General features: G+C 34.5%; 7 protein-coding genes, 1 long non-coding RNA gene and 6 pseudogenes across 8 annotated transcripts; 8 read left to right on the top strand and 6 right to left on the bottom strand.

Annotated features, from left to right (window-relative positions):
- Positions 1–1,728: 1,728 nt before the first annotated feature.
- LOC120192625 lies at positions 1,729–4,284 on the top strand. Its single transcript, XM_039195375.1, has 10 exons — positions 1,729–1,821; positions 1,862–1,873; positions 2,202–2,336; positions 2,546–2,629; positions 2,731–2,858; positions 2,962–3,058; positions 3,169–3,246; positions 3,333–3,558; positions 3,699–3,921; positions 4,087–4,284. The coding sequence occupies exons 3-9, from the start codon at positions 2,238–2,240 to the stop codon at positions 3,716–3,718; spliced, it is 732 nt and encodes a 243-aa protein (XP_039051306.1). The 5' UTR covers positions 1,729–1,821; positions 1,862–1,873; positions 2,202–2,237; the 3' UTR covers positions 3,719–3,921; positions 4,087–4,284.
- A 10,129-nt stretch (positions 4,285–14,413) lies between these two features.
- On the bottom strand, positions 14,414–20,129 carry LOC120192616 (annotated as a pseudogene).
- Positions 20,130–36,366: 16,237 nt separating this feature from the next.
- LOC120192698 lies at positions 36,367–36,978 on the top strand (annotated as a pseudogene).
- An 8,617-nt stretch (positions 36,979–45,595) lies between these two features.
- LOC120192611 (cytochrome c oxidase subunit 6b-2-like) lies at positions 45,596–52,428 on the bottom strand. The gene is made up of 5 exons (XM_039195365.1): positions 52,296–52,428; positions 51,197–51,285; positions 51,036–51,117; positions 48,448–48,687; positions 45,596–45,606 (listed from the first exon to the last, which is right to left on the bottom strand). Exons 1-4 carry the CDS (start codon positions 52,305–52,307, stop codon positions 48,634–48,636), a joined length of 237 nt encoding a protein of 78 aa, XP_039051296.1. The 5' UTR covers positions 52,308–52,428; the 3' UTR covers positions 45,596–45,606; positions 48,448–48,633.
- LOC120192697 lies at positions 46,215–48,206 on the top strand (annotated as a pseudogene).
- A 20,866-nt stretch (positions 52,429–73,294) lies between the features above and the next one.
- LOC120192649 (UDP-glucuronate 4-epimerase 1-like) lies at positions 73,295–74,709 on the top strand. Its single transcript, XM_039195393.1, has one exon. It carries the CDS (start codon positions 73,384–73,386, stop codon positions 74,677–74,679), a length of 1,296 nt encoding a protein of 431 aa, XP_039051324.1. The 5' UTR covers positions 73,295–73,383; the 3' UTR covers positions 74,680–74,709.
- Positions 74,710–76,942: 2,233 nt separating this feature from the next.
- Positions 76,943–80,142, top strand: LOC120192650 (5'-deoxynucleotidase HDDC2-like). Its single transcript, XM_039195394.1, has 8 exons — positions 76,943–77,330; positions 77,493–77,617; positions 77,723–77,760; positions 77,888–77,998; positions 78,131–78,210; positions 78,720–78,756; positions 79,532–79,573; positions 79,795–80,142. The coding sequence occupies exons 1-8, from the start codon at positions 77,163–77,165 to the stop codon at positions 79,860–79,862; spliced, it is 669 nt and encodes a 222-aa protein (XP_039051325.1). The 5' UTR covers positions 76,943–77,162; the 3' UTR covers positions 79,863–80,142.
- A 1,785-nt stretch (positions 80,143–81,927) lies between these two features.
- Positions 81,928–83,139, bottom strand: LOC120192696 (autophagy-related protein 18b-like). Its single transcript, XM_039195432.1, has 5 exons — positions 83,029–83,139; positions 82,884–82,957; positions 82,675–82,748; positions 82,466–82,575; positions 81,928–82,072 (listed from the first exon to the last, which is right to left on the bottom strand). The coding sequence occupies exons 1-5, from the start codon at positions 83,085–83,087 to the stop codon at positions 81,928–81,930; spliced, it is 462 nt and encodes a 153-aa protein (XP_039051363.1). The 5' UTR covers positions 83,088–83,139.
- Positions 83,140–85,625: 2,486 nt separating this feature from the next.
- LOC120192695 (probable LRR receptor-like serine/threonine-protein kinase At2g23950) lies at positions 85,626–89,037 on the bottom strand. The gene is made up of 11 exons (XM_039195431.1): positions 88,950–89,037; positions 88,723–88,855; positions 88,538–88,609; positions 88,303–88,446; positions 87,992–88,063; positions 87,827–87,886; positions 87,644–87,744; positions 87,422–87,550; positions 86,990–87,334; positions 86,185–86,564; positions 85,626–86,028 (listed from the first exon to the last, which is right to left on the bottom strand). The coding sequence occupies exons 1-11, from the start codon at positions 89,035–89,037 to the stop codon at positions 85,630–85,632; spliced, it is 1,923 nt and encodes a 640-aa protein (XP_039051362.1). The 3' UTR covers positions 85,626–85,629.
- A 14,170-nt stretch (positions 89,038–103,207) lies between these two features.
- On the bottom strand, positions 103,208–105,552 carry LOC120192693 (annotated as a pseudogene).
- A 957-nt stretch (positions 105,553–106,509) lies between these two features.
- On the bottom strand, positions 106,510–117,210 carry LOC120192648 (annotated as a pseudogene).
- A 13,835-nt stretch (positions 117,211–131,045) lies between these two features.
- On the top strand, positions 131,046–132,229 carry LOC120192595 (annotated as a pseudogene).
- A 106-nt stretch (positions 132,230–132,335) lies between these two features.
- Positions 132,336–133,937, top strand: LOC120192596. Its single transcript, XM_039195343.1, has 2 exons — positions 132,336–132,682; positions 133,127–133,937. The coding sequence occupies exons 1-2, from the start codon at positions 132,652–132,654 to the stop codon at positions 133,534–133,536; spliced, it is 441 nt and encodes a 146-aa protein (XP_039051274.1). The 5' UTR covers positions 132,336–132,651; the 3' UTR covers positions 133,537–133,937.
- Positions 133,938–134,724: 787 nt separating this feature from the next.
- Positions 134,725–135,631, top strand: LOC120192659. The gene is made up of 3 exons (XR_005522791.1): positions 134,725–135,117; positions 135,192–135,254; positions 135,476–135,631. It is a non-coding gene; the product is annotated as an uncharacterized LOC120192659 (long non-coding RNA).
- The last annotated feature ends 8,548 nt before the right edge of the window (positions 135,632–144,179 follow it).

Raw genomic sequence — 144,179 nt, 5'->3', positions numbered from 1 at the left:
CAAAAATTGTCGAGTTGGAGAATTAGAGGAGTTAATTGGGGAAGTGGTCGTTGTTGTTGTTAGATAAGAGAGGAGTAAAAAAGAGAACCCATGACATGATTAAACAATAAGTCCAGTTCTTTGGTGGCATGGAGGTGAAGAGGACGTTGCTGGTCATCTTTCATGATGGTTTCCTTAGTTGAATTTTTGGTAAGGAATAAAATTCGAAAGGAATTTTTCTCTGAAAGATTAAATGAAAAATGTGAAAGATTCATCTGATATTTATAGGCTACTGAGACTGTTAAAGTTCGAATATTTTAGATGATAACAGCTGATTATTAGTTGTCTGAAATTAAATAAATTAAACAATTATTTTTCTAAATTAAATCAGAATTTAAGATGTATTGGACTGATTCCAGCTTTGTTCAGGGAGAGACAACTGTTAATATCAAGAGTTACAGAGTTATATGATTTAATTTCAGGAGTTATAATGTTTAATTTTATGCAATGAACATGGACTCATTTTTTAGCCAGATTCATCAAGAGGAGTTACAAAAGGGTTTAAATTCATAATTAAAATCAAATTTAATTTGATTTTCTTGTTGGACGAATTTACCCTTACCTCTAACCTATAAATAGAGAGCTGAATTCAGCTTCTCAACACACACTCTCTACAATTAGAATTCACTCTCCAAGTGTTTTCTAAAGTTGTTATCTCCGTGCTTTCCGATCAAAAGTGCAATACTACCAGCAGTCCACTCCGATTTCGGGTGTACGAAATTCGGAGTGACCGTGTTAATCTCGGGGGACAGTCCGCCTAGTGCAACGATTACACACATCGGGACGAATTCGTTTCTAAGGCAGTAGTTAATACCACGACATGGTTAATATGTTCTTTATTTATATATTTCAATATATATCTTTCTTGTCAGTGCTAATGCCCGTTTTGCAGCAGTCTATTTTGCCAACGATATGTATGATAATTTCATTTATCATCTTCTTATTTGAACTGACCGGCAAGTTGTAGCCTTATTTTTTGGGTCGTAATATTAATGATGATTATCATAATGATTATATTTCAAAAGTGAAACACTAAGCGGTGATTCAAAAATTGCCGAGTTGGAGAATTGGAGGAGTTAATTGGGGAAGTGGTCGTTGTTGTTGTTAGATAAGAGAGGAGTAAAAGAGAGAACCCATGACATGATTAAACAAGATGAGAATAATGTAAGTGGTGGTATTAGTGAAGAGCTTGGTGATGGAAAGTCTAGTTCTTTGGTGGGTATGGAGGTGAAGAGGACGTTGTTGGTCATCTTTCATGATGGTTTCCTTAGTTGAATTTTGGTAAGGAATAAAATTGAAGTTGAAGAGGTGATCGATCGATTAACATGGAATTCATCGGACTCTCCAATATGATAATTAATGGTCCAAATAAGAGGTTAACGGGTTAGGTAAGTTTTTCGTCACCCAAATTAACAGCTGTTAACGTCGAGTGATCAATTCATTATAAATCGATAACGTTAGTGATCAATTTGTAAATTTTGAAACTTCAGTAAGCAAAACAAAAAGTTGATCAAATAGTAATGACCATTTGTATAGTTTACCCTTTTATAACCGAGAACCAAACTCAAACCCTACAACAAAGTTAAGCTGTCAACTGATTAAGTGCTTGTACTTATTTTACTTCCACGGCCGAATGGGAGTGAAACTAGGCATACACACACACAATCTTAGCTGCCTCTCCCTTTTTAAGCTGCCTGTGTCTTGTACTACAGAAAGTCAAAATCTTTCCTTTCTTTGTTCCCCTCTGTCGAGCTGGAGTTTCCTGCTATTTTAACCAGGTACTTTCTTTTTTTCAACATCTCCTAATATATCTGGTGGCTACTCTTCCTGCTGTTACATATATGGTTGAATCTCAAAAAAGTGATGCTGTCTTGTTAACATTATGGTGTGCTCCTTGCCCTCTAGGCTTATATAGAGCAGTTTTTTTTTGCAATAACCATTGGTGAAAATAAAAAAAAAATGGGCTCAGCTGTTTTGAGTTGTAATTCTTCTAGCATCTCAAGGTTTTCAGATTTTAAAAATGTTTTTTCTGCAGCCTAATCAATCATATGACAAGTGTAAAGTTTTAGACAAAGTATTTGTTGATGTTCTATTGTTTCTGGGTCTTCAAAGTGCGTATATATCTGCATAAATGTATAGCATGGAAGACCTAAAATGTGCTGCATAAACTATGCAAAAAAGGAGGTGGAACATCTGATATGAAGAAAACTTGTTCCATTCAGGGGCCACTGAGAGAGGAATTCACCTTTCCTCCGGTTCTGCTCCCTTCAAAAGTTGTCATGCGTCACTATCGTGAGGTTATTCCTCTACCATTACTGAGATTATCTAATTTTGGACCTCCTGAAATTTTGTAATTTCACACCCTTATTTCTAATATAACTTTCTAAGTTCACAACTCTGACATAAATTCGTTGGTTCCGTCCCTGAATGATGAGAGTGCGCATGTTCGTAGTTTATAATTTGTAGTGTCCTTTCTCAATAGAATTCTGACATTTAATTAGTGCAGGTTGAAAAAGATTTTTTGGTTGCGTATTTTGGAGGCTCCTATGAAGGAGCACCTGATGTGAAAATTTGGTTGCAGAAATACAAAGTAATGTCTCACTCACTGGCTCTCTGCCGGCTCATATAGTATGCTTCTTGAGATCTCTATTTTACACTACATGATTACATATCCGGGTATTGTTTTGGCAGGATGGCCACTGGTTTCCGCCTGTTGTTATCGACGAACAACCCGACGTTCCGATGTGGAACCCTGTGCTATTTAAACTTCCATCACAGGAGCTGTTGTTATTCTATAAAGTTGGCCAGGAGGTTCAAAAGTAAATTCCTAGCCGCTTTTATGATTTTCGAATACGTGAATTTCGTCACAACTAATGTCCATTCTTCTTATATGATCTACTCTTTTGCTGTAACGAAATCCAGGTGGAGCGGATGCATGAAGCGATCGTATGATAAAGGTGTTACATGGACAAAGAGAGAGCAACTTCCTCCTGGCATACTAGGACCTTCTAAGAACAAGGTGTGATGTGAACATAATTTGTTATTACATTTACCCTGTATTTAGTATACTTTCAGTTGTGAAGTTCGGATAACAAGTATCCCGACGATGTGTCGCTTGCTTGTCTGAAGCCTATCTTGCTGGAAAATGGACTTTTGCTCTGTGGATCATCAGTAGAGAGTTGGAATTCTTGGGGTTCATGGGTGGAGGTTGTGATAACTGACCCTTACGTTAATTGTTACACTCCGTTGATGTTTGAAAATGCAGTTTTCATATTGATGATGAAAATCGACAGGTTACACCAGACTCCGGTATATCCTGGAAGAAGTATGGCCCTATATATATTAAAAATAGGTCTCTCAGTGTGATTCAACCTGTTCCTTATGTTACTTCAAAAGGAACTCTCCGTGTTTTAATGCGATCTTTCGAAGGCATCGGTAAAGTTTGCATGTCAGAATCCAATGATGGTGGCCAACACTGGGATTATGTCAAGCCTACCGAGCTTCCCAACCCAAACTCAGGTTGGTGTGTTAATCCTGTTTCTTTGCTGCCAACAGAAATGATTCATCTCTACTGCAAAGTAATGCTGTGAAAAACGAAAAGCATCTTGATCATTACCTTCGATTTCCCTACCGGCTTATAACATGAGCTGCATTCGTAGGTATCGATGGATTAAGCTGAGGGATGGCCGCTTCTTGCTTGCTTACAATACAATCTCAAGGGGTGTGCTTAAAGTTGCACTGTCCACGGATGATGGTGATTCATGGGACGAAGTTTTAACACTAGAAGAGAATCTGGAAATGGAATTCTCTTATCCGGCTGTTATCGAGGATAGTGACGGTCTTATTCACATCACTTATACATATGATAGGACCCAGATTAAGGTAACAACTCTATTTCTGATAGCGGAAATGAATCGATTTCTTTCCGTGGTACTTATTATTTACGTATCTGCTATTATGTTATTTCCTTGTGATCATTCACATCCTGCTAACATCGAGTGCATCCGAGGATCATGGTTTAATTTGTGCAGAAATTTACTTTTGCAGCATGTCATAGTTCAGCCGAATTGATTCGTGATAATCGTCCGGTAAAAGTGAAGGTGAACTTGCAACCAATGTTCCAGATCCCAATGTATAAGCTTCTTTGAACTGTTAATAATCAATAAAGTAAAACCAGGGTTTGTATCGGAAGAATCCATGTTTGTGAGAGTAATAAGATTTTCTTATCATTGCTTTGCAATGTAACATTGTTGTCTTTGCTATGTAAGAGTTTGTATTAATAAGATTGACGTTGTTGGGTTCGAATTGGATCCCGAATAGTGTTTATTTATGTTACTCTTATCCTTTATTGTAATTCTAATGATTGAAGATTTATTCACGATTCAAATATTTAAAAATAAAAAGTAATTTTCAAATAATACGAGATATAAAGTATGAAATCTTTAGATTTATCTGTGTTGTTACATTGTCAGTGATAACAGAGGTTAAATTTAAGAGAAAATCGCCTCAGTGACCAAAAAAAAGTTATAATATACGATTTTAACCAACTTTTTTTGGATTTGCCAAAATGACCAACAAAATCGCAACGCGAAATAAAAATCGCAACGCGATCCCCAGAATCGCAAATCAGTTTCCAAAATCGCAACGCGATTATTGAAAATCGCAATGCGATAGTACAAATTCGCATTGCGATTTTCCAAAATCGCAACGCGAATATGAAAATCGCAACGCGAACACATAAATCGCAACGCGTATCCGTAAATCGCAACGTGTATCCGTAAATCGCAACGCGTATGGGTAAATCGCAATGCGTATCCGTATATCGCAACGCGTATCCGTAAATCGCAACGAGAATCTGTAAATCGCAACGATAATCCGTAAATCGCAACGCGATATTTAAAGCGCCATTATAATCGCTACGCGTATTTTATTTTCAAATTACAAAAAGAATATTAAGACAAAATCCCGTAATCGCAACTCATAACCTAAAACCTAAAATCACAACTCAGTCCCATCTCCATCTCTCACTCTCTACGGCGAAGAAATCCGTCCCCATCTCCGAAGATTTCCGTCCCCATCTCCGGCGAAATCCCTCACAACCATTCACGGTCAGAAATCCCTCACAATATTCAGAAATGGAAAATCAACCTCCGAGGGTTGTTTTTTTAATTATTTTTATTTTGAAATGTTTGCATTATTGTAGGTTTTTCATATTGAAACTGATGATAAGTTTACTGGTCATTTCAATAATAGATTAACCATTTCACTTAGATTTCATTTCGCGTTACGATTCTGTCGTTGCGATTTTCATTTCGCGTTGCTATTCTCTGTTCCGATTTTCAAGTTAGTATTTGTCTTTGTCTTTGTTCTGTCTTTTGGTTGAAGTAATGCAATCCATTCAAGTTTCAATTTGCAGAAGAGTCGCAGAGATAAATGAAAATCGCAACGAGAGAATGACTGTCGCAACGAGAGAAATGACAATCGCAACGAGAGAAATCGCAACGCGAAATGAAAATCGCAACGAGAGAATCGCAACGCGAAACCAAAATCGCATTGCGATTTTCATTTCGCGTTGCGATTCTCTCGTTGCGATTGTCATTTCGCGTTGCGATTCTCTCGTTGCGATTGTCATCTCGCGTTGCGATTCTCGTTGCGATTTTCATTTCAACCAAAAGACAAAACAGTGTTGCAAATTTTAGTTTCAAGAATAAACTACTACTTTTTATGTTTATTGTTTTTGGTATATCTTCACAGTGTAGTTTTTGGTATATCTAACTGGTATGTTTATTGTTTTGTAGAAATTTTTTCGGCTCAATTGACCTTGAGAAATAAAGTTAGCCTGGCCACACAATTGCAAAGAAGCTTTCACCTGCTCAAAGACAATTGTTTGAGGAAACCTGCTTCGGGCCATGGCTGAGAGTACAGCATCCGGGTGGAGATGCTAATTTGACCCATTGTGGCTTCAGACCATGACATCAAATCTACCCGACAGTATACAACGTGGTGAGGAAGAGATATGGTTTCATTTTCCACCAGCGTATACTTGTTTTGGGCGGAAGGAGTTCTGCTTAATCACTGGTCTACGATTCGGACACGATGATGTAGGCCGGTACACTAGTCATATCGCCGCCCATCATGGTTATCCGGGTTTTTCCGGATGAGTCAATGGAGAAGCCGAACCTATGTCGACGACCTGAAGAAATTGTTTAATAAGAAAGCTGGTTTCACTCGGATGGATGACGTCGATGTTGTCCGAGTATGCCTTCTACTACTTGTGTATGCCGGCTTTTTAGGCAGAGAGGCCAGACAACCTATTCATCGGGAGCTAATAATATTGGTAGAGGACCTGAATGCATGGAATCTGTTCCGTGGGGTTCGTATATATGGAAAGCTACCTGGACTAAGTTGTCGTCTGCCTTTGATGACCGCAAAGTTTGCGGGGCGATGGGTCCAAATACACTTTGTCAGGCTTTGTTTGGGCCTTTAAGGTAAGAATTTCTATATAATGTTTCTAAAATTATAATTATTTAACAATTACTAATTTTGTTATTATATTGTTTGTAGATTTGGATATTCGAGGCTTTCCCAGCATGCGTACATATGCAATAAAAACGTCAAATGATATTCCCAGGGCTTTTCCTGGAAGAGGAAAACTCTGTTGGATTGGGAAGACTTAATACCATATGCCACAATAAATAATGTAAGTTAACACAAATACTTTCATATAATATATAAACAAGTTATTAATAGTAGAGTTTAACTTTGTTTGAGTTTTTATATTTAGGAGGCTAACATTCCATTACAAGACTGACACCCACGGAGGAAGAGCTTGCCACTGATTGGTGGCAAGCTAGTCTGAATTTTTTTGATGGCACGGATGATGAGCAGCATCCACTTCCTCCAATTCGAGAGCCATCACCTCACCTAGAGCCATCACCGATCGACCCGACTACACCTCTAGAACGAGAGCCATCACCTATCCCGTCACATCACGAGCCTCTTCTCCACCATCACCTCATGATAGGCGACCGGCAAAGATGCCACGACTCCTATCCCTGTTCTCCACCTCCACCTCAACGGGATGAGTCAAGGGAGTTACGTGATGAGGTCAATGCCTTGCGTGAGGAGATCGGTACTTACGCGATAACGATGGTGCATGGCGTGTGGATGTGTCAACTTTACGTGGTGAGGTTGCCGCTCTACGTGAGATGATAGTATCGTTGCAGAATGAGGTTCATACTCTACGCAACGAGGTAAGTTTAAGATTTTCCATATTTACTTAATGATAAATTTACTCGTAATTTCACTTAGATTAGCCATTTCACTTAGATTGCTTAGTAAATTTATTCGGTTGCTGCCAATTCTGCTAAACTGTGTATTCTTTACACTGTGAAATAGTATTTGTCTTTGTTTTGTCTTTTGGTTGAAAGTAAATTTGTTCGTTGCTGCCAATTCTGCTAAACTGTGTATTCTTTAACACTGTGAAATATATTTGTTTTTGTTTTGTCTTTTGGTTGAAAGTAAATTTGTTCGGTTGCTGCCAATTCTGCTAAACTGTGTATTCTTTAACGTGAAATAGTATTTGTCTTTGTTTTGTCTTTTGGTTGAAAGTAAATTTGTTCGGTTGCTGCCAATTCTGCTAAACTGTGTATTCTATAACACTGTGAATAGTATTGTCTTTGTTTTGTCTTTTGGTTGAAAGTAAATTTGTTCGGTTGCTGCCAATTCTGCTAAACTGTGTATTCTTTAACACTGTGAAATAGTATTTGTCTTTGTTTTGTCTTTTGGTTGAAAGTAAATTTATCCATTCAAGTTTCAATTTGCAGAAGAAGAAATAGTTTACTTTCGCAACACGAAACTTAAAATCGCAACGCGAAACCAAAATCGCAACGCGAAATGAAAATCGCAACGACAGAATCGCAACGCGAAACCAAAATCGCAACGACAAAGCAACGCGAAACCAAAATCGCATTGCGATTTTCATTTCGCGTTGCGATTCTTTCGTTGCGATTTTCATTTCGCATTGCGATTCTGTCGTTGCGATTTTCATTTCGCGTTGCGATTTTGGTTTCGCGTTGCGATTTTAAGTTTCGTGTTGCGAAAGTAAACTATTCTTCTTCTGCAAATTGAAACTTGAATGGATAAATTTACTTTCAACCAAAAGACAAAACAAAGACAAATACTAACTTCAGGGTATTAGTTTGAAACATATTTTTCTTTGTTATCTGATGCATTTTGTGAACTATGATAGAATAATGACTTGGGTGAATACATGCAAGTTTGAAACATATTTGTCTTTGTTTTCACTGTTTAAATATCATGTCTGTTTATTTACTGATTTTTGTATTTAATTATTTAGCGGCCCGATAGAGTGGATGCTTTACGTCGGGTTATGCTTGCACGACGGAGTTCACGCATCAGACAGCGTGCACGCTATTAAGTCTCCGTACACCCCAATAGTGCGAAGACACCGCAAGAAGAAGCCCGACTCGCCTGTCATCCCTCAAGAGTCCACTCCTATCGTTGAAGAGGCCCCCCCTATCATTCCTCGAGAGTCCCCTCCCACCGTTCAAGAGGCCACTGTCATCATTGAAGAGGTCCCTCCCACCATTCAAGAGCCCGATTCACATGGCGTCATATGTAGGCTTCTTGAGAAACCCTCTGACGTGCCGGACATGATGGATTCAAGTTGGCTCTTGTATGAGTTACCGGCCAGTACCATACCGGTATCTGAAGAGGAGAGGGAAAACTACCGGACACAATTCTGGATAACCTTTGGGCTAAGACCGCTGTTGATTTTTATCTACATGAGCGGAGCCAGGGGTGTTTCACTGACATATGCAAGCTCACCGATGATATCTATTTGTTGCTTGATCGGTCTTGGTGGGGCGTATTATTAGGGGTCGAAGACAATGGCTATTTCGATGGGGGGGGGTAAGTCTTTATTTTTTCTTATATTTCAATTTGATTAATTTTTTTTTTAAATTTATGTAAGTCACTAATATATGTCTTTTTTGTAAAACAGCATATCGATGCGTGGGTGACACGTCTTCTAATAATAAGAAAACTTAAGAAAAATAAAAATACGATATACAATTATGCCGACGTCTTTTCACGCCGTTCACTTGAGAATGCACGAAATGAATCATTTGATTTGGGCAATGGACAAGCTAAACTTTATCCTGCATGGTGGGAGGTCGATAAGGTTAGTATTTATTTTAGATTGAGTTTAAAGGTTTTATGAAATAAGTGCGCAAATGAATGAATTATTACTTATGATTGCAGGTGTTTATCCCTGTTTTGGAACGTAAACATTGGATTCTCGTCGAGCTTCAGCTCTCATCCCTTAAGACAATAGTGTATGACAGCATGATAAATTACATATCATTGGCTGATTTAAGAGATGTTATTAAGGGATGGAGCTCTCATTTGGCTAAATTCTTGGATGCGATCAATTATTGGACTCGTTCTGGAAACAAGAAGCCAAAGAAGCTCAATATTACAGTTATTAGAGACGAGACTGCGCCACAACAAACGAGCGGAGCCAGAGGAGATTGTGGTCCTCTCGTATGCTTGGCGTTGGAGCGTTTGACGACGGGAAGCATCAAGTATCTACCTCCCACCGATAGAGATAAAGCTGCAGTAGGCTTGTGGTTTCGACATTATATGGCTAAATCGATATATACGAGACGCTGCCTACCTGCATCCGCGTTATAAAAATGTCCATAAACAATTGGTAAGTTATATACTTTTGGTTTGAAAATGTTTGGTTAAGTACCTAGAATTCAATAATTTGTTGTTTGTAGGTTTTAGATGTAGAAAGTGTTGTTTGAACAAATGTTTGGTTTCTGCAGGTTAATCTCAGAAGTGAACTGCGTGAAAATGATGTCGAGCTGCAAAAGTTGATTCAATAGTTTAATTGATTGTTTTTTGATTGTTTAATTGATTTGTAAAAGTTGATTCAATAGTAGATGATCGGAAATAAGAATTATTGCTTATTTTTTGATTGTTTAATTGATTTGTAAGATGATTTGTAAAAGTTGATTTGTGTAATTGATGCGAATATAATTCTTATTTGTGCTTGTTTAATTGATTGAAATGTAATGGTTGATTTTGTTGATTTCAATCTGCATTATGTTGAAGGCAAAAGTGACTATCGCAATGCGAAATGAAAATCGCAATGCGAAATGAAAATCGCAACGAGAGAATCGCAATGCGAAATGAAAATCGCAATGCGGAAATGAAAATCGCAATGGGAGAATCGCAATGCGATTTTAATTTCGCATTGCGATTATCTCGTTGCGATTTTCATTTCGCATTGCAATTTTCATTTCGCATTGCGATTCTCTCGTTGCGATTTTCATTTCGCATTGCGATTCTCGTTGCGATTTTCATTTCCGCATTGCGAAATGTAATGGTTGATTTTGTTGATTTCAATCTGCATTATGTTGAAGGCAAAATTGACTATCGCAATGCGAAATGAAAATCGCAATGCGAAATGAAAATCGCAACGAGAGAATCGCAATGCGAAATGAAAATCGCAATGCGGAAATGAAAATCGCAACGAGAGAATCGCAATGCGATTTCATTTCGCATTGCGATTCTCTCGTTGCGATTGTAATTTCCGTGTTGCGATAGTCAAATGCATGCCTAATAGTGATAACAACTGAATAACAAGAGTTGGTTAAGTCAAAATGGTTGGCCTGAGTCATTAATTCAACTGAAAATGTTAAAAGTTCACACATAAAATCCACATAATACAACGTTTGCATTTAAAAATCACCTAAGTTAACAGTCCCAAAAGGTGAAGCCAATTGTGATTGGGATTTTAAAGATGGTTGCCTTTTGCTTGACACCATATGAGCTTTGGATTTTGATGAGGATCCATATTTGGTAGAGGAAAAGATGATTTTGATGGCACTGGTGATCCACATGTCAACCTTGTATGACCACTTTCCTTGCACCGACTACATGTCGATCTCTTCTTCTCTTCACCCTTAGACGGTATACGATCGTGACTTTTTGGTCGGCCAGGTAGCCTTCTGTCCATGGCTGGTGGCAAAACTGTTTGTAAGTCATCTGGTATGTCCCACTCAGAAGGATGTGGAATAGGGTAGACAATCTCGGCATAAGTCTGTCGATAAACTTCTGTAGTGTAGCAATCCATAGCGTATGCGCTTGAATCATCTTGGTTTAAATGAAGAGCAACTTTTAACATGGCCACACGGATAACCAGATGTTTGCCATTTCATACAACTACACGTCTTTGCATTTAGATCGACTAGCCCATTTAAGTTATTATCCAGTACTTGAAACAAAGTGTTTAAACATGGTTCAACTCTCCATGACGTTGACTTCACAACACGTTTCGTTATTTTTTCAGTCCATGGTGTAACACGATGTTCCAATGTTCCTGTAAATTTAAATAAACAATACTTAGTAAATATATAAATATGATAAGTTACGAATTCAAAGAAATAATATCTGCATGGTTTCTTTTCTTGTAGTACCACTGTTGAATAGAGGCTCGAAAAAACTCCATTAACATAGTAATGGGTAATTTCCGGGAATGACGACTTAGAGCGTTGATTGATTCTGCACTATTAGACGTCATGAAACCATATCTTGCTCCAAGTTGATGTACTCTTGACCATCTTTCAAACCCGACATCTTCTAGTGTTTGAGCACACTGAGGCAAAACACGTCTTAAACAATTTATATGCTTATTGAAATCCACTTCCGATAAGCTTTTACAGCCTTCCAGTATGTCCATTTGTGCTTTTTTATACCAGCAGACCTTGATTTTAGATTTCTATACAAATGAACACCACAAAGTCCATGAAAGCATCTGGGAAACACCTTCTAACAGCGTTGTCAATTGAGTTTGCCTATGGATATGATTGTCAGATTGCTAATAGGACCTATGCAATCCTAAGATGCCCCATAAACCATGTCCATGAATCAGATGTTTCAGATTTGCCAACCCCGTAAGCTATTGGCAATATCCCATTGTTAGCATCCATGGCTACTGCTAATAAGTTTACTCCAAGGTATCGACCTTTCAAATGTGCTCCGTCAACTATAATAACTGGGCGCATGCAAGTAATAAACGAACGAATCTACAAAATAATATACACAAGAAATATAATCATTTAAATGTGAAATGCATGTAACTAACAAAAATGAGTCAACAAAATTATATTGATTTACTAACCGTAGCACCAATGGCGATAAACAGCAACTCAAAGCGTCCATCTCTATCTGTTTTGATATGAGTTACCGACCCAGGATTTTTCAGCTTTAAATTGTGACAATAAGCCGGCAGTTGGGCAAACGATGCTTCTGGCGACCCCCTCAACAATTCCAAGGCATAACATTTGGCTCTCCAAGCTTGAGAATATGATATACTAATCTTGAACCGAGCATTCATGTCAGTCATAATTCATGTCCCCGATATACCCTGCCATTCAAAAACATTAACTCAGCCAGAAAACCACCCAACACCTTTTGTTTGCCTGTCTATGGTGAGGAAAAACTTGGGTTCTTGAACATGTATGTTTATCAATAAAAGTCCTAACTTGAAACATTTTACAATCTTTTATTCTCTTTGCAATCGCCACGTACAGTTTTTTGTCAATCATACACCTTGTTTCGAAACGATCTTTGCTTGATTTGTTAACTTTTAGTTGATAGCCATCTTCCACACATTTCGTATACAAAGCTTCAAGTCTTCCTTTGTATCAAAACAATCATCTTTCTTGACACGAATAACTTTTGTGTAACAATCAACTGCTTTCTTTGCCAACTCTTCTTCCGGTAATGAAGTAATTCTGGCATATTCCAGTTATACTCCCGTGGCATTTCTTTTCTTCGGGGACTTTTTCTTCTTCTTTTTCTTCTTCAGGATTATATGAATTACAGAATGGATGTTCAACATGTTCATTCACAGTCGTAACTTCCTCCTCATTATCATCAACAACATCTTCCTCGGCAACGGGTGTTTCATCATCAAAATTCGGGTATTGACCAATATGAAAATCATTACACACATGGTCTGTTTCTTCTTCTGAAACATCATCAAAATCCGTGTATTGACCAATATCAAAGTCCGGATATGACCAAGACCAAATTTCGAATACTGACTAGTACTCACAATTTTTTCTGTTGGCTCATCATCGTCTAACTGGTCAATACGAAAACCGGAATTTGGTGCTGAAAGTTGATTGGGATTTGGATTAGAGAAAGGTTGGGGTTTTGAGAAAAACTTAGTTGATTACTACCCGCTACTGACCCAACAATACTACTTCTAGGTTCAACAACATACAATGTAACATCATCTTGTGAAACACTAATGTAAGCAATGAATCGTTCAACATCTTCATTGTCGGTTAACAAATAAACTTTACCATTTCTCTGATAAGATAGCCTAAATCCACTTAGGGGCTCTAAATTCAATTTATTTGAAACACGTAGCATTAGAGTTTCATAAGTTAACTTTTGTAAAGACAATTTTAGTTGAAGATTCATGGGTAAAGGCATATATTGTAAAACACCATGAACATTATCCCATGACCCTCCAAAACACAAATCTATCCAAACATGATCAACATTAGATGATTTCATGGTTGTAAATTAATTTACTAAACAGACGAGCTGCGAAACTAAAACCTGTTGCCGGATTGGGAAGGATGTCGTTGGATATAGGAACGGATGTCGCCGGAGAGAATGATAGATGGAGATGGAATGAGTTGCGATTTAGGGATTTAGTTTATGATTTCAGTGTTATATACCCAAAATTTCAGTGTTGTGATTTACAGATTCTCGTTGCGATTTACGGATTATCGTTGCGATTTACAGATTCTCGTTGCGATTTACGGATTATCGTTGCGATTTACGGATTCTCGTTGCGATTTACAGATTCTCGTTGCGATTTACGGATACGCGTTGCGATATACGGATACGCATTGCGATTTACCCATATGCGTTGCGATTTACGGATACGCGTTGCGATTTACGGATACGCGTTGCGATTTATGTGTTCGCGTTGCGATTTTCATATTCGCGTTGCGATTTTGGAAAATCGCAATGGATACGCGTTGCGATTTACGGATACGCGTTTGCGATTTATGTGTTCGCGTTGCGATTTCATATTCGCGTTGCGATTTGGAAAATCGCAATGCGAATTTGTACTATGCATTACGATTTTCAAGAATCGCGTTTGCGATTTGGAAACTGATTTGCGATTCTAGGGATCGCGTTGCGATTTTTATTTCGCGTTGCGATTTTGTTGGTCATTTTGGCAAATCCAAAAAAAGTTGGTTAAAATCGTATATTATAACTTTTTTTTGGTCACTGAGGCGATTTTCTCTAAATTTAAATAAGGCTCGTGGGTTAACACTCAGCTTGCATGATGAAACCCCACATAACCTATATAACAAATGAGCAGCTAGTAAGGTTTCCAGGACTAGGCTAAGCTCTTCAGTACTCCGAACACCAACGTTTCAACCCTCTGGGATTCCAGATTCCTGAACTTGAAGCTGTGTGCTTAAAATGTTCGACCCCAGTCGAGAAACTTAGCCGTATATACTCCTATTATAAAGCGTACCATCTTATCAGTCATCGTCAGGTTCTGTAGAAAAGTCGGGTTCCTCTGGTTTTTGTAATTTTGGCATCTCAACATCTTGATCTTCTGCGCTCCTCTCCTAGTATTTGCTGCGAACCTCGATGCTAATATTGTGACCCTAAGGTTCATTTTGCCTGAGAAGGAATGGAGCCTGGAATTAACTTTTCTCCCTCTTCCTTCTTCCTTGGTCTCGTCGTCCTCTTTCTCGTCCGAAGCAAATGATCTGCAATCAACATCCTCCTTTGTACCGACGCCCAAGCAAGCCTGTATGAAGCTGGCTGCCCATGTCCTCCAATGGTAGGAGTAGAACCAGAAGGTTTGCTGTAGTTTCTTGCTGTGAAGCCGTCTAAATGGTTGGCCACGAACTTGAGATCCTCGCATGCAGTGCAAAGGCTTCAACCTCAACTAAAGCTCTGACTGTTCTTGTTGAAGAGGGCAAGTTCATGGTGGATTTCAGCAGCAAAGCCCATGCAAGCAATTCCTCTCCACAAAAATCTCCAGGTCTCAACGTGATCGAGTTGAAGAAACCCGTTCGACCACCATTTTAGTGGAACTCTCTAATCTACCTCTAATAATAGAGCATCTCTGTCATGGGGTCACCCTCACGAACAATGAATACCCTCGGTGCTCAAGGATACTAGGCGTTCACATATTGCATCAAGAAGTTGATCGTCCATTTGCGAGAAGAAAGGAACCTACAACAGGGAATAACTCCAAGAAACTATCATTTAATAAAGAAATATGACTCAAATTCAACGTTTCAAGTAGAAACATATATAATGAAGCAAAAAAGGGTGGTTTGAAACTCAAAAAGAATTGACATGGGAAAGCAGCTTACACGCGAACAAGATCCAACCATAAGTGGCGTTGAATGTCACGAAGAAGATCAGCAGGTAAGCCATGCAAAATGGCTTCTTCATCAACTCCACGAGTTGCAAGCCATTTATACTGAACAAACGTCTAACACGATGTCTTAAATCTTCAGGAGCTGTCGATGGCTCATCCACTCCTTTGTCCCTTCGCTTAAGTCTCCATCCTCTAATCTCACCGTAAGGGATTGCAAATAAGTCTGTACCACAAACGAATGTAAATATCAGACTGTAAACATAACCAAGAATAATTGTTTCAATGAGATAAATTGAAGCTTAATATCGGACTTTGCAAACTACAAGATACAAGACAAGAACTCATCCTACTTCATATTTCACACTTTCCTAGCCAGGGAAGAAAGGAGATCTCGACTGCTGAAGAAAGATAGTACCATGTGGTCAAGACAATTTGACAGATAAACTATTTAATGGAGAGATACAAACACAAAAATCCATTCACGACACAGCATCAAGATGATGGACAACTATATCACTTCATTTCAGTTATTAGAAACATAAATGAAATTGTTTTTTTTAAGGCAAAACTCGAGGATACAAATATTTTATACCTGCATGTGCCAATCAAATGGGAAAACAGAACAAGACCCAGGATAGAAATAAGTATAGCAAATAGTGTCTCCCCAATAAAGTGCTTGTGGACAAATTCTGGCCATAGGAACTGAGATGATAAGAAACGAAAGGGACATATTAACATTAACAAAGACAAGAAAATCATGGAATGATGGATACAATTATTAATTATTAAATCAGATAAATCAATACTTTGTGCAAAGCTGAAAACATATAGAAAAAAGGTGTGAATGCTTATGAAACTAAAGTAGCATTCCTGATAGGCATGAAAAAACCATCGACATAATATGGTATGACAAGTTTCCAGTCGTCATCAGTTTGAATTTCAAATAGTACTGATCCTACAGCAGCACGTCTACTACTTCTAAGGGGCACATGAAAATGCAAAATGCCATCTATTCCAAACTAGCATATGATCAAATTGACTGACAGACATCTCGATGCATGTCTTAAGGGAAGGTTTACATCTTTGTGCCTACTATTCCAGGAATCGTATCTCATCAACACAATGTAAACTTTACATATTAGATTGCAGTGATCAGATACACCCAGATATGCAATATGCTCACAGTGCATGCCATTGGATTGCATATAAAGCATATTCAACTAACTCTCACTATATTACCGTAGTATCATACATAATATGGTTAGGAAATATAGGCATGAAAAAACCATCGACATAATGGTATGACAAGTTTCCAGTCGTCATCAGTTTGAATTTCAAAATAGTAACTAGATCCTACAGCAAGCACGTCTACTACTTCTAAGGGGCACATGAAAATGCAAAATGCCATCTATTCCAAACTAGCATAGTGAACCATCAAATTGACTGACAGACATCTCAGATGCATGTCTTAAGGGAAGGTTTACATCTTTGTGCCTACTATTCCAGGAATCGTATCATCAAACACAATGTAAACACTTTACATATTAGATTGCAGTGATCAGATACACCCAGATATGCAATATGCTCACAGTGCATGCCATTGGATTGCATAAAGCATAATTCAACTAAACTCTCACTATATTACCGTAGTATACATAATATGGTTAGGAAATCCCATGCAGCTACAGTATCGGACTTAAACTGTTTGCAAGTGAAACAACAAAATCTACTAATTGAACAGTTTGATTGCACTCATCAGCCACCAGGAAACCACCTAAACAAATGCATCGTATATTCTGAGAATAAAGACAACTCTAAAGTGAAAATTAATACTATTTTCACACAAAAAATAAAAACACACCTAAGTTGCTGTAAGCCCCACCATAAGCAACAGAAAATATTCTCAATAAAGCCCTTGGTGACAGCATTCCTTTTTACTGCACTTTCAAAATGCCATATTGGAACTCAATATCATTTTTAGGGTCACATTGCTGGAACACACCAGTGAATTTTGTCCAATTACTGCGATCACTATGGCCAAAAGTGTCGCAATCTAAATAGGACAGATTACATCCAAGAGAAGCAAGTCCTTTCTGCAAATTTTCTTCCAGCATGAAGTATACCTGTCAGCAGAAAGCATATACCATGCTGCACCTACAACATACATGAATACGCATCTTTCTGTGTAAAAAACTAGCAGAGGGAGGAAGAAATTGGATGGTGAAAGAAAAAAAATCACCCACCAGTCCAGTGTCAAAGAGAGCAAAATATGAATGCAAACACAAAAGCAAAGAAAAGGATAATGATAAAGTAATAAGACAACATACATGACTAGCTAACATATAAGAGAAGGTTGTAAGCAGCACCCGCCCAAGCCGTCTTTGTAACCACTCCATTGCTTTAATAATTTGAGAACTTAAAGGAAAAATCAAATACAACCTGGGAATGTACTGAAGCAGAACAATTAATGCAAGGGCATTGTTTTTATGATCAGTCCGAGGACTTCTTGTTGCTGGAATGATAAACCAGATAACTATCTGCAAAAAATAAATAAATAGATAAACTGAGATTTCATCTTTAGTATCTGATGCATTAACCTGGAAATCAGACATGCATTTTATTAATCATTTTATCCAAGGATTGGGACGTAGTGCACCCAACTTCAAAATCTCCTTGAATGGCAAGGGTTAGTTACCATAATAACTAAAAGGGAGACAACTAATATTCTACACAAATGTAAAATGTGACAAAACTCTAAATAAGAAACAAAGTGAATTATGTACAAACATTCTATGCTTCACATCTGTTAATTAAGGAAACCGAAATCCTTATGGTCTACAATGGATGATTACATAACCTACTCCAAATGTGTGCTTAAGCAAATGAGTAAAAGAATAGCAATTATATAGAAAACATGCCATAAGGCATGTTGTTGGATTGCTGAGAACGTCATAGATATAATAAGGCTCACAATTCCTTTTCTGTTAATTAGGGGAACCATAGGACCACAATTAAACTCAAGCCATAGTACTTCAAGTTTGGAAATATGAGTTATTTACAAATTTATTTTACAATGTTTCTGTTCGGTTCATGTGACCGAATGATGCCAAAGAGCATAAGTAACTACTATTCTTTTTATATTATATGATGATTACAGAAGCAAGTAATATTTATGGTAGGCTTTTCAGTACAAAAACTGTGTATTAGAACAAATACCTGAGGAAGAGGAAGTGTTGCAATGAAATCAATGAAGAAATCAGATCTAAGATACCTCCGTGCAATCTTCCCAGCGTCCATTACAAGTTCACCCCTTCCAAATACTCTTGTTGTTGAGTTTGGTGCAACATAACCTGTTCTAAACTTTATAATTATGTGCAACAAATACAAAATATCAGCAACAGTTCGAAAACAGGTAACAACAATTCGCAAGTTCGTATCTGTCTTTAGTCTTTACACAAGAGGACTTTGTATCCCCTCCAACGGCAGGCAAATAAAAGTACAATGGGTCAATGAAAAGTGCCAAACATGAAACAATGAAACCCAGTTCCATTGTAACACAATCTCACTGCCTGGATCAAGAATTCTCTTGTACCACAGTTCATTCCTGCGGCGAAACCTTTGACCTTCCCATTTTCCCCATTTCGGGAAGTTTATTTCTTCCTCCATCCATTCCATTATCTGGTTTAGGAAGAAAATGGAATCCTGTAACCGAAGATGACTTTTCAAGGACGATGATTCATTCATTCCCCATGGAGTTTCTTTATGTCGTTTTCCATCAGAGTAGACCTAGAAATAAACAAGTTTCACACCAATTGTCAACTGGAAGTATTTCATAAAACGCTTTCATGCAACTAAAATGATTTTAAAAACAAAAGAAAACTTTCATGATTCCAGTACAAGCATTTGTTCAATCCTTTTTAGATTCTTCAGCATCCTATAATTTCGGTTTGACAAAACCTGGACATCTGGAATTTTCACGTATCAGCAAGTCCATTCAAAGAGCTAAATCCCCATAACTTTCGTTTTAATGGAATTAATTTTTTACTTTGATCTACTCCCAAGCAAATACAAAACTACATCTATTAATTCCACTTGAATAAAAAAGTTAAAATTTCCAGCAAAAAGATAACGCCCTAATGTAAAAGACTAAAGCTTTCCTAATACTATTAAAATTCCAGCTTATTGTAGGCCCTAACGGAAAATCCAAAGTTGTCAGAACTTTCCCAAATGCCAAACAGCATCCTTTTAACAAAAGAAAAAAAACAAAACTACCCAGAAAGCTACCAAAGGAGCAACAACAGTAAACATAGGGGGGAATAGCAAATTACTCGCATGACAAGTTGTCCTTCTTCAACTCCATGACCAGGAAGAAACAGCAGAAACAAACGCTCTAAATCCGATCACCAAAACCCAAAACAAGCATACCCCAAATAACAAAATGACTTTAATACTTGGACTTCTTTTTCCCCCCAAATCTGAGGTTAGTTGAAACTAGAAGAAAAAAGTAAGGTAATGGATCATGAGAAAACATGAAGATTTATAATAAATTCTTTTTGCAGTGTTTTTCATGGGTGGGAATATCAAATTGGCAGAGTCACGAGCCGTTGATATTCTAACATCTTCTGCTTTCCCTTATATATATATATATTTACTGTTCGAATTTGGGCACCCAATCGGAGGAAGGCGACGACCGTAAATCAATAAATACAGGTTGACTACAAAACCAACAGCCCAAAGCTCAACAGTAAAAGTAAAAGTCCAGAAATTACCACTTTTAAACGCTTTCAATGGTAAATGATGGAAGAATTGATCTTGAAAATTTTTAAGGAATTAGGAATTATGAGCTCTTTTTAGATAAATACCTATGTTTTGAAAATCGGATCGGATTGGTCGGTTCAATCAGTTCAATTGAGAACTGTTATTTAGTCCGGTTTAATCTAAACCGGTTGAATCGCTATTAGTGAACCGGTCAAAATCGTTGAACCGTTCGAACCGGACCGGCTGAAAACCAGAAAAAACCGGAAAAAATCGGAGAAAACCGGGATTTTTGTTTTTTAAAAAAAAAATTAAACCAAACAACGTCGTTTGTTAAACGAGCCAAGTCGAACTCGAGTATTGCTGAGCTCGACTCGAACTTGAAAACTTTAAAAGTAAGCTCAACTCAACTCAAACTCACAAGCTAAAAATTATTAAGTTCAACTCAAACTCGAAATATAATATTGAAACTTGAACTCAAAAATGCTTGAACTAAAAAAAAATTTAGAAGCTCGATTGAAACCTAAAATTCGAGCTTAGTTTAAGTGAAAGAATAGTTCACTTAATGCTCACCAAAAGACTCCATGATTTTGAATGCCAAATTACCTCTATTATTTATAGAAGTTAGTTATGATGCACTTCTATGTTTCTTAGCAATGTGAGATTTTGTTCTCATATTTTTACTCTTAGACTTTTTATGCTCTTCTATGTTTCTTAGCCATGTAGGATTGTTTTTTTTAAAAAATTAAACCACAATATCATTTTGTTATGATTTTTTTAACCCAAAATTTATTTTTTAATTATAGTTATAATTATATTTATTATTTAATATATTTTACCTTAAATATTATGTAGTGAATTTGAATCATTTTGTTTCACTTGATTTTATGGTTTTTAACTTATATATGTATGACTTACTTTGAATATGACTTGTGATATAAACAATATTTTTTATTAAATATTTTTAGTATTTTTATTTAATTTTTTAAATAATTATGACGTCGTCCGGTTCTTCCGACTGATCGGACCGGTTCAACCGATTGAACCAGTGAACCGATAACATGACCGGTTTGCTAACCGGTCCGGTTCTGAAACCATGATAAATACATGAATATTACATTAATTAATAAAACTGTTGACGGTCGAAGATAATTTTGATAAAGTAATTTATATTTGTAAGATGATTTTATTTTTAATTATTTTATAATTTTAGAGTAAACGATAAAAATAAAAGTATAAGATTAAATAAAAAAATAATATTTTTTAAGGAAGAAACGACAAGTTTAAAGAATTAAATTTTAGTACTTATTAGTAATTTTAGCTTTGAGTTTGATTATTTAACAGACTTTGAACTTTTTTAATTACAATATTGTTAGATTTGGTAGTAGATATTGTTTACTTTGATTGAATTATAATTCCTTTTTACATCATAAAATCAAATTGAAAGAACAATAAATTACAATAATAAAAAAAATTTAAAAATATATATAAAAATTACATGTATTAAACTCTTATAAATAATGTTATGTTTTTACAAAAAAAATAAAAAATCTAACGAATTAAAAAAATGGTTTTTTTTTTTACAAAGGATGCTATTAATATTTAAAATTATTGATAAAAATTAAAAATTAATGTCAAAATGATTTTTTCGAAAATGAAAACGATGACAAGATACATTTAGGTCAAAATATATATTTTTTGTGATTTAGGAGTTTTAATTTAGGATTTAGAATTTAAGATTCTAAAAATAGCTTTTAAATTTTAAAACTAAAACTAAAATAAAAGTAAAAATATTATATAAATAGTTTGTATGCAAATTATGTATCAAATAGTAATCTATATAACAAACAATCAATTGATCTAGTGAGATGATGCACTAGATTTCTCAAGCAATGTTAGGAGTTCAAACCTTGGCGTCTGAAAATGGAGCAAACCGGGTTGAGAATATCATCATCGTATTTATAGTATCCGATCTAGATTAATCGGTCAATTGATCAGATATTAATAATTAATTCAAAAAAAATAGTAACCTATATATATGGGGAACCAAAATGGGAAGAATCTTAACTCCAAAATTATACTAATAAAGCGGGAAGATTTACGTTTGTTTTTGGGCTTTTGATTCTTCCCTTTTCAACGTTGACATTGGGTTGTCGTTTTGCTGATTTTTAGTTTAGTTAAGGATTAAGATGGGTTTAGGCCATCAGGGTTTACTCAAAGGGCTTTCATCCAAACACTATAAACTCCCGCCATCAGTTTTATGATTTATTAAATATAATTATATATATATATATATATATTAATAGTATGCACTAATTACAATATAATATAGGTTTAAAAAATTATAATATCATGCATACATTATTTAGACACAATTATACAAATCTTCAAAGAAGAAAATTATTCTATTTCACCATATAAACCATTTAATTAATTAAAATAATTAAAATATCAAAATTCAATTAATTTTAATAAAATTATAATGTTTCATAACTTAATGACAAAATTATAAACCTAATAATACTGAAGTAACCTTAATCTTATTTTTTATATATATGCATTGAATAATTATAAAATAATATATATATATATAACATATGTATTAAAAAATTCCTTAACCGTGTTTCTTCTATGTAAAAAATAAACAGTAGTGAGAAAATGTGTGAACACGTGGCGTGTGGCGGAGGGTAGGTGAGGGGGTACAGTTAGGGAAGAAAGGATTTTGGGATTCATTCTCCTGCTGCATACAGATTGAATCAATGAACATTCATATATCCTTTGGGTCACAAGGCTTTTCATTATTCATCTCAAACAATATTACAGCGTGCAACCTCCTCTCTTTTTTTTTCATTTTTCACTTTTTACCACCCACTGATGCTGCCCCTCGTCGTCCTTTCTTCTCTAATTTCAATATTACCAGCCTCGTCATTTTTAACTATTATCATTGTATATAAGTGTATGGTACTGCTGCAGAAATTAGTTTCTGCAATTGTAAAAGTAATGATGAAAATGAGAAGGGTCAGCAGCGTGATGTACTTAAGGTGGAAAAAACATTGCAAATGGGGATAATAAATATTCAAGTTTAAACCCTTCCACCCACCACCCATTTCACCATTAAAGTGCTCTCCACTCACACCATGGACCACAACTACACCTGCAAATTGGCCCAATATGCACGATTAAAACCTAAATTTAAAGACTGGATTTGTGTAATTACATGGAATGTTAGAGAAAAACAAATTGATATATACGAGAGTTATTTTCGTAGATGATCTTTGGAAATTTTAATTTTTCTTCATTTAAAAATCTTAAATACAGTCTCCGTCAATCGGATTTATTAAGGGGATCTTAACTACCGGGAATGAGTAGGGATGGCAATTCAACCCGAACCCGACGGGTTCCGATCCGACCCGACACGATCGGGTCGGGTTTTTTAAATGTTACTGTTCGGGTCGGTTTTTGGTTAAAAAAATCCGACCCGACTCGAAATATATACAATTTTACCATATATTTTAGGGATAATTATAAATTACCTTTCTATATATGATTTTTTCAATTAAGTCAGTGTTTTTTTGAATAAAATATTTTTTTATTATTTCGGGTCGGGTCGGGGTCGGTTTCTAAGTCATATATTTGGTCGGGTCGGGTCGGGTGAAACCTTAATTCGTCGGTCGGGTCACGAGTGAATGACTCTTTCTTCTGGGTCGGGTCGGGTGACCCAAAAACCTGATCCGACCGACCATTGTCATCCCTAGGAATGAGATAGTGGCGGATCCAAAAATTTATAAATGGTTCAAATTTTAATTTTCTTTTCTTAAAAATAATGGGGGTGCAAAAAAAATTCTTCTATTTTTCTTTAAAATATTATACTAAATTTCACTTTTTTTTCCTAAATAATGGGATGCACTTAGATTACCAGGGAATATGATTACTAGGAATATTATATTTTTTTGTTTGGTTGGTTTAGCAGAAATGTAAGATTATCGTGTTTGGTTAAGAATAAAAGATTATTGAATGTATATTTAATCAAATTATCCTTATTATATATTTGTTTTTTTAACAAGTTAGAAAAATTTATATTTTCTTTAAAAAAAATAAATTCATAAAATTTATATAATTTTTTTTTACAAAATTGAAAATATAAAAAGGTTTAATGAAAGGGTAAATTTTATTTTAACCCCAGAACTGCCCTTAAAATTTGTAAGGCCGGGAATCTCACAATACCTAAGGAAAGGAGGTAATGACATTCCCGGTAATATACCTCAAAAAATCAACTATTAGTAATGTATGATTACGGAAATGACATTCCCGACCAACCAGGGGAATGTGGATTCCATTCCTGGGGTGTGTTTTGTTGGGGAATGTGAGATTCCCATAGAAATAGAATCCACAGTTCCTCCGTTTGGTTGGTCGGGAATGTCATTCCCGGTAATCTTACATTACTAATAGTAGATTTTTTGGGTATATTACCGGGAATGTCATTACCTCCATTTCCTTAGGTATTGTTTGGATTACCGTCGTTTTGGACTAAAATGCCCTTAAATTTTTTTAAATATCATTATTTTGTCATTGATAATAAAAATTCTACGAAGGTTAAATTAAAATTTATCCTTAACTATTTTAGATTTACAAAAAAATATATAATTAAATTTTATATGAAGTTGAAGGGTTAAAATAATTTTTTCTCTTTTAAATTTTTATATTTTAAATTTGTAAAAAAAAATTATAAATTTTATGAATTTAAATTTTTTAAAGAAAATATATAAATATTTTTCAACTTGTTAAAAAAATAAATATATAATAAGGATAATTTGCTCAAATATGCATTCTAATAATCTTTTATTCCTTTAACCAAACTTAGTAATCTTATATTCATGTTAAACCAACCAAACACAAATACAACATTCCTCATAATCCTATTTCTGGTAATCGTTTATTCTCACTGATAATTCTTACATTCGAATACTCACTTAATCTTCTTCTCTCATAATTCATTCTCTTATAAAGAAATATGGATCAACTGTTATTCATTTAAATACCGTGATTTTCTATGTAAAGCAGAAGAGATTAACCACTAACCTCGGATGAGACCTGTCATCAACAAGAATAAAATTAAGAGACCACGGGGAGTATCTTTGTATTAGAATAAACCCTAGCATTTGTATGGGTAGATAGCAGCAGCGCAGCAGCAGCACAGCAGCTACTTAGCATTATGCTTTCAATTCTTGCATTGTTACGTAGGCTAGAAATAAGAAACAAAAAAATCCCAAACAAAGGTTATTGAGAGAAAGAAAGAGGGTGTATGTCACATCAAAAGGTTGTGATGATTACAAAGAGTAAAAGCCATGGCAGGCCAAAAGATCCTTACCCTACTTCATCAAAATATTGTCTTCGATGAAAATGGCAGTGCTGTGTAGAACACTTGGTTTAAAAGGAGCGTGGTGCTCCCTTTATTTATTTTTCGTCCTACGCTTTAGTCTGTCACCCTGGAATAATTGCCCTTACTATCAACATGCTTCAGATTCAACTTCAACCTAGTTTTCCATTCTAATGCTAATGACATGAGAGTGCATGCCAGACACTATTAAAATAAAACCAAGTCCAAAGATCTTCTTTGCCAGTCTATCCAACCTTGGTTTTTGTGTGTTCATGAGTCATTCCAAAGCACATGAACTCTGCTTTGTTTTAGCTTAAAAAAATTTTAACTTTCAAGAGTCTCATTAGCATTGAATACAAAGCTTTTTTTTTTTGGTAAATTAACTAAGGTTCAATAAATTGTATATGAATTATTCATATAGCATTATTTATATTTGTTTATTAAGTTAAATAATGAGTATAAAAAAAGTATAATCATTTAATAAATGATTCAAAACAAATAGCGAAATGTTTGATCATTTATGTTAAAATAACTTATTTTATTGGCTTATTTATCGAATTATTTATAAGTTTCATTTATTCGGTTCTTTTTTTAATATTTTAAATATTGTGAATGTAATGACTAAATTTAATACAAGATGAACTTTAGAGGTCAAATTGTGAAGTCTAAGGAACTGAAAGTCTAGTAGTTAATTTTCTATTTTTTCTTTGACGGTTATATAAAAATATTATAAGAGAATATTGGTTGATGAACATATTCGTGAACGTTAAATAATCGAACACAAATACCTATAAAAATAAAAGATAAAACATAATTTTAGTTAGATTCATTTATATCTTTAATTAGTTTTTGATTTCCCATGGTTCTTTAATGGCTTAAACTATTTTCCATATGAATTCATTAATGTGGATTGGCAGAAACTCTGGCAAACCCTCATCATGATATACATGCAAATGCAAGGATTTGTGATGATAGAGGGAAATGCATGTGGGAAAGCTCCAAAACTAGAACATCCAGCATTAATAGTAAAGGTTTTTCTTCTTCTTTTTTTCCTATTAAAAAATGGTGAAACTCTATGAGAAACTGTTTGAAGATCATATAATTTTGAAATAAAAGAGGGTGTTGAAGACTTGCATAGGAGAGGTAAGTGCGAGAAAAAGACAGACCACCACTGTATCTTACCTTTCTTCTTTTTTACGTATTCATTGCAATCCTTCCCTCTTTATTCTCTTCATTGGGATGGGAAGATATCTGTGCATATTAATATTTGATGATCTGTATAGCCGTAGTTATTATCAATGAATTATTAATTAAATTCAATTTTAATTATTTTATATTAAATAACTCATCTAATAGTTTTAATGGTTAAAAAAATATTATTTCTATTATTAGAAGTTATGAATTAGAGCAATTATATTTATAAGATGTATATATATATATATATGCAAGATTTAAGATAAAATATATTATTTTTAGAATAAGAAATTTATTAATATAGTACAAATACAAGATGCCAAGGGTGTCCTATACACCATTTTAATGAGAATATTTCATATAAAAAAATTGGGAAAACAATAATACAGTATTTTATTTTTCAGACTCAAACGTAGGTTATGAAAGCTTTATAAAAAGAGAAGTTTGAAAAATCCGAGTTCCCATGCATGCTTTCTCCCCCAAATAACGTAACCGAGAAGGTAAAAGATGTGAAAACAGAAGAGAGAGAGGGAGAGAGACTTGTTAATTAGTGATTGTTAAGTTTAGTCACGTTGCTTGCACACTGCTATTCCCCTGTTCTTCTCCATTTCTTTCTCTTCTTCTTCTCAATCAAACACCATTTTTTAACTGTTGATAATGGAAGACTTAGACTTGACTTCTCATTTGGGACCATAAAAAAATACCCATTAAGACTGGTTAAACACAGTTTCTACTTTCGATACTCTTTTGGGTCCACACCGGAGAGCTTTTCTTTTGACCCTTTGCTGCAAACCAAACATATTTTTGGAATGTCAGCACCTTCTGGTTTTCATTTATTTCTCTCTTCCTTTTCACTATATAAACCCTATCCATCTCTTCAACCACCGTCTCCTTGTATCACTTCACTGCATGAAATTCTCTACTTCTTATTCCTTCTTCCCTGTCATTTCCTTCTCTTGCTCGTCCTCATGCTTTCTCGTGCTTATTTCCATGGAGCCACTCACACCGTTATGCCTCCTTGACACTACGTGCGAAGAACAATACCACAACATTATGCTGCAAGTAATATCTTAAGGGTGCTATCCTTGCTGAGCTTTTTTTAAAATTTTATTTTATCTTTTTATTTTTTTCTTGACCTTGCAAGACTTTTTAATTCCTATTGTAAGGTTTTAAGAGTTTTTTATTTCTTTTCAATTTTGTATTTTTGTTTTTATCTTGATCAATCCTCCCATCTTTCTTCTCTCTGTCTATTCCTCCTGAGCTTTACTGTAATCAAATTTAAGATATCCTGTTTCATTGTAGTAGAAACCCTGCGACTTGGAATGTTGTTTTCATTTTCTTTTTGCTGAATAATGAACTTTGGATTCAATTAGTAATCGGTTCTTCGAGTGTGGAAATCAATGGGAGCACCGATAAGAAAATTAAATAAAGGAAAGAAAGAGAGGGAGATCATTGCCAGAAACTAGCTATGGTATTAGGACCTACTTGTGTAGCTGAGATAAGCTGCAATGAATAAAAGAGATTAATCTCAAACTTAATAAACTAATTGTTTAAGAAAATACAAAAGACTTCATATTCTATTTTTTCCATACATGAATATATATCATCCACTAATTTGCATTAACAAAATTTTCCAAATAAATATATATGATTTAGTCATATTTTTTTGTACTTTATATCTTCGGAGATTATTGAGTCTTAATGACTAAATAATAGTAGATAAATTTAAAAATATGTAATACACAGATAACATGTAAAATAAATACTTGGTGGTTACTATATATTAATAAAATTAAGCTCATCTAAAAAAATGCCATATGAAATGATAATATTTTTTTTTTAATTTAAAATAGTTGTGTTGTATTTGAAGATTTCTTTTTGGAAAAGTATTTGAAGATTTAAAGTGTTGATAAAATTTTACTAAATATTGAATTAAAAATTTTGGATAAATTATTCAATTTTTATAATTTTGATTTAATTTTTAATTATAAAGTGTTATTATTGTTATTATACACTTAATTATATGAATTATCAAACTGCATGTAATCCGAACCCTAAAAGGATAACTATACATTATTTATATTATGTTAATAAACTAACCTAAATTAACTTTAAATTTTCTATTATATTTGAATTATTTATATTATAATTTTAAACTATTACTTTAAAAAAAATACTTCTCGTTTGACGATTACAAATGTAGTAAATTAAGAGGATCATTATTATTATTATTGTCTTTGTAGTATTTGATCTAAATTAATCAATTAATAAATTAAATATAAGTATTTATAGAAAACAATACTTCAACGTTTTAAAATAAAAAATATTTAAAATCTGCATTATAAATTTAAAAAATAAACTATCTTCTTGTTTATTGACCTCTAATAATTATTTATAAGCCCGTCATATATCATTAGTTTGGGCCAAGAAGATAGAATAATAGTGTCCACATGCTTCTGTAAAAGGGCCCGAAATATTAATTGAACTCTCCAAAGCTTCTTTACCCAAAAAAAAGTTCATCTTTTATGAAATAATATTTTAGCTTCTTTTAATTTAAATGTCAATCAAATTAAATCTTAATATTTTTTAAAGTTAAATACTTTGAATTTTATTTATTTTTTTACTTTAATTCGTCTCAATATTAGTATGTATTTTTTCTAATAAAAAATAGTGAATCTCAACTCAGTTAGGTGTGTATTCACTCCAACTCTTTTTTTAATAAAAGATGGATTGAATCTCGTTACGATATTTTAAAAATAAATCAAAATTGAATATCATAAAAATTAAAATCTTTAGTTGGATTCAGTTTTGTTTTTTGTTTAGTTAATTATTCACCATTTTTCGAACTAACATAAAATAATAAACTTTAAGATTGGACCGAGTGCAAACAACAAATTTAAAAGGAAATAAATATTATATTAGTTTAAAGAGTTTATTTATTTAACTTTACCTTACAGCAAATTCAAAATGAATTTGCTTTTTTTAATTTGATTTAATTTAAAACAAACGAGTTCCATAAAAAAATCGAGATCGAACTAAATTATGAAGCTATACATCTAAATCGAACTAAAATCAAATCATAAAATAAGAATTAAATTACATAATTGAAAAATGAGATTGGAAGCAGTTATACAAAAGAAATAGTGGTAGGGATTAAGGCATGCACGTGTGATGCATTAAAAGCGGACCCCATTGGTGAAGAGGAAATTTGGTTGTTTCTTCCCCATGCACAGCACAAACACATCTAACCTCAATCTGCATCGGCGCTGGGCTGTGTTTGTTGGCATGTTTCGCGTATATCTCCACCCACTCTATGGAAAGCGACCTACAAATTGAAGCCTCTACCTCGTTTTTTACATTGCATGCACCTATCGCTGACACTGACCAAACAGCAACAATTCAAGCACATTCCATGACACATACACAGTATACATCTTTCAAATAATTGATGGATCGGCCATTGGTTTTATAAATAAATGGTGGCTGCCCTTTATTTCCCTTGTGTTGTAAAATCATACTCTAATAATAATCTTTGACCATCATCTAATAACTACTCAAGACACATGCATGTATCTCATTCCGAGATGTAAATAAGTAAATTCGAATTTTGTTTACTTTTTATTTCAAAATCATTTATAGATAAAATAATATCAAATCGAATAAAGAGGAATAGTGTTTTAAAAAAAATCAAATAGATGTGAGATTCTTTTGAAATATACAATGTGTATTTTACAACATAGATCCCATATTCAGTAACTTTTCGTCCCGGATGAACAAATCATCTCTTTTATTGAAATTAAATCTTTGTTACCCATTTCTTTTATTGACATTTAACTTCGTCATTAATTTTATCTGTCAACTAATGAAATTAATGAGTTGATTGTCCATGTAGGGCAGTGGATTGAAACATAAAAGTAACAATTGTTGAAATTATGATGAGTTAGGTTTAGATGAATGAATGAATGATAAACATGTATATGACTAGATAACATAGTACAGAGGAGCAACCTGAGTCGTGAGATGTCGGCAGGGTACGAGAAATAGTTTATACCTTTGAAAGGGGAATAGTTTTATAATCAACGATTGTTCGAAGAGGACGGATAGAGACAGTTCTTCTTATGAAAATTTCAAATTTCATATATTTTAAATATTTTTTATATTTCCTATTAATAATTTATTTTCATTCCTCTTAAAATTTAAAAAATTCATCCTTAATATAAAATTATGTATCCGTCCTTGATTTTATTAATTATATGGTGACAAAGATACCAGGGCAACCTATATAGCTACAACCGCCATACATGGTCCCTCTACTCTCTTGGATTTTTTCCAAAAACAAGACCGACCCATCTGTTTTTTTCAAACTTGGCAATGCCATTCATTATTGATCGAGTGAGTGTTGCTTTCTTACTAATACTTAATATATTTTATAAACAAGGCCTTTTCATTTATTTTCTTATTTATATTTGAAACAATTCTCTTTTTTATACTAATCATCATTAAATTAATCGGAGAAAATGAGTTGTGTAGAATTATTGCATGCATGGACCACAGTGCAGCTACGTTTGACTGTATTAAAGAAATAGAATTTGCTGATATGTATATAATAATATTATAAATGCATGCACCACCAATAACACATGGGTGCACACACGTGGTGGTATTTTGACCGTAAGTATTGATTATAAATGAAGGTCCAGCCTCAACCCTTATCCCAAATATTTCTCATTTGCAGCTCTGCATGATATAATCTCTTCTCTTTTGTATAAATTTGAGTGCTAGTGCGAAAATGAGATCATCAAAGCGTTGCCCTCGATTCAGAAGAAAGGTTTTGGTGACGAGAGGAAGAAAGACCCGAAGAACACGTATAGAGAGGAAGCTTCTGCAGCTGCAAAGGATGCTTCCAACTGCTTGTTCCCAGATTAATGCCCAAAGTTTGTTTCAAAGCACTGCAGATTATATTTTTCTTCTCCAAGCTAAACTGACTTTGCTTCACAATTTATCTGCTTTTTATGGAGTCTAGAAGAAGCAGCAGCAGACATTTATATTGGGGTTTTTTATTATATATCACAGTTGTAAATGATGATGAAATCAATGTCTTAATTAATGTTTGTGCTACAATCCTTTAATAATAAAAAATAAAGCTTGCAATGCAGAAATTTTCTTCTAGTTTACAATTAGCAGCCAGGTAAAAATGTATTAATTACATAATCCAGTGCTGTTTAATGGCCTCAAGGACCAGAGAAAATAGCTAACATCTTACTTAATTCATCTCTAAGTATCCTCCCGACAACCTGCCGACTTCATATTATTCCGAGATGTCCTATCAACATTAATTTTTTTTAACTAGTTTAGAGAGATTATAAGGTAATATTTATTTAAAATTTTTCTTAATCTACTATTAAGGTACACATTCAATAAATACAGTTGCTCGTACTCAAAAACTCTAAATAAAATAAATTATATTTCACTACTGAAACGTTAATTTTAGAAACCAAATCATTGTGTGGACGCCATAAGTATCAGAAACCAGTAGAAACACAACAAATCCATCATTTCCGATCAAGAACCCAATTGTTCTGACAGAAGAGTAGTATTGGAAGTTTTCTAACTAATAAGTAAATTAATCATAGGAAGCTGGAGGCATTAGATTCTTTTCCAAGCACCGACAAAATGGAATTCAAAACACACACATGCATATGCAACCCCCACAATTCATCATAATTATGATACAGATGGTGCAAAATTACGGTTACGGCTGCCGTAGCAGTTGTGGCTGTGGCCTTGCGGTTGTGGGTGTTTTGAATGTTACTGCGTGATTTTTTCCCTATAAATAATTAAGAGATGATTTTAATTCTTAGAGATCCTAAGTTCGAACACGACATGTACAAAATACGTTTTTAGAAAGTAAACAGTATTTAAGAAGGTAACGTATAGAAAGTCAACAACTACCAAATTAATATAGGGTGTTGTAGGGCTAAACTCATTGCACTATTTGCATTTTTTCCCTGAATCCATACAAGATTGCCTCTCCAATTATTCAGTGGTTGCATCGAAATTCACATAGATTTAATAGATCCATAACAAACTCATAGTGTATTTTGGTGTTAATGAGTGTTGAAGAGGGAATCTGGCTATCAAGGTCATAACAACTCATTCTTCAATCATATTTGGCGTCCAAACAATGCAATATGCACGCTTAGCAGTTACCTCCTTTGCCTAGAGAGACAGAGAGAGATGGGACTTTAATGGCTCCTTTCCGAAAAATATAAAACAGCAAACATGACGATGAGGGGTCTATTGCAGTTACCTCCTATGTGGTTAAGAGGTTAATGTTATTTTCTAAGGTTTCATATTCAAAAACCGCGTACGTAAGAGTGTATAAATGTTCATTGTAAATTAAAAGTTTTTAAACAAATATTATGTTATATTCACTTGAGATTAATAAAAAATATATAACAACTAACTTGATGATGAATTGAATGTCCATTTTTAGTTTCTTTTTATCCAAATAATTATAAAACATATATTTATAAAAATGATTTGACATATAAATACATATGATTTTATGCTAGGAAATAAATATATAGCATTTAGGGGAAAATAAATTATTAATAAAAAATACATATATAAAACTTAATGTTTTTAAATGGACAAACTCCACTGTCCGGGGGCGGAGCTCCCTTAGGACCCAAGGGGGTCCCGACCCCTGTTAAAATTTATATATTCGATATAATTTTGATTTAGTTGTATTTTGGTTTATGTAAAAATAAATATTTAAATTTAAAAAATATAAAAATTTATTAAATATTTAATCAAGTATGGGTCAAACTAAATAATGATAAGTTAATTTGTGTTCCCAAATTTTTTGTCTAATTATAATTTTTGTCATTGTAAGTTTAAATATTAGACAAATTAGAAGTTGTCTTTTGAGTTTTGTGTTTTTTTTTTAATTTAGGATGAATACAATGTAATATCTGTACAAAGATTTTCAACTATTTGACAATGAACGCTCATACTCCTACATACGTGCTTGAACTCGAGACTTTAAGGATAACAACAATCCCTTAATTACTAAGGTCGCTTGTTTCATGTTAAATTTCGAGTTTAATACCTAATATTTTCTTAATAGTCTAATATTCGACCTCTGCCAATATTTAATTCTAGCTCCGTCCCTGCAATGCCCCTACCCTCAATTAATCCATGTCCGTATGTTTAATACTCTCAGGTTAGCTTAAGAAAATATTCAAATTAATACGAAACCTGGACCAAATAAAAGAAAATTATGATAATTTAAAAAGTAAAAACAAACTGATAAGGAAACATTTTGAGTTGGATCTAAATTCTATTAGATCCAACAGCATCATATTGGATCTCCAATGAGATCCATATAAACTAATTAGTTGTGTGAAATGTGAACAATTACATCTGCAAATAATAATGATGATGATAGTTATTATAATTAAAAAAATGTTACCAAAAATTTTATTTTTTTAAATCATATCTAATAATACATTTTAATTACTCATCTTTAAAAAATTTATCAAAATTATTAATGTAATAATTTTATTTTTCAATGATAATGTAATATTATTTTATGGTACTGCATCAATGTTAACTTTTAAGGGTTGATGACAAAAAAAAATTCAAAACTAAAATTAAATATAATTTTAAAAAATATTGAACGACGAAAATAGAAATGATAGTTGACGTAGTTAAATGTGTAACTTATCGTAACTTATAATTTATTTTTATATTTATCAAGTCATATTAATTATAAGTCTCTCCGTTGATTGAGGGATGTGTAGGCATGTAAAGCATTGTTAGGACACTATGGGTCCCACCCAATCCACGTGCACATGGCTGTGTTATACTATTTCCTCACCGCCCCTCTCTTCTATGGTGCTACCCCTCTGACGCAAAAAATTCTTAATTGAGCAAGATTTTTCTAAAGAAGCAAAAGAGATCGTTTCTGATCCAACTTCAAAATTAATATTTTTATTAAAAAATGTTAATAATATATTAATATATCTTCAAATTTCCTTGAAAAATACAAATCTTTTATTAGATTATAGCTAGTTTTCTCATACTAGGGCCTAAGGACAATATATGTCTTTCAATTATCACTCTCATTTCAAATTAGTTTCTAAATTTTTGAATATTTTATTTTTATTCTCAAACTATGACTCATTCTAAATTAATCCTTAAACTTTTAAATATTCCAATTTCATCCCTAAATTTATTCAAATATATAATTAGTTTCAATCGTAGTTTAACCTAAATTTTGTTTTTTTAACATTTAATAATATAACTTGCATAAAGATTTTATTAACAAGGGATGTGATTAGTATATACATATAACTTGGGATGAAATCGGAATGTTCAAAAAAGTTTAGGGACTAATTTAGAATGAAGGTCATAGTTTGGGGATGAAATTGAAATGTTAAAAAGTTTAAAGACTAATTTAGAATCATAGTCATAGTTTGAGAATAAAAATGAAACATTTAAAAGTTTAAGGAATAATTAAAATAAGGATCATATTTTAAGGACATGCGATGAAATTGACTCTCTCCTTTACATGAAATTGGCAGAAGTTGACATTAGGTATGATTGTCGAAACTATTTTTAAGTTTGAAAATATCTCTTTAGATATGTGCATGTATTTTAATAAAATGAAGTTGTCATCGATCGTGAGAAAAGTTAGAACACTCCCATCGTACTAAAAAATTAGCAGCTTTTAAAGAAGAAAACAGATGTTGTATTGTTTTTAACAAGAGAATAAATGACTATAAATGAAGTGTTAGTAATAATCCTCATAATAATGCTATAATAATCAGCTACGAAGAAGAAAAATAATAATTAAAACAAACGATGCAACCTAAAGAAATGTACATAGATCGAAAAATTGTAAGATTCTAAAATATTTTGGGATATTATTGAAAGAAATACAATTTTGGAATCTAATTAATAATAAATTATTATATTAGGACCTAACCGAATGACCTACAAATGTAAGAGCTAATTTAAAGGGAATTAAAAATTAGAGCTAAAATTAACTTTTACTAAGACGAAATTATTAATTAATAATAAATTTAGGTATAGATGTGTAATTTATCCTAATAATTATTTATCCTTCACGAGTATGAAATTAGTAATTTTTTTAATATATCCCTCAGGGTTTTATGCAGTGGGGCTTGCATTCCATGTGCTTGCATGTGCTGTGCCTCTGTCTTTCTCCCTTAGGCCCCCACTTGTTTCCTTGGAGCAAATAAATGGCCATTCCTCTCTCTCTCTCTCTCTATATATCTTCACACCCACACATCTGTGTGTGTTTCTGAACCTCATTCTTAGATACACTTTCTTGGATCTGTTGAACTTCTGCGAAAGTTTGTTCTCATTCTCTTGAATATAGAAGAAATTTAGCAAAGGTACGTATTTCATCTTCAATATTAACGAGCATGTTGGAGAAACTGAGAAAGCTCATGGCTATTTTTGTTTTTGTTTTTTGCAGTAGGATGCGTCCTTGTAATCACTCAAGCGAGAGTTTCTCAAGAACTGGATAATGGGTCTCCAAAGATGGAGCTTTTCGAACAAGGAAATGGGCATCTTGGAAAGGAAAAAGGCTATAAAGTTGTCTGCGGATATAGCCATGGCTTCTGCAAGAAACGGTACAACTTGCTGGAGTCGAGCCCTCATTGCCAATGCTTATTCCAAACGTGAAAAACATCTAGTTTCAAATCTGCATCGATGGAGTACTGCAAGAGGATCAGAAGCAAGAAGATACTTAAAAGGAGTTGCAGAATAAGAAGAAGATGTAGTTCAAAGGGTTAGTTAGGGAAAGAACAAGGATTTTGAAAAGTTTAATCCCTGGTGGAGAATTAATGAATGAAGTGTCGTTGATTGAGGAAAGTCTAGACTATATCGTATCGCTCCGAGCTCAGGTCGATGTAATGCGAAGTCTTGTCAGTGCTTCAGAGCTAGACCGGTGAACCATAATGAAGAGCAACAATGGTTGCTTTTTAGCAACATATATTTATTTCCTTGTTTTTCTCTCTCCTTTTGAGGCCCAACGCTTAATCTAGCTAGCTAACTAGGTTAATGGAAAGGGGAAGCTGGCTGCAACTGTTGAGCCATGCATGTACAAATGAATCATATATAATATATATATAAAAGTCAATCAAGGATCGATTGATGCTTTAAGTTTCTTCTTCAAGTTATGTGAACTTTGGTTTTGCTGAAACTTATTATAGTTGACATGCCTATGTCTGAATTGGTGATATAATTTATGTAATAATATAATCTTATAATTTTAAAATAAAATTTGGAGACTTATGTTAGCCGAAAGTCTTAGATGAGTTATTGGAGGATCCTGATTTTGGGAAAAGAGAACACTATTAACCTTTAGAAGAGTTAAAATATAGAGATAAGATTACTTTCCATTCAAACCAGAAAAATAAAGCGTCAACGACCGATGAATATCATTTATTATCATTAACAAAATTAATTATTAATGATGTATCGTTAAACCAAAACTCCTGTGCATACACCACACAAGTTTTACTATTCATTATGTGGGGAAAGGAAAAACATACGAGTAGTAGATGGAAGAGAGGAGGAGCAATTCGGTGCAAAGCAAGGGATGGATGCATGCGGATTCAGAAGAAAAAAGCTTATACCATTTGGAGTACTTAAACAGCTTTGTAATTCATTTTTTTTTCTTTTTCTTGCATTTTGAAGATGTAGAAAGCTTGTAATAATTGAGGTACAAATATAAGAAAGAGGCTCACTCTTCACTTCAAGAAGCATGATTCCACAACAGTAAAATCGTCACTTAACTTTTTTTCACTTTTATTTTAAACACTCAACTTTATAAATGTTAATTTTATCGCTCGGCTTTGAAGAGTCTTTTTGTCACCCCATAATTATCTCTCTGACTCAACGATGACATGATATTTTTGAGCTATCATCACATAGACATTGATTAATATTTATTAATATTTTTTATTAATCTCCACATGACACTCGTGTCTTCCCAACTCTTTCACCTATTGTCCCAAAATAAACAATTCATCAAACACGGACTCACGCCTGAACCATTGTGTCCGAAGTCCAATTCATCTCTAATGAATCAACCAAGACCATTATCAACTCAATTCATTACCTCTAATGACACTATCGTTGACTCGTTTCATTGTCTATGTTAACAAAAGCCTTGGACCTCATCCCTACCCTAAAATCCATAATCTCTTTTTTCCAAACTCTAAATCCCAATAATTCAATCTTATTTCATCACCTCTATATTATTTCTCCCATTTTCTAGATTCAAACTTAACCACTCTTAACATCATCAAACAAACAAACCTTTAGCACACTGTTCAATTGGGTATCAAATCCTCTTTTATCTTTCACTTTGATATATATCTGACGATCGAAACTTCTATTTGAAGATCCAACGATGAAAAGGTCCTTCTTGGAGTGGGGAGTAACATATCACTATTCAAACTCCATCTATTGAAAGGCGACAAAGTTCGAAGGACAAGAAATTAAAACATTCAATGTTAAATTGGTGGAATTTAGGTATTTTAGGCTAAACAAACACTGAATGTATATCTAAGAGTGCGAAAACGATTTTGATGAAAAAAATATGACTCACAACTACTATCAACAACGGTTGACGGTGACGGATTACGAAGAACGATGCCTTGAATCTGAGTAGATAGAAAGAAGAGAGGTAAAGAAAAAAAATTATGTAAAAACAAATCACAATGTGATTTTTTAAAAATTTTGTTACTTTGGTGTCATTCGTGTTATAACTTCATTAACTATTTAACATCAAAATTACCAAAATCAAATGATAAAATTAAGGTATTCCAAAAATTAGTACCCAAAATAAGAATGAGAAGAATATTGAGGGATGAAGTTTAATGATTTACCCTTTAAAAAAAAGTTAGTGTAAAGGAGCGGAAAGAGCGGGGGCTGATGCTTATGCTGTGCATGAAATGGTAAAAATATATGTCAAATATTGATCCTCAGAATCTGTGCACCGAAAAACAGTTATCCACGATTTGATTGATGTTAACTAATTTCTCACCATTTACTTTCAACTCACTTTTTACTCAAATTAATAACAGAAAAAGGTCTTTTCAAATTCCATCATGAACAGCATTCATAATTAATGCAGCCCATTAATTGGAAACGTACACTGGCATAATATTACATGTTTATTTAAAACTTTATGTTTATTGAAAATAATATTACACATTTTTGATGATTTTCTGACATATGTGAGACCAAAAAGAGGAGCCCAATTATTAGAGTTGAAAATGTTCATTCATTGCCGATTGTTTTCAAAGGTCGTCATAATTCATAATCATTTTGCTTTCTTTATTGTGTGAAGAAGAAGCTTCATTTCTTTCATCTCCATCCTATTTATGCTGCCATTCGTCTAAACATACAGATGATTCCAAATCAATCGTCGCTTTCCTTCAATAATTATCTCCTTTAGTTTGTGCTTACAAATATATACACACAATAATTTATTTTGTTAGCAATAAAATCAGGTGTATCATATGATTAATATTTTAATAATTCAATCGTTAAATTGTGTATGTTAAGAGATTATTATGTATGTAACTCGTATATATGTGGAATTCAAGGTAAAAATTGACATGTTAAGAGATTATTATGTATGTAACTCGTATATATGTTTGTACATGTTGTATGAGTGATTAGATACGTTTTGGAGCATTTGAACATACAATATGCTTTTTATATCAAAAACAATGAAAATTATATATAGTTTTCTTTCGAAATATAATAATTTTTCTTTCTATAATATAAGGTAAAGTACACAAATGATCCCTAGTTATAGGAATTATTTTTTTGAGTCCCTTGATTATTATAAGTTACAAAATGATCATCTGACTATTCACATGTTTCAAACTCGTCATTTTCTGTTAACAAATCGACATCCGTTTGAGTTTGACGTTAACATGCTGATTGTGATATTGTAAAATTTGATATTAGAATCGTTTGAGTTGTATTTTTTGGATCAACTATCCGTTTATATTATCTCATTGAGTCAGTGCATGAAACATTACGTCGTCGATCCAATGCTTGAAAGCAACTGGATGGCAATAGACATCATTAAAAAATGATTTTATCATATAACAATAAGCATGTTAACCTTCAACTCATACGACTACTAATTTTTTAATAGAAAATGACTAATTTGGAACATATAAATAGTGAAGTGGCCATTTTGTAACTTTTAATAGTTCGAGACTCAATAAAAACATCGCCTTGTAATCGAGTGACCGTCTTATAACTTTTAATAGTCAGAGACTCAACAAAATATCGACCTATAATCGGATGACCTTTTTATAAATTTTAACCATAAAAAACTCAATAAAATATCATCCTATAATCGAAAATCAGTTTATAACTTTTTAATAATTAAGAGATTCAATATAAACAACTATAACCGGGACCATTTATATACTTTTTTATGTTATAGTATATTACCTGGATTATTGATTGAATAAAGTGGCAATGATTTTCTGATCCCGAGTGTTCATCACGACCTTTAAAAGCATAATTGACGCATGCGTGGGGAGCTCCACTTGACAAGTTTAAAGACAGAATTGGACCAAGTTGTCTTCTTAGCCATTCGATGCATCAAGAATTATGTTTCGATCCTCGTAATATTTCATCATCTATTATTAAAAAATTTAAAATATTTTAGATTTATTGATGAATAATAAATACGATAATGGTTTATGACAATTAATATAATAAGAAATGAGATTATTAAATTGACGGTTTATAATTCCTATTTCATGTGAATAAAAAAATTGTTAATCGAATAAGATCCAAATTAAAATAATTATAATTTAAGAGTGAGTGGAAGATTTTTATTTGTTGTTTTTTGTGGTCTCACTTTTTATCCTATATATAAAGGAGCTACACGGCTATTTTCACGTTGGAAATTAAGACACTGTAAGTGTAATTTTTTTATTAATATGAGATAAGTATAAGGTAATATATATTCAAAAAAAAGTATCTATTTGACATTAAACATGCATACCACTAATATATATAATGCTCGAACCTAGAATCTAAAAAAATAATAATAATTTCTTAACCATTGAAGTTGGTTGATTCGTGCAATCGTAATTCTATTAACATATCAAATTGTCAATTGTATTTATTAAGTTACCTAAATTATGGATTACTATTTATTGGACCGATTGAAGCAGTGTAACTCTTCTGGATGAGTGGAGAGTATAACAAGATCAAAAATACTATGAGAGTCCAAAATTGTAAATTACAAAATGTGAAGTTTTAGATTAAGCAAGTTTGAATTAAAAGATTTAATTATGTGTTTAAAATGTCATGAACTGAAATTTATTTAATGATTATAATGATCCAGGATGATTTATTTCTTTATCTATGATTCAGATTTAAATAACAATGTCTATATAAATAATGGGATAGGATGAGGATAATATTTATGTGCCTCGTTAAACGGCACACTCTGAATAATTAATTTTATTTTTTAGAAAACATTTGATTTAGGTTTAATATTCGCACCCTCTTAACCAAGGGCGAAACGAGAGGGCTCCCAGGTATGTGAGTCCTCAAATGGAACATTTTAGTTTATTCCATTTTTTTTAAATATAATGAAAGCCTTATACTTTGATCTTTTCATTAATAAAATTTAAGCTTAATCATTTATATTTTGTAAAATTATAAATTTAAAATGCATTAAAATGATTATAATTTTATTAAAAAAAATGATCGACTTGGCCCCTTCTATCCAAAAATGTCGTTGATAATATTTAAAATTAGAAGTGTGGGTTTGCTGGTGGAATGCATTTTGGGGGCAGGATAAGCCCAATTATGTAATGCTTTTATAAAGATTTAGAATTAGTGGATAAGATTTAATGAGGCCCCATCTTAAACCAAACAAGTTGCCTGTACAACCCATTACTTTTTCGGCACAACATAAGCCTACTTGTTAGGGCTTTTCTGTTACATTTTTCTTCTTTTCTGTGTGTACTTTTCCCCTTTTGATATTATTTGGTCAAAAATTCAAACTTTCGAATTATTATTTGATATAAATAATTCATTTTAATTTTAAATCTTAAATAGAACATATGATATTAAACAAATAGACTTTTTCTTTGGATAAATAAATACATCATTTATTTATCCAGAAAACAATACTAAAATAAGTACATATACCCCATCCTCTAACCAACAACAGGCAAAACATCAAACAAACAAAACACAATATTGATCTTCATTTATTACACAAATAACTGTTAACAGAATCAAGTTTATAAACAAACTTCCCATGCAGGCGCCATCCTCCTTAATCCGATCAATCAGCACTTGCTCTTGGGTCTGCCTCCCTTGAAAAATCCTTAACTTCCACTCCCTATAAACAAAATAAATCATCGAGTTCCATGCAAGCTGAAGCACAATCGTAAGGAGAGACTTTCCCTTTTCGTAACAGGCCACCTGAACTCCGAACCTCAGCTCCTAACTTCCCGGTTCAAGTTACATGCTATCAAAACCCCCGTCCACACACTCTTCGAGTAAGGACAATAAAAAAAAAAGGGGTCCCTGGTCTTCTGCTCAACACCACAAAGAACACGCACACTTCCTGAAGACCAAAAGCGACCAACCTGTCTCTAGTGGGCAGTCTATTCTATTCAAAATGACCATCCAGAGTGTCTAGGAATAGGAAACGCATGCCCCACTAATCTATGACAATCAACCTTCTCCCGTTTCACTCTAACAACATCCCAAATCATCGCAGCAGCAATATTTGGATTAGAGAACATACCTGCAGGGACACACAACCGAAGCTTTAACAGGCGTTTCCAAATTCAACTTAAATTATCTTAAATTTAAACGTTTTAATATCAATAGCTTAATTAATCCAACAATCCAAAAAACATATAAAACTTTTAAATTTTAAAATATGTGCTATCTAGAATTTAAGAGTTTAAATTATAGGTTTATAATATAAGGTCGAAGTTTTGGTCTAGAGTTTAATATTATATGGTTAGAGTTTTATCATGTTTAAAATAGTTTTGATACGACTGGTATATTACACACATATATATAGGGTTAGGATCAACTTACACAATGTAAAGTTCTTTAGTTTTATACAGATTTAGGACCGTTGGATAGGTTAAAATAGATGGCTGAGATTGACTCATTGTTTTTTTGTTTCCAGTGAATATCTTCTCATTTCCTACTATCATTCTCAGTCATCTATTTTCACTCATTCAACGATCTTAAATATGTGTAAAACTAAAAGAGTTTTACATTGTGTAATATGATATATATAGCTAGGATCCAATTACATAGTGTAAAACTAAAAAGTTTTACACATTTTTTGGATTGTTGGATGAGAGAAAATCAAAGGTTGAGATTAACAGTAGAAATGAGAAGATATTTACTGGAAAAAAACAAGGATTATATATATATGGTTAATAAGGGGTGGAACTATAAAATTTATTTTGGGATGTTAAATTTAGAGAAAATATTTTAGGAGTGTCAAATTTAAAAATTATATGAAGACATTTTTTAAGTGGATGGAAAAAAATAATGAATATGAGTTTATGTTTGAAAATGCTAGTGTTTTTTTATTAAGCTAAAGGTGATTATAAAGTAGTATTTGCTATAAGTACTCTCAATCATTTGACAATGAACATTTAATCATCCTTGCAGTCATTGGCGCTCGAATCTGTGACCTCTAAAAATAATAATAATTCTTTTAATCACTGAGATAAATTGGTTCGTGCATTTTTTTACGTTAATTTTTTATAAAATATTTTTATATTAAATTTATAAAAACACAAAATTTCCAACAACAAAAAATTTGGAGTGTGATTGTATGCTGGCTTCGTCAGTAGTTAAGACGTACTTACAATTAAATGCACTTAATCAAATAATTAATTCATTATGACATATATTTTTCAGGTCATTCTTAAACTAAGGAAGCTCAGCCTGTTATAAAGCTAGAATGTAAGTCTCACGGTCATTATTCTCCTCTTTTTTCTTTAATGATGAAGATCACATTGAATCAAAATCTGGATTCTATGATTAATGGTGTTGCCGACGAACTCGGGGACGATTAAGCTAGACATGGTGGATGATTACCAGTGTTATAAGACATGGGCAACCACCATTAATCACATGCTCATGCTTTCAACTTCTTTCACCAAATATCAACTTCAGTCCCACAAGAACTGAAAGTTAACTGTGTTTCCTGTCATCCGATGCTCGTATCGATCTGTTTCGAATACTTTTTTTTATCGTATTGTACATCGATTTACATTGTAAAAAGATGTCGTTGGACATAAATATATGCAATTCATACGATCTTTGGCAGGGTACATTGAGTTCTTTGCACTGAAATTCATACGAACTTCACTTCCCCCCCCCTCAAAACAAGGTGGGACATCCTCGTACTTTGTCGTCTTTGATTCATGGACAAGAATCAAGCTTTTCTCATGGTAACGAGAGAAGCTTTGACGTTTCCTAAAAGGAATTTATAGATTTAGACATTTTAGCTTCCTTGGGACCATTTGATTTTTGGAAGTGAATTACATAGACAACAAAGCCTGGTGCAGTTACCTTCAGGGATAGACAGAGGGCACGTGGGTGAGGTCGCATCTGAAAATTTAAAATTATTATATATTTTAATTTTTTTTAATGTATTTTCTATTTAGAATTTGTTTTTATATCCTAAAATTTTATAAATATATTCATTTTTTTAAATTTTAAAATTCTCTCCCTAAAATAAAATCATGCGTCTATCTCCACTTAATTTTGAACAATTTAAACAAAAATCTCATATTAATTGTTTGGATTTGATTTATTTATAATATCGATACTATATATACTTAATAAATTAGATCTGTGAACTCATCAAATCACCTGAATAGTAAAAGAGAATATTGTTTTCTCTAAAAAATTTGAGTTCGATTAGTTATGTTTGCAGGGTGTATATGCATTGTCAAATAATAATAAAAATAAACGAATACTACCTTATAATTACTCAAACTATTAAAAAAACAAATTGGACCAGCATTTTAAATGAATATACTAACAAGCCCTTGCATCAATGGAAACAGGTTATTTAAATTTAATTAAGGTTTCAAACTTAATAAATAAAATAATAAATTTTATTTTTCAATTTTTAAGATTCTTGATAAATTTTGAATAATATGTCATGATTTTTCAGATAAAAGTTCAATTGATACATTGAGAGTATGGTTCACTTGATTTTGGGTATAATCGGATGGACCAGATGTATTTTAAGTCTTCATGTATTTATTAAATAAAGTAATTAAAAATCAGTATCTCGAGAATTGAACACAAAATTGATAAATTCATATATAAATCCTTTATCACTTCGCATGTAATTTTTCTTGTAATATATTTATTAGATATACAATTTTTATACTAAATATTTTTACGTGACACAATATAATTTAATTAAAGTTAAATCCTTATAGGTCCTTTTAATTGGGCATAAAAATTAAGTGAGCTCCTAATTTGAATCATGGATCAAATTATATCTTTGTATAAAAATTAATGATTAATTAAATTTTATTTAAATTGTATCTTTGTATAAAAATTAATGATTAATTAAATTTTATTTGAAAAAACGTGGGTCAAGTGAGTTCTTATTTGAAAATTCATGAATGACCGTCTTTAATATTAAAAATAAATTCAAAGAATCAAGATACTTTTAATTTTTATTTATTTATTTTTAAGGTTAAATTAAATTGGGATGAAGAATACATTGAATATGGATGTATAATTATATTAGTATACATTTACAAATTGATGAAGTCATACTATTTTATAAAGGTAAAAAAAAACACCAAAATTTTTAGTATGATCACAATATAAATTATTTAATCTCACATAAATAATAAAATTTTATTTCATTTTTTAAAAAAGAAATTCAAACTTAAATTTATCAACCTTTTTATTTTCAGTTGTGCAAGTAATTTCCATACAAAACCGACCCATAAAAATGTATTAAAAATATTACCATAATTAGTGAGAGGTAGGCCAAAGCTCCAACTCAAAAAAAATATTACCATAAAATGTATATCCATACTTTACTGTATCCACCACTACACTTTATAAGTTCCATACATAACCAAATCCAATTGTATGGACTACGGAGAATACAAATAATATACATAACTGGCAATTAGTTTCAACGATACCAATGTGAACTCGCCGAGTCAGCATCATTCTTGGAACGTTACTAGTGAACTCGGTTCACCAACCACAACTCACCAACCTTTTTTCATTATTCTCCTGCTATATAACGTGCATGAATACTGAAGTTTTTAGGTACAAAGTTGCAGTGCTTTCATAATCAGGCTGAAAAAACAATGGGAGGAATAACTGATTACTTGCCTGCTCTGGCCATGATCGGCCTGCAATTCGTCTACGCCGGAGTTGCTCTATTCACCAGGGCTGCCCTGGTGAAAGGGTTGAGCCCCAGGGTGTTTGTTGTCTACAGGCAGGGCATGGCTACCTTGCTCATTGCCCCAATAGCTTTTTTCTCAATGAGGTAACCGGAATACTGCAATCTTTTCTCTTTGAGTAACAAATCACTAGGGTTCATATATATATATTCACATGCTTTTCTTTTTGTTGTTGGTAGGAAAAACTCAGCAAGGTGCAGTTTGGGGTTGAAGAGTTTTGCTTGGATATTGCTGGCTTCTCTTCTTGGGTGGATGCTGCTGGCTTATTATTTACATTTTTTTTTCTTTTTTGGTGAACTTAACATTATAATGATTTGTTATTTGGGTTGGTTTTGCAGTGTTACAGTGAATCAGAATGCATATTTCGAGGGGCTATACTTGTCGTCTTCAACAATAGCAAGTGCAATGACTAATCTAATCCCCGCCGTCACCTTCTTTATGACTGCCATTCTCGGGTAATACACAGCACAATCTGGGATGCTTTTGAACTTTGTGTGGGATTTTTTTAACATTTTTTTTCCTGATCTTGATATATGGTTAGGCTGGAGAAAGTTAATATCCGAAGCCTGGCAACTGTAGCCAAGATACTAGGAACTGTGATCTGTGTCGGTGGAGCGATTTCCATGGCGTTGCTCAAAGGCCCAAAGCTATTGAACACTGAACTATTACCACCAAATGGTTTGTTCAGCCCTGGAGGTGTAACCTGGTTGCTGGGTTGTTTACTTCTACTTGCAAGCAGCTTTTTCTGGGCACTTTGGATGGTCTTGCAGGTATATATATTCTCTTCCACATAATAAGGACATTGAAAACCTAGATCACTTGACTGATAATCTCACACAGGTTCCAATTTCGGCAAGCTGTCCGGATCATTTGTATTCATCAACGTGGATGTGTTTCTTGGCCACCCTAGAAGCGGCAATAGTGGCATTGTTAGTGGAAAAAGATGTGGGAGCTTGGAGCCTGAATTCACAACTAGAGCTTTCTTGCTGTCTATATACGGTCTGTCACCATTATTTCTCTACACTTTCTACGTTGTTGATGATAAGAATAAGATTCCAGTGGTTCACTCTTCTAATTTGAACGAAGAATCACGATCAATGATTAAATGAGTAAAAAGTGACGATTAACGGTAGTCAAGAAAGATATAGAAAGAACCTGAAAGAATTCACTTGGATAAGTAGGATGGAAAAAGGATCTCTCGGACTCATTCTCTGCATCTTTCTTGATAATTGTTTAGTGTCACTTTCAATTCATTTTGTCATTTGTTGAGATTTTCCATCCAAATTAGAAGCATTCAATCGTCAAATACCACCACAATTCCAACATACGTCATTGTTCATTTCAAAGCATTGGATCTTAAAATGGGTTGAAAATGATTTTTTTCCCATTTTGTTTAGGGATTCGCCTTGGCGGTGTCGTTCTTCGTTCAAGCTTGGGTAATTTCACAACGAGGTCCACTCTTTGCTTCCATGTTCAATCCCCTATGCACTGTTATTGTCACTGTATTTGCTGCTGTTTTCCAACACGAGGAGACATATACAGGAAGGTAAAAAAAACATTTACTCCTTTATTTCAGTACAAATGTCATTCAATCTCTGGTTTTTGTTTTTGGTTCAGCTTGGTTGGTGCTCTTGCGGTGATTGTTGGTTTGTACGTTGTGCTATGGGGTAAAGCTAAAGACCTGGAAGAGATGGATCCCAAGCAGCTTAATGATCAGACGAGGGTGGTGCAAGTCATCATAGATGAATCCTCTGATAAAACTGGTCAAGTTGATCTACAAGAACCACTTCTGTCTCATAAATCCACTAACTAAGATGATGTGGGGATGAATCAGAAATGATTTAGAGATATTACCGTTTCTTGTTAATCATATTAAATGTTTAGATGATATTTTGTTGAGTTTAGATAAGATTTTGAGAAAAGCAACCTCAAGCATATGGTTTATGGAACAAAAGCTCAAAAGATATTGGATTGAATAGTGTTCAACCTTGACACTGTTTTTGTACCTTAAAATGCTATAAAACAATCAGCTGAAAAATGCAGGTTCATGAAACAGACATCGGAAAGACATCAAGCTGAACTCGAGTTTTTGACCGACTCATCGACAATAATACATTAATACTTGATGGATTCAAACAAATCTCCATCCGAAGCTTATTAATTCAAAGAATTCTAAAATAAACAGTGAAACTTAACCAACGACGTGATCAAGAGAGCAATATGAATTCTCTATGCCAGAGAGGGGTCACCTTGTTTCCACTGTGTAATCACAGCGGGCCCGGGAAAGTACCATTCTCCCTCTGCTCATTCCACTTCTCAATCTACAGCAATTAGGCAAAATCCAAATTATTAAAATAGGAAACACAAGTTCAATATATTCATTTTTTCTATATAAACAAATGCTCATACAAACACTAGAGAAAATGAATAAAATAGTTTAGAACAAGTAGAATGTAAATGGTGAAAGACCGGGAAGGTTATTCTGTTATTCATTGATCAACCAGCCAAACCTAGCAGGGAACAATACATTACAGCACAATCACCGTAGTACATAAAATCCAAATAAGTAAAATGAAGCATTCACCACTTACCAATGTACCTGGACTGGGCCAATTAAAGGACTAACTGGTAACTCAAAGGATCCTGAACATAGTCTATATAAATCCATATACTAGTTTCATCAACTTATACACCTCTATTCATATGAATGACGCTAGCATAGGAAGATTCCTGATTACAAAAGCCATTCAATGACGATCTAAGTATGTACTTATTTGTTTTCTTTCTTTCTTTTTTTGATAGGAATAGGAGGTCTCATTAAAAACCTCCCTCATAGTTGGCTCTTTCTTGTGAAAGAGGCAACTAGCAGAAGGAGGAAAAGAGTACCTCATTTTATTGATAAACCATAATTACAAGATTACAGCTTACACAGTAAAAAACCTGAAATAAAATACAGGACAGAACATCAAAAAAGCTCTAAACTTTCAACCAATCCCCTCCTTAGGTAACTTGTCTGCCTCCCAATTGCAACTCCTAGGAATCCATCTAACAATAATACCCCTAGCAGAAATTAAGGCTCCGATCTCCCCTACCAAAGTACTGAAAAACGATGGGACAGTAGAAGGCAACAGAATCCAGTCAACTGCTACTTTGCAGTCACTCTCTAGGATTAATCTTCCCTTCAATGCCCATTCAGATGAAATGAATAACTCAATGCCTTGTTTAATGGCTTTCAGCTCGGCAAACATAGGTAGACATGGTCCCACAGCAGTAGAGAAGGTAGTTAAAGTAGAGCAATTCGAATCTTTCAAAACACCTCCAATTCCACCCTTTAACCCATCACCTGTCACCGCTCCATCAACATTGAGTTTGAAAAAATCCGGAGGTGGGGACCAGCATTGGACCATCTTCTTCTTAGGGTGTTTAAGAGGGATTCTGTCTGCTAACGATGGATCCCCTACTAGTAATCAGCCTGTATTTTAGCTCGAGGAAATTTAGCTAGCCTAAATCTGGAAATGAAAAACAGAGGAACTGTCAAATTTGCTGTTTTCGAAAACCACCGAATTCCTGACCTTCCATAAGGATCACAAAACAACTCCGGGAATAAAATTCCAAATATAAGAGTACTCCCTTAGGTAAGACCAAGAACAAAGTAGTGAAGAAGGCTCTTTGGGAAAAACTCTAGAGATGCCCCAAAACCTTAGAAATCTGTTCCACAGCTCCCATGCAACACAACAAGAAATAAAAAGATGATTAATTGTTTCCTCATACTTAAGACATAAAGGACACAATACATTTTCCAAAGGAACCCCTCTTTTCCTCGGTTCCACTCTCACAGCCAGCTTCTTATGAGTAAACTGCCAAAGAAATGTTTCAACTCTAGGAGGAGCCAATCCAGATCACACCCATTTGTTCCACTGAAAACTACCTCCATTACTGCAGGAAAGTGTCTGTCTACGCGCCTTAACCGAGAATAGACCATCACCTTTCCCAGACCATGCAAGAAAATCGTCCACAGATTCAGTCAGAACTACATTATCAATCAGCAACATTAAGGAGATCCACTGATCCAATTCCCAGTCACATAAGTTCCTCCTAAGCTGAATATTCCAAACCCAACCATTATTCTCGAAGGAACCAAACTCAGCCACTTTTCCCCATTTTTTCGTGGATAGAGCAAAAATCCTAGGAAATTGATTCTTTAAAGAAGAATCATTGATCCAAACATAATTCCAAAATTCAATTGACCTACCATTCAAATGTTGAAATATACTAACGTGACATATTACTTCTGCTGATTCAATAGGATAAAATACACGCAGAAACATCTACAATCAACCTAAACACAATATAGAGGTTTGGTGAGAAAAATAAGTAACTCAAACTTAAGCCCTTGAATGTCAGTGGATAATTCATATTTACAACTATTATGATGTGCATACATCAGCTGGTATCTAAAACCACAAAATATGGCACAAGCTTTAAAATAATGTCATGACATATAGAAGTACTTAAGTTTGTGAACAACAGAAATTCGTACTAGGAAGTAAAAAAACCAGCACACAATAATAAAATTTATATGAAATAAAGCACACATTCTCTACAACAAGGCAAACTCTATCTAGCTCACTTAAGATAATGAGAGAAAAAAAACAAGATATATACTAACCCATTCACCAGGACAAAGAGAACGATAGTATTTTGCAAATCTTGCACATTCATTAGATTCTTCACCCTTTGCAGCCAAGCACCTGTAGTTGATTTGAAAGTTAAAAAAATTAAATTTAATAGTTTCTAACAAGCAGAAATTTAAAATTAAAATCAATGAACCTGTGGAACTCAATGTAGCGGGTGAAACAATGTCTAGTTTGATTTGTTGTAGGGAAACGGAAGTCAGCAGGGGCTGTTTTCAGTTCAATCTGGGAAAATACAAGAAAAGAAGATAGTATGAAAAAAAAATGTGAGAACTAAGAGATGATAACCTGATGTGAATTTGTTACTTATCAGCGCAAAGTGAAAATTCCAATTATGAGAGTCCAGATACCAAAGGAAATATACAGTAGAATAAATATACACATCCATAAGTTCATAATCCAACTAGCATGAATGCACCTCATCAATCTTTAGCTTTAGTATACTCAAATAACTCGTTAATCTTCATTTTAAAAAATAAATAAATAAACCTTTAACCTTTAATTTGCAATTTGTACCAAAATAAGACCTTAACTGTTAACTTGTAACAAATAAGCCCCAAACATGGACCCATTTTTTCATTTGAAATAAAGACTTATTTGGGTATAAATCAAAAGGAAGCATATTTGGGTACAATAAAAAGGCTTAGAAAAAACCGAAAAGGTTTAAAGGTTGTCTTCATCATTTTAGCATTGTAATAGTACAAAATGATTCACTAGACTTCAAAGATCAACAATCAATGATAATACATGAAACAACACAGTATTTTCCACCCAAATTCTTCATTTGATGTGGATCCTAATGTAATACTTAACAATGAGGGTCGACCCCTTCCAACTCAAGCAACTCTCAAAGGAACAAAACTTCTAGAACATCCCACTTAAAAGTTATGTAATGCAAACAAGTAAAAAAAATCCCTCTAAAGCGATAAACTTTTGGATTCTTCAAATCGGATGACTTTCAAAATTGAGATAATTCCCCTATTTGTTCAAGCATTTGGAGGGAATGAAAAAAAAATACAACTAAAAACCTATAAACGGAGCAAAACGGTTTCATTAAAAACACCAAAATAACGGGCCATCTAAAGTAAAGATGAAAAGAGGGGACAAAGTTGTGATCATTAGACGAAACCTCTATCGCAAAATTGATTTATATAAATATATTTATCCGATTTTCTTTACTATATCCTACCGATTCTTATAAAATAACTGGAAATTAAAAAAAAATGAGAATTTACCTCATCTGCCATGACTAATCCGATCAGAGAAGCAAAGGACGGCGAATCGCTGGGGTCTTTTTCCCCCTTTTTTCCTGGCGGACTTTAAAATTGGTTAAAGATGAATAGCCAACAAATAATTGGTAATCCTTTGTTTTATTTCCTTTAAACTACGAATAAAAAATTATTAAATGAAAAGCTATATAAAGGAAATATATATTTATTCCTTATTTAAACGATTAAAATTAATAAATAAAAGAGAATGAAATGAAATTGAACTTTTCTTGTTTGACTGAAACTGGAATTTAAATTATTTTTTAATTATGATATTTATATATTAAATTAAATGAGAATATCCAAAAATGCATGAACATCAGGAAGTTTATGTTTGATCATGTATTGTAAGAATATAAATAATTATTAGCATTATTATTTCATATATAATCATAACATTATACTCATTTCATAAAGTTATAATTCAGATTATATGTCTTATTTAAAAAATTTAACATATTATATTTCATTATATCAATTAATAATTGATATTTTAATATGGATTATAATCCTTACAGTTACTAGTTTTGAACCCGTGTGATGCATAAATCATCCGGTCAATAAAATATTATATTTTATATAATATTTATTTTATTTTTTATGATTTAATGATTATATAATTTATAAAAAAGATTGTGAAACCTTTTTTTTTATCAAATGGAAGGATTCATTAAAATAAAGAGTTAGGAAACCTGGCAACAGCCCAAGGCCCAGAAACAAACAGACCATTCAAGCCTAACACGAGCAGGGGCAACAGCCTACACATACAAAATGTAACTACTCAAATTTTCGATTAGGATTAAATTACTAAGTTTATTATTTTTCTATTTGGCCCAATAGTGAAGTTGGAACATATTTTAATCTATATAATAATATTTATTTCGTCTTTTCTAGTATACTAGCTAGTAACATTTTTATTAGTATGAGGTGATTATAAGATAATATATATTTAGAATTCTCTTAGTCAATTGATAAAAAAAACACGCTTTGTAGAGACAATTGATTGAACTCAATTCTTCTAAAAATATATCATTAATTTTTTACCAATGTGATAACTAATGGGTTCAATAAGGCTAACATGTATGATCATTGTTTATTGAATTGATTGATAAAAAAATTAATATTCTTTAAATATAATTTTAAATTAATTAAAAATAATATTAAAAGAGTTTTGTTTATCATCGAAAGATCTACTCTCAATCAAATCTAGAAACTATCGGAAAAATCATAGAGATAAAAGTAAATATTTTTTAAATATTTTTTAAATTTAATCTTAATTTTATCTAGAAGATAGGAGAATATAGAGTTTAGGGAAATAAATGAGAGTACTCCCGATGGATTTAGTAGACTAAAACCTATAACGTGAAGTAAAGGAATACGAGCAAACAAATAAGAGTAGTTTGAGAATACAGAAGTAAAAGCAAACATTGTTGAAGACACTCAGTTTTGCCTTTTGTTATTAATATTATTATATTATTATGAAATATTACAAACCATAATGTATAATTATATTATTAACTTTATTCACATTTTTGACAGGCCTCAAAATCAAATATAATGGCCCAACAGTAGCCCAAACAAGTTGGCCTGTTCCAAGCCAAACCCTAGTAGTTTCTCTCTCACCAGCGCCGCATCTCCAAGTAACCCAGGTTCCCCACGCTGCACGCCACCAATCCCGACTCTTTCGGCGCAAGGAGGGCACGAAGATCCTTCAATAACAACCCACAACCAATTATCTCGGTTCAACAGCAAACCAATAGCAAATATCAGTTTTTAACTAGGAATCAAACTCCCAAAAATAGGGTGGATTGAATATTATAAATAGCATGTAATCCCTAATATAGTTTTGGGGGGACAGAGTTGATAGGCAATAAAGAGCAGAAATTACAAGCAAATCATATCCATTCCGAAGCACTTATATTTCGAAAAAAGGTAAAAATCGTACCTTTGCATGTTATTTTCGTGCCTTTTTTGTGTTTTGATTCAAGAGTAACTCCGAAAAAACGTCTTGAGCCAATGACCAAGAGGGAGATTTTGAAGTTTTTGACTTCAGATCTACGTTCCCCAGAGGTTTCCTTTTGCAAAAACAAAACATTTTGTAAACTGAGGGTACAAAGAGCTCTTTAAAAATCAATTTTTTTCGAGTATTGCCGCAGATGAATGGCGGCCGGCGCCGTTGGCCGTGTTCTGGGTTTTCATGAACCCAGGCGGTGGCCGGTTCTTCATAATGAAGAACAGAAGAGAGCATTGCTTTGAGGGAGAGATGAGTCAGTTTTTGAGATGGAAAATGAGAGCATTAGAAAAAAATTGGCTTATATATTAAGCCCATTCGACCCGCTTGGACCGTGACCCGACCCGCGTGTTCCCTCAGACCCGCGTGCTTTTAAAACGCAAATGGAGCAATCTCATTTTTGGTCCCTCGCAGATTTAATGCATTTATTTTGACCCTAAATCCTAATTTAAGCCCTGATTCTCTCTTAATTTGGTCATGTAATTCGATTTTCCTTTCAATTCAATCCCCCACATTTGACTGTAAATCTCAAACTCTCTTTAAATTGGCCCACAATTTTTTTTGTTTACATTTTAGTCCTTGTTATGTGTATTTAACTATACCGCTTATTATTTATTATTTGGTTTCCTTTTTATCCTTTCCGTTTTTTTGTATTTATTATACTTTTTTTAGTATCTTATTATTCTTTTATATAAATATATTGTTTATTTTTATTTATTGTCACTAACGTGTGTATATATATCTTATTTAGTTTCCTCTTTATTATTATTGTCTATGTACATATTTAGTTATCTTTTCCCATTATATATATATAGTTTTTTACTATTACTTAATTATTTTTATTTATTAATCTTATGCATATGTATATTTTTCATTTTATTGATTTTCCTATTATCTTTACCTTGTTTTATTATTTATATTATATTTTATTATATATTACATGTCATTATTTATACATAGATATGTAAATGTATTATTCTTTTTTATTTACTATACTTTATTATTATATTTTGTTCTATACGTTTATTAACTTTATTTTAATTTCCTACTATTATCTTACTAATATTATATTTTTATATATATCTATTTATATTTTATTATCCCCTAGGCCTTTCTTTTGTCTGCATGTACTCTTTGTTTTTTTTTTTTGACTAAATTTTTCCTTTTGTTTGTTTCGATAAGGTGGTAGTTTAAGTCAGTAGGTTAGGTTTTTTCTCTTCTCCTATTTTTTCGAATTTACATGTTTAATTATGTGCATGTTGTACGCTTTAACCCATCCCCATTTTTGCATGTGATTATTTTTTGGAATGCTTGACTTTGTCTTCATTATTGTTTTAAAATCGATGTTTAAGGTCCCATTTAGGATTTGGTTTGAATGTTAGAGTTGTGATTTACTTTATTTGCTTTTCCTCCCTCATATTTTCTTGGATTTATTAATATTATATATATATATATATATATATATATATATATATATATATATATATATATATATATATATATATATATTTTGAAATATATTTTATTTATGTTTTTTTCCCTCTTGATTTATTTAATGTTCATTTACTATTATTATTTTTATCTAACATTTTTGACCTTTTTAATAAGAGTTTCAACCAATCAGAGGTAAGTTCAGGGATCGCTATTTTACCTTTTAAATTAAAGTTACAATTTTTCTTAATTAAGACAACTGGAAATTATATAGTACCGAAAGGGCAGTCCAAGGGTGCTAACCCTTCCTTGACTGTAATCGACTCCCGAATCCGACATATCCTTGGTAAGACGCAGATCAGGTAAGAAATAAGGTATCCGATCAACCCATTTTTCATAAAATAAATGATCGGTGGCGACTCCAATCCACATTTTTCAAGTCGAAGCCCAATTCCGGGGCCCAACCGAAAGACGGTTGCGACAGCTTGGCGACTCCGCTGGGGAGTTGTTGTGAGTCAGGCTAAGGTAATTTCCAGTTGTCTTTTTAATGAAAAGGTAAGTTTAAATTTTAAGGTAACATTTCGATCCTTATTACTTACTTTTGATTATATTTTCGAGTAAATAGTTGTACTGACCGTTTTTTAATGATTTCAGCCCTTAAAGATTTTTCATCCAAAGGCTCTATACCCGAGCTCCGAACCCGTTTTAAGTGGGGGTGAAAGCGACGCCTTCGTGTGAATTTATTCACCGTATGGGCCTAGCAAGTAGCCTTCGGGATTCATATACCTTATGCCTTCGTGTGAATTTATTCTCCGTATGGGCATAAGGGAATGTGTCCTCTCGAGTTTAACTTAGTTCACACAAGCCTGTGATGGGTTTCGGACTAAGGGTCTGGTCGGTCCAAGGGGGCGCCAGCAAGGAGAACTCGAGTACAGTTTTTAGAACCCAAACCGGAAGGCTTTGAATAAATAGAGCCTACCCCAAAACCACATTCCAAAACCTAGGACATTTCTTTCCTAACCTTTTTATTTTTTTATGTTTTTTCATTTACCATTTATTTTTATTTATTTTTATCTATTTCTATTTTACTAACCTTTTTGCCTTTGTGTTTGTTTTTAGCATTTGCATCATATCAAAAGGCCATTGATCCCTAAAAAGGTGTTTATTAAAACTCAAATAATCTGAATTTATGGACAAAGGTGTCGTAATACAAGAGATTGAAAACGCTGAGGCACGACTATGGTCCGAGAAGACTCAAAGTGAAAAGGGAGGCAGTCTTCAAAGAAGTTATGTGTCAGAGTTGGTTCGCTATACCCCTATCAGCCTAAAACAAAACAATGTACAAGAGCTTCGAGATATCTGGGATAGTTGGAAGAATGATCGGAGACAGAAGTTCAGCCAACGGTACGGTGACATCGCACTCTTGCTTCATGTTAAAACTGATGAGCCCTTAATCAGAGCCATGGTCTAATTCTGGAACCCGGGATATAGTTGCTTCACTTTTAACCAAGAGGACATGGTGCCTACCATCGAAGAATACACTACACTGCTGCATTGTGAAAGTATCAAGCTTGAGCGAGCCTACATTAAACACATCAAAAGCCAGCCCTTCAAGAATGCACTGGCCAAAGTTGCAGGAGTAGATGAGAAATGGGTAATCGATCGGACTCAGCGTAGAGGCAGTGGAGAAGGAATTGAATGGATCCACATAAAGCAACTAATGAAAAACCACCCTGATGAGTGGAAGACCATAGACCTTTTTGCACTGGGTCTGTACGGTTTGATTATCTTTCCGAAAGCTTTGGGGTGCATTGACGCTGCCGTGGTGGAACTATTTGAGCAACTTTCTAAACGAGTTAACCCAGCACCAGCCATCTTGGCCGAGACCTTTCGATCGCTCAACCATTGCCGAAGAACTGGCGGAGGAAGATTTACCGGGTGTATTCAGCTCATTCAGGTCTGGATTCACAGCCACTTTTGGAAGACTAACGGGGTTGCCTACCGCCGTTTCAGCACCACCTATTCACCTCTAGGTGAATTCATCACCTTGAAATGGCATGAAGGCGCTTCGAAAGAAAAATGGATGAAGGTCTTTACGTATCTTCAGGATCAGGATATTGTCTGGAGAGCCCCCTGGCTATTTCTCAGTGACGTTCTTTTCCGATGTGGTGACTCTGACACTGTGACCTTACTTGGACTTTGGGGAGCAGTCGGGTATGCTCCGCTATTAGCACTTAGACAGTATGGAGCACGTCAGTTTGTCCCAGCAACATGCGGGTTAGCTAGGTCAGAGTTTGAGTATCACGGCGACAGCTATAAGAAGATGATCAAAGAAGCAGCCGATTCGTGGAGGAAAGTATTCCGGATGGATGTTGTAGCTGCCAGAAGCATGCTCACTCCGGATTATGTGGAGTGGCGAAGATTGAGAAAGAATGACAATATCCCGGTGCCAGACTGTGATGACACCCGGACCATGGAAGAACATCTCAAGCATGTCCCTTCTGAACTCGAGATAGCCAAGACCGAGTTTGAGGCCGTAAATAATGAGCTGAAGCAAAGAATAAAGGAACTTGAAGCTGAACGTTATCAGTGGAAGCTTGATGCTGACTCTCAGAAAGATCGGGCAGAAAAACTGGAGAGAGAACAAAAAAGAGTCCGTTTTGAGCTCGAAGACTTGAGAAAGGGGTATCAAGATAAGGTCAAGGATAACTCCAAATTGAAGGTAACCTCTGAATACTGGAAAGACGAAGCTCATAGCCTGAAAAGGAAGTTTGAGGGGCCTGATGAGAGAGCCTGGAAAGAACAAACAAAGACTGCCCAAAGACGCTTGGCAGATAGTCAATATCAGAACCAACGCTTGAGAGTTCGGGTAGCTGACTTAGAGAAACAGCATGAGAAAGATGGCAAGACGATAGCTGAGTTAGAAGCTATTGTAGATGGGTTCAACAGGCAAGCAAACGAGCTTCAGATGGTGCCCTTCGACGGAGGACTGCAATGGCGTTTCCGTTGGGAACAAGCACAACGAAGGGTGAGGGCCCGAGACGCAACCATCCGAGATTTCCTGGATCAAGTGCAAAAAGCAGCCCGTCATCTTCACGGCCTAGCAAGGGAAGCTGGTGTGGTTCGACAAGGCATTCAACCAGTGACAGATGAAGGCAGAAGACTTGTCAACCTACTGGAAGCTGTTCGGGGTCTAGAGGATTTAGTCCAAATGTACCTTTAATCTGTTTTTATGTCTCTAAAAAGATAAAACATTTTTGTCTGAATAAGGATTATTTATAATAATGAACACTTTTCTGGATCAATGCCTCCAATTGCATAAATCATACATTGCATTTCTTGCATTTTATATTTCATGTTTGTTTATTTTATATTTTCCATGTTTTTACATTCGTATTAACTAACAGAACATGTCTCAGACACCGAGCGTACCACCGCAAGCATCAGATACACATCACCCGCACAATACTCGAGCAAAAAAGAGACAAATGGAAGCCAGAATGGAGAAGATCGAAGAGCACATGGCAAGACTTCAAAAGGAACTAGAAGATAAGATGGCTCAGAACAGTGAAAGTACTCTTGAGTCCATCAAGAAAAATCAGGAGTCCTTGGTCGACCAAATCGTAGCCAAGTTATCGGGTCTACAGCAAGCTAGTGCATCAGGGGGCATCTCTTCCGAGGGGGTGACCATACCACCAACCCCGCAAGTGGTTCTCTCACCCGGAATATTACCCGGGGACGCATCTGCTACTAAAGGGAAAGCAGCACTACCCGGGGACTCATTCATTGCCAAAGCGAAAGTTGCACCTGCTGTGAAAATACAAACTTCTACAATCATCCCTGATGATCATCCGGATGATTATCATGTCCCAGACTTTGACGAGGAAGATAAAGCTAAAAAGATGGAAGAAAAGATAAAAATATTAGAAGATCAAATAAAGATGGTCCAGGGAGACCATGATTATTATGGAGTGGACGCAATGGAGCTAAGCCTAGTTCCAGACTTGGTGCTTCCACCAAAGTTTAAAGTTCCTGAGTTTGAGAAGTTCTACGGGAACAGTTGCCCTTCAGCCCATATTACTATGTTCTGTCGAAAGATGACAGGATATGGCGGGAATGACCAACTCCTGATCCATTGTTTTCAAGAGAGCCTGTCCGGTTCAGCTATTCGGTGGTACAATCAGCTTAGCCGAACTCATATCAAGACGTGGAAAGACTTAGCCAAGTCTTTCTTGGAGCAGTATAAGCATATCAACGATATGAGACCAGACCGGGTCATGTTACAAAGCCTAGAGAAGAAACACAATGAGAGTTTCCGACAGTACGCACAGAGGTGGAGGGATTTATCTGTGCAAGTTCATCCGCCCTTGGATGAAAAGGAAACAAGAAAGCTGTTTGTACAGACCTTGAAGGCACCTTACTTCGGGCACTTGGTAGCAATCACGTCGGGAAGTTTCTCAGATTTGGTCATGGCCGGTGAAATGATCGAGTTGGCCATTAAACAAGGAAAGATTGAGGGATGAGACTCCAGTAAAAAACCTCCCATGAAGAACAAAGAGCGAGAGATCAACAATGTAAACACCTACAGTGTCAGCAAGGGAGTTACGATCTCAAGCTCAAATTCCACAGCAGCTGTACCATCCGGTACTTCTAGACAGAACCAGAAAGAACCGAGAAGAGAAAGGGAAAGGGAGCAGCTTGACCCCATTCCCATGACGTATAAAGAATTATACCAACAGCTCTTCGACACTCATGCAGTGTCGCCTTATCCTATGAATCCAATAAATCCCCATTACCCGAAATGGTATGACGAGAGCGCTCACTGCGAATACCATGGCGGTGTGCAGGGGCATTCGATTGAAAGTTGTCTCGCATTCAAGAGACTTGTGCAAAGAATGAGAAACAAGAATTGGATCACTTTCAACTCCGGAGCACCAAACGTCGCCCAGAATCCCTTGCCCAATCATCAGGAGACAGGAATCAATGCCATTACTACTGAAAGGGGAAGGAGAATTAAATCAAGTCTTTCGGAAATCAAATCTCCTTTGGCTTGGGTATGGAGCCAAATGGTAAAGGCAGGATTTCTTGCACCATATCCAGATACGACAGAAAATGAAGACGGTAATCATTGTTATTACCACAACAAAGAAGGGCATAAAGTGCAAGATTGCCCGGAGTTCAGATTGTTAGTCCAGCTCATGATGGATCGAAAGGAGCTGGAGTTTTATGAAGAAATTTTAGATTCTTTGGAAGCAGATGTTTGTGCCACCGGAGAATCATCAGATAGAAAATTTGGTAGGGGTAGTCCTTTGATAATTACCCCTAAGGCAAGCATGACAGTAACGACACCAGCCAAGGTGGTAATCTCCGCGCCTCGCCCTTTTCAATATAAGGACAATCGGCAAGTGCCATGGAAGTACGAGTGTCAGGTGAGTACTTCCGGAGGAGGTAATAGTAAAGTGGGGCAAAGACCACTGGAGCCGTTCCAGGAAGATGTGCTAGTTGTCAATGAACCTATAAAGGAGGAAGAAGCTAAAGAGTTCCTCAAGATCTTGAAGCACAGCGAATACAACATTGTAGAACAGCTCCACAACTTACCTACACGTACTTCAATGCTAGCACTATTTTTAAGCTCGGAAGCACACCGAGAAGCGTTGTTAAATGTCCTTAATCAAACGTTCGTGCCACAAGACATACCAGTCAGCAAGATGGATCGACTGGTGAACAATATTCAAGCTGATAATCTCATCTCGTTTTCAGATGATGAGATTCCATCCGGAGGAAGAGGCCGAACAAAGGCGTTACATATTACTACCTACTGTAAGGGGCACGCTTTACCAAGTGTCTTAATCGATAATGGTTCAGCCCTGAACGTGATGCCTTCGATTACATTGAAGAGGCTACCAATCGATACCTCTCATATAAGAGCTTGTCAGAATGTGGTCCGAGCATTTGATGGGACCAAAAGAGAGGTAATCGGAAAAATCGAGGTACCATTGGACCAGCCACCTATGAGGTTGAGTTCCTTGTGATGGATATCATGCCGTCCTATAGCTGTCTTTTGGGAAGGCCATGGATTCATCAAGCAGGTGCAATACCCTCCACGTTGCACCAAAAGGTTAAATTTGTTATTGACGGAGCCTTAGTAACTATCAACGCTGAGGAAGATATCGTGGCAAGCGTGACCACGGAGGCTCCATACATCGAAGTAGACGAGGAAGCGGTAGAATGTTCGTTCCGCTCCTTGGAGTTTGTGAATGCCACATTCGTGGCGGAAGGAAAGAGAATCCCAAGACCTCGACTCTCCAAATGCACAAGGATGGAGATCAAGCAAACCCTAGGCCTAGGCGCAAGAACCGGGAGAGGTTTTGGGAAATATTTGCAAGGAATGATCAATCCTGTCCGTCCTATCCCAAAATTAGACCAATTTGGGCTCGGTTTTCAGCCCGATTATCATGAAAAGAGAAAGGAAATCCAAAAGAACCGGGAGAGAAGGTTAGCCAGATTGACTGGAAACGAACTCCAATGGAAGCCTATGACATTCCCGCCGCTCGTCAGAACATTCAAGTCAGGTGGTTATGTGTTTGAGACCACCATATCCGAGTTAGAAACGGCTCTGGAAGATTTGAGCGTTAATGCCGTGACCACAGAAGATGTTGACAACGGAGATAGATCCGGGATATGCCTTCTGCCGCATGGGTTCGTGCCTAGCAGTTGGTCGGTGGAAGAACTACCTGTGGTTTACAAGAATCTTTCAGAGTAATATTCGAACTATCCCTATTTACCTATACCCGGGGCAATAGGTGATCTTTTGTAAGGGTGAATAAATGTTTTGTTTAAGTTTAATAAAGGATGCATTTTTCTTTTCCATGGTAAACAAAGTTTTCTTTTATTCATTATCTATCTCCTTCAGTATTTCATTTCCAGTTACTCTCAAAGTTATTTCTTGACCATTCCGTGTGGGATATTATCCTCTCACACATACACATCTTCCTCCTTTCAGGTTCCCAGATAACGATAATGTGGGCACTAATGACCCTGATCCGGAGGTGGATTTTGAATCAACCATTTGTCTTGGGGAATTTGAAGAATGCGATAATGAAGAAGAGTACAACTTGCCTACCGAATTGTTGAGAATGATATAAAAAGAAGAAAAGCAAATACTGCCACATGAGGAGGCGATCGAAATCTTAAATTTGGGCACTGAGGAAGATCGAAATGAGGTTAAAATCGGCACAACTCTTTCGACTGAAGCAAGAAAAAACCTGATAGCCTTACTTCAGGAGTACGGAGATGTGTTTGCTTGGTCGTATCAAGACATGCCGGGACTAGACACAGATATGGTAGTTCACAAACTGCCAATCAAACCAGAATTCAAACCTGTGCAGCAAAAACTGAGAAGAATGCGACCAGAAATGCTCCTTAAGATCAAGGAGGAAGTCAAGAAGCAATTTGATGCCGGTTTTCTCCAAGTAGCCAAATACCCTGAATGGGTGGCCAACATAGTGCCTGTGCCGAAGAAGGACGGGAAAGTACGCATGTGTGTCGATTATCGGGACCTTAACAAGGCCAGTCCCAAGGACAACTTTCCTCTGCCACACATAGACACTCTGGTGGACAACACGGCCGGGAACACCTACTTTTCATTCATGGATGGATTTTCGGGGTACAATCAGATCAAGATGCATCCCGAAGACATAGAGAAGACCACTTTCGTCACAATGTGGGGAACTTTCTGTTACAAAGTGATGTCTTTCGGATTAAAGAATGCTGGGGCAACATACCAGAGAGCTATGGTGACCCTGTTCTACGATATGATGCACAAAGAAATCGAGGTTTATGTCGACGACATGATTGTCAAGGCACAGACTGAGAATGAACAAGTCGAGAATTTGAGAAATCTCTTCCAGAGAGTGAGAAAATTTCAGTTACGGCTGAACCCTAGCAAGTGCACCTTCGGGGTGACATCCGGGAAGCTATTAGGCTTTGTAGTCAGCAGAAAAGGCATTGAGGTTGATCCTGATAAAGTCAAGGCTATCCAGAGTCTACCTCCTCCGCGAATACAAAAGGAGGTCCGAGGTTTTTTAGGAAGATTGAATTACATAGCCCGATTTATATCTCAACTAACTGACAAGTGTGATCCGATCTTTCGCCTCCTCCGAAAAAACAGCCCTGGAACATGGGATGAAAACTGTCAAATTGCATTTGAGAAGGTAAAAGAGTACCTATCCCACGCTCCTGTTCTGATGTCCCCTATCCCAGGAAAACCTCTGTTTTTGTATCTCTCCATATTCGAGAGCTCTATGGGGTGTGTCCTGGGTCAACACGACGAGTCTAGGAAGAAGGAAAGAGCCATCTACTACTTAAGCAAGAAGTTCACCGATTGCGAGGTCCGATATCCTCCTATTGAGAAGGTTTGTTGTGCCTTGGTCTGGGCTACAAAAAGACTTCGACAATACATGTTGTATCACACCACTTGGCTGATTTCCAAGTTAGACCCACTAAAATACATGATGGGTGTACCTGCTCTATCCGGAAGGTTAGCCCGATGGCAGATGCTTTTGTCTGAATTTGACATCGAATACGTGAGCCAAAAAGCGGTAAAAGGCAGCGCCATATCCGATTTTTTGGCAAGCATAACTGATGAGAGCTATGAGTCGCTGGACTTTGATTTCCCAGACGAAGACTTAATGGCCGTATCTTTAGAGGAAGCAAGCACTTCAGCGGACAGTTCCTGGAGAATGCACTTCGATGGGGCATCAAATGCACTAGGACATGGCATCGGGGCAATCCTAGTCTCCCCAGAAGGGAGTCACTACCCGTTTACCAGCAGACTGAACTTTGATTGTACCAATAACATGGCAGAATATGAAGCCTGTGTCTTGGGAATTCGGGCTGCACTGGGACAAAATATAAAGACTTTGCGGGTGTATGGAGACTCAGCCTTAGTATTCTATCAGCTCCGAGGAGAATGGGAAACTAAGGATATAAAACTGTTAGAGTACCGGAGACTAGTGCTGGATCTACTCGAAGAGTTCGACGAAGTCACCTTCCACTACGTGCCTAGAGAAGAAAATCAAATGGCTGACGCTTTAGCTACCTTGGCAGCCACATTCAAGGCTGGCGGGGAGTCTGAAATGATGCCAATTAACATGCAGTCGTATGAGTACCCAGCTCATTGTTACCAAATTGAAGGAGTGAAAGACACTAAGCCTTGGTACTACGATATTCTGCAGTATATCAAACATCGGAGTTATCCAGAAAAAACCACTGAAATCGAGAAGAGAACCCTTAGAAGGTTGGCAGCTGGATACGTCCTTGACAGAGAGGTTTTATACAAGAAAAGCCATAACCAAGTTCTGCTAAGGTGCGTCGATGCTGAAGAGGCAAAAATGATAGTGGAAGAAGTACATGATGGAGTTTGTGGAGCACATGCAAATGGGCATATGATGTCAAGACAAATAATGAGATGCGGATATTTTTGGTCCACACTGGAAAGCGATTGCATCAACTATGCTAGGAGATGTCATAAATGTCAGATTTATGGAGACAAGATAAATGTTCCACCCCATCCGCTTCATGTAATGACGTCACCATGGCCTTTCTCTGTGTGGGGCATGGACGTTATCGGACAAATCCATCTGAAGGCTTCGAATGGCCACCGTTTCATTCTCGTAGCAATTGACTATTTCACGAAATGGGTAGAGGCTGCGTCATACGCCAGTGTCACTCAATCCACTATTTGCAAGTTTCTGAAGAAAGAAATTATATGTCGGTATGGTCTACCCGAAAGGATTATCACCGATAACGCAACAAACTTGAACAACAAGATGATGAGTGCTGCCTGCGAACAGTTCAACATAAAACATCACAATTCCACTGCTTACAGACCAAAGATGAACGGAGCAGTAGAAGCAGCAAACAAAAATATTAAGAAGATAGTGGAGAAAACAACTGAAACTTACAAAGACTGGCATGAGAAGTTGCCTTTTGCTTTGTTCGCTTATCGAACTTCGGTACGAACTTCGACTGGGGCAACTCCATTTTCACTAGCCTATGGAATGGAAGCGGTGCTACCCATTGAAGTCGAGATTCCGTCTCTTAGGGTCTTGTCAGAAGTCAAACTGGATGATGTAGAGTGGGCACAATCCAGATATGATCAGCTTAATCCGATAGATGAAAAAAGACTGAAAGCCATTCATCATGGTCAAATCTATCAGAAACGAATGATCCGAGCACATGACAAAAAGGTGCGCCCGAGAATATTCCGTGAAGGGGATCTAGTGCTAAAAAGAATTTGGCCAGTCCAGAAAGATTTCCGAGGGAAATGGACGCCAAATTGGGAAGGATCTTATGTCGTGAAGAAGGCTTTCTCCGGAGGAGCCCTTATCCTGGCTGAAATGGACGGACCTGAGCTGCCACATCCCATTAACTCGAATGCAGTTAAGAAATACTTCGCTTAGGATGAAAACCCGAGAGGGCGTCCTAAGTTAAAAAAAAAAAAAAAAAGGGAGAAGAACGTTTAGGGTGAAAACCCGAAAGGGCGCCCTAAATTGAAAAAAGAAAAAGAGGAAAAAAGAAGAGAAAATAAGGTGGGTTCAAGATGAAAACCCACAAAGGGCGTCTTGCAACCAAGGATGGGTCCAAGTTGAAAACCCGGAAAGGGCGATTTGGATATTAACGGTGGAAACATCCCGGCACATGAATCTTCTACGAACTCAACAAATCGAAGAAATATTGCACTCTCCCAAACGTTGTCGCATTTTCGAAGATCCTTTGGCAAAGGCTGCATTCAAAGTCACCAAACGGCTTTTCAGCTCAGAAGTGCCCACGTTATTGAGATCTAAGACATTCATTTACACATCATTGTGTATTCGTCTTCTAGAATGTTTGCCATGTATTATTTGTTCTTCTCCTCCCTTATGAATAAAGACTATCTTTCCTCCAATTCCTTTCGAGCATCTTGAATTAGATTTAAACCTAATGGTTTATTTATTTTTTTTATGAAAAATAATCGCATATTACTGTACAAAGATTCATTGAAAAGTACAGGTACCCAGAAGCCGATCAAGGCTCATGCACATGCTTGAGAGGGTTGAGGAGCATCTCCAAAAAAAAAAAAAAAAAAACCCAGAATGTGCACATCAGATTCAGACATTTGAAGAATTCAAGATCAGAGATCGGAACTTCAAGCTTTCAAGAGTCAACAACGACAGGCCACCGGAAATCAAGATTTCTCTCCAGAGCCCATAATAACATATATTGCCCATACATTTTAGGCATACCTAAGAGCATGACATCCATACCATCACATATATGCATATCTTTGCAGGTTTTACTCAGAGCCAATCTCAACTTCACAACGAAGGATATTGGACTCCAGACAACGTAAGTTCAACTTCATGACGAAGGGACCGCTGGTTGTCAATAAACAACTTCTCAATTTCAGAGTCAATTTCAACTTCACAACGAAGGATATTGGACTCCAGACAACGTAAGTTCAACTTTAAGACGAAGGGACCGCTGGTTGTCAATAAACAATTTCTCAATTTCAGAGCCAATTTCAACTTCACAACGAAGGATATTGGACTCCAGACAACGTAAGTTCAACTTCAAGACGAAGAGACCGCTGGTTGTCAATAAACAACTTCTCAATTTCAGAGCCAATTTCAACTTCACAACGAAGGATATTGGACTCCAGACAACGTAAGTTCAACTTCACGACGAAGGGACCGCTGGTTGTCAATAAACAACTTCTCAATTTCAGAGCCAATTTCAACTTCACAACGAAGGATATTGGACTTCAGACAACGCAAGTTCAACTTCACGACGAAGGGACCGCTGGTTGTCACCAAACATTTCTCCATTTCAGAGCCAATTTCAACTTCCCAACGAAGGATATTGGACTCCAAGACAACGTAAGGTCGACTTCACGACGAAGGGACCGCCGGTTGTCAACAAGCAATTTCCCAGTTCCAGAACCAGTTCCAACGTCACAGCGGAGGATATTGGACTCGGAACAATACTTGGATTTCTACTTCACGACGAAGGATTTCCAATTCTCAGGCTCAAATTCACGACGAAAGAGCCATATACAATACCAACTTCACAAATAGATTGATCCAACTTCGTGACGAATAGGTCATCTGTAGCACAACCATACCGGAGCTTCGAGTTCGATTTCAACTTCACGACGAAAGGATTTCGTACTCAGGAGCCTTTAGTTTAACTCGACTTCACAACGAGGGAGTCATTTTATATTTCAATCCAGATTGACAAACCAGTCCTAATATCGGATTTCAATTCCACGATCGAAGACATTCGATATGACCGAAATTCGTGTCTTTTAATCTTTGCTCTATTTTCGTTACACGATAATGAGCAAAGAGGGGCAGCTGAAGACACTCAGTTTTGCCTTTTGTTATTAATATTATTATATTATTATGAAATATTACAAACCATAATGTATAATTATATTATTAACTTTATTCACATTTTTGACAGGCCTCAAAATCAAATATAATGGCCCAACAGTAGCCCAAACAAGTTGGCCCGTTCCAAGCCAAACCCTAGTAGTTTCTCTCTCACCAGCGCCGCATCTCCAAGTAACCCAGGTTCCCCACGCTACACGCCACCAATCCCGACTCTTTCGGCGCAAGGAGGGCACGAAGATCCTTCAATAACAACCCACAACCAATTATCTCGGTTCAACAGCAAACCAATAGCAAATATCAGTTTTTAACTAGGAATCAAACTCCCAAAAATAGGGTGGATTGAATATTATAAATAGCATGTAATCCCTAATGTAGTTTTGGGGGGACAGAGTTGATAGGCAATAAAGAGCAGAAATTACAAGCAAATCATATCCATTCCGAAGCACTTATATTTCGAAAAAAGGTAAAAATCGTACCTTTGCATGTTATTTTCGTGCCTTTTTTGTGTTTTGATTCAAGAGTAACTCCGAAAAAACGTCTTGAGCCAATGACCAAGAGGGAGATTTCGAAGTTTTTGACTTCAGATCTACGTTCCCCAGAGGTTTCCTTTTGCAAAAACAAAACATTTTGTAAACTGAGGGTACAAAGAGCTCTTTAAAAATCAATTTTTTTCGAGTATTGTCGCAGATGAATGGCGGCCGGCGCCGTTGGCCGTGTTCTGGGTTTTCATGAACCCAGGCGGTGGCCGGTTCTTCATAATGAAGAACAGAAGAGAGCATTTGCTTTGAGGAGAAGAGATGAGTCAGTTTTTGAGATGGAAAATGAGAGCATTAGAAAAAAATTTGGCTTATATATTAAGCCCATTCGACCCGCTTGGACCGTGACCCGACCCGCGTGTTCCCTCAGACCCGCGTGCTTTTAAAACGCAAATGGAGCAATCTCATTTTTGGTCCCTCGCAGATTTAATGCATTTATTTTGACCCTAAATCCTAATTTAAGCCCTGATTCTCTCTTAATTTGGTCATGTAATTCGATTTTCCTTTCAATTCAATCCCCCACATTTGACTGTAAATCTCAAACTCTCTTTAAATTGGCCCACAATTTTTTTTTGTTTACATTTTAGTCCTTGTCATGTGTATTTAACTATACCGCTTATTATTTATTATTTGGTTTCCTTTTTATCCTTTCCGTTTTTTTGTATTTATTATACTTTTTTTAGTATCTTATTATTCTTTTATATAAATATATTGTTTATTTTTATTTATTGTCACTAACGTGTGTATATATATCTTATTTAGTTTCCTCTTTATTATTATTGTCTATGTACATATTTAATTATCTTTTCCCATTATATATATATAGTTTTTTACTATTACTTAATTATTTTTATTTATTAATCTTATGCATATGTATATTTTTCATTTTATTGATTTTCCTATTATCTTTACCTTTGTTATTATTATTTATATTATATTTCATTATATATTACATGTCATTATTTATACATAGATATGTAAATGTATTATTCTTTTTTATTTACTATACTTTATTATTATATTTTGTTCTATACGTTTATTAACTTTATTTTAATTTCCTACTATTATCTTACTAATATTATATTTTTATATATATCTATTATATTTATTATCCCCTAGGCCTTTCTTTTGTCTGCATGTACTCTTTGTTTTTTTTTTTGACTAAATTTTTCCTTTTGTTTGTTTCGATAAGGTGGTAGTTTAAGTCAGTAGGTTAGGTTTTTTCTCTTCTCCTATTTTTTCGAATTTACATGTTTAATTATGTGCATGTTGTACGCTTTAACCCATCCCCATTTTTGCATGTGATTATTTTTTGGAATGCTTGACTTTGTCTTCATTATTGTTTTAAAATCGATGTTTAAGGTCCCATTTAGGATTTGGTTTGAATGTTAGAGTTGTGATTTACTTTATTTGCTTTTTCCTCCCTCATATTTTCTTGGATTTATTAATATTATATATATATATATATATATATATATATATATATATATATATATATATTTGAAATATATTTATTTATGTTTTTTTCCCTCTTGATTTATTTAATGTTCATTTACTATTATTATTTTTATCTAACATTTTTGACCTTTTTAATAAGAGTTTCAACCAATCAGAGGTAAGTTCAGGGATCGCTATTTTACCTTTTAAATTAAAGTTACAATTTTTCTTAATTAAGACAACTGGAAATTATATAGTACCGAAAGGGCAGTCCAAGGGTGCTAACCCTTCCTTGACTGTAATCGACTCCCGAATCCGACATATCCTTGGTAAGACGCAGATCAGGTAAGAAATAAGGTATCCGATCAACCCATTTTTCATAAAATAAATGATCGGTGGCGACTCCAATCCACATTTTTCAAGTCGAAGCCCAATTCCGGGGCCCAACCGAAAGACGGTTGCGACAATTGTTAATATAAAGCTAGCCGTATATAAATTATAAGCAAATCATTGTGCACTATAGTGATTAGTGAGTGGGAATGGATTTGGTGGGTGGACACAGCAGCCATCTTCTCCCACACATTTGTGCCTCAAAATGGATTCCCCCACTGCTCCCAGTGGTATCACCCTCATCCACCACAAAATTTGGTTCAATCGGACTTGAGAAAATCCTCCACATCGGTAACCACTAACTGCTACAATCCGCACATTAAGATTAACGTAGTGGAGGGCAATTTTGTTTAAAAAATTATGATAAACATGACAGCCACTGCAAAGTGTAGACTTGCCTATAAATAGCTGCCTCTTTGCATGCAAATCTATCGTCTAGTTTTCTCCAAGCTTGTTCGATTACTTTGGGAAATGATAATGGATAGATTTTGGAAATGTTTAGCACTCGTTGCATTACTCGTGTCAACTTGTGCCAATGTTTCTGAAAGCCGAGTGGCAAGGAAAGACCTGGGTTTAAACCTGGGAGGGATTGTTGGGCATTGGGGTCGGTCTTGGTCTTGGTGGAAACGGTTCAGGCTCTGGAGCTGTTGCTGGGTCCGGGTCCAGTTCTAGTTCTAGCTCGTCTTCTTCATCAAGCTCTTCTGGTTCAGGATCCGAAGCGGGTTCGTCAGCTGGATCCTATGCTGGGTCAGGGTCAGGTAGAAGAGGAAGAGAGCTTCACATCGAGCTCTGACGAAGGGTCTCATCATCAAGTCAAGTGTATTGAATCAATCATACATTTTCAGATTTTGTCCATCACATATGCAAAAACACACTTAATTATTTGTGTTTATATATATATTATAACATGTGATATATCGATGAATCCGCAATCAAAGTAGGTCTAAATAATCAACAACTAAAACGCATGCTAACGATGATAATAATAATGTCATTTTTAGGTAATCCAGTGGGACATCTATGAATACTTGAAAAGGAAAACTGGCAAATCATAAAGATTCACAGCTAGGAAATAGTAGGAAAACATTTACCAAACAAGGAATTGAATGAAAATTAATTATAAAAAAAAAGAAGGAAAGTTCAACCCATGAAAGCATGTAGCAGATGGGAGACCCACTCACCCTCTGCGACTGCCGTTGTCATCCAGAACATTCATGCATCAATCAATTAAATATAGTTTGTTTTTATTTGAAATTTTAATATACGATGATTATATAAAATTTAAAAAATAATTAAATTATTAATCAATTAATATTATTTTTTATTAATTATATTTATATTTAAAATTATATTTTTTATCATTACTTAATAAAAACAATAATAAATCCATCTTTTCAGTTGTTTTCTTGCAGGTGGATCCCCACCACCGCAATTCGCTAACCAAGCTTGTCCTAAACCCACACACAGAAACAGAGAATCTAGAAATTCAATACACTGAAGGAAAATATTAGATAAAAAAGTACTAAAATTTATTCATTTTTTATTACATTTAGATATATATAAAATAGTCGAAATGGGGAAAGGAAGAATAATTAAGAAAACTGAAAATAGATCGGAAAATAAAATAAAATAAAATAAAAGAATGGGCACCGCCCAATTCCCACATGACTGTTAATGATCAGACAGCCGTATCCACCGGATACGCCAGCCATCGCTAATTACCCGCTGTTTTATTTCAAAAGTCTTTCGGTTTTCTCACCTAACTCTGCATTTCTAGTCACCACCGTTGCTTCCGGTAATCAGTTCATTTTGCACTAAAACTAATAATCTTCAATAATTTAAACAGCATATGCGTAAGATAATATATTAGTAACTGATATTATGGCCCCCATGTTCTGACCACCGAATTCCCTAACTACCCCTACTAATAATTTTCAAGGATAAATATTCTACAAGTTACTCGATTATAGTTTTTATAAAAAACCACCTTTTCAAAAGAAAATTACAAATAAGTTATTTATTTAGATATCATTATAAACATATCATTTCGTTATTAAAAATAATATTATTAATCTTTAAAATTTATATATCCTATTTATTTTATCATAATTTAATAAATTTAACCTTTAATATTTAATCTTATTTTTAATTTTTTATATTTTCAAACCAAACGACCTCATAATAACAATTGGGCAATTGTATTCCCTCATAAAAGCACTAATAGATTATTGTTAAATTATTATCGTACTAGGAAAATAATATGACATTTATGGGAGAAGACTAAATAGTCATGAGAAGAGAAAAAAATTAAAATTTTATATGTGAATGGTCAAATTAATTAAACTATTTTAAAATTATAAGCAGATTAATATATTATATAATTGAGGATTAATTTATCATCGATCATTTAATTTAATAAATTTAGACATATTTTACCTATTTTAAAAACAAATGTGTCCTCCCTCCTCCGTTCTTACTTTATCAATTATTTTACATTAGTGCTATTAATTTAATGCAGAAGGCCAAACATTTTAGAAAAATGACAGTCAATCAATCGTACCTATGATATGTGGGTGACCACTATATATAAATCCCTTCATCGCCTTCTCACGATAAGCAGGTGCAGGGAAAATTATAACTCTCTTCCTTTTTTTCTTCATTTGTTTTCTTTTCTTCTTTTTTTCTCTACAAATTAACATAAAAATAGTCTCATTTTCTTTCTTATCATTTTGATCTGCTAATAATCCAGTCATTTCGATAAAATTTTGTTTTTTGAAGAAAGGAAAAAAGTTTTAGAAATATAAATTAGTACGACAATGCCGTCCTTGGAGGAGGAGCTGTTTCCGTCGACGCCAGGGAAGTTCAAGATCGACAGAGGGCAAAGTATGAACCGTCAATTCCATCGTTATTTCGCTTCGACCAGCACCATGTTCTTATGGGCTCTTTTCTTGATAGCATTGACGGCGTCGTATTTGAGTTTCCAGAGTTTCGTTGATTCCGGTAGCCGGTGTTTTAGTGCTTCGTGGGGTGGTATTCAGTGGGAGAAGCAAGTTCGTAACTCTGCTCAGATCCATCGTTCCGGTGGGATGTCCGTTCTGGTGACCGGCGCGGCTGGTTTTGTAGGGACACACGTTTCACTCGCACTGAAAAAACGGGGTGATGGTGTTGTTGGGCTTGACAACTTCAATAACTATTACGACCCTTCGTTGAAGAGAGCCAGGAGATCGCTTCTCAACAGCCATGGCGTTTTTGTGGTCGAAGGTGATTTGAACGACGTCAAACTCTTGGCTAAGCTCTTCGACGTGGTGGCTTTTACTCACGTGATGCATTTAGCAGCTCAAGCCGGAGTCAGGTACGCCATGGAAAACCCCAACTCGTATGTTCACAGCAACATCGCCGGTCTCGTCACGCTTCTCGAGGTCTGCAAATCCGCTAATCCCCAGCCGGCAATCGTCTGGGCCTCATCCAGTTCCGTTTACGGTTTGAACGATAAGGTCCCTTTCTCCGAAGCCGACAGGACCGATCAGCCGGCAAGTTTATACGCCGCCACGAAAAAGGCCGGCGAAGAAATCACCCACACTTACAATCACATCTATGGTCTATCAATTACAGGATTGCGATTCTTCACCGTGTACGGTCCCTGGGGAAGGCCCGATATGGCGTATTTTTCGTTCACGAGAAATATTTTGCAAGGCAAACCGATCACCTTATACCGGGGAAAGAATCGGGCCGATTTGGCGCGGGATTTCACCTACATTGATGATATCGTAAAGGGCTGTTTGGGTTCATTGGATACATCCGGGAAAAGTACCGGGTCCGGCGGGAAGAAAAAAGGGAACGCACCGTACAGAATATTCAATCTGGGCAATACGTCGCCGGTTAAGGTGCCGGAGTTGGTGAACATCCTGGAGAGACATTTGAAGGTGAAGGCGAAGAGGAATATCATAGATATGCCAGGAAACGGCGACGTTCCGTTCACCCACGCGAACATCAGTTATGCCCAAAGGGCATTCGGGTACAAACCCACAACCGATTTGCAAACCGGGTTAAAGAAATTTGTTAGATGGTATTTATCTTATTATGGTTATAATAACCGCAAAGGTTTGCAATAAAATTTAATTTTCCCTGTTTTTATTTTTTTTAAATGTAAGTAATTTCTTCAAGTTTCCCGTTATAAATGAAATAGAAACGCAATGAAGAAAAAAAAAGGATCAAATTCTTTGCTTTGGGTGGGCAGTGAAAAAGAAAGGAAACTTAACCCCTGTTCATCTTTTCTTTTGTTCTTCTTTTCCTTGCAAGTAAAGTTCAAAGATTTGCATTAATTTCTGAGTTTCTCTTCATTATTATTTAAATTTCATTTCTTTCGATGACTCTCTAATGCTGTGGAAGACTGACATCCGGGGATTACTCGCGGTGTTAATTTTAAAGTAAATAGAGACAACTAAGGAAGAAAGAGACTGGTGAGTGGTGGTGGGGCAACCGTGGGTTTTTCTGAAAAGAAAGAGATGAAAATCGTACGGCAGCCGTTCGATTCGGCTAAAACTGTGGGTTTTTCTGACCCACTCTCTCTCCCGCTGTAAAGACCTCAAGCGTCATATCGCATTCAGCCCTGATGTTTTCCTTACTTGTCAATAACCAGCTCGGCTGTTCGCTCCATCGCCCATTATTTCTTTCCGTTGAAATTATCCATTATATTATTTTAGTTTCCTTTTGCTTTTATGCCTTAACTAGGATTCTGTAAGAAGGAATCCGAAGCATTGTGTGTGTGTGGAAGAAGATAAATGTTGCGTATAGTGGGGTACGACGTGCGCTGGTTTTTTGTTTTAAATGTATCGACAGGTCAAGATCTCACCGACAAAACTTGTGGGGTCCTTATTTGATTGGTGAACATGTGGGCATGTTCCGTTGGTGATTAACATCCTTAATTAGAGCAAATTTGATTCCATTAAGCAAACCAACCTTTTCCAGGAAAGTGATTCCATAAACATCGACTCCAATCTTCAACTTTCACTGTTGGATTAATCCCATACCAATATTAAGATAATATTTCATCAACATAATATTGTGTTATAATATGAAAATTATCTTGAGAGTAGGTGAGGTAGAAAGTCACATAAAGCTTGAAGAGGTTACTAGAAATGAAGTGAAGATGTGGACTCACGTCAAGTATTATTGACGCATGTATATTATACATTACGAAGGTCCTAATCTTGCTGCCTGATATTATTGAAAGAGTGGGATAATGTTAAGCAGATCGTGGACAAATACCTTGGCTTTAGTGTGACCAGCTGAAGACGGTAATGTAATGCTAACTCATGTCATTTTGTTAAAATCACCGTCTGTCAGATGGATGCAACTTATGCCTAACTTTCATACATATGTCTTAAATGCATCGTATATCAACGTATTCATTTCTATTTTTTTTCACCTCATCCTCATGTTTATTTTTTTTATAATTACTTCGGCTTGTACTTATTAGGACATATGTTAAGGAAAGGATCGACGTGGTAGGTGAAAATAATATTTTTTTAAAAAATTTAAAATTATCATACATTTAAATGTATTGTATATATTTTTCTTTATTCACTCTTAAAAGTTTATAAATTTGTTAGTTTCTTAAAATTTAAAAGTTTACCTTTAATATAAAGCCCTTCGTCCGCATCCATATATATATATATATATATATATATCTTCTTGTAATTTAGGGGTTTCAATTTTCAATATGAAAACTCTACGTTTTTGTGTTCCATTTATCTTGTGTATATATGTCTTCTTGTAATTTAGCGGTTTCAATTTTCAATATGAAAACTCTACGTTTTTGTGTTTCATTTGTCTTGTTTATATCATTCAATGTTTCCGTAAATAAAGTTAAACTATTGATATCATATGGGCACCCCATAAATATAACATAGTTATTAATCGTATATCCAAAAGTTCTATTGCGTCTCAAATTTTATCTATCGTCTGATCATCGTTTGGCATCTAAAAACCTAACTACTCATTTCTCCTTATTCTAAACATGTTCATGTCTAACGCTATGGTTTAGTCTTCTCTTTATTCAAAATAAAAAAAAGAAGAGAAAAAGCTCCACGTTTAAAAAACCCTAAATACACGTTTAAAAAAACCTAAATACACTATGTTATTTCAATTATGTTAGAAAATAAATTTGATCTGGTAGTCGATAATAATAAATTTATAATTGATAAAAAAATTTAAATAATAAATTTAAATTATTTATAAATATTTACAATTAAATATTGAGTGAGTAAAGAGTAAGATCTATATGAATAAAAATATTATTTTAAGAATATTTTAGTCTAAATTATAGAAATTGTTCATTATTTAAGAATAAAATTTTGATATTTCCCGCAAACGCAACGAATTAATTAATAGAAAATCGAAAAATTAGAAGATCTAAAAAAGAAAAGAGAAAAAAAATTGGAGAGTGGGAGCCAACTAGTGTTTCCTTGTAGAGCATCGGCTTCCTCAGTGGCATTCCTAGTCCCTTCTTTCACTTCCTCGACTCGACTCGACTCGACTCGACTCGACTTCAAATCATTCCTCACCCGCACCGCCTGCCTTTACACTTCCCCGAATGTCTTCCTCATCTTTCTCCTCCGTCACCGACGGTAACGATATCAATCCTCCACCTCCCTCCTCTTCCAGTGACGTCGTTTCCGCTACGACTGCGACTGCGGCTGCGGCTGCTCCCTCCTCGGCTTCTTCCGCCATCGATTTTCTTACTCTCTGTCACAGCCTCAAGGTATTTATTAAACAATTTCTTTTAGTTTGGCATAGTTTTAAATAATTAAGGTACAAATGGAAATGATATACTTCATGAGTTAAATTTGAATTCTGCCTAATAGTTTTAAACAATTTATTTATTTATTTCATGACTGGTTTTTGAATAAATTTTAACGAATAGACGACGAAGCGAACGGGTTGGGTGCGGAGAGATGTACAGAATCCGGAATCCATAGCTGATCATATGTGTCGAATGGGATTAATGGCTTTAATTGCTTCTGATATTCCTGGAATTGATCGTGACAAGTTAGTTGTACTACCTTTCCCCCCCCCCCCCTAAGATTTCTCTAATTTCAGTTCATTCTTTGACTAATATATTTTTGCTTTTTTTTAATTCCCGTATTTTTTTAGGTGTGTTAAAATGACAATTGTTCATGATATCGCTGAAGGTCAGATAAATAAAGTGTCTTTTCAGCTGAGATTTGAATGAATTGAATTTTGATTTTTTTTATAAATAAATGTGATTTTTAACATACCGTAATCGTTATTTTGGGTTTATTTATCTTTTTTGAACAGCCATCGTTGGTGATATTACCCCTTCAGATGGTATATCTAAGGATGAGAAGAGTCGAAGAGAGCGCGAAGCCTTAGATCATATGTGCAAATTACTTGGTGGAGGGTCTAGAGGTTAACTAATTGTTCTCCCTTGTCATTTAGAAATGTTTATGAAAAGAGAGGGAGGGAGGGGAGATTGGGGTTGAGCTTGAATCTCATAATGATGTATAATTCCACATAATTTTTTGGTTTAATTGATTGCAGCTAAAGAAGTAGCTGAATTATGGATGGAGTATGAAGAAAATTCTTCCTCTGAAGCCAAAATTGTCAAAGACTTTGACAAGGTGTGTAGCATATGCATATTTTTCATATTCATGATTTATCAACACACCGGAACATATCAAGTGAATTTAGTTTTGAAAGATACATATTAAATGTGAATTCATCTCGCTAGTATTTTTTATTTATACTTATATTATGCCCAAGAATAGAAGAATCAACAACTTAATAGCATGCTTAGTTACTTGTATGATAGAAATAAGAATGGTTTTGTTACCCTTAGTTGTAAGTTCTGTTTTCATTCAATATTCTTCTTATTTGTGTTGGCGAGCTTATCTCATTTTCTGTACATGTGGTGATTTATTCTTTAATTCACCAATCTCTATGTATATCCAGTTTTGTTATCCTTTGATTATAGCATTTAGACCTCAAATTACTTTAAGTTAATCTCAGTTCAACTGATGTTGGTGACTTTTATCGCTGGCTACATCTAAACATGTTTTTAGTTCTGTAAAATTTTCTTAGGCTGATAAATGCTGTTTAATCTGATGTTGGCTTGTCCTGTCACATGAAGGTGGAGATGATACTTCAAGCATTGGAATATGAGAACGGTAAGGTTTCTTGTTCTCGGTTTATTTTTTCCTTTATAGTGTACATTGCATAGTTGCATAAGCATCAGTATTTATGATCTGATTGTAATGGTAATTCACCTTACACATATGGTTTACAGGAACGTAAAATAGTTTTAACCATTTCTCCAGAATAAGCTATAACTTTCTGAGAATGAGAGCCAAACTCGGGAAAATGATTAAAGAAAACAGGAAAAATAGTGTGGAAAACTTAAGGCAGTGTAGTTGAAAAGCTGGTTTTAATGTTTTTTTCCCCCAGCTGTTACGTGCGAGTGCATCTCTTGTATTCTGCTGGGATTTGTGTCATCATATTCTTGTCTGCCCCTGCATCTTGGTCTCTATGTGCTCATATAGTTTGGTCAACAAATACAGGATCATCGTAATAGATTATCAGTTGTGAACTTCTAAGTTCGAACTACCTTTCTTTAGTTTTATTAGTCGTTCTACTTACATTTAAAGCTTTCTTGCGTACATTAAATTAGATTTGTGGCCGATAGATTTATGCAACTGCAGTGTCACACCAGCTCTTCAGTGCACATATCGATTTAATGGACATTTTTGGTGCATGCATTTTATATGCTGTGGAAACATGTCTAATGATTCAATAAAATCAGGATATATTGTCCTTTTAAATTATTTATTTTTCAAAATTTGCACCCTTTGTCATTTCAAATTAAGCTCTATCTAATCGATGTAGCCATTACTCATTGTTAATGAGTTTCATGGAAACTAATGTGTTTTTTCTGGACTTATGCAGAGCAAGGGGTGGACTTGGATGAGTTTTTCCAGTCAACTGCCGGTGTGTAATTTTCTTTGTCTTGAAATTTCAGCCTATAAACTATTGAAATTTCCAGTCAAATTTGTTACTTTTCTTTGTTATTAAACCTATATAAACTATTGAACCTAAACATGCTTAGTTGTTCATCTTAGACAAATAACTTTGCATTATTCCTTGAGATTGCATTATTCATGAGCAAATTTGATTTGAACTGCTAATATGGGTACTTAACATATTTGCAGGGAAGTTCCAGACTGATGTTGGAAAAGCTTGGGCCTTGGAAATAGCATCGAGAAGAAAAAAAAATTGAAGAACTGAGTAAAAACATTTTTAGGCTACATGCTTGGGAAGTGTTCTCTTGCCTTAAGCTGGTTCTGGCATGGTGAGTTCAACCAATTATTAGTGCCCACTATTAATCTCTTTTTAATCATATGATAATCATTACAACAGGTAGGCGTTTTGTCCTGTTTTTTTTCGTTTTCTTGAAGCTTCCTTCTCTTCTTCAATCAAGTCTACTGATGATAACGTTGTTGTGATAGATGAAACAAATTTTGGAAAAACCTTAGCTATGTGAGAAAATATTTTCCTTACTCCGCACCCTTTCTTTCAAGATTGATTTATGAGATTCTTTCAGGGCCTCTCTTTTAAAGAAGACGATGCAAACCTTGATGTTTTGCAAATTACCCAGTAGTTTGTTTGCATAAATATGTTATTTTGTCACTAGAGTAGTAGATTATGGCGATTAGGTCCATTATCTTTTAGTTTTTTTTTCCATAACAACCATTATTCGGTCCATTGATCGATTTATCTGAATCGGGTATTACAAATATTCATTACAGGGACAACTCGCCCTGTCTAATTTATACTATTTTTAATTTTAGGACTCAAACACTATACATTGCTTAAGAGATAAATCATAAGAAAAATAATTCGAAAAATAGTATTAAGCACAAAAGGAATGCATACCACTAAGACAATAAAATAATGCGAGTACAACGTGCAAGATAGAAGAAGAATTAATGCATCGTGCAAAATCATGGAATATGATTATGCAATAAATAGCATAAAACACTTTTTTATGAGTGATTTTCTCCAATCCAAAGCAACATCAATACGCTTGTCTCTTTCTATTAGGGATATTATGCAATAAACAAAATTTACTTTTAGCATGTAGTCCGTTTGAAGATTTCCCTTGGCCCCTTTCATGGATGTAGCCTGTACTGTGAAACCGAAGTTAACCGTATTATTCTCGACTGAATTTGGTATTACGAGCCAACATATAAATTACCATGTTTAAATGTACCTTCATATAAGTATCTATACCTGGATCTGGAACAATGCCTGCTTGCTCCTCCCTTCTGCTGACCTTCTCCATCAGTTCTTCATAACCGTAAAACGAATGTTATTTCGGACACCATCGGGTATTTAAGTTACAGGTGAATGCTAGTTTGGTGATAAATGAAAGATCACCTTCTCGGCTGCCTGAACCCTGACAACGGGCCGAAAAATTGAGTGTTTCCCTGACCGTCATCTCCGGGGTGTGCAAATCATCTTGGCTTATATATGCCGAAGTTTTCCGGGGAACAAATTCCTCTAGCTTGTATCCATTGTAAGAAATCTCCCCAATTACCTATTACAATCCACAAACACTCGCACAAATCTTCTTATATATTCCATCAACACATTATATATGGATGTTCCATATTACTTATTGTCATAGCAATAAATTTAATATTTTATGACCAAGATAATTTCATAGATTTGCTTTACATTTTCTATTGCATATTGCAGCTTGCAATCAAACTAAAGCTCCACTTAGATGTATAGTAAGATTAATACGTGTTTAAGTACAAAAATGCATTTATATATAAGCTTTTTATAATTTAAAATAATATGCTTTTATTATCTTTTATACACTTTAGTTGGATTTGGTTTTAATTTTTTTTATTCACTAAAAAAATCGAACATGTATTATTCTATATGAAAAATTATCATATATAATAATGAACTTTCTATACATATTTATTTTTATATAACTATTATTTTAGATAATTAAAATTTATTTATTTATTTTACAAAAACTCTATTAACGAACTGTGCCGGCCTCATTAGTTTAGTGCCATTGAATAATAAGAAAAAAGAATCAGATCACGTTGAACTATGGTCTTGTTCACGTTGAACTCTGCAAAACAAACACAAAACCCAGTTTAGATTTGATGTCACTTTGAATATAAATAGATATGGAGTTACAATTCACCTGTCGAGTCTTTGTCTAGTCTTGTGCAACAACTCAAGGTTATCTTTCTGGATGTTTTTGAGAAGCTTCTGTATGAAAACATGGCGTTCCTCAGGTCTAAGCTTGCTCATATCTACGTCTAATTTTCCTCTACCAGAGGTTGCATGAGGATCAACTGTTGAAGAACTCGACGCCTACTTAACTCCATTCCACTCCAATCATCATATTCATACCCCATGCTATCCATTTCCAATAAATATATAATCAAATCTCCAAAAGTTAATCTGCACAAGGAACACAATAGTTTTGGGTTTCGATTATGAATAGCTATGGTTGCAGCCTTGCAGTGCTAGTTCCAAACCTCAGCCCTTTATATATATATTTTAAAATTTTAATAATTACTAAGAATGTGATCTAAAGAGATTGTTATTTATTTAGAGGTTTTAGATTTAAGTAATTGTGTCTATAATATGTATGTTGTGAATGATTAAAAAAATTCTAAATAAATATTATCTTATAACTATCTCAGTCTATTAAAAATTTTTTGAGTTATCTATAATAAATATTATCTTATATCCGGTCAAAACTGAATATTTAAATCCATTCATAAAAAGGATGAAGAATATACAGTAAAATATCCAAATGAGGGCATTATGGAGCTTGAAAGTTCTTTTTACCTTGTCCTATTCAAATGAACAGCGAGAATTGAAGTTAGGAAAGTCATTTCTCGAAGAGGAGTACTAGTTATTGTATTGAACAAACAGAGACGACGTGGATATAAAGATGGCTGCAGCAATAGTAATCCATAGTCATTACACAGTTGACTGCTAAATTATAATTCAAAAATCAGAAGAAAAAAAAGGAGTATCGTGATTCAGTGAAGCACCTGTTCACCAGCCCCAACAACGGCGAGAAGACTTGAACTATACAGCATCTCAACAATAATGAAAGCTCCAGCAGCTAGCGAACAAACAAAATTTTAAAAGACAAATAATAAATCAAATATTTGATTTAAAAGCTTGGAAGTTGGAACACATTCGTTGAAAATCAATAACAGGTAAATGAAAACAAATAAAATTTGCGGAATTAACTCACCTCGTTCGTAGCAGAGCCTTCCGGTGCTTGAATCGATTATTTTGAAACCATCTTTAGTGCTTATTGCAAAACCACTGCGAAGTTGAAACCAAAATAGATATATGATTAAACAGGAAAAAAAGAAGAATTCCAAGTTAAAACTTACCTGTTGTCTTGATTCAAAGAAGCGCAGAGGATTGGGCAAGCGGATGAGTGATTGGCCATTACGGAAGTCGTTGCTCCCCGTGGAAGGAATTTCGAAAATCCTTCGCCGAAAAAGCATCTTTAAACTCGACTCCCCACCAAATCTGATGTAGGTTCGAATTTAATTTATATATTTATTTTAAATTATTATTTGATACACATATGATGATAATCTAATCCGAGTTTAATTGATTTTAATTTAACTCAATTTAATAAAATTTGATCTTAAAAAATAGAGAGGATGAATTCAGATTCGAAATTAAGATAAATATCTCTTACTCAATTCCAAATAGTAGTGTAATTTTCTTACACATTTAAAGGTAATCGTATTATAACCATGTCTATATTTTTTCATTTTATTTTTGAAAAGGGAATTTTATATGATTAAAAATTCATATAAAATGGAACATCGATAAAGTCTAGTTAAAAATCCCTCTACTCTTAATTGAAAGAAAAAGAGTATGATAAATTGATATCGAACAAAAAAAAAACGAACCTACATTTAAGACCACACATAACCAAGACCAACAGGCCAATATAACTCCATATCGAGCTAAATAGGTTAGCCCCGCCTCACCCCACGACAACACAGCCAACCACACAAGAACAGTTCCACAGACCACCACGATTGGAGACATGGAAGCTGTCGCATACCATCGCCAAGCCTACCCACCAGAAAACACACAGCAAAAACTACAAACAAACCAAACGAACGCAACACAGCAACCCACCTAAAACCAGACTACCCAACCTGCACATATGTGCTCGCGAAGCACATAGACAGCCAACAAAATCAGAAAATATAAACCTGCAACACCGAGCACAATAACACCAGAGAGGATAGGACATCAACCCCCCCCCCCTCCTCGACAGCACACCCAAAGAGAAAATCAATCTCCCAGCACCGAAACAAGGCTACCTAATAGGAACAAAAGCGTTCTGCAGATTTTCTCGTTAAACGACACATCTTTCCTACAAACCCAAATGGACCAAGTGAAACCGAAGAAGGCTGCGTTCCAGGTTTTCTTGCAGGAACTAGAGACAGGAACCTCATCCCCAAGCAGAAAGAAATAAACGAACATCACCTGGACACACAAATTGAAGGTTCCAAAAAGTGAACCACCTTTGTCAAACATTCCAGACCACACTGCACTGAAAAAACAGATAAAAAGTCCACTCAGGCTCGTTGCCACAGAACACACACAAACAATTAGCTGGGCTCTTCACTAAATAAAAAATTTATATCCAATCTGATATTAAATTTTATCTCAAAATTTGAGTTAAATTTTAGATAATATAAAATCTTCTTAAACTCAAATCAGTTCAAATAAAAGATATCATCTCACGTTGGATCGAGTTTTCCACAAAAAAAAAAACGACCATTGTATAATAAAGTAATAAACCCACCATGGCATCACTCAACTACTTTCACCGACAAAAAATTGATCCTGGGGCGAACCTAGAAGACAAATGGATTGGCCTCTCCTGATTTGAGCAAATTATACAATTAGTCCTTTTCAAAAAAAATATTATGTTAATTTAAGTCCTTCAACCTTTAGATTACCCCTTAATTAAATGGTGGGAAATTAACATATTTAGTCCATCTTAAAATCACTAATTTAATTTAAGCTTCCTAACACAAAATCTTTAGTTTAGACCCTTTCAACATTTTATATTTTAGCTCGACTTCTCAAGAGACTCAACCTATAGAAACTATAGACGTAATGTTAATATCATGCTCATATTATTTCAATGCATTAATAATTCATATTATATACAATATATTTGTATATTATTTGCTGTTGTAAAGTGTCGATTTATATGTTCTTCCAAAATTACCGATTCAAACAAAGATGAATAGTAACAGTAAATTCATGATTCCATGAATAACCGCATGAGAAGTTAAATGATGAAAAGATGACGATATTCCCCAGTCACAGCAGAAGGACAAACAAAAGCAAAGTTACACCTCTAAAGAACAATACGAGAGAGTTCATAGGAGGAGCAAAGGATTCAACTTTGAAGGACCAAATCGAGTGAAAGAGACAGAGCCAACAACAAGGGCATGCATGATACTGCAAAAGCATCCCCCACCTCACTCAGACTCAACAGACCATTGGCAACTATCCTTTCCCTTTCCCTTTCACTTTCACAGCACAAATATCTAGCAAATACAAAAAAAAAAGCATAATATAATATAACATATTCCATTTTTTAAAAGTCAAAACTGTCAAAATCACAGTGTTCGAGTCTCTGTCTCACACTTGGGAGCAGAGACTCTGATGCCATTTGTTTCTCCCTTGCAAATACCTACTGCAACAGTGCTCATTGCACCCTTCTCTCATTTGCCAGAACAAAAAGTTAGATAAAAACCAACATAAAACTGTATGATGGATATTTACATTACAATCCCAGAATTTATATAATCTTAACATCAAAGTTTTTTAAAGACAAGCCTGCACTGCACCATTTTCTTCTTTTCAAACTTGGGTAACTTGTAAAGAATCTAATAAAGAATTCACACACTCTCTCTCTATATATATATTTCACTTTCACCTCTTTTTTACCTTGGACCGGAGAGTTCCATGGCATAGGAATCCAAAGAATGTTCATCGTCGTCATCTATTCCTGTTCCCAGCATGTTGCCTGATTCATCATCATAACTCTTTCCATCATGTTTTGATCCAGTGGTAGAGGGATGCATACTTTTGTTACCGAAGCTGTTAGGAAAGTGGATCAAAATGGAATTGCTATGATTATGTGATGCCGCCCATTTCTCAGCAAGGCCATCACCTTCGAGCATCCGGACCACTTCAGACATTTTTGGACGATGGGCCGGAAGGTACTGAGTACAAATCAAAGCCACTTGGAGCATCTCCCCCACTTCGATCCTGTCATAGTTGTTCCCTAGCTCTCGGTCCACCAATACTTCCACTTTGTTTTCTTGATGTATTTTCTTCACCTGTCACCATAAAATTCCCAATGTTACTCCATCAACGCTCTTCATATATATATATCGTTTTATGCTCTAAGCTGATACTTCCATGCAAAGGTATCAACTAATTGATACTAATAGAAAGCAAGAGTTAATATTTTTATTGTTGGTGAGTAAACTAACCCATTCGAGCATTGCTCCTTTCTGACTAACAGTTTTTCCAAACTCGAGAGCTCTCATTCCAGTTATGAGCTCTATCAAGAGAATGCCAAACCCAAACACATCAGTTTTCTCTGAAGACTGGCCAGTTGAAAGGTACTCTGGTGCAATGTGCCCAACAGTGCCACGAACAGCAGTTGTGACATGGGAATCAGCATGATCAAGGAGCTTCGCTAGGCCAAAGTCACCAACAATAGCTTCACAATAATCATCCAGAAGAACATTAGCTGCCTTCACATCTCTGTGGATTATTTTTGGATCACATTGCTCATGTAGATAAAGAAGTCCCCTCGCAGCTCCAATCGCAATCCTCTTCCTTGTATTCCAGTCTAGAGCCGGTTTTCCTGCCAAAACTCAATCCATTTACATTAGAGGAACAATAAATTAGAGTCAAGAAATGAAAATACAGTAATAGCTTATTATATTAATATATAATTGGAAGAAATGACTAAACATGAAAGGCGGATTGTAAAAATGAGCCCAAAAAGTACTGTCTACAAGAATTAGACTAACATTTAATGAAAACTATTGTGAACAGTAAATTAATTTAAAAGAAAAGAATGGAATAATTACTCTAAACATGGTTAGGATCCACATACTGGACCATATTTTTCCCATTTCAAGCAATGGTGGTCCATGGCAATAGTAGACATTGAAAGTGCAACAATACAGTGGTTGTGCAGTTATTCATCGTAGAAAATAGGCAATCCACTTGTCCGGCATGAGAATTGAATGAGAGAAGTTACAGCAAAGTAAAACTAGGACCAACCTCTGAGCCTGGATGCCACACTTCCATTAGACATGTACGGGTAGACAAGAAGTCTCTCATTAGAAGTAGCACAATATCCAATTAAACGAAGCAGATTACGGTGAACCGCTAAGCCGATCATCTCCAACTCAGTCACGAACTGCGACTCCCCAAAACTTCCCGTCAAGTCTTTTAGCCGCTTCACGGCCACAAGAGTCTCATCTCCGAACTTTCCCTTGTAGACATTACCGAAACCTCCTGTGCCTAGTATGTTCTTGGAGCTGAAGTTGTCTGTAGCAAGCTGGAGTTCCCTGAAAGTGAAGTTTCTAAGGTTACCAAATCTAATAAGGCCCTCTTCCTGTTTGTCTGCAATATACATGTCACGATTTTAGATCACTTTAAACAAGCGTATAAAAGGAAACTATTAACATTTATATAGTCATTGTCACCAACCACTAATATTCAGACTCGTTAGCCTTTTCCGTTTCTTTCTGTGCCACAGTACGGCAAATGTGAGTATAAGAGAGGCAAAACTGAGGCTGATTCCGAGTGCGACGCCTAGCCTCTTGGAATTTTGTTCCCCTGATTCATGAGGCGAAAAAGCAATATATATAAAACCATTAACAAGAGGAGGAATAGTTGTGGAGAGTTACAAAAGGGTTTGAAGAGAGTTACCATTTGATGAACCTAGGGAAAATGAATAGGGAGTGGCATCGGCAGATCCCAAGCAAACTTCAGTAGAGCTGCTTCCACAAATCAATGGATTTCCCACAATACTACAATCCACGCACCAATAGGCAAAATTAAAACAAAATGATCATAATAATTGATCAGATAGGTGCAGCAAACAAATCATACTCGAAAGTTCTGGCAGGGAACTTGGGCACAGGTCCACTGAGATTGTTATAGGAGAAGTCCCTAAAACACCAATAATCAGACTCTGAAAATTGAAGCAGTGTTCACCGAAACGAAAGTTCAGAGAAGAAGATGAGAAAAGCCGAAAACAAAGAAATTCACACTTACAAGAAAGCAAGTTGGGGGATTTTTGCTAAAGATGCAGGAAACCGCCCAGACAAGCTATTGTTATTCAGCCTCCTAAGCTCATTACAGGACAGAACAAAATGGTATTTTCAGATGCCGTGATCACAGCTATAAATAAAACAAACACATCACAAACAATATTTGCAAATATCAAATCATATGAATTGAATCTACATCAAGATTGTTAATACAATTCAGGACCCCATCCTAGAAATCTACTCTGCTTTTCCTTCCTTCCAACTCTACTTTCCTTGGCATATGAACACAAAAGCAGTGGGGGGGGGGGAACTTACAGGTATTGCAAACTATTAAGCTGTCCAAACGACCCTGGAATTTCACTGGAAAATCGGTTGTTAGATAGATCCAAAGTCTGCAGTTTCTGAAGAGATCCAAGCTCGGGAGGGATATTACCAGATATGTTGTTGTTTTGCAGCAACCTTCAACAAAAAAAAAATATCAACATCAACGAAACAAAAATAAAAATGCAAATCCATAGCCACATGAAAAAAAATTGTAATGTCTTCTTACACTTGACGAAGATTGGTGAGGTTTCCTATCGTCCCGGACAAAGTTCCTGATAAAGACTGACTTGGAGCTCCCCTGAAAAAAAATAACCATTAAAATTATAAAACAGCTAAAACATTTTAGCTTGCCAGTACAATGTTTTTAAAAAATGATTAAACAAGCAGTAACAAAGGAGTAGAGAAACTAACAGGCCAATAACAATATTTTCAGAAGAGCAAGTGATCATAGCCCAGCTACAAGGATCAACAGAGTCTTCATCCCAGTTATTTAACACCCCATGTGGATCGTTCAATTCCCTCCTTATACTTATCAACGCTTCCACTACAAACACATAAGAAAAACACCAAACCCCATAACAAAAATTACTTTAGAAACAAGCAAATGAATAAAAAAAGATCGTTATGTGTTCCTTTACCTTCATGGTTACGAGGCTCATACGACAAAGAAACAGTAGCAGAAAAAAGGATGACGAAGAAGAAGACGAAGATAGGATAAAACCCCATTTTTCTTATGAATCAATAATAGCAGGTGCTAGTGAAAATGCAACATTTTCTCTGGTTTTAAATTCTGGGTCTTAAAACCAAACCAAAAGAAATACTACTAAATAAACAAAACTTGTCACTCTCTTTTTATTTCCCTCCCCGCTGCCAAGCTTCCTTTCTCGGTCCACAAACACACCTTTTGAAAGAAACAATACTTTAACATGTTACATAGAATTAATAAAAAAATAAGTATTTAAATTTTAATGTTTTTTCTACGTGTTTAAATTTTTTATTTATAATGTTATTATTTTAAATGTATTCTCAATAATGATGGTTAAAATATTTCATTATTTGATACGTATTACATTTAAAGAAATTTAAAAAATTATTTAAAATAAAAACTAAATATATATATATATATATATATATATATATATATATTTAAAAAATCCTCATATTTTTTTCAAATCTTAAAATACTCAAAACATTAAAAATTTTAATTTCAAACTCTAATCACCAAACATTGTTATCGTCACTGTAATTCTGATCACCGCCATCGACAAATAACCACCCCAATGAATGATAGTCTCTTAATTCTCTGAATTTGTAAACTAAATCTCTAAATCTTTAAAATTTGAAATATTCAAATCTCTAAAATCTCTTGAATCTCTTTGGCTAGTTGTTTGACGGGCCGGAACAATAGACAATCTCAACCATACACCTATAATCTGTTGCAAGGGGTGAGGGCGATGACAAAGTGTTGGGGAAATTTAGTTTTATTTCTTTTAAAAAAATATTTTTATTTAAAAAAATATTTAAATTATATAGATGCGACATGTATCACTTGATAGGCGTTTTTAATAGTCGTTATGGTCGAGACACTTAAAATGATAACGTTGTAACTTTAAAAAATAAAATATTTAATAGATGCGCCATGTATCACTTGATAGACAATTATTTTTATATTGAGTCAATTATGTATATGTAAAAATATACACAAAGTAAAAGCATTAAGAGGGCGTTCGGTTCACATAATATAATATTAGCTTTGGGAATAAGATTATTGGTATGTAATATTACTTTGTAATGTTATTACTTTGTTTGGTTAGTTTATCAAGAATGTAATTACAATATCTGATTGAAAGAATATAAAATTATTGGATAATTTACCATTTATCTATGTGATATATTTTTTTTCAATAAATTAAACTTAATATTAAATTATAAATATTTGAATGAAATTTTATAGAACTATATTAATTATACTATATACTTTTGAAAAAATACATTTAGCCTGTAATTAATATAATTAGTATATAAACTTATATTTGAATAATTTTCATATTATTTATATAAATAATATAATATAAAAATAATATTATAATCTCGGGTGAATAAAATTATTATTTTCAATGTATAAATGTACTATTATAATAACTCAAATTATTTATTATTTTAAGTAATTATATATTTTAAATTTATTATTTTTAACTTTATAAAATTATAAATAATTAATATCTTAAATATTAAAGATATAAAATAATTTTAACTATTCATTTATTAATATTTTTCTAAATCAAATTTTTTGTATATTATTATGTTTATAATTTTGATTAAAACACGAATAATATAATTGAAAATGATCTATATTAAAAGAATTCATTATTCTAGAAGTATTTTTATCTAAAGTTGCAAGAATTGTATAGTAGTTAAAAATTTAAAGGTAATGACATTTTCATTATTTTAACTAAAGATTATTACTAATGGTAATACATTATTATCAAATAATATTTTTTGTGAATTAAACATAAAAGTATAATTTTTAAAGATAATATTATTTTTTATAATAATTTTTTATACGAGCGGAGTAAAGACTATCATTTTCTCCTTGTTCCTGTAAAAACTAAAAAAAAATGAAATAGAGAAAGAAATAGGTAGGTGGGTGATACGAAAGTCTGGACGAGTGTGCAGAAAATGAGAGAGACGCGTGTACTGTAAAATTGTGTGTACTGTAAAATTGTACGCACTTGGACTCCACTGCCTAAATGACATGCATCCCTTTATTTATTTTCTTTTATAAAATTATGATTTTTTATTCATTTTTTCTCTTATTTCTTTCCTTTCACAACCATAAGTAACGTTGAAGGAGAGATAAATGTAAAAGAACCAAAAATGTTGGTGGTTGTGTCACTTTAAATAGTTTGATAATTACACTGAAAATATTGGTTAAATTATTTTAGAATTTATTGCATTAAATTTTGTCCTTTTTTTTAAATCTTTTCTATTATAAAAAGATTTTTAAAATTCTATTATTTAACATATATTTAAAATTTAAAGAAAGATTAATTTGAGTTTCTCGGCAGTCGGTGCGCGTATGCTCAGGGTAGCTTCTCATCATTATAAACTACGTTTTAACCATTTTCTTTACAGTAGTTTATTTATATGATACGTGGGTATTTTCTTTTACTTTTAATGATGTGACATATGACGTGAAATTTGCCTGCAAATCTTCTTGTTTACCCTGAGCAGAAGGAACCTAAAATAGAGAAGAGAAAAGAAAAAAATAGTAACATTCATTAAAATAAAAAAAAGTAAATGATGTTGTACCATTTTTTAAATAATTTAAATGAAATTAAATATCAATCGGTATTTCTCAACTGCCTCGATTCTTACAAAATGGGTTCTTATCAACCGAATAAACTTATAAAAGAGAACATCCTTAATCAATCTGTCTACACTTTCAAAGTGAATATTAAGATCCATATTTTTATAAAAATAATATAAATATATTTCATTTAATTAATTTATTACGATATTTATAGTTTAAAAAAAGTGAAATACAACAATAAATATTTTCACTTTTAAGTTTTTTAGATGAAACCATGACGCTTTAAATCATAAAACCCACATTAAAGGCATTTATAGTCTATGTAGCATTGGGCAGGTTGGTTGTTGAGTCATTCATTCATATTTATTTTTTAATAAAAAACACAAATTAACAATAAAGAATTGAAATAAAACAAAAAATAAATAATTAAACGATTTGAAATTGTTCAATCTTTGCGAACTAGTTTCGTTGAGGTACCTTGCGATTCTGACATGTAAGAACAAATAAGTATGTGTAATTTTCTCCAAGAATCAATCTAAATTTGAGACCAATTGATATAAGATGACAACAGGATATTGAATGTTGGTCATAGATGAATAAATCAAGCATAGGGATCTAGACTCAATCAAAAAATAAACTTGAATGGATGTTGAAGTTAAAGCAAACCCTAGGACTTATGGAGGGAATTTGTTGTCACAAATCAAACAAGAAAAACGTGATTAGGTTAATGATGAACGATGAATATCGATTGATGATAAACGAAAAGAAAATATTGTTTTCAAGTTATATGTTCAAACAATTACGTGTGGAATATGTGTATAATCAATTGATTAAGAAAATTTGGAATCAATTATATCTTGTAACCGTGCATACTATTTAAATATATATAAAAATTATTGTATATTTTAAATAATTTTTATCTATATTAATATAAAATTTTATTGCTGATCCGTGCCCCATTGTTGTGGAGTTTGGCAATAATTTCTTTGGCTTAATACAAAAAAATGAGTGTCCAAAATCTATATTATTTTTCTCATTTATGTATTTAAATTTTTTTTTTCGATCAATTCAAGTGTCTAATATTTTTTCAACGTTACACTTTTAGGTATCTCGGTCGAAATGGACAATAAATTATGTCGTTAAGTGACATGTGTTATTCTCAAGTAATTTTAAATTTTTAAATTTTTAATTTTTTTAAAATTTTATAAAGGTAACACGTGTCATTTAACGACATGATTTAACGGCGGTAATAGTTTATGCAAATAAAAATATAACGTTGAAAATATTAGAACCTAAATTAACCGTAAAATAGTTTAGGTACCTAAATAGAAAAGTGTATTATTTGGATAGTTATTTTTATATTAAACCTAAATCTTTTTAATATGTTTCCCAAAGTTATATTTTCTGCTTAGGAGTTCTAAACAAAACAAAATCAAATCTTAATTGGAGTGCGTTCTCTTCCATTTCATGCCCATGGAATTGATGCTTCCACGATGACGTCGGTTGTTATTTTTCAGCTATTTAAGTACCTAAAAAACAAAAGCTAAAAAAGGCTTAATGTCAATTTGCCCGAGTTTTGCAATTTTTTTAACTAGTATTTTGAACTTTCATTTTACCAGTTTAGTACTTCAATTTTGTATTTTTTTCTTAAATTGGTATACGATGCTAACATGCCATCTCACATTATTAGGTTGTGATATGACATTGACGTTAATATTGATGAAATTATCAAAAACTCTCCATATTCGTTATTTTGAATCTACATCCTTTTATATGTTATAATAACAATGGTATTAATCGAACTAAGAATCAAATTACTAAATGTAACTTCTACATATATTTTTCTAATAAATTTTCTTTATTGGACTCCAATTATATTTAGAGTCAAATCAAATCAAACCCCTCAATATGTTTTTTGGTATAGCACACATGAGATCATTTAGAGTCAATATTATTTTTTTTCTATCTACAAAACTTTATCTTAAAATCTTTTTCAAGAACATTGAACATTTTATCACTCCCCTCGATATGTTTTTGGTATAGCACAAATGGTTGTCCCTTTTTCCCATATGTATGAGGTAAGGGGAGGTAAGATAGTAGGCTACCCCAACATCAGGTTGAGAGCAGCTTCCGTAAGAGACCTCCGAATTATGAAATGCCCTCCGTGGGACTCGATCCCACGATCTCAAGGTTAAGAACCTTGTGATCTACCAACTGAGCTGGATGGTCATATCTTTTGGTATAGCACAATTGAGATCATTTATTTTATAATCCAAAATTTATTATAAAAACTTAATATGAAAAAATTATTATATGAATCCGACTCACCATATCATTGATTCTAGCTAATAAAATCTATCCATTTTTTTGGAGTGAGATTAAAATCCTTACAATAATACAACAATGGTAACTTTTAGGCTCCACTTATCCCAATTTGCATATTACCCGACGATTTTCAGTAAGAAAGTATTTTTGGGTTCCAAGTTGGGCCGTTGGATGTGGTGTCAATGTGATAACTTTATGAGCTAAGCTCCAAGCATGCCAATACTCGGTGGCTTTTTCCCTACATGTGAGCAATTACTTTTTGTAGCTAAATTTCAATCTTAGGTCCAACAAATATGGATGGCAATTGATTTACCAGAACTGACGTTTGAAGCAACACGAATAACTGAGTTGTGTCTATGTTCTTGTTAAAAAAGGACAAAAGGGTTACATCCCTCAACATTAGTTTCACTCGTCAATCATCTGTTTACTATAGAAAAAACTTGTAAGAAGATATTTCGATCAAGGCTTTTTTCCAAAAAAAAAAATCATCTTTTTAATTTAATATTCTCGATCAGGTATCGGTCAGATTATATTTCTCGATCTAACACTTTTTATAGTAAGACGCGCCCACTGCACCGCGTTATTCGCTGAGTTGGCGCCACGTAGGATAAGGCGTGCGCGCCTTATGCTGACATGGATAAACGTGTGAACGGGAGAGGGTATGTTGGTAATTAAGGGTATGGCGCGGTGCAGGAGCCGCGTCTTACCTGTGATTCTGACACGCGTCAGAAAAGCGCGGGCCTTGCCCCGCGCTATACCCTTAATTACCAAATTACCTCCGTCCGTTCACACCCATCTCTCCCTATAAATACCCCAATTCTCAATCACTTTCATCACACCAAATATTCTCAACTTCTCTCAAATACTCTTATATTATATTATTAAGCTATATTTTATTATATTTAGTTTTTTTAGTAATTTATTTAATTATTTTAATTGTTAATATTTTATTAATTAATTTTTTTTGGCAGACATAAATGGAAGACGGTCTACTTTGGTTGGATAAAATCATATATCTCGACATTTTGCTGATACGGTAATATTTTAACGTTTTAATTTAATAATTAATTTATTTAATGTATGATTAGTTTTAAAAATTAATTTGTATATTATTTTTTAGGAGAAAGACCGTATATTAGATCATTTATTAGGAACCTTAAGTTAGTTATACCTACTCGTGTAATGCCGTATTTAGTAGAGGCTGGATTCGGTCACCTAGGTAGATATCAGGATCACTGTAAAATAGAACCATACCTTATTTATGCCTTAGTAGAACGGTGGAGGCCGGAGACCCACACATTCCATCTTCCGTGCGGAGAGTGCACGATCACGCTTGAGGATGTTTCTATGCACCTGGGGCTTCCGGTGGATGGAGGTGTGATATCAGTATAGTTTTCAGTTTTGGACTACTTTGGTCGGTTAGTCTAGACGTGTCCCGTAAATTTAACGGTGGATGGTACCGTTAAATTAGTTAGATGTCAATTTTCGGGAGTTGAGCGAAGACACGTCTGACGATGAGTTAAACAGTATGCACAGGCATACATACTACAGCTGATAGGAGGGTTTTTGTTGTCGGACAAATCGCGCAACCAAGTCACTGTATGTGGTTGCAACATCTTGGCGACTTTCATCTGGTCGGATCACTCTGTTGGGCTCGGTAGTTTTGGCTTGTCTGTACAGGGAGATGTTGTCGAGCTATGACTATAGGCGTAATGCTATCGGCGGAAGTCTGCTGCTGCAGTCTTGGGCATGGTATCGATTACCCTTTTATGTCCCGTTGTCAAGAACCCATTCGTATTTCCGCTACTCCTGAGGTAATTAAAACTGATTTTGTATATTAATATTTATACAGTAAATAAGAACTTATTTTTCTTGAATAGGTGGTCTACTGAGGAAAATCATCAGGGCTACCTAATGGTTTAGAAAAAATAGGTGTTAATCGATCAGAAGGCTGGCACACAGTATGAATTTTAATGTTTAAAATCGATTTTAGATTATAGTTATATAATTAGATATTTTGATAAAAATTATATATATTGTTTTAGTTTGAATGGGTGTCATATTCTACTGATGATGTGAGGGTGGTGATCCCACCTGATATTGTTTTAGTTTGAATGGGTGTCATATTCTACTGATGATGTGAGGGTGGTGATCCCACCTGAGTTGAGGGGCCCATAAGATGTTTGGATGGCAATGGTCTCCTTGATCTGTTATGCGACCATCGAGTGGCACTCCACTGATCGCGTGCTCCGGCAATTTGGTTGTTTTCAACCAATTCCGGAAGCACCTCGCAATATGGACGAGTTGCATAGCACAAATAGACGCGACAAGACAGATACAAATTGGCTAGTGAGGCATCATGTGTGGGTCGTGTTGTGGGAGGATCAAAATCGGCCCCTTCCCCATAGAGAGCCCATTTTACTTGACCTCTTGATGGTTGCTGAAGGTTATTACGAGTGGTTCAACAGTAACGGCAAACCGTTTCTGCTTCCCGAGGATGTACGAGGGCAGACCTTTCCACGACGTCAACAGAGACGTCCACCGACACAACACCATCGTCCCCCGACTCATGGACGGAGAGCAGGTGCATCCGTTCATCTCAGCTGCACCAGCAGGACCTTCACAGCAGTCACCGTATCTAGCGACTTACATACCGCAAACATATATGATGCCGCCATCGTCTTTCCATTATCAGATGTCGTCACCGCCGCCGTCACCGTCACAGATGACCCCTCCTGGAGGCTATTATGGATCTATATTTGCAGATCCAACTTGGGGTTCATATACTGGATATTTGGCAGGTTCAGCCTCATCACCCATGGTCGCAGCATAGAAACCTCCTGTACAGTTTTCACATTCAGCGATGTCTGGGTTTTATGAGTTTTCCCAGTTTTAGCAGGCCTGTGGGATAGTCAGTCATACACCTCCAGGGTCCTTATTCTATGGAGGTGCTTCATCGTCATCAGCTCCTCATCAACATAATGTACCTACTCAGGATGACGACGACGATGATGGTGGTGTTGATGATGACATCGAGGAGTCACAACTAGTGATACGAAGAAATCCTCCTCGAGACCGATAGCCACCGCCCTGCAGAACACATTCGCGTTGTAGGCATCGATAGATTTGGTTTTTTATATATGTATTTAGTTTATGGACTTTTTAATTGTAATTTTTATTATTTCTCATTTAATTCTTACTTTATTTTGTTAAATTTGTTTGACTTTTTTTAATGTATTTTAGTTTTGTTTATTACCATTTAATATCAGTTATTGTAATTTGGTTATCATTTACCATTTAATACTTATTGTAAGTTTGTTGTATTTAAAATTATTTTGAAATACCAAATTGGTCGATAACTTCTTAAGTTTGTCACTTATTATCTCTTTTATTATAATCACATATAACGCAAACGTCCAATCTCGTATTATTGTATCGCTTTTTTAATCTTCATCAGCGATTATCGAATGACATTAACTTGAAGTAAATGCAATCAAAGTAATAATTATTATTTGATAAAAATACATCATTTCCTCATATTATTTGATAAACAATACATCATTTTCTCATCAATGTTACTTGATGGCAACAGAAGTGAACATGTTTTTCTGTGTGTCATAGGTTTCTACAATGCCCACATCTTCTGTCTTGTCTAGATCTTTCTCGAATATCCATATCGCAAGAGTTCGATGATTTTGGACGACCACGCTCCCTCAATAAACTCGAATTTGGTACATCGGAAGCCAATCTTGGAACCTCATAAGGGTCTTTATCATTACCTATGGGAGAAACTCAAATTCGTATACCTTAAAAACTTCAGATAGTAGGTATATGGGATCTACAAATGGTTTATAGTCTTGACGTGTATGCGAGCAAGATGCTATCACATGAGAGCATGGATACTTAAGAGCTTGAAAACCCCGCAATCGCACGTTCTGTCCCTTAGATTTTGCTCTTAACGACACAGCTCAATCCCTTGAAGAGGTCGTGGCAACTCTGTGACACGAAACATTTCATGCATTCTTGAGAAGCTTGTTACAGACATTCCATTTGATGCATAATGTTTTTTTTTTGTGTAGATCTGCAACTAATCTAGGGTGATAGACATGACCGCCTTGCATCCAGGTTTGAGCTTGTCCCCCAAGCTTCGCAAAAAATTCCCCCAAACGAAAATATGTAATCTTTACCAAAGCCGCTACTGGTAAGTGACGTGCATCCTTTAAAGTTGAATTGCCTCTGCCAAGTTGGTCGTCATGTGTCCATATCGATCCACCATCATATGCGTTCGTCCACATTCTTTATTGATGAGCTGAGTAATCGTATCATTCCTCTTCTTCGCCCGTAAATCTTGAACATTGATTCAAACGTTCGAGGAAGTAGTAACTGATCAAAAAATTGTACATATAACTTGCTTTCTTTGCAAAATTAAAACGATCGAAAGAAAACAAACTACATCAGTTTCACTTACCCATGCGCACAATTAATTGACGCTCATCATTCTTCTTATACCTTCCATGGTAGCTCGCAGCAATGTGTCGGAGACAATACCTATGTTGGACATGGACCCAAAGACTCCATTGCTGCTTTGATCCCAGCTCCGCGATCTGAAATGACACAGATGTTTTTCCTTGTGATAACACTGCATGTAAATTTCGGAGGAAAAAAAAAACCCAAGATATGTATCTTCTCCTTAGACAAGAGAAAAGCAACTGGAAGAATGTTGCGATTGCCATCTTGGACAACTGCCAATAATAAAACTTGCTTGTATTTTCCATACAAGAACCCGCGATGACCACAGTTAACGCACTGTGGGTAAGTCCAAAAAACCCGATAAAATTGGCATCGATCGCAGAGAACTCGATCATTATGGTATGCATAGGAGGTTTCAAAGTCCATAATTGTCACATGATTCAACCTCTCACCAGCCTAAACCAGCCTGGAAGTTCGTTGTAAGATGCATCCATTCGCCATGAAGTTTGGCAATGATATTTGTTTTGCCAACCAAGCTTTTTTATAGGAGACAGTGTACCCTACTGCGATTGTATAGCTGAAATCAACACAGCAACAGCTATATGAGAGCTTGCTTTTACCAGGGCATGATGGACATATCACTTCAGAGTCCAAATTAAGATGATCTTGGTTGACCCTCCAGCACAACATGTGTGAGAACCGTTGTATACTGTTAGTTCATCTGTTGTTTTTCCTCTTCCTCTTCGATACACGAACCATCCAACTGCATCTGTTTTCGCGTCAGGCACATTAGCATACATATTTTTTCGATCGTGGAGCGGTCAACTCTGGACTGAACAGAATTACGGATATTGTAATTTTTGATAGCCATCATTGCTTCTTCCTTGCTTGAAAACTTCATGCCTAAAGATAACTCACCATTATTTATTGATGAGTAATATCTATAGTAACCTAGATGAGGCATATCCGTAAATTCTGGCCCGTACATTGCATCATAATCAGCTTTATACATGTGTGTTGGAGGGTCAGTTTGTGCCACATTTGCTGGAACTTCATCTACATCATCATCACCATCGGAGTTGAATTGTGGTGATTCTGAGTGAATGAATAATCCAGTCTCAGCACCATCCGGACCAGGCTCACGAAGCGGTTCTTCTGGTGGAGATGATGGTTCCTCCATGCTCTCCACATTTAGGTCGAAGAACCAACTACTGATACGTCTTCCCCTTGAACTAGAAGGCATATCTGGATTGAGATCGAAAAAGTTCGCAGTCGAATGCCTCCCCCTGGAGCTTGAAGCCATCGTGTCAAATGGAAACTGCACAGATTGTTGCGTCGATGACTCATATTAAGGCCAAAGAAATTTGCAGATGAATGTCTTCCCCTCGAACTGGACGCGATGTTTCCATACGGATTGTTCGTGGACCCACCTTTGTACATATCGTAAGGAGTTGCAGATGAATGTCTCCCGATTGAAGTTGATGTGTCGACACCATGATGTGGATTTCCCATTATGGCATTAAAATCATTACATATTACTATAGTCGGGCTGTCAACTTGATCAACTTGTTCACCAGCCCATAGTGTGCTTAATGGCTGACCCCGAACAGCACGCACTTGAACAACTTTGCATACATCTCAATATCGCCGTCTGAATAATTACTTTGAGAATCAACCATTATTTCAACATCATCATTGTTCGATAGTTTGAACGCTGTATAAATTAATGACAACAATGATGTTGAAAATCTGTACTGCAACGACGAGATTCTTCTACTACTTCCAACATGAACCTTCCTCGAAATCTTCGTTATCAGCTCCTCAAGAGTTATGTTTCTCTTGATGATATTTAACACGCTCATTTGATACGAATACAACGCCCGTTTCATCTTCTCGAATTTCTCCATCATAATAAACAACAGCTGAAAGTCGCGTCATTCTTAGAGTTTAAAGTGCAACAATTATATCTGCAAAAAAATAACTGAAACAAACCTGATTAAATAATAATATATGACAAAAAATATAACAGAATAAAATTTTTACACATAAACGTAAAAATTTAAATAATATAATTTATATTATTACTGCACCGTAAAAATATTTCGACGTATGTTTCCACTTTCTAATTCTACAACACAAATTAATTGAAAACAATTACTATAATATTTTTTCAAATAATCTATATAACTATAAAATAAATATTATAACAAAATTACCTTATAACGAAAGATCGAGCAAATTTCTGAATCAAATATAAGATGATTGTCGGATGTTATTTACTATTCAAAGGATTGTTGGTGAGAGAGTTTACGAGAGACGACTATTTATAGCGAGAGATGTCCTTAAAGGCGAGAAGTTTGGAAAATAATTGAGATAATTGAATAGCGCGGCCCTTGCCCCGCATTATATTTACGTGGCGTAAGGCGCGACTCCTACCCCGCGCCATACACACGTGTACTATGTCAGCATAAGGCGCGCCTCAGGGAACGCGCCTTACCCCACGTGGCGCCAACTCAACGTATAGCGGTGCAGGGGGTTTTATTACAAAAGGTGTTAGATCGAGAAATATAGTATGACCGGTGCCTGATTGAAAATATTAAATTAAAAAGATGATTTTTCAAAAAAAACACCTTCGATCAACTGTAATGGAAACATGACTACATCTCGAGTATTTTGTGTATCGTAATGAACAAATGGGTGGGGCATTTTGCTTCATGCAGCAAGAAAAGGCTGAAAGAGGATGCTAGCCTGAAGCACATCAACATTATGGATCAACAAACATCGAAACAGAACAAATGTATCATAATGAACTGTAAAGAGATTAAGCCATGTCCCGCCAATATCGCCACCCCATCACCATAAGTTGAAGAAAATGGGGTTCCTTCTACTTCTCCCATGCTTCGTGAAAAAAGCTGAGTCTTGCTTCAGGTCTGCATATTTCACCATTCCTCTTGAAGCAAATGCTTCCACTTTTGTCTCCACCAGAGGCCTATAATCATTAAAAAAACATAAGCACAAAGACCGGAAAATGTAAATCGGAAACATGTGGGCTTGGTGTGTGTACTTTTTTGTTTTGTTTCTTCTCTTTCCTTGGCAAAGCCTCCTCATAAGATTCAATGAAGAAGATTTTCTTTGGGGAATGTTGTTTGTTGGTACGGCATGGGGGTCCGGGGATAGCTTTAGGGTCTTTGCCTTGGCCATAGCTTTCACTTTACTTTCCTCAGAAGCCTAAATTTGCGCAAATGACCCGTGCAACCTTTTTTTTTACTTCATTCTGACTCTCCTGACCAAACAAGCAGAGCTGAGGCGAGGCCAGATTTTATCGAGACGGACATCGAGAAAACCCTGAACAGACATCCCTCCGACCACAGTGGTTATCGGCCTAACATTGGCTGTTGTGGGTTCTTAGGAGCTATAACTACATCCAGCCTGTCTTTGTTCAGTATGGGCAGTGGAATCTTTACGCTCAAAACCCCGATTCAAGTTTGGGTCACATTTGAACAAACAATTGATACATACCCTGTTACTATTTTACTTTAGCGTAACGATAAAATCAGTCTTAAACGTTTATTTAATAACCAAAGATTTTACATTTTTAGTTAAATAACGATTTTTATCTAATTATTTTAATTAAAAATTGAAACATTAAATTAAAATGTTCTGAAAAAAAAAAAATTATTTTAGTAAACTTTGGGGTTAACTTTATCCTTATGTCTATACTAGGGGTGATTATCGAGCGAATTGATCGTGAGTTGGGTAATGTTCGATTCGTGCACGTTAAAAAATTTTGTTGTGCAACTCGACTTGTTGCTCATTAAAGTTGTTAAAATTTTGCTCAACTCATGCTCGTTAAAAAACTTGTTGCTTAACTCGTTACTTGTTAAGCAACTTGTTGCTAACTCGTTACTTGTTAAGCTTGCTTGTTAAGCTCGTTGTTTTTTACTATAGGTAAATCTCTAAATTATGTAGAACTTATAAACAATTAATAATTTAATCCAAAACTATCGAAAGAGTATGAAACAATTTTGAAGTCTAAACTTCAAAGTAACATCCACAAATTTATTAAAATAATAATTTAAGGTTTGATTAGTGGTGTAGTAAAATATAATTATTATTAATAATTTTCTTTATTTTTTTATTAAAAATTAATAGAATATAATTTATCATCTTTCTCATTATCTATTAGTAAATTAATATTTTTTTTAATAATTACTAAGGAAATAAAAAATTAATGAGTTGCTCGCGAACTTATCGAGTCGATTTGACTTTTTGCTCGACTCAACTCATTAAGATCTCAAGTCGAATCAATCCGAATCGAGCTTTGACTGAGTCAATTCTAACGGCTCGTGAGCAACTCACTCATTAACCCCATAGTCTATACTTTTGTGGGGAACTCCTAAATGATGCATGGGACCACTCCAAACATGAAATCGATGGTGGTTTTGGGTCATTGGAGTCTAAGAATTGCAAGGAAAAACATCCCGGATTTCACGTAATTTCCAAAACATAATACATAGTAAATCTGCATGATATATTTAAAAGAACATCAAATTGTTTTTTTTTTAATTCTTTTATAGAAAATATGTTAATTACAAATGCTTATTTCTTTTCTAATCTACAGGAATGACCAATCTATTGATCAATCGTCATTTATCCTATAATTCATACGCATTTCTTTTACTAGGCTAGTTAAATCTAAAATCCTCCATTATCTGTAAGGGCATTGCTCTCCTATTCACAAAGCATCTACACATGCAAATTTATTGGTTCATATCCGATAGTATAATAATAATAAATAATTCACTTCAAAAATAATAAATAAATAAAAGGCTAGAGATGTCATCAAGCACTAAAATCCTTGTACTCCTCTACGCATCAAGCTGGTCGCACCGGAACATCGGTGGTCCGAACGAGTTGCGCTCATCGAAAGGAGTTCATCCCCATTTCCGTAACAGCCCGAATCTTGACATTCGAAGTACGTCTGTATGTCTTCGGGGAATTCACACTGCACCGGTTCCGTTACCGCAGGTGTAGACTGGCAGTGGTTATCGGTAGCGGAAGCCGATGTCATCTCCCATCATCTCCTTGAATTTCGAGGATTGAAGGAAAGCCCTAGGGCCGATGTGGCAGTCACGGGCCGGGCTGAGTCAACAAGGTTTCACTAGGTATATTTGATGCTTGAAGCTGCTGGTTGTTAAAGAAGCTTAGATCAAGTTCTTGATCAGGGTTTGGTGTTGCCATTGACGTAGTAGTAGTGTCTATAATGTTAGGGTTAGGGTTATTTTCTGTGTTCGTTTTGGTTAGGCTTAAGCCATTTGATGTAACGGCTTAAATCAAAGTTTGTCACTGCATTTAATCCTCGTACTCTATAGCAGCCATATCATGCTGTAGCAGCTTCTTCTTGAGTAGCTGCAGAAAAGTCAATGAACATATGATGGACCGACAAAAGATTTTATATCAGTATGAATCGTATATTTAATATAAGATCATTAATAAAATAATAATTACATTATATGAAAATCCCACCTGTCCCTCTAGTTCATCCCTAGAACATATTAGATTATGGTTAATCAATGGTTGTTTGAAAACAACGTTAAGGATTTGATTAGCCAACATGTCGTTTTCAGTATTGATTTTTGGAGTATTTTAGTCAATGAACCTAAAGTGAGTTAGCCTTTTCTCTTGGCAGAAAATGAGATGAAGACATTAATGCAAATGCATGTCCATTTCAGAAACTCCATGAAACTGCAACAAGAAAAGTGTTGAATGTGGCCACTAGAGCCAGATCATGTTCGCGTAAGCATTTTTTAACCTTTTGCTTTCTTACAGGGATGAAGAAGACAAAGGAGTGTTAGACATACCATACCAAGATAAAGGTACTTGTTTCCAAACACTCTCCCAATCGAGCCTCCCATCTACCATTGTGATGATGTCTGATCATTTGACATTAAGAAACAAGTGAATGACATAAATTTGTAACATGATGTTGCATTCGAGACGTCGATTGGTGAGACGAAATTGATGAACAGAAAAATGAGTTATGATATCTACCTAGCAACGCCTCTGTATTTCGAGACTCCCCTAGAAAACCACTGGATTTCCTGCAAATTCAAGATCAAATACATTTATTTAACTGTTACCATCAATCAATCCTTCTTCTTATAAATTAATCCAATGAATATTCAGTCAGTAATTTCACCTTCTCAATGATCCAATACACTCTTCTCTTGACTGGTTCTCCATTTCTTTCACTGCTTCTCGTACGTTGATAACTGCATTGTTGGTGCTAAATAAGTCTTCTTCTCACTCTTCCCAAAAACCATACATATAAAAGAGATAAAATTACCGGAAAGTTAGTATGGTATCTTGACCCCAATATTTGAGCTGCTGCTAAATCATAAGCAGTGCCGCAGCTTCTTCATCATCATAAGCACCTGAAGAAAAGTAATGAAAATTTCCCAGATATCAGCTAAAAACTCAATCCCTTATAGCACAAAAATTCATTAAAATTAACCCTCCGAGTATTTTAACATACCAAGATAAACTGCACGGTGTGTTTACGAATAGCACCAGACCACAGCAACACCAGCAGAAGTTTAAAACTTCATCAGCTTATTACATAATCCAATTATGATAAAAAAAAAATATTGCAGAATAGCACAAAAATTAGCATAAAATTAACCCTCCGAGTAGTATTTAACACCAAGATAACTGCACGGTGTGTTTTACGAATAGCAGCACCAGACCACAGCAACACCAGCAGAAGTTAAAACTCATCAGCTTATTACATAATCCATTATGATAAAAAAAATAAAATATTGCAGAAAAAAAAGCGTTATTAACCTTGACGTCCTTCTTGTTTTGTGATTCGTTCCAGCAGTTCTTGTCCCATAGATGAGCTTCATATCGACCTGTCCATATGTCTGCAACACTCAACATGGTTAACAAGCAAGAATTCAAGCACAACATACATATATAAACTAAAAAAACTTGCTGGTGACTCCTCGATAAATGGGCTTCGTTGAGGGTGAGTCTCTTGGAACACTTCTCCTAGTTCTCTTCACCTTCGTAACACCATTACTGGCAGTGGTAGTACTATTTTGTGCAGCGGTTTTGTGTGATAATTTCGCCATGAAAGTGTTGATTGCTCAACTACGTATTTGAAACGAGAGAAAAAAAATTGGAAGAGATGACCGAGTCCTCCAATGAGAGGGATTTAAAGGGTGATGAGAGGAGGTTTTTTTATAAAAAAAAGTAAGAGTTTTGGAAGCTTGTGTGGGTGATCAAAGAGTAATAGCCGTCTAAGTAGAAGAAATGTAAATTTGCCGGCCGGCTTCATTATCTATCTCCCTTGTCTTACTTAACTTGGTGCTGTTTCCCTCTCATAATTAAGAGTTTAAAACTATGAATGTCGATGATAATTTGTTGAGTTGGTACCGTAGAGACGTTCGGATTTGGAGGGTTTAAGTTCCAATTTATAAAAATTTTTGGTTTGGATTGATCTTTTAATAGTCATACGAATTTAGATGTACGTATATTAATAAAGTGTTAAGTTTTCAAATTTTTTATATTTAAAATATCTTTAAAATAAATATTTTTATCATTATAATTTAAATTTTCTTACTTAAATAATAACTAATTCTTTTAACATAATATTTAAATTAATGTAGACAGGTACAAAGAATAATTTCAAAATAAATGAAATTGATACATGTTTTTTAAATAAACAAATTTGTAGTTAATCGAATGTTTTGTAAAACTACACGTGCAAAATATGGAAAGGATTGAAACATAACACACAATTATGAAAATAATTATAACATGTCAAGAAAGTAAGGTGTGCACTACTGCACTCTCGACAATATGGGTTTAATTTGAATGCCAGCAGTGGAAGCCTGATGCATTTGAAATTGCGGGCACGGGAATCAGTTTTTCATGCATTTCATTGTTCTCGGGCCATTTGCTCGTGGTGCTACCTCAGCTCGCTGTAACTATCATTGGTTTCGTCTGGCACCGGTAACCTGTGTGTATTAGGCATCTTAGAGCTAGGTAGAATTGTCTCTGTGTTCGCGGAGTAAATGCACTTTAATGCCAGAAAGCCGAAAACCAATATGCTATTGCATTATTGTCTAATTTACAAGAAATTTATCCTAGGATAACTACCTAGAAGGTGCAAATATTCCACTGTTTCATGTCTCCATTGACATCCATTAAGAAGTGATGGAAGGAAAATAGCAAAAAGTTTTCGGTAAAAAGAGCAAAAGTACTAGTCATAGACCAACTACTCAACGGAAAATAGTCATGGTATGTCCTCATACCAGTCTGTCAAGCCTCCTTGTGGCAAAGTCGAACTGTATCACAAAGTATTCAAACCGCCTCGGTTTAACCTTTACTGTAAACATGTTTTGTGCTTAGCAGAATAAACTTCCTCATTGTTGCACTTTCTCCACTGGCTCTACACCTAGTGCTTACTGGACAAATCATTCGGTATCCAAAAGTCATTTTTTCTTCAGCTTGTAACCTCTACAATCTCTGCTTCACCATCGATGTAATCCCCAGCATTTGCCTAATGTCGCATCGACTTGCATGTCACTGCAAGCTTCTTTTCCCGCAGTAACACTACCGGTCAAAGGAACCACATCTGTAGGCTTTCCTTCATTTTCAGGAAGCTTGTTTTCATTGGCTAAAGATTGATCTCTCGATGGTTTCTGCTCGCTTGAATGATTTTCACCTTTGATTTCTGCGGAGGAAATCTCTGGAGTCTGCTCCACTAGTACTGCTTCATTTTTGTTTTCAGCTCCAATGTCATCAGTTACAACAGCTGGTGGTTCTACTGATTCTATAGGGGTTTGAGATATCCATTTTGAGTCACGGAAACACCATTTAGCGTCATCGGGAGCACAGAATAATCATTTGGCGAAATTGGCATACCATTTGGAGAGACGGGGTAACCATTAGGAACCACCCAAGGTTGGCCTGGTACAATTCAGCTGCATGTGGGTTCATTATTCTCGGAGGACTGTAGAGGTTTCCTTCTCCAGAAGGTTCACTGCTGTGGTAGCTAGACTTATTTCGTGGAAAACGATTTCCGGATCTGTTATAGCCTCCAGAGAGCCTAGGTCCATATGGAACTCGAGCCGTTGCAGATTGATGAGGTGATCTACGGGCAGAGTTAACTTGAAGCATTGGGTATATGCACTGGAGGGGGCAGAAGTCCTCCGGGATCCCTGAAAACCAGGAACTGTAACTGAGCTAAAAACTGGAATTGTTGATGGATTAAATGGGGGTGCAGCTGCAGAAAGTTTGTAATCTCTTTACCAATTTCTGCTTCATCCGACTTTTCGCCTTCAGCTAGAAACTGCTTAACACTATCTTCAACTGGTAGCTCTTTAGGATCTTCATCTAACACTTTTCCTAAGGGATTAGAGGCCTCGTTCGCTGGCAACCGGGCTGTATTTTCATTTACAACAACCGAAGTTTCTGAGTTGGAACATAACTTGGCATTTATCTAAAGATCCAACATCCGATGCTTCGATTTTTGAATTAGCAGCATTTGACTCCTTGCTAAAACCAGAATCTTCAGATCCATTAACAGCTTCATTTTTTGTGGTTTCAACACCACTTTTGACTTCTACTGTCTTGGCTTCTATTTTTATGTCTTCAACTGCAGTGCTCCCTTTTTCAAGCAAAGCTTCACTCATCCCCAATTCCCTTATTATCTGCATTTTTCTTTCTTCATTAGTTGTGCCTTCCATTTCTGTCTCAGAGCCATACACTCTTTTCTCCCAGTGGCTTTTGGAACTTCTTCGTTAGCAACCTTGATGGTGTGGCATCTGATGCTGTCTCTTGGCTTGCCTGAGCATTTTGTTCTGGAAGAGGATTTCCTTTCGGCAACTGCTCTGTCACTGCCTTTACAATTGTCCCAGGCGGGGCCAAAGCAACTTCTTTGTAGGAGAATAGTTTACCAACTGCCTGCACACTGATTGGACTAGCTACTTGAGTTAGCTTGGTAACTTGTTCAGTTGAAGCTGAGCTACCATGGGATGATTTTGGGTTTACAAGTTTCTCCACTCCACTGACTGTGCTGCTCGGATTTTAACTTTGGACTGAAGCTTGAACTTTTAACGAACTTTTTGGAAGCTGAAGGACTAGGTCCAACTGAAGCCGTAGGCTCATTGGGGCTTGTTCTCGGAGATGCAAAATTATTAGGCTTCCGCCGGTATCTTGAGGATTGGGACACATTCATGAAGTTCGTATTCAGTTTCTCTAGACTTGGCCTCCTTGAAGAAGAAGATTTACTAGCAGGTGAACGACCTTTAGGAACAGCCTCTTGCCATCCTTCATCTGATATGTCATCCTGTTCTTGGTCAACATTTTTAACCAACACCAGCTTATCTTCTTGCAATGAATCAGCTTTCTCGTTACCGGGTTCCACAAACTCAGCTTCAGATTTGTTTTCTTTATTACTAGAATTCTCCATAACAGGAGAAGTCGGCGAAGGAACCTCATCATTCTGATATTCATCAGATGTTGTCTCCCAATTTTGGCCTGGTTTGCCTCTAATCTGTTCGTTGAATGAAAATTTTTGTTTAGATACATCATCAATGAAGATAATATAAGCAAAAGTACATGTTCAACGACTAACCTTTGCACGAGCTTTCTTTTGGGCATCTCTTGCTCTCATATCTGAGTCTGGGGTTATATAATCCAAAAGGTCTGATACACTGATACGAATAGGAAACTATTGTAAATACTACTTAGGTGAAAAAACACAAGTGACTCCACAATTAAATTTATCTCTAGTATGACGTTTCCTTGGGGTAAATCATCTTCTTTTAAGTTCATTCCCAAAAGGTTAAATCAGTAACAAAAAAAAAAAAAAACTGTCCAACAATTTTAACAGCAAAATAGAAGCCAATAGCAGGAAAACTTTCAAGCCTAGTTAAAAATTTTGATTGGTCTCGAACCAAATTGATTCTGCTCATAAATTGCACCTTAAATGGCCTTTGCTGGATATTGATGCATCAAGCTTTGGAGTACCGTTCCGTGCAGCCTCTTGCTGCTCTAAAGCCTTAGCTTCAAAATACTCGAGCCATGCAGCCGCATCCTTCAGAAGACATAAAAATATCATATTATCAGAGGACCAGTGATCATTAATGCAATTGGATTTAATCATAAACATCAAATTACCTGTGTACGTAGGTCCTCAGATCCTAGTTTTGCCTGCAATATTTGTAGTGTAGTTTGTTCATGTTGAACACTTAAGGAGTAAGCTTCCATCAAGGAGAGAGCAATAGCAATGGCATGGTAGCTGGCAGCAGTCTGTAGACGCCGGAAATACATTAAACATGTACTTTTATTTTCATCTAATTAAATGACTAATAGATAGATTAGATCATTCTCGGTCGTTAATAGATAGTTTACCTGTATATGATCAGCTCCAAGTAGTCTTTGGTTGCACTTGAGGGCCTCATGGAGATATCGAAGAGCAACATGAACATTTCCCAACCCTTCTTCCATCATTGCTACATTAATGTAGGTTGCTGCCGTATTTGGATGAGATGGCCCACATGTTAAATGCAAAAGATACAATGCACGATTTACGTACCTATATGAGGAAAAAGAGAAGATTAGGCCCGAACTCTAATACGGTATTCAGTCAATGATGTTTCTTGCAATGGAAGTCATTACAAAATCACAAAGGAAAAACAACTATAAGCATTCCTAAGCACTAAACAGAATTAGGAAAAACAACTATCAGCTTTAACATATTCATAAACCTAAACACAACCTATTATCTGGTTAAGTATATGGCCTAAGCATAACTCATTGTCTTCCCTCTCTTGATCAATACCATGCATTCTTTTAACAGAAATCACAAATAAGCTTTCCTTTCTCTTTCCATTAAGGCTTAGGACTAATTTTAACCTCAAAGTTAAAAATGGCTAAAGCAAACAATGAATTTATTCGAAAGATGTAAAAGCATACTTTAATGCCAACTCCGTATGTTGAAGGCGATAATAGAAGACAGCTAGGTCTCCATAACTCTTCATTGTATCAGGATGATCAAGCCCAAGCTCTCTTTCATTTATATCCAACGCTTTCTGCTGATAAATTGTTGCCTAAACAAATCGAAAACAGATGGGTATATTGTAAAACATTCAAAGAATTATTAATGCTGGATACAGATCAGTATATTGCAAAACATTTAAAGGAATATACCAAAGTTGCCTAAGAGACAAAATTCCAAAAAAATTAAAAGATGATTTCCACTTTATTTGTTTTATATCTTTCGATCGATCTTCAATGGATTTCAATAGGTTCAAAGTTTGAGTCATTTAGAAAGTCATGCAGATAAATTTGGTCAAGTGATGCATGGATAGAAATGTTAAAATAGTTTAAAGAAAATACCTGATTGAAGTCCCCTGTATGATAAAGCACAACAGCCAACAGACTGTATGCTCCTGCAGTCATCCGATGGTAAGGACCATAAACCGACACGAGTTTTGAAAGTGCCTTTAAAATATAAAATCGAATATTGGTTTAGATGTTTTTGATATTCCTGAAGAATCAAACATTTAAACAACATACAGTGAGAAGGGTACTTCATCATACCTTAGTGCCATAATTGACTGCATCCTCCAATTTACCTTTATCCAGAGAAGTCTTAGATGACTCCAATAGTGTACGCCCATCTGCTGATGAACATGCAATATGCTGCAGGGAAGAAACAATGTCAAACAAAGTCCAAAGCAAGAACTGCAAGACAATTAATTTTCCAATGTTAAATTCCACTTTGTGATTTATTTACCTTGTATACAGGGACCATGCTTATGATATCAGACTTCCTAAAAGGAGATGGAGTATCCATGTCATAGTCCCTCGGCACAACCTCAAGCTCCACCTGAGAAATTATCATTTCGTTTAAAAATTGGAGAGGAAGAAGCATACATCTTAAGACTTCTCATGCTATGGCAAGATGATTGTACCTTATGGGACAATCCACGAAGAATGGCGAACTTTCTCAGGTCCTGACAACTTTCTGATTTCCACTGCCACCCAAACCTCTTTGAAAGGAAGGTTTCCACCCATCTCCATTTTAATTTTCATCATTAATGATATCTAGGTCACCGTTTTCATTCGGTGGTGTTCCCAACAATATATTTAAACATGCTGCTATTGATGCAGCCAAGTCATCAATACTATCAACTGAAGATACAACCGCCTGTAACACGTGTTTGTAGGCTCGAACAACCATTTCATGTATACAGAGTGATTGCACATGAGGCAGCTTGTCTGCAAGCTCAACCTAAAATAATAGGAAAGAGGAAAAGATGGGGATAAGAGATGAGTAATTGGAAATCAATAAGAAAGATGATGCATGTTATAACAAGTGCGTTTGGGGAAAAAAATACTGAGATGGCTTATTTACCACACGCCCCAGGGAACGCATTTGCAAACCCCTGGTATGCATAAAATCTGTCAAAGTCCTTCCATCAACTGGTGAAAGATCAAGGGAGCCAAAATCTGCCACCTAAAATATTTGAAGTCATACCAGCCAAATGTTAAGTATTAAATATCGCAGAGAAAAAGAAATTTTTTATTGCCAAGGTACTCACCAGTTTTGGAAGAGCAGTATCAGCATAGTATTTATGTGCCATTTCAATCAGCTCATCGGGAGACTGGCATATAAACAAACAGATATATCAATACAAAAAACTTATAAGCAGTGTGTTTTCTGACTTTTTGAGAGAGCGAGATATAGAGATGCTTAATGTGTAGGAATTTTACATGTTAAACTTTTGGGGAAAGAAGATACAAAAATAAGTGCAAAGTGTCAATGGATGGATCAAATTTTTGTTGTCATTCTTCTGGGAACGTAAGCAAGTAGCAACTGACCTTAGGTGAAAGCCGGTTTCTGATTCTTAGTCTCAAATATACCGCTTCAGGAAGCAGTTTTCTCCATATCATTTCAATTTCCTCGTCTTGCTTCTCCTGTTGCTTCTTATTACTGACTTCTGATTTCGAAATCTCCGTATTCTGTTCATTTTTGCCACCTTTCGTATCTGTTTTTTTTTAATATCCTTCAGCAGTGCACCCTGCTTTCCCTTCACAGCAGGCTCGGGTTTAACATCTTCATTTTTCTTAGAATCGGTTTTCCCAGAAGCTTGATTTTGAAGATGTTGCACCCAGCATGCCCCTAGCTCCCATCTGATAGACTTGGAGTTATTAGAGGGTTCATTCTGCAACTTCTGCAAACTATCCTCTAATACTTTCCTCACCGAAGCCCTGGCAGAATGCAAGTTCCCAATATCTGTACTCTGTGACCGTTGAGCCGATGCAGTAGGAGTGGTTGACTTGAGCAATAGCATCCTTAAGCTGAAAATATTTTTAAGAACATTAATATCTTACAATCCTATGCAAGTCGTTGTGTTTACAATAAGAACAACTTGCTAATGATATGGACATGAGATGAGTTCGACCTATTGACATTTAAAGCATTTGCTCCTCCTTCAGGCTGGTCCTCGATGTCGATATCTTGCGGAATGGGATTCCCCTCCCAATTTACCTCAGCCAAAACTTTTACTACAGCTGTATAGCCACAATGTCTTACAACCACAACACCTAAAGTAGAAGTATCCTACAAAAAAGGGTAAAGTTAGCAAATGCATAGCCCTTTCTTAGTTCTCCATTGTAATAATTCAGCTAAAACGGTTCACTCACACCGAACGGTCGCATTCTCGTCGGCGGTTATGCCTTTAAGTAGATTTCTCCGAGTGAGCTCCTCTTGTGGCAATCCGAGAACCCGACTCCCCTCATTTTTACAATCTAATTTCACACTTGCATCAGGAACATCTCTTGTCACCTTAATAATCAAATCTCCCACTCTTTCTTCATGCAAAACTGAAGAAGAAGGTTCGTTCAAAGCATTCTGATTGATTTCGATGATGTTCTTGATCGCCGTGATTGCTTTAAAGACCGAAACATCGACGAACAAACTATGGAGCATAAATGCTTTCCTATCTCGTATTTGCCTCTCCTCTGGTGTTTTGCAAGGCATAGCTGCCAAAATCGCGAACTCTTTTGCCCATTGTCTATTGTCATGTTTACCATCTCTTCCTTGTCCACCACCATTTCCTCCCCAGTTTTCATCTTCCACTGGAAGTGGCGGAAAAGCCGACGGGTTATCCACTACCACAGGAGGAACAACCCAAGTATTTGCCCGAAAACCATAAGGAAGGTTGCCAAACTGAATTTAAATATGAAAACAAAATAAAACAAAAGTGAGTTCCAACCCAACTGCTCTAAATCGTATCAAAATGCAGCAACTGGATCGAAAATTTTACTACTTTATTATGCTCGGTGAAAGCTTTCATAAGAGCCTTGTATGCCTGCAAGAAAAATTAGTGTTCCTTAAACTGAATAAAACTTTCATAGAAAATTAAACAACTTCAAAGAGATGCCATGGAACTTACAGCATCAAAGACCCTGCTAATCTGCTGCAGAAGAGTGACCAGAGAGTGACACCGAAGCGGTTGCTTTCCGGCCGGGTAAAACCCCTTCCGGGACGCAACTATGGTCATCGGTTTTCCACTACAAACTCGAACCTACAGTTTTAGTTGGATTCCATAGGATCTAATTAACCACACATCTTTTAAAGCAAAAATGAAATAAGAAGATCAAATTAAAGAATCCCACTTACATCAATTTGGAAAAAGTCATCTACTGTTTTATCCTCCAGGAATGGACGACTGGATCTTCTAATATCTGTACAAATTAAATGAGAAAATAATATCAACATCGACAAAAAGAAAAGAAAAAATGTTCATGCATCGCTATAAATAAGAAATTACATTGGATAGGAGGAGTGATGTGAGAGAAGGAGAAGAAGTCGTAGAACTGGCCGAGCCGCGGCGGAGAACACATCGACACCGCCGCAGTAGCCTCGATTTTTCCTTCGCCTTGGAGTTATCGGGAGATTCACCCCCATGGGTTGGACCATTGTCGAGGGCAGTCGATTCCTTAGAACCCGATTCTTTGGGACTGGTTCGACCAGCCGATTTCGGCGTACCGAATGAGGTTGTGCAGGCGACAATGTCGAGGAGCCGTCGGATGTGCGCGACCGCTAGATCCTCCGTGTAATCCTCTGCATAGAATTAAGTTAAAAAGACGAGTAACCAAAGACACCAAAAGTTAACAGCAGAATCGGGCAAGACACCTTGGATGATAGACAGCTGACAAGGTTTAAGCGAGACAATGTCGACGGAATCCTTAACTCGATTTCCTCGTACCTGTAGAAGAAATTTTCAAACGTTAATACTGTTCCAAAGTAGATGTAATTAAGGCATATGGTGATTGCCATCGATAAACTGGTAAAAGCTGCTCTGGTCTGCCCTACTGCATGTTTTTCCATGTACGTGGGTTTCGATTGGCATATTTCCATTTCCCAAAATAGAAAGGGTGTAATTTCTTTTTCTTTTTACCTCGTGATTGAGGGAGAAGTTTGTCAAATGACAGGTCTCAACGTGGACTGCTAAAAGCTTTCTTACAGCCAAGATCTTGTCCGAAGATATCCCCTGCATTTAGGAAAAATGAAAATGTCAACCTAAAAAAACATATATTTTAAAAATGAGTTAATTACATCATATCTACTCAAACTATGATCCCTATTCTAAATTGATCCTTATACTTTTAAATGTTCCAATTTCATCCCCAAATTATGACTTTTATTCTAAATTAGTCCTCAAACTTTTAAATATTTCAATTTCATCCCAAAACTATGACCCTTATTCTAAATTAATCTCCAGACTTCTGAACATTTCAATTTAATCTCAAACTATCAAAAGTTTGGAAATGAAATTGAAAAATTCAAAAGTTTGAGAATCAATTTAGAATGAGGGTCAAAGTTTGAGGATGAAATTAGAATGTTCTAAAAATTAAAGACTAATTTTATATAAAAATCATAAATTAAAGATGAAATTAAAACATTCAAAAATTAAAATACCAATTTAAAATAAAAAATCATAATTTAAATATATATAATAAAAGTAACTCTTTAAGAATAAAAATATCGTCACAAACCATTAGGGGTGTTTGGTTCAAGGATTGTGGGATTCCCATGGGATGAGAATCCTACATTCCCATGTTTGGTTGGCCTGGAATCTCATTCCCGGTAATATTTTATTACCAATAGTAGATTTTTTGGGGTATATTACTGGGAATGTCATTACCTCCCTTCCCTTAGTTATTGTAACATTACCGGTGTTTTGGACTAAAATGCCCTTAAATTTTTATTTTTTTTCAAAAATATATTTCTTCTGTCATTGAATAATAAAAATTCTACGAAGGTTAAATTACAAATTTATCCTTAAATTATTTTAGATTTACAAAAAAAATATATAATTAAATTTTTATATAAAGTTGAAGGGTTAAAAAAAATTTACCCTTTCATTAAAACTTTTTTATATTTTAAATTTTGTAAACAAAAATTATATAAATATTATGAATTTAATTTTTTTTAAGAAAATATATAAATATTTTACAATTTGTAATATTATACAAATATATAATAAGGACAATTTGGTCAAATATACATTCTAATAATCTTTTATTCCTTTAACCAAATACGGTAATCTTACATTCCTGCTAAACCAACCAAACACAAAACAACATTCACAGTAATCCTATTCACTGGTAATCTTTTATTCCGTGAACCAAACACACCCTTAAAAAAAAAATGTTAACCACCTCCGTTTGATTTTTTTTTTGATTTTTTTATCGAATTACTATAAAAATTAAAGTTATTATCAACCTCATAAACCTAAATAATAATTATTGTACAATTTCAAATTTTAAATATGGTTTAAACCAACAAATGGACAATAAAAGAAAGGAGGGGATGGATACCTTGAGAGTAACTTGGGATTCTTCAGGTGTTTCTACGATAATTTCGGTTACAGTTGGTAGAACTGTACAGAACAGAAAATGGAGCAATAAAGTTTCACTTTTTAAAATCTAAAAATAAGAATTTTAAAATGCAAGAATCCAGGAAGAAAAGTCTTCAACCAATGATAAATATTACGATAAGATATATCATAAAGGTAACTATCGTTGAAACCATAAACGCTGATACGTCGCGATAAGGTTATATATCGGTTATGATTATCTCATCATTGGCTGGGATTATTTTCCTTGGGTTTTCCCTTCGTTTTCTCGGCAACCAAACGGGGGATGGCATATAGAAAGGGAGAGAGTAAAAACAGTTACCTCTCTCCTCTTTTTTCTTCTTCTCTCCCTTGGCTTTGTGTGCTTTCGTCTTCCCTGTCTTGGGAGCCATTTGTGCACCAAAATTGCCGGATTGCTTATAATGATGTCGATTTTCTTTGGCTGCTTCAATCGGTAGTGATTCTTGGACGATAAAAACTATGACCCAGATTGTATTTATCGACTACTTTCTCTTTTCATGTACGCCTCGAGAGAAATCTCCGTCCAAAAGACTCAAAGTTTTCAACTTTCGATATCTTGACACTTGACAGAACTAAGACATAAAAGACCCAAAGCTTAACTCTAGAGAAGTAGGATTGTCTTTTTTAATTTTCTCAATGTAAAACCAGAGCATTGAAAAGATAATGTTTGGTAAGAGAGAGAATTGGGGTGGATAAGATAAATAAGCTAGGCTCTCCAAGTCCTTTGTTTGTCACACAAATAGAAGCTTAAAAAAATAAAAGAAAAAACCAGAAAAAATATAAGGGGGAAGGAAGTACTGAGAGAAAATGAGTGAGAAAGGGAGAGTGTTGAGGGGGAAGAAGATATATAGAGAGAGGTGGATAGGATAATGTGAGGCTCTTAACTCATTTTCTTGTACACAACAATCAAATGTCCAAAATGAATGCAATTTCAGGCCTCTCGTTTCTGTTTCTTTCAACTTCTTCGTAAACACCTCCACCTCATCATCTCTGTTTGTCTTGTTCTGTATTTTTTCTTTCCTTTTTTTGTTTACATGTTGAGTCTTGGAAGGCTGTGATTGGATACCAGATGCAGCTGATTTGGTGGGAGGGATTCCCACCGTTCTCTGAACATGATAAAGTTATCAGTCTGGAATAGCAAAGAATGACAACACTACATATAAGATTGAAATTTTGAAAGTAAATTTGAACTCGAAATTTGGTATTTATCTGGATATTAATCAGTACCCAATCAACCAATTGAATCGATTTATGTCGACAATATATGAATATATATACATGTGTAAACAAATGCAAACAAGTGGAGATTTGCCTGTCCATGTATTTGCCCCTCATGCATAAGACAGTGGCAATATTAACCCTTCGGTATATGATGACTGTTTTGTTTATAGACGTTTGTTATGTCAAGAAGATTCCAAATTCATCCAGACTGACTCTTCTCTTGGGCCATGCTGAAGAGTCTATAGACGTTTGTTATGTCAAGAAGATTCTAGAGTTAACACCTATACAAATATTTTCTTTCGATATATGTTTAATCTAATATAATCTCTCATGGCTTATTTTTTCTTAAAAAAATAGATTGTATAGATATATTTTAATCTTAGTGGTTGATGTAAGTGATTTAAACCACTAGAAGTAAGGAGACACAACTATAAATAGATGACTTCTCCACCTCTTCTAAGAGAAATCTTGGAAAAAACAAAGAGATTCATTCTTCACTTCCGAATAATAATATCAAGCATTTACTTTATATTTTTTCTTTTACCCTTCTCTTTGCTTTTGGTGTATCTCTTGCTGGGATGGGCTTAGGTCGGGTTTAGGGATGGACACGGACCCAAATCCGACGATTTTCGATTTGACTCGATTCTATCGAGTCGGATTTTGTCGAGTTTTTTTAGAGGCTATGTTCAGGCCGTGTCGGGTTCGAATTTAGGGTGAAAAAAATCAGACCGACCCGACATGAAAAAGGTAATTTTATCTTATATATATTATGGATAATTGCAATAATATCACTCTATATATTATTTTTTTCAATTAAATCCTTTTTTTTATTAAATAAAAGTAATGTTTTTTTATAAATATATTATTTCGGGTCGGATTCGGATTTTAACTCAAAAAATGGATCGGGTTCGAGTCGAGTGAATAGTGTTTATTTTTCGAGTCGGGTGAAGGGTATATAATTTTTGGATCTGGTCGGGTTGACAAGAAACCCGACCCATGCCCATCTCTAGGCGGGTTGGGTTGGGTTGGTTGTGACCTAAAAATTTTATACCCTCCACTGGAGATTCGATCCGACTTGAGTTTAGGGTAACTTCACTAGACCCGAAACCCGACTCGACTTTTGAGGTAAAACTAGACTCTGACCCAACCCTACTTGAATCTAAAAAATATAAACTTATTAATTTTTCAATAAATCATGGACTTAATCGAAAAATAATATAAAAAGATGTATTATTGCAATTATATCTAAATATATATGGTATAATTATATTATTTTTCTGGTTGAGTTGGGTTAGGTATTTTTCACCATAAACTTTAACCCAACCCAACCCAACCCAAACTTATTCTCTAAAAAATTTGACCCTAACTCTAATTAAAAAAAAATTGACCCGATCATGTCGGATCGGATCAAAACCCGTCGGGATTTAGTCCCGTGCCGATCCCTATCCCTAGTCATGGTCCCTGAACATGGAGAAATTATTTCAATAGATTCGCCCCTTTCTTCACAACGCTTAGAAAAGATTCGTAATGCTTGGGAGTGGGATTGCTTATCCGTTTCGTCGATAGCGATATGATCGTACGGCTAGGGAAGGAATCCGTCTTGAGCGCTCGAGTTGTTGTTATCAGGGTCTAACTCTTGGTATCTGTCACCGTCAACATCAACGTTATAATGCTTAGAAAAGATTCGAGTTGTTGTTATCAGGGTCATAATCCTTCTTGGGAAGGAATCCTCGTTATTTTCGCAGTCTTCGGAGGTGCTATCAACCTCATCGTTAGCTTCCTCCGCTGCATACCCGCATCGTCATCAACTTCCTCCGTTCCATCGTTAAAAACATTTTTCCTTTAATAGCCAGTAAACTCATTTAAACAACGAAATTTACGAGTAATGCATCCATCCATTTGCCCTCCATGTATTACCATCACCCTTGAATTCGATCAAGAAGCACAATTTGTTTTATGCAGACCGCTTAGAATCTTAAACCACCATGTTTATTTGCTTCCAAGATGTTGTGTACTAATGTGATTCAATGATTTCCCCCCTCAATATGCAAAATAAGCATTTGATATATGATGATTGCAATGATTGAATTACATGGCAAGTTGAAGGAGACTTGACCCAACTTTTTGGAATTAATTATTTTAAAGAATTATTTATCAATTTTAAAAATTAAATAAATATTTTTTTATTGGTTTAAATTTTTTTGTTAATTTTAAAATTTAATAAATAATATTTTAATTATATTTTTTGGATTTTAAGTGATACTTAGTTTTTTCAAAAATTCATTTACATATTATTTATATTTAATTCTATAATTTTTTATTTTGATTTCATCCTTGATTTAACTCAGACATTCCATCATATTTACATTTTTTAATGAAGAGAATTGAATATTATTTTGTAGGCACAGAAATTTGTCTATTTCAAATTATTAAATTTTTGTTGTAATTTTTTCATTGTTTGAATTTTAAGCGATGTATGAACTAAACGACTTTAGTGGTTAAGGGGTTGTTGTTATCTCTTAAAGTCTCATATTCGAGCACGGTGTTTACAAGTGTGTATGGACATTTATTATCAATTGTTTAAGAGTATTTCGAATAAATATTATTTTATATTTACCTTATATTAATTATAATTGTTTTAAGCGATTATCAATTAGGTTTAAATGATTATTGGGCTTATATCTAATTTCCAAATCATTTTGACATTAAAGCCCACTTTGGTTGGTTTTTCTTTTTCTTTTTTGGATCTTTTATGTTATAGGTTTAAATTAGTATTTTATATTGTATTATTTTAGTATTTATTATTAATATATTAAATAAAAAAAAGGATGAATAACGTGGATTCTAAAATCACCAACGTTTATGTTTGATGGCAGATAAGAATTTTGCATGAAATTTGTTGGACAACATTGTAAGAAAGGTTAAAACATAGGATAGAAGTAGGGGTGTTCAAATCCTGCTACCCGGATTTTTGGGTACCTGAAGTGTTGGGTATCCGGATCTTCGAGTAGTTGATTTGTCGGCCCGTGTCTTGACCTGAATTTTGCGGATACCTAATAATTGGGTATCCAGATTTTGCGGCTACCCATAATTCAGGTACCCGGTACGTGGTTTTTTAACTAATATGAAAACTAGCTGCTCAACCATTTATAGGCATGTAATTAACAAAACTTATTACTTTTAGAATTTAATGCAACAAATTAGCAAAATTCAGTAATGTCCTTTCATATTTTTCAACAATTAAACTAACATATCAATTTTTATATAATACGAAGGTTAATTATGATGAAATAAATTAGATACACTAACTTTTCAATTTTCAGAAAGTGGAATGATGCAATTTAATAATTAGACTTCGTAGCGTTTTTTGAATTTTTTAATTAAAATTTTAACGTAATATATATAGATTTTGTCTACAGACAAGAAGATGTCCTTCAAGCTAGGTATCGAGCCTCCTTTCTTGCCCTTGTTAGCACCACGATAGTCTCAACCATAACCTCATTGGTTAAGCATATTTAATTAAGATGTCCTTCAAGCTAGGTGTCGAGCCTCCTTTCTTGCCCTTGTTACCACGATATTTAATTGAATTGTCATTTCTCGAGCACCTCAGAGTTTTTCTTTATCAGGATTTTGCATTAAATTACCCGGGTAAGAAGGTCGAGTATTTTTACACCCCTATACAGGAGTAGGTTGGTAACACCATAAAAATATTTTAGTTAAATTTTTTTGTTATTACCGTAAAGTTAATATTAAAATATAAAAATTAAGAAAAATGTTGTAAACAGTGAGCTCAAATCAACCGCAAAAATTGAGATTTTTAACTTTTTTATTTCTAACTTTACGTTTAGAAATAAATTTATATTTTTACCATTACTAATGCATGAGTTCCACTCATATATGATAAATCTTTTTAAATTTTATCTATGAATATATATATATATATATATATATATATATTCAAAGGCCTAAAGAATAAATATATTTAAATTATTTTTATTTTATATAAACTAGTATTTTTTAAAAATATCAAATTTACGATTATAACCACAACCGTAAACTAAACATATCCAAACCGTATCGACAATTATCATTTAAACCTAATAAGTGACGTGAAAATATTAGACACAAATACAAAACACCTATCTAAATCTCATTATAGGGTCCAAAGCAGTAAAAATCAACATGATAACAAATAAAAGCTATCTTGATCAGTCATGGCGATGTCAAATCTAACCCTGAAAAAAAAGATAAAATAAAATAATAGTCAAACAGCCGAAAATATTTCATAAAAACAGAGAAAAACGTGTCATAAAGGTAAAAGTATTAAAAATAAAAAATAAGAAATAAACAAAGAATTATTGTTAAAATTTTTCATTAAAATTAGGGTTTGTCCTATTTTTTTTTCTTTTTTCTTAGCCATCGTTACTCTCCTCTCTTTTTATAAAAATTTTGTTAATTATTTCAAAATATATTTTTATAATTAGTTGATATATTTTATATATCATAGTATTAATAATTATAAACATATTTAAATAGCTATTTTTAATTTAACATAATGTTTGAAATGAACATTTAATATTTTCAAAATTATTTTTTAACAGTAATTTCAAACTGCACTATTGAAAAAGACTTTTAAAAGTTTTTTGCACTTTTAAAAATCACTTTTAAACAATGCTAAACTAGTCCTAAATCCAGGGGTGTTGAAGAATACCGTTGTAATTTTAAAAATTTAAAATTTGTATATAATTTAATTTTTTAAATATTCTTATTAATGATTTAACTATATATTCTTAAAATTTTATAATTTCGTAATCTCTAAATGTAACACCCCAACCCGTATCAGATCCGGATACGAGTCTGAGATGTCACATTAACCTTTAAAAATGATATTCTTACAAAATATCAAAATATTTGAACTCATTTTGAGAAAATACCACAATATTCTATTAAATTGTGTTTCGTATAAAATTTCCAATAAAAAAACATATTTATGAACAGTAAAATACGTATGAATTGTTCATCTGTTTCAAAATCAAATGTTATAACTTTCTTTATCTTATAAATTGTTCACCGATATACTCATTCTCAAACTTTTCTATTACTCTATATCTTCTCTTGAACATTCAAATCCTTATCTCATTCACTACATCACATTACCTAATTAAAATATACAACTGTATCCGGATTCACTTCATATTTGGTTATCATGACTTAACAATATCTTATAATTCCAATACATTTCAATCATATAATTTTGTTAGCCATCGCTAACTCTTGCCATCTATAATGCAAACCCCTTATCATATCCACACTCTTGCTTAAACACAATACTATCTATATGTCTATTATTTCTTTTCACATATCACCTCTTCAACAAATCTTTCGTGCTATCATAAACTTCACTTCATTACTTTAATTCTTTCATTACCTTTTTCCCTTATTCTTTTACATTCTTTTCATATCATTTATACTTATCCCTCTTTATCCCTTTTAACTTTTCTATCAATCATTTGTTTCCGTCAAACATAGAAATCCTTTAACTTAATACATTCACTATCACACTACTTTATTGGTCAACTTATTTCTTTCAATCAAAACGTTAAACCTTCATCAAACTATCCATATGTATTATTTCCAGCTAAAATAATTCATCATCTATTTCTTTCACTTATCAAACCTTCATTCTCATTCATCCATATTACGATTCCTTTGGTTCAAATTCAACCATTCCATTTACCTTTTTATAATCAGCATTTTCTTATACATAACTAAATCATATCATGTCCTTTATACTCACATGCTCTTGTATATCACATATATTTATCCTTAACTATCACTCCTTATCATATTTTCATAAATTTGTCAGTCAGCTTTACTTGCACAGAACCTTATTCTTTATCATTATTATACTTGTGTTTTCTCCACTTGTTTCAAAAATTACCAGATCTCAATACTCATCTCATCCCTTTAAAATAATTTTCCTGCTTCAATTTTCATAACTTCTAACAGAGCTTTTAACCCAATTCACAAAGGTTGTCTTTAACCCTGACTTATTATCAATAACTCCTTGTTTAATCTTTCAAAATCAAACCCTACTACTTGAGTCTGTCGGAATCTTATCTGATTTGATTCTATGACGGAGAATACAACTAATTCATATATGGTTTAAAGTTGAAAACCATAATCTCTATCTTTCTTTGATGGTGCTTAACTCTATGAAGCACTAATTCTCTTAATCATCTGAGATTTTTATTCTCCAATCCTTTTATTCTTATCTCTTTCTAGAGCTTTAACTCGATTAACCATTTCTTGAAATGAGAACAATTTCAAAAACAGTAACACTCTTTTAATTTAAGGCGCAAGCCCTAAACAACCAATCACATGTTCTTTCTTATCATTCTTAATCAAAAATCAACTCAACAATAAATTTGTTTAACTTATTAAACTTATACTCATACACATGCATATGTAATTTCCTTGCTTCAAGCTCATATATTCGAGCTTCATTTGTTTTATGAATTGATCATCCATGTACTTATTTTTGAACTCTTCTACAAATGATAACCACATCACTTGATCTTTTAGCATTCTTATGGTGACATTTGTTCACCATACTTCTAGCTTACCCACGTAGTAACGAAACTACTCAATTTAACTTCACCACTTTGGAGAAATGAACACCTTCCAACATTATCTTCATATTATTTAACCAAAGGTCTGTAACAACAAAACCTTCCTCAAATTCACCCTTAAAATCGGGTGTTCTCAACTCTTTTCGATACATTCATTCTATGAATTATAGAAGTATAAAATTAAAAACACATCATAATATCATTTAACATCATGAGACATTCTCTAATCTTGTACAGGTACACCCTGAGGTTTTTCGTTATTCTCCCTGTCTGGCCAGGGCAGGTGAATGCTATTACCTTCAGTTTATTGCCTTATGCTTCACTTTGGAAACTCTTATGATCATACATCTAATATAACATAGCATTTTAATTATATTAGCAAGACAATATACACCTTACACTATCAGATCAGAAAATTTTTCACTTTATGTTGGCATGTATACTTTTTAAAACACTTTTGACTTCATTTTTAGCCTAGAATCGGCTAAACTGTAGCTCTGATACCATTAAATGTAACACCCTAACCCGTACCAGATCTGGATACGAGTCCGAGATGTCACATTAACCTTTAAAAACAATATTCTTACAAAATATCAAAAAATTTGAACTCATTTTAAGAAAATACCACAATATTCTATTAAATTGTGTTTCGTATAAATTTTTTAATAAAAAAACGTATTTATGAACAATAAAATACGTATGAACAATACCATATGAACAATGATGAACAATATCTGCTACAATATGCTACAGGGAATCAATACCCTGCTACAGTACTTCCGAAAAATACGTATAAATTTATAAAAAATATGAGGTTTCATTCGAATAAAATTTCCATTTATATATACACATTTAAAACATTACAAAACTTAATCATGTGATTTTACAAAACAGATTAGAACATATCGGATTTAAACCTTTATTTACATGCCAACCACTATCCTTATTACAAAATACATAATATACATTTATTTTCTGATCTGATCTTTGGAAATGAGAAACTGACCTGTCTAGCATAACTTTTACCAATATTCCTCTTCTCGGAACCTACGCGTGAAACAATCACACACTAAGTCGTTGACTTAGTGAGGCATATAAAACATAATTATATGTTAACTATAACTTCTACAATGCATGAACATTTGATATTACCTTATCATACCAAAGCATATATTCTTTTCTGTAATATATACATACATGCACATATCATGTAACATAACATCATTAACATGCTTATCATTTCTCATTTTATCATCACTAATTTCTTTATATCATATAAGCCTATGTTGAACATTTCCATATATATTATAGAACACATATATCATTTCATAACAAAACACACATAATATCATATAATTCATGTAACAAATACATCACATATATTGTATTTTTTATTGTCTCTTTCTTAGCCCATGGTACACTGGTGAGAACTGAAGGTATGTGAGTACATTGAGGTTGTGCACAAATGCTGTCACCACAGCTCGTATAAATTTGCACCGTAGTGCCACGTAGAATATGCACCGAAGTGCCGCGTAGAAATGCACCATAGTGCCATATAAGATTGTCCATAAGGACCACATATAAATTCCTTAAGAATCATATACATATACCAATGATCAAGTAGGTGTCTCAAAAGACCTCATACATATTTCAAAGAATACATATACGTCCCGAAGGACCACGTAGAATTTGTCCCGAATGACCGCGTAGACCCTCTACTCTTGGCATGCCAACTATACCTCTAGATCTCATAACACATAACATGGGCATTATTTTTCATATTTATCACATATCATATCATCACATAGTTCACTTACACGTAGAACATTTCCATATGATTCATATTCATATGTCACATAGCTTATACTTTGTTCTTATGCCTTCTCATAGACATATATTCTTTCTCACGTAGTCACATAGGTTCATATCATATAAAATATATCATTTCTCATTTGTCCATGTACGTATGTCATATCTTGTTCACATATGTTCGTATATACATCACATAGCTCATCACATAGGCATGTATTCTCATATATTCACATAACTTAGATCGAATATACATATATTCCCATATACATGTCATTCCATTATTCTTATTATTCTTATCATCCCCATTAACCCCTTTTACTTACCATATTCATATCAAATAACACATATATATCACAACACCAAGGAACAAACATGTCATCATGTAATTTCTATAACATATTTCATATTCTTATATAATCTTATAGATTATTTATATTTTTTCATATGACTTATCAAACTAACATATACTTATGCAAATCATGTAACATATATTATAACCTGTTAACACATATAAATCACATAGCATTTTAGAATTTACTTCTTACCATAGTAAATCCGTTACTGGCTCATCGCAAGCCAATGTTCGTTCTATAACATAAGCACAAATTAAATTGCACTCACCTTAGCCTTGCTTTGATTCGATCCTAATCCTTTGATTATTCCGGAACTTGTTTAGGTTCAATATCTACATAAATATAACAATTCAAAAACAACTATCAGAAGCCTAAACCTTAAACTTGATGTTGATAACCTAAGCCGATTTAATGAACCAAAGTTCCATTTTTCATTTAGGGGGAATCAATACCCCTCAGGGGGGAATATGTACCCCCTGCACAGTCTGGAATTTTCGTTCAAGCCTAGAAAATCACTACTCATGCCCGAAAATTCACTATATCAACTTAAATTCTTCATGTTTTATTCCCTTTCATATTCCTAACTCAAATATACATACTTAAACTAATTTATATCCATTTATTTCATCTTAAACCTTAAAACTCTATTCTCCATATAGAAATCAATAATCATACCATATTTTTCATGTTATCCAAACTTAATTATAACACTTCTAACTTCTTATTCTAATAGATGTCAAATCAAATTCATCCTCCAAATTCATTTTCCAAATTCATTTAAACCTTCTTATTCAAAATTTCACTTAAAACCAATTTTCTTTAATCTTTCATAACTCCTTTATCTTTTGATTTTAAGATGACTTAAGTTTTCCTTAAGCTTAGTTATTATCTAATGATCAAAACCCAACTTAAAAAAATAAGCTAATAATCAAAAATTAAGAAACTCACCTTATACTTCAAGCCTCACGTATGAAGAAGGAAGAGGAGAAGATAACTCTGGAGAATTCTCTCATTTTCCAGTATTATCTCTCTAAATAGGGAGATGAAAATATCTTTCAAGCTAATTTACCATACTACCCTTTTAATTCTTTCATATTTACCACTTAATCCAATACTGAAATATTCCCATTTAAATCACCAAATTCTGAAACTTTACAATTTAGTCACTAACCCGGTATTGAGGATGTTACACTAAATTTCTAATATAACTTTTTAATTCCATACTTTCTAATATGCATGATGAATGTTTTTTTAAATGCAAATAGAGTTGTTAATTTTATTAAAAAAAAATTAAAATCACAACGAAAATTTAAAATTAGCCAATCTATATCATATAAGAAAAAGGTTAAACTCATCCCAAAAACTCGAACAAAATAGATACAAACAGATTTGACTGCATCGACAACCAAACAACAACAGATGATTAAACTATTGAAAGACCATTAATAACCGCAAATTAAAATCGAGCATCGTGAGAAAATTATCTATAAACACAAACCACATATCAAAATCCAACCTATGGCTCCAAATGAAGAAATATCAACAAAATAATATATAAGTGTTATCTCGATTAGTCGAAACGATATAAAATCTTAATATAAACATGAATGAACATAAACCTAATAAGTTGAATATAAATACTTCCAATCATTGCTTGAATTGAATGTCAAATTCAAAAGGTAATTAAATCATTATCAAACATGTCGATTTATCATCATTAAATCACGATCAAATAGATCAAATTTAACTATAAAAAAATAAAATCGATTAGAATATTTTAAACACTTAAAAAATTCATTAGATGAAACATAATTCCAAATTTAAATTAATAAAATGACTTTTTGATTTCTAGTGCTTATAGATAAAATATAGATACCTTATCAAGTTGGGGTAAAGTATACATCTACCAAAAGTTAATGTAATCCAATCCATCTGGGGAATGCTCACGTGAGGCGCTTAATATACGGCTAAAAAAAGGCGGTACCGATTTTGTTATTGACTAAAAAAAAGTGGTACCGATTTTATTATTATTGTGCATAACAAAACCAGTAAAAATTACCGAAAACATCATTATTTCTACCGGTTTTGTTATTATTTGGCATTTTATCGGGAAAAAATATATCGGTTTTGTTATTGTTGTGCATAACAAAACCGTTAAAAATTATCGAAAATATCATTATTTTAACAAAACAGGTAAAGCACTACTGGTTTTGTTATTTTTTAACGGTTTTGTTATTGTTGGATATTTTACCAGAAATGTTAAAAAACATTGATGTTTTAGGTATCTTTTACCTGTTTTATTAACCCAACAATAACAAAACCGATAACAATAAACTTTTTTTAATGATAAAATTAGTAAACACAAATTATACAATTTTTTAATTAAAATATTAGAATAATTTATTTAATATTATTTATGTCAATATTACTATTAAAATATTATATCTATAATTTTATAAATAAAAAATTATGATTATTATATTTTATTAAAATAAAATTATTATAATTATATTTATTATTTATTATAATAAGAATAATATATCATTAATTATATTATAATGAGAGAATAGTGAAACACATGTGTCGATACATTTTCAAAAAGTATCGACACATATGTTACATCGAAACCGATAATTATAATATAATAGGTAAATTTACAATGTAACCGGTATAAATATACCGATTTTATGAGAGAATAGGTCAACATAATGTATCGACACAAATTTAAATGTGTCGATACATTTTGTCCAGAATGAATGCCAAACGAGGTGCACACATAAAGTGTCGATACATTTATTAAAAGTATCGATCCCAAAAACATCGAAACCGATAATTACAATGTAAAAGGTAAATTTACAATGTACTCAGTATAAATATACCGATTTTATGAGAAAATAGGTCTACATAATGTATCGACACATTTTAAGTTTGTGTCGATACTTTTTCCAAAATGAATGCCCAACGAGGTGCACGCACAAAGTGTTGATACATTTAAAATTGTATCGATCCCAAAACATCAAAAAACCGATAATTATAATGTAATAGATAAATTTGCAATGTTTATTTTAAAAATAATAATATTATTTTTTTAATAAATAATATTAATTTATTGTTATCCTTGGTAAAATTTTAAGTGTTTCCTAATATGTTTTAATAACAAATTAAGTAATTAACAAAATAATGTTATATAAGCGGTTATTACTTAACTTGTACGTTATAAAAAGTATTAATGAGTTTTTACGTCATTAAAAACAAAATCCTTATAATAAATAAATAATCTTTGCAAGTCCTTTACAAATTACGTTAATATGTATGTAATAATTAGATAATAAATATTTTTTACAATTCATAAATAATTTATTTTCAAATAATATTCTTATTATATTATATTATAAACTTAATTACAATATGCAATTATTTTTTTAGTTAATAAATGAATATAAAAAATATTATAATCAATTAACGTAACTTTTTTTTATAACGTACAAGTTAAGTAATAACAAAATAATGTTATTACATTATAATAAACGTACAAGTTATTTTAAAATAACAAAATAATAATTAACCAGTTATGTTATCCTTGGTAACATTTTAAGTGTTTACCTAATATATTGTAATAACAAATTAAGTAATTAACCTATTTTATTATATAAACGCTACCTATTACGTTATATAAGCGCTACCTAATATGTTATTGTGATTGATAATGTTTATAGTAATTAACCTATTTTATTATATAAGTGTTACCTATTACATTATATAAGTGGTATCTAATATGTTATTGTGCTTGATAATGTTTCCAGTAATTAATCTATTTATTATATAAGCGCTACCTATTTTATTATATAAGCGTTACCTATTTTATTATATAAGCGCTACCTATTACATTATATAAACGATACCTAATATGTTATTGTGTTTGATAATGTTTCTAGTAATTAACCTATTTTATCATATAAGTGATACCTATTACATTATATAAGCGGTACCTAATATATTATTGTGCTTAATAATATTTCCAGTAATTAACCTATTTTATTATATAAGCGCTACCTATTTATTATATAATCGCCTATTTTATTATATAAGCGCTACCTAATATATTATTGTGTTTAATAATGTTTACGATAATTAACATATTTTATTATAGTGATATCTATTACATTATATAAGTGGTACCTAATATATTATTGTGCTTGATAATGTTTCCAGTAATTAACATATTTTATTATATAAGCGCTAGCTATTACATTATATAAGTGGTACCTAATATGTTATTATACTTGATAATATTTTCGGTTAAATGATATAACATAACCGATCTAAATTTTAACCGATCACACTATTTTTTTTTTTTTCAAACATCGCACAACAGAACTTCCCCAATCCATCTACTTCAAGAGTCGGGCGATCAACTTGAAAGACCACACTCGATATGGTGAAGCCAAACAGACGCCGTCATTTAAAAGAAACCTAATCTACAGGGCCCCACACTTATCCATTATTGTGTTATGATTCTGCCAGAACATTCTCGACTTTTTGACAGAATGACAATAGTAGCCTCCACTCTAACCTGCAAGAGTTACCACAAAGCAAGGAAATTCAAGTAATCTCGTAACTATTGCACATTCAATGGCTCAGAATAACACGAGATCTTGCACCTGCCCGCCGTCAGAAAAACAGGCGTGGTTCCAAAAGCAAATTTCTAGGGTTTTCAGATTCTTCTAAATCTGTTCTCTTTTTAGTCTTAGCTTCAATTTTCTTCCAGGAAAAAGAAGAAAAAAAAAAGATTTTACGCAAATTTTGGGCTGGGAAATCGAGTTTTTCTATTTGATTGAACGGTTCAGTTGATGAGATCCGGAAATCTTAGGCCAGAGATCCAAACGACGGCGTGCCCGGAAAAGGCGCCGGTGAAATTGGAGATCGTCGACGATTCTCTAGAGGAAGAACATGGCCCTCTTAGCAAACGATCAAAACCATCTCCAAATATTCAACATGTAATTTCTCTTTCAATTTTGTTTTCCTCTTTTTAATGAAATAAAATTACGTAATTTTAGGGATCTCAACTATTTAGGGAAATAAGAATCTTATGTAGTTATGCCAGAGGTTTTAAAATTTTAAAGATTTTTTTGGTCAGTGGAACTCGGAAACTAATGTTTTTCCGATCCCGCCATCGCGATTTAATCCGTTGGACGAGCCAAGTCCACTTGGTTTGACGCTAAGGAAGAGTCCTTCACTTTTGGATTTGATCCAAATGCGCCTCTCTCAATCCCAAACCAGTGTCTCAGCTGCCCAAGCTGAAGTCCTGAGCTCTGGAGTCAAAAAGGGGCTAACATGCTGCTGATAAGCTTAAAGCCTCTAACTTTCCAGCTTCCATTCTTCTAATCGGCAATTGGGAGGTTATTGTTTTACGAGTTTTGTTTTATTTCTTTTACAAAATGCATGTATTTTGAGGTCAAGTAGCTGAAGGATTGTTTGCCTGATGATTTGTAGTATAAGTCGAGGCATGAAGGTGATTTAGTGGCCAAGTGTTATTTTGCAAAGCACAAGCTTGTTTGGGAGGTATTGGAAGGTGCGCTTAAGAGTAAGATTGAAATACAGTGGTCGGATATCATGGAAATTAAAGCAAAATGCCCCGATGATGGACCAGGGACTTTAAATGTTGTGTAAACTTCTTGTTTTTCTTATGATCTTCTGTTTCTCTCTCTATCTCTCTCAATGAATATGTGTGACCTTGGTTGTTTCTTTTATGATGCAGCTGGCAAGACAGCCCCTTTTCTTCCGGGAGACTAATCCACAGCCTAGAAACACACCTTATGGCAGGCAACTTCAGATTTTACTGATGGCCAAGCTAGCATATAGGTAAAAGTTATGAATCTAATTCTTATTTGTGGAAATAAAAACTATATATTGCAGTTTATCTCAGTTGTATGTATATAGTTATGAGACTAATATATCAATGGAAAATTTATATTTTGGCTGTGCAGACAACACTTTTTGCAGTGCCCCCAAGGGTTGTTAAACAAACATTTTGAGAAACTTATCCAGTGTGACATGCGTTTAAACTGTTTAAGCAGACGACCAGAGATAGTTTTGGATTCACCATATTTGAGCCTCGGAATTTGGCGTTAGATACCAGTAAAGGATCTACTACCTCTGGCTTCCAGAGTATAGCGTCACCATCTGCAGCTCAATCTTCTTCTTTGGAGATTGAGAAAGGGGATTCTACTGGTATAACCCCGGAAGCTATGTACAGGGAAGCCCGATTTCCCAGTTCAGGTATAATCAGAAACTTGTATTTTGTTTTTTATGTGCTGGTGGTTAATGCATTCTCTTTTATTTACACTTTGAAGTCTGATCCTGATATGGTGTTTTATGTGATCTTTTAGGAAGTTGAATACATTTGATCTGAACAATAGTGTATAATTGTTATACACTCTTGAAATGATAAATCTTTTCTAATTGTGATGGGGGCTGATATAGACAGCAGTGTAAATATATGTATATAACGAATTTTGCATATACATACTATTTGATTTGTTCAGTGTCTTGTGGGTTTAGTATTTGTGATAATGCAATTCCTTCTTTCCTGGGTTTAATCTTATTAGCTGAATAGAAAGATGGATCTTCCAAAGCATTTTTTTTTAAAAAAAAAACTTTCTTTTCTTCCTTGTCAAATAATCTCTCATTTCACATTATTGATGGACTCTTGTGCCACTGAAGGAACTTGTGAAGCAGTGGGTTCAAAACAGCTGAGGAATTGGGACCAGATAAAAGTGCCTGGACCTAACCCATCTATGTCCATGAATGATCTTATGAACCATATTGAACAGTGTCTTTCGGAGCAGATGACCTTTGGAAATCCATCCTCTGAAAATAGACCAGACCAGGAAATGCTGGAGGAAATTGCACAGTACCTTTTCAGTGACGCTCAATTTGCAACAGCCTCTGATGAGAAATCCCTCATGGCAAGGGTTAATTCTCTCTGTTGTCTTTTGCAAAAGGACGGTACAAAAGGAACAAATTCACAGGCGAAAGGGGAAAATTGTGACGGACTTGATGCAAAAGATTTCCAGGTAAACAAAACGGCTAAGAGTGAGGCGAAGGATTGTGAAGGAAATACAGATCTCTAGTAGCAAGCAGGCGCTGGGAATGTCAAGAAAGGACTCATTTGGACTTGTTGCTTCATCTTCCCGAATTGCGTCACCGAAGTTCTTGTTTAACATTTCAGAAGATTGAGAGGAAAGCTAGATAAGATAGCTTTCTTGTTTATCAACTGCATGAAATGATAAATATCGAGTTTCGCAATCGCCCTCATGTTAGCAGAAAATATGATGGATAGCTATCATATCTAACAATGGGATTTATCCGGATTTGGAAAATTCTTCTGATGAAGAATACTTGTAAAGCCCATGTAAATCTTAGGTGTTTTAACAAAATTTGTTTGTTGTAATAAGCTGGTTGTATTTTAATATGTATGTAAATTGTATTCCCCCCCCCAAGCAATGCAAGTTATCTGTTCTTACGTACGCAACAACTAGAACAGTGGTTATTGTCAGCCATAAGCACTGGCTATGAAACACATGACCACATGAAAGAACAACATTTGCTTCAGGATCATGACATTCCCTATCTAGACCGTATTCGGGTTCATCATTGCATAACAGACAGCTCTTCTCGAGCGATCATCAAAACCTGCAAAATTGGAAAGAAATTATTATGGTAAAGCTTCATCTGTCTTTTTCATTGTCACCATTTTGGAGTCTCTGCATAGCAGATTACAGAATATATCAAGCTGTGATATTAGTAGCAGATTAAAGAGTAGAATACCGGAAGGAACTTGTGGACACGCCTTCCTTCACTATATGATCCTTGCAGATACAACTATAAATCTTGAACCTAAATATGATCTTAAATTCTAAATGAGATGCATGATAACAATAGAATTATACTAGTAATGTTGTAATACCAATACATGAAATAATTTTTCTTTTTATATAAAATATTTATTACTATTTTTATTAAATTACAATTCATCTTATTATTAAAGTATTAATAAAAATATTTAATTTTTAATAGTATGAGGTAATTACAAGGTAGTATTGTCCAAGATCTTCATAATCATTGATACCACACACACCTTATAAATATAGATGTTTGAACTCATGACCTTAAAAGAGATTAAAACTCCCTCTAACCACCAATATCATTCAATGGATTAATTAATAAAATATTATTATTTAAATAATATATTATATTACATTTTGTTAAACTATAAATATAAATATCTACATGTTATACTGGCAAGGAGGAAGATTTAATAAAGTTTTCTTATCCCCAAGCTGAAGGTGGCAGTTGGAATGGTTGCTCTCTCTATGTCGTCTCTGCTTCAATGTCCTTCCAAGCTTCTCTTCCCTTTCCACCACCCTTCCTCCAATTCCCTTCTCCTCTATTCCACTCCAAGATCCCTCCATCCTAGTTGCCAAACGGTCCGAATCCTCTGCACCAAGAGAACCGGCAAGCAGATATACCCTTCAGAGAAGAAGAAACTGAGATTGAAGCAAAAGAAACCTCTATCCTCCCCCACCACCAAGTTCGAAGGAATCTAGAGGTTCTCAAAGCTTGCTGTTCCTGTCCAAAATGAACCAGGAAAAGACTTTCTCCAAATCCATATTGGCTTGCTCCAAAAAATCTCTAAAGCCATCAAGTTTCCAGTAAATTCTCCTCTTTAAGCTTATTTTTATATAAATTTTATCTTTTTTATTTTCTAATTTTTGGTTTATTTCAGGTAGCTTCCATGTTGCCAGAAGAAGCTTTCTCAGTGGTTCGGAAGTCTTTTGATGCAAGAAAGGTAAATTAATTGTGTTGATTGATTCCGCTGATTAATTTTGAAAATTGATGCACGTTGGAACCTATGTTAGTTTCTTCAAATTCTGTATTAATCCCTTTATTTTCATTGATTGCAATTTAGCTTTAGATGATTAATTGTTAGAGGAGGAACATTAACAATAAGAAAGTTTAAGTTGTTTATCAAATCCATTTTATTGATTTGATTTGTTGATGATTTTTCAGATACTGAAGGAGGCCAAGTTTGTGTATACTGTGGATATGGATGTTAGTAAGCTGCCTTGAACCTCGTACGTGGGACTTCATTAACCGGTTGGAGCATAAGTTGGGCTTATAGAACACATCCCTAGTGAAAAAAATTAGTAGTGGTTTGACCAGTCTAGTATGTCATATTAAAGATAGCAATGATACATTGCCGAGAGAACAAAGGCATAACATTAACTCTGGTGAATCGCACAAGTGTTCCACAGCTAGAAAACCCAGGTTTGCTGTTGTGGGCAGTGGGTCATCTGGCTTGTTTGCTTCTCTGGTTCTTGCAGAATTTGGTGCAGATGTTACTTTGATTGAAAGAGGTCAAGAGGTTGAGAGGAGGGGCCGTGACATTGGCGCTTTAGTTAACGGATTTTAGAATAAGAAAGCAAGTTTTGCTTTGGGGAGGTTATATCTCATTTCACTTGGTACTTCATTATTTTTGCATCGTAATTGCTGATATTATTGTCTCCCATTCGTTGGATTCAGCTACTTTGATAAGGGCTGGCTCTTAATTCAGGCTCACTGATCCAAGAGATCGTTATTTATAATTGAATGTTATGTGACTATATGGACATACTAATTGTCGTAACCGGTTTTCGTCCGGGCACAAATTTCATTGGCGGAAAAATAATGGTGAATAAATAAATGATTTTTATTGAAATGTTTGGGGAGTTGCCATCAGCCTTTTTGTAAGGTAGGTCGAATACATAAAAAATCATCGTTTAAATAGTTTTTAAGAAAACATCAGTTAAAAGATAAACCGATCTGCGTTTAACCAAAAATTAGTTCTTTTTAATAATAAAAAGGGATTCGTGGTCTGTTACATTTGGGGAAAAATTAGAACCCACAATGCCCAAAATTGGTCCCTGTCGATTTTAAATTGTCTCTAACAGTAGAAGTTTTAAGAATTCGAATATAAATTTAATTTATGATCCTCTTATTTCAGATTCAATCAATAATTCTTAAAATAAAACAATTTTTATAAAACTAAATAGAATATATTTTTAGGGTTTTATAATAGGGTATTTATTTATTAAAATATCAGAAAAGAACATCTAGTTATTAAGACTGTCCTTTCTTAATATTTAAAAATAATAAATATTATTATTTAATCAAATATATATATATATATGACTAAGCTAAAATAATAATAAATTAATAATTAAGTACTAATTTAAATATATTAGAATTTAAAGGATAATAATTAAAATGTGATTTAAACAGTGACTATAATAGAGAAAATTAAAATATAGGAATAAATAAAAAATTAAGAAAACTATGGTAAAAATTAAAATCAGTGATTAAATTATAAGATATAAAACCTAAAGGCCCTAATTCGAAATATTATAAAATTTGAGTACTAATAGTGTGATCTAACCTATAATAATTATTCGGGATTAAAATATTAAATATTAAAATATGAGGCTAAATATAGTATTTACCCTAAATATGTAAATATAGTGGCAAGGACTAAAATAAAATAAAATAAAATTAGAAACAAAATTAAAATGTTCAGAAAATCAATTCCAGTGACAAAATTCAAAGATTACAAACTGGGATGACTACGAAAAGAGTTTTTCCACGCGCAAAATTACGAACACACCCCTCATCAAAAAGACGTCGTTTTGATGAGGGTATTAATACCCTTTAAACCGGCCCTATGGGCCAATGTTCTCATTTTCTTTCTTCTCTCTCTCTATAAGGAGAGAATTCCTCTCCCTTCTCTCTATACTATCTTCCCGTTGAGAGAATCGACCACCACCCGACAACCCTGATCCGCCGTCAAGGATTTTACAAATTTACCTAAAATGAAGCCCTATTTATCCTAAAACTAGATCCTAGATTGTTTTAGCCTAAAACACTACCCAACAACGTAGATCTACAATTGTTTTACCTTCGACACTTCGTTTCTGGTGATACGTGGAGGCTACGGTGAGTCTCTTTTCTTCTTTTTCTTCTCTTCGTTTGTTGTTTCTGTTGGTTGCCTTGTTTCGTGGTTGTTCCCGTTCTTGCTATCATTCTCTTTGCTATGGTTTGGTTTCTGTCTGCTGTTTGTGTTTTTTTTCTGTTGCTGTCTGTGGGTTGTTCCCGTCTTGCTATCATTCGTCTTTGCTATGGTTTGGTTTCTGTCTGCTGGTTTGTGTTTTTTTTCTGTTGCTGTCTGTGGTCTTCTCTTTCGCATGATCGGTGGCTTTTATAACCACCATGATGTTGTTCTCGAACCGATCACGAAGGGGGCCTTAGGTGAATCACCAAACCTCTAGTGGTGACTCACAATAGGGTCTCGACGTGGGAGACCATCTGGCCTTCTAGAGGCTTCTGGCGAGGGTGGTGTGGCGCTTCTGGAGTCTTCAACGAGGGTGGCAGCAGCTGGTTGGGTTACCTGGCAGTGGAGTATCGGCAGTGGTTGTGGATAGTTGAGGCGGCGGCGCGCTAGGGTAGAAACCTTAAATGAGTTTAAGGTTTCATCTGGTTTGGGTCGGTTCTGGACTGGATCGGGCATGTGTTATAAACGGGCATGTAATGTGTTTGGGTCTGCTTTGTAATAATTTATAAAATAATAATAATAATAATAATAATAATATATTAATAATAATAAAAGTAAAATGAAAAAATTAGTGTCTACAGCTGACCCTCTTTTCTCATTCTTGTGTTAACAAGAATAGAGCAAATACGAAAAAAACAAAAAAATCATTTGGCTTCTTTGAGTAGGATGGAAATGTTAAAAATATTCTGCCCAAGGTTATGAATGACCTGAAGTCTTATCATCTTGCACTGTAGGTCTTACAAATAACCCAGAGGTTTTAAATATCAAAAAGCTCCCGAAGGCTTTTTGAACACATCCTGCACTATAGGTCTTATGGATGGCCCTGAGGTCTTATCATCTTGCACTGTAGGTCTTACAGATGATCTGAAATATTTAAGATCAAGAAACCTTTGAAAATCAGTTTCTTAAAATCTCATTTGAAAACATCCTGCACTGGAGGTCTTATGGATGGCCCTGAGATCTTATCATCTTGCACTGTAAGTCTTACAGATAACCCTGAGGTTTTAAATATCAAAAAGCTCCCGAAGGCTTTTTTGAACACATCCTGCACTGCAGGTCTTATGGATTGCCCTGAGGTCTTATCATCTTGCATTGTAGGTCTTACAGATGATCCAGAGGCTTTAAATATCAAAAAGCACCCGAAGGCTTTTTGAACACATCCTGCACTGTAGGTCTTATGGATGCCCTGAGGTCTTATCATCTTGCACTGTAGGACTTACAGATGACCCATAGGTTTTAAATATCAAAAAGCTCCCGAATGCTTTTTGAAAACATCCTGCACTATAGGTCTTACATATGTGGGAAATAGTTTACTAAGAAATAAACTTTGGAAATCGTTTTCTTATTATTCAACAATTTCATTTTCAGAAAAGATTAAATGAGAAAATTTTGAAATTTTTTTCTTGTTTTTCAAAATAACTTGTTGATTGGGTAACATGCCCCATTTTAAAATGATGTTTTATTTGTGGATTGCGACCATCTATTCTTAAGATGTTTGCATCTCCTGATGTGATTTGAATTCTACCTTCCTTTTTGTAAGGTATTTTCCATCATGAATCTTCTTTTTTTCATACGAAGATCTGTAAAACTTCATATTTAAATGCAATCAAATGTATCATGTATGCATTGTCTATTGTGCAAATGATGTTCTTATGAATGCATGAATGTTATGCAATTTTCATTTGACTTCAAAGTGGTGAACTCAGTCTTCTTTCACTTGATCATTTATTTCTAGGGTTACCTTCAGATATCAGTGTAACAACTTATGCTATCAAGCTTTCTTTTCTGAAGAACCATTTGATCAACTTGTATCTTTGTGTCTTCTTTGTTTCATTAAAGTCTCAGAAGAAATGCTTCATTTATGGAACTCTTGTCGTAATCAGAATTATGACCTTGATGTCCCTATTTTTGTCTTTGATAACATCAGTTTTCTTCGACTGGACTTGTGTCGAAATCCAATAAAGTTTTCATTTTTGAAAAGAGAATCTATCATCTTTGAAAAGAGAATCTATCATCTTTGAAGAATGTAGATGTATATGCCAAATTCAGCAAATTAATTAGGAGAGTAGAGTCTGTTCTGATTTGACTCTTGAAACATATCACAAGGAGGATTTATCCTAATTCCTTCATGTCTCCACATCTAATTGGATCTCGAACAAAGCCATTCAGACCATATCATGTCGAGATGTTTAATAACCTATTGTTCAATCTTAGTTGGCTCCACTAGTTCTTGTTTTAAAATTTCAGCTTCCCTTCTGTGGAAAAAATGTTCATCATATCTCACTTCTAACCTTGGGGTTGAAGAAGACAGACTTTATCTTGCATCAATAAATGAAACTATATGATCACAACATTGGTTTAGCACCATAATCATTGGTTCGTAAAATATTTGACAACATATTTATCCAGCTGTGGCTTCTGTATAGATGTTTCGTAAAAATTTGACAACACATTCATCTTTTCCTGTGGCTTCTACCCAGATTTCTCATCAATGACGCTCTTTGCATAGTGTTCAAAGTGTTTGTATGATGTTACAAGACCATTTGAGAACAAAACTCAGTGGGAATACAAATGGGATACTGGTGTGTTTCATGACCAAAAAGTTGGTCAAATTCACAAATATGGTAGTGCCGAATTGAATAAGAGATACCAACTGATCTTGATATCATCTCGGGCAAGGGTGATATCGATCCCGTTTTTTTTCCATAATGAGTGTTGTAGGAAGTAGAAACACATCTACTATAGGAGCCATGTACAGAAAGAGGTCTATGGAATTTTTGTTGTTGTAGATGAAACTCACATGATAAACCAAATAGATGAAAACTCAGTTCATCCTGACTGGCAATGATAACCCCAGTAATAATGGGAATAAGGTTAATATACATAAATTGAGCCTCTTTATTCAATGTCATCAAGTAAACAAAAATTGATGTGAAAATAGCTTCATAACCCCAAAAGTAGGGTTAAAACTAACTACCAAAAACCTCAAAAAAATATGTCCAATCATTACTGACACACAAAAGACCAAATTCAAAGCCGAGATCTTGAGGAAATAATGGATCGAACGGTCTACTTGGGGACCATCTTTATCCATGCCACCGTGATATAGCTTAACAAAGAACACGTTTTTATGTGACACATGGTTAAGAAGATTGGGTATTTGAAACCATACTTGCTAAGTAGATATTTGTTCAATAACGGGACTCTAATGTAACTGCTTGATGAATGAAGCAATTATGTATAGTCATCTTGACTGTCACTGCTTCCATTTTCATTCTTCATTCTTTTCTGTCTTATTGGAAATATTTGCTCAAAGCAATGACTTTCCACAAGATAGTATGAGTCTTCAGCATGTCCCAATATTTGCTAATACAAACGTTCAAAATGCGTCAACATTCCTATTTCTGATTGAAATGGGCTTTCAGCATGCCCCAACATTTGCTGATACGAACATTCAAAATGTGTCAATATTCCAATTTCTGATTGAAATAAGCTTTCAGCATGCCCCAACATTTGCTTCTTGTTGATGTGAGCTTTCAAAAATGCCCAAATATTCATACTGATGTGGGCCTTCAAAAATGCCTCACATAGATCATTTCTGTCTGAAATGAGCTTTCGAGATGCCTCTATATTCTATTTCTGGTTCACTCTCAATGTCTGTTTGACTTGAATATCATAATCCCCACGAGGTCCAATTTTGACAATGCACTGTTATGGGTACTTGTGGCTTTATTCGTGCCCCAAATCTATTTATCTTGAATCCTCTCATTCTGATGTCACTAGACAGCAACTGTCAAGTAACTTGAGGAATTCTCTTTATGTTGTCACAAACTTAAGAAGTAATCAATCATTCTGACAGAAATGTCTGAGATATGTGCCTCTTCTGAATGAGGTGACCATTTTTGGATCTGGAGGGATCTAGTCGGACAGAGTGGTATAAATCACTTGGTATCCATTCTAGGCCGACACAATGGTTTATCATCTTTTAGTTTTAAGAAACATGTTCCCCCAGGGGTATCAATGTTATGTCTCTTTTCTCTGGGATTGGTGCTGCAGAGGTTTTGAACGTGGATCGGTCCTCTACCGGCTCGACATACCTTTGAAAGCATATGTGCAAGAACTGAATGATGATTGGTTGGAGCAATCGATGAGTAGATTTGGCGGATTTGCCCTTGTTGTCGGTGGAATCTTTTGTAAAACCTTACCGAAAGAAATAAACATCATCGGATGAACTCGAAAATTTTTGTTGGTGTATTTTCTTGCAATGGCTGCTACAGCGACGGCCTTTTCTGTTTCTCCAAGATACGCACTGCCATATCCATATCCCACTCTTCCCAAATCAGGAAAATGTTTGATTGATGATAAAATTGGTTATCTCTACTTTTGGAATCTTGTAACCAATATTTCCCAATATGAAAGGTCTATAAGTGTAAAATCTGTTCCAATATCTTATTCTGTCCCCATAAGTTTTCAAATTCAAGTTCAACAATCTTTTGAATGACATAATGGATATAATCCTGACAAGGAAAATGATCAGTATGGAAGAAGTAACAATGATGTATCAAGACTTGAACCAGCATCACGGTATAACCAGAGTGCAGGTGGTGGATTTGTTCATTCCCATAATACACCTAATGGAACTTATGGCTCTGTGATTGGAGGATCCTCTAGGGGACATGGATGGTGGCTGGGGAAAGTAATTTATCTGGTGATGCTTATCGCCATCGGTATGAGATAAGTGATAATCTTTCTTGATGAATTACTAATAATTTCACAAGAGAGTGTCACAAGTTTAATTCTCCAGACTTTCTGGCTTATTGGACCACTTGCTTTCAAAAAATTGAAATGCTTCATCATTCTGGCCTCGTTCATTATTTTTCTTCAATAGAGGTAGAATAAACAACAACTTGCTTCAAGGAACTTCCTTATTTAAGACCGTGTTTGAAAATATTTTTCCTCATTTCTTATTAAAGAATAAAAGAATTTTGCAAATTATTGCTCCTTACAGGTTCACAATAGAATCAAATCATAAACATGAGTTTAATGAATATCAAATAAATCAACTACTTTTAAATCAAAAAAATCATAGTCCTATGACAAGTGTCAAATTATTGACTGATTTAAGGTGTAGGTTAATTCTGGTAAAGTAAGGTTTTTTTCAGGTTGATCCAACATATATGTCTTTTGAGCTTCCACTAACTTGAAGAAATGATTATTTTGCTCATCTCTTAGAGATACTTCTTGATTCCAGAATCTCAGGAACGTCTTTGGGATGTGTGGTGTTTCATCAAGAGCTTAAGATTGTCTCTTATGTCATTGTTGCACCATTCAATATTCGAGCCATCCTTTCAGGTTTTCAACTCGAATCCTCCTTTGGTTTCAAGACATTATTCAAAATTTACATCTTGAACCCCTTTTTATCATTTTTCATATCATGCATTAAAGATTTTAAAAAACCAATTTTTCGCAAATAAAAATCAATCCTGAGAGGCGGAATGAAATCTGAAGATAGTCTCTTTCACATAGAAATCCATGTATGATTAGAATGGACTTTTCAGGTATGTAACGTAGGCCAGGGCTCATGATTATGAAAGAAAGGGATAAAAAGGCTCAAACAAGTGTTTAAGGGTAATTTAACCAAGGATCAATTCATTCTGATGCCTTCAATCTTGCATTGCTTGACTTGGATCTGCTTTGCTATTTGTCATTCTTCTTTGGATCCTTCTAGACTGTCAATTTTTGAGTTCATTTCCATTTCTCATATCTTCATCATTTTTTGCTCTTTATTGAATATGAATCTTTGAACTAATTGCACTTCATCAACCTTGTAGCTTGAGGCTCAATGAGTCACCCATCTTGATTCATTTTTTCATCTTTTTTTCTTTTTTTCTTATGATGAATTAGTATAGGACTTCAATTGCTTTGAGAACCTCATTTTCCTCTTGTATTTCGAAAATTCTTTCATCTTGTTTGGATTTGATCTTCAAGAACTTTGTATTTGACCTACTTTGTAGTTCAAAACTCTCTTATTTTATGAAGATTTGCCTTCGTAATAAAAACTAGGTTGACAATATTATTCCTGTGAGCAGATATCTTTCACCTTGCCCCCCAATGTGGAAGGTGATCCTTGGTTATGGTTGAATCAGAAAAAATAATTCAGGCTCAAATGGGAACAATAAATGATATATATATATATACATATATTTGAAAGGATAAATGAAATAATGTCGTTCGTCATCTCATACACAGAAGTTTGTAAAAAGAGGTACCCCAGGGGGATAAATATTGGGATTAACATTTATTTACATGAAAACAATGTAATTAATGCATGATATAATTATTTAAATCGATCCCCTTATTTTTCTTCTTGTTTCGAGAATGCCCTAATTACTCAAAATTATCTTCGATAAGTTTATGATGGTTTTGTATTTGGAAGGACAAATGTGTGACTTTTGAAGTCGTGTATATGGTGGAATGTTAAAACCAATCAACTCTACCCAAGAAGGTAAACATCTGGATTTGGTATCTCAAAAACAGGTAGAGGCTTACTTCAAAATCTCATATATTTGTGGGGTCGGGATTTGGTTTTGGTAAGGGTCAATAATAGATCATGGAATTGTATTTTGGCGT

Source organism: Hibiscus syriacus, unplaced genomic scaffold (genome assembly GCF_006381635.1).
Source record: "Hibiscus syriacus cultivar Baekdansim isolate YM2019G1 unplaced genomic scaffold, ASM638163v2 tig00116976_pilon, whole genome shotgun sequence".
Classification (NCBI taxonomy): domain Eukaryota; kingdom Viridiplantae; phylum Streptophyta; class Magnoliopsida; order Malvales; family Malvaceae; genus Hibiscus; species Hibiscus syriacus.
This window is presented reverse-complemented; position numbering and strand designations above follow the sequence as displayed.

Bases quoted from the DNA above. Each gene is read 5' to 3' on its own strand.
- LOC120192625 (XM_039195375.1), top strand. From the start codon at position 2,238: ATGAAGAAAACTTGTTCCATTCAGGGGCCACTGAGAGAGGAATTCACC. The intron at 2,337-2,545 runs GTTATTCCTCTA...TAATTAGTGCAG, and splicing joins TCATGCGTCACTATCGTGAG to GTTGAAAAAGATTTTTTGGT. The intron at 3,247-3,332 runs GTTGTGATAACT...GAAAATCGACAG, and splicing joins CTTGGGGTTCATGGGTGGAG to GTTACACCAGACTCCGGTAT.
- LOC120192611 (XM_039195365.1), bottom strand. The intron at 51,118-51,196 runs GTTCATTGATTT...AATCAACTACAG, and splicing joins CGCTACATTGAGTTCCACAG to GTGCTTGGCTGCAAAGGGTG. The intron at 48,688-51,035 runs GTTAGTATATAT...TAATTGCTGTAG, and splicing joins CTCTTTGTCCTGGTGAATGG to ATTGAGAAGTGGAATGAGCA.
- LOC120192649 (XM_039195393.1), top strand. From the start codon at position 73,384: ATGCCGTCCTTGGAGGAGGAGCTGTTTCCGTCGACGCCAGGGAAGTTC.
- LOC120192650 (XM_039195394.1), top strand. From the start codon at position 77,163: ATGTCTTCCTCATCTTTCTCCTCCGTCACCGACGGTAACGATATCAAT. The intron at 77,331-77,492 runs GTATTTATTAAA...TTTAACGAATAG, and splicing joins CTCTCTGTCACAGCCTCAAG to ACGACGAAGCGAACGGGTTG. The intron at 78,211-78,719 runs GTGTGTAGCATA...TGTCACATGAAG, and splicing joins TTGTCAAAGACTTTGACAAG to GTGGAGATGATACTTCAAGC.
- LOC120192696 (XM_039195432.1), bottom strand. From the start codon at position 83,087: ATGGCCAATCACTCATCCGCTTGCCCAATCCTCTGCGCTTCTTTGAAT. The intron at 82,958-83,028 runs GTAAGTTTTAAC...TCAACTTCGCAG, and splicing joins TCTTTGAATCAAGACAACAG to TGGTTTTGCAATAAGCACTA. The intron at 82,073-82,465 runs GTAAAAAGAACT...TTCCTTGTGCAG, and splicing joins GTTCATTTGAATAGGACAAG to ATTAACTTTTGGAGATTTGA.
- LOC120192695 (XM_039195431.1), bottom strand. From the start codon at position 89,037: ATGGGGTTTTATCCTATCTTCGTCTTCTTCTTCGTCATCCTTTTTTCT. The intron at 88,610-88,722 runs GTTAGTTTCTCT...ATTTTTTTTCAG, and splicing joins GAAAATATTGTTATTGGCCT to GGGAGCTCCAAGTCAGTCTT. The intron at 87,551-87,643 runs GTAACTCTCTTC...CTCATGAATCAG, and splicing joins TTCCCTAGGTTCATCAAATG to GGGAACAAAATTCCAAGAGG.
- LOC120192596 (XM_039195343.1), top strand. From the start codon at position 132,652: ATGTACAGGGAAGCCCGATTTCCCAGTTCAG. The intron at 132,683-133,126 runs GTATAATCAGAA...GTGCCACTGAAG, and splicing joins AGCCCGATTTCCCAGTTCAG to GAACTTGTGAAGCAGTGGGT.